The 139988-nt window shown below is 37.5% G+C and overlaps 4 protein-coding genes across 6 annotated transcripts; 2 read left to right on the top strand and 2 right to left on the bottom strand.

The window, feature by feature from the left end:
* The first annotated feature begins 22162 nt into the window (after window positions 1–22162).
* Window positions 22163–99349, top strand: znf385d (zinc finger protein 385D). Its single transcript, XM_084088954.1, has 8 exons — window positions 22163–22438; window positions 33692–33834; window positions 60056–60163; window positions 67347–67512; window positions 86857–87120; window positions 90866–91047; window positions 92649–92750; window positions 97738–99349. Exons 1-8 carry the CDS (start codon window positions 22414–22416, stop codon window positions 97936–97938), a joined length of 1191 nt encoding a protein of 396 aa, XP_083945080.1. The 5' UTR covers window positions 22163–22413; the 3' UTR covers window positions 97939–99349.
* A 10413-nt stretch (window positions 99350–109762) lies between these two features.
* Window positions 109763–118431, bottom strand: rab5ab (RAB5A, member RAS oncogene family, b). Of its 2 annotated transcripts, none has more exons than XM_084088953.1 (6): window positions 118338–118431; window positions 116423–116651; window positions 114716–114867; window positions 114200–114322; window positions 113949–114042; window positions 109763–112045 (listed from the first exon to the last, which is right to left on the bottom strand). In XM_084088953.1, the coding sequence occupies exons 2-6, from the start codon at window positions 116586–116588 to the stop codon at window positions 111930–111932; spliced, it is 651 nt and encodes a 216-aa protein (XP_083945079.1). In that variant the 5' UTR covers window positions 116589–116651; window positions 118338–118431; the 3' UTR covers window positions 109763–111929. The 2 variants fall into 2 exon arrangements, with proteins under 2 accessions (XP_083945079.1, XP_083945078.1); XM_084088952.1 differs by having other exon boundaries at window positions 118295–118388.
* Window positions 118432–119052: 621 nt separating this feature from the next.
* Window positions 119053–127744, top strand: efhb (EF-hand domain family, member B; the record flags this gene model as incomplete). Its single annotated transcript, XM_084088357.1, has 13 exons — window positions 119053–119118; window positions 119224–119286; window positions 121199–121342; window positions 121539–121719; window positions 122284–122394; window positions 123548–123677; window positions 124114–124197; window positions 124298–124365; window positions 125172–125326; window positions 125476–125683; window positions 125932–126132; window positions 127281–127462; window positions 127584–127744. The coding sequence occupies 13 exons, from the start codon at window positions 119053–119055 to the stop codon at window positions 127728–127730; spliced, it is 1740 nt and encodes a 579-aa protein (XP_083944483.1). The 3' UTR covers window positions 127731–127744.
* A 2754-nt stretch (window positions 127745–130498) lies between these two features.
* Window positions 130499–136937, bottom strand: LOC311066909 (m-AAA protease-interacting protein 1, mitochondrial). 2 transcript variants are annotated; one of them, XM_084088356.1, is made up of 5 exons: window positions 136458–136937; window positions 135133–135204; window positions 134930–135056; window positions 133542–133686; window positions 130499–131002 (listed from the first exon to the last, which is right to left on the bottom strand). In XM_084088356.1, exons 1-5 carry the CDS (start codon window positions 136815–136817, stop codon window positions 130924–130926), a joined length of 783 nt encoding a protein of 260 aa, XP_083944482.1. In that variant the 5' UTR covers window positions 136818–136937; the 3' UTR covers window positions 130499–130923. The 2 variants fall into 2 exon arrangements, with proteins under 2 accessions (XP_083944482.1, XP_083944481.1); XM_084088355.1 differs by having other exon boundaries at window positions 133542–133682; window positions 134926–135056; window positions 136458–136936.
* Between the last annotated feature and the right edge of the window lie 3051 nt (window positions 136938–139988).

The raw sequence follows: 139988 nt of genomic DNA, 5'->3' as shown, positions 1-139988 counted from the left end.
AAAACACTGGGTTGTTACTTCTGACCCAGGATCTGGGTTACACAATAACTACCCAAACACTGAGTTGTTACGTCTGACCCAGGATCTGGGTTACACAATAACTACCAAAACACTGGGTTGTTACGTCTGACCCAGGATCTGGGTAACACAATAACTACCCAAACACTAGGTTGTTACTTCTGACCCAGGATCTGGGTTACACAATAACTACCCAAACACTGAGTTGTTACGTCTGACCCAGAATCTGTGTTTCACAATAACTACCCAAACACTGGGTTGTTACGTCTGACCCAGGATCTGGGTAACACAATAACTACCCAAACACTGAGTTGTTACGTCTGACCCAGGATCTGGGTTACACAATAACTACCCAAACACTGGGTTGTTACGTCTGACCCAGGATCTGTGTTTCACAATAACTACCCAAACACTGGGTTGTTACGTCTGACCCAGGATCTGTGTTTCACAATAACTACCCAAACACTGGGTTGTTACGTCTGACCCAGGATCTGGGTTACACAATAACTACCCAAACACAAGGTTGTTACTTCTGACCCAGGATCTGGGTTACACAATAACTACCCAAACACTGAGTTGTTACGTCTGACCCAGGATCTGGGTAACACAATAACTACCCAAACACTGAGTTGTTACGTCTGACCCAGAATCTGTGTTTCACAATAACTACCCAAACACTGGGTTGTTACGTCTGACCCAGGATCTGGGTTACACAATAACTACCCAAACACTGAGTTGTTACGTCTGACCCAGGATCTGGGTTACACAATAACTACCAAAACACTGGGTTGTTACGTCTGACCCAGGATCTGGGTAACACAATAACTACCCAAACACTAGGTTGTTACTTCTGACCCAGGATCTGGGTTACACAATAACTACCCAAACACTGAGTTGTTACGTCTGACCCAGGATCTGGGTTACACAATAACTACCCAAACACTGGGTTGTTACGTCTGACCCAGGATCTGTGTTACACAATAACTACCCAAACACTGGGTTGTTACGTCTGACCCAGGATCTGTGTTTCACAATAACTACCCAAACACTGGGTTGTTACGTCTGACCCAGGATCTGTGTTACACAATAACTACCCAAACACTGGGTTGTTACGTCTGACCCAGGATCTGTGTTTCACAATAACTACCCAAACACTGGGTTGTTACGTCTGACCCAGGATCTGTGTTTCACAATAACTACCCAAACACTGGGTTGTTACGTCTGACCCAGGATCTGGGTTACACAATAACTACCCAAACACTGGGTTGTTACGTCTGACCCAGGATCTGTGTTTCACAATAACTACCCAAACATTGGGTTGTTACGTCTTACCCAGGAGCTGAGTAACACAAAAAACTATCCAAACACTGAAAAAATAACACAAAAAATTTACCTAAAAGGCTCAACCCAGGATTTGGGTAGGAAAAATAACCCAAGATTATTTAGAGTGTTGTTGAGTTTGTGATATAACTCATTAACCAAATACCACTGCCTGGTTTGCGTTCCAGTCGTGTTCATGTGGCTAAAAGTGCTGCGGATATTAGGAGAACAAAGGGAATTGCGTTCACCTCTGAGTTTTAAGGGTCATAAAGAGAGTTAATGAAGTTTTTCCTCCAAACCCTTGTCAAAGCGATGACATTGGGCCCCGCTATATGTAATAGACTGTTGGAGAAGAAAGACTAAATTTAGCCAACGTCTTAAACAAGTCCATATGAACGAAAGACATCTGCTCTGATGGAACCCATCTGATATAGTTCCTAACCGTTGCACGAGTTTCTCTTTAATTTATTTGAATTTAAAACACTGCTTTGGATAAATTCATTGCAAATATACGGTAATGCAATGACAGTAGTTGTTAAGACCTCGTTTTCAAATGCCAAAACAAACAGTGCCAAAATAAATGTTGCAGGAACTTTCCAATCTCATGACCTCCAGCAGGTCTCAATGCATGTTTAAAACAAGACGTGTTTGGCTCTCAAAGGCCGCTTTTCTGCCACTTTTTAAAACTTTCATTGCTTAAATGCTCTTAGTGAAGAAACGTTGAAGGGAATTAAGCAATCCCAACCGTCTCAATGCCTCAGTGCACAATGTTTCTGGGCCACGTTGTGTGTTGAGTCAGTGAACTGCTCTCTATCTGAGAAAGAAATGCAATTTGGGGGACAGAGTTATGGATTGCACTGTTCTGCTTTTTCAATATCCGGCCTCAGCTGCACAACGGCGGTCTCGTTGTTGTTTCCAGCGTAAGTTCCCTTGATTTGACTCTGCTAAAAAACAGAAAAAGAAAAAAAACAGACCACACTAGAGTTTGGTAGCTATACTGCAATACTGTGCCAGAGAACAACTAAGCAGCACTGTAAAAATTTTATAAGGTTGTAACCAGATTTTGTGTTGATTTTGAGTGATGATTTACTCAGCAATGCACAATATTTACTGTTTATAATGATGCTGGGAATGGCAGGGTATTGATTCTGTCGTTCTCATATTAAAATAAAACGCCAGACAGTATGTAATCAGCACATGGCATCTGTTATAGAGCATTTTGAAATGATGCATAAAGCTGTTTTAGATATGTGGACTTCCATGTTGAATTCGGTTTGATGCAACTTGGAAATTGATCTTGAGATTATGGATTTCTCTTATTCATTATCTCATTTTTTTCTTCTCTGTGTCTGAAAACGCAACAGAAGGTTGCAGTAATTATCCATAATCCTCATGCTAAGTGTTAACACACTGCTAGAGAAATTTAAAAAGAGAAAATAAATAATTATGGATTAGCCTGTTGAAAAGACACCAGCCAGAAAAGACGCAATGAATTGATCAGAAGCGACAGTAAAGACATTTATAATGTTAAAAAAAGATATCTCATTCATTCTGTTCATTTGAACTTTCTATTCGTCAAAGAATCCTGAAAAGAAAATGTATCACGGTTTTGACTAAAATATGAATCAGCAGCACAACTGATTCCAACACTGATAATAATCATAAATGTTTCTTGAGCAGCAAATCATCATATTAGAATGATTTCTTAAGGATCATGTGACACTGATGATGCTGAAAATTCAGCTTTGATCAAAGGAATAAATTACATTTATGTCAAATTAATATAATATAATATTCAATTACATATAATATTTAAAAAGTGTTAAAATGTTATTTTAATTTGTAATAATATTTTTATATATTTTTATATATACCGTTTTTACTGTTTTTTTTATCAAACAAATGCAGGCTTGGTGAGCAAGAAACTTCTTTTTAATCATAAAAATCTTTTGTATGATAGTGTATATTTTTATATGTTTGTGTAGATGCAATATCAAGCATGCAAAATCAAGGCATTGAAAACATTAAACCTTTGGACAAACTTCAGAAACACACAAATGTTTCCAAATCCTTTGAGATGTTGAATTACAGTTGATTTGATTGTTTTCATAATAATGGCATCACATTTATTAATACTTTTATCTAATTTGACATTATAATGATTTTATTCTGTTCTAAAGAACTATTACACACACGCACGCACGTAAGCGCACACACACACACACACAAATCAGTAAATGAGAAAACACATGTTAATGTTTCCCATAACATCATCAGTGTTCCACTGATTTTTCATGCATGTTGAGCCCTGATGATAACAATATTCAGCCGTGCAAATGACGTTTATTAGTCCCATCTGGTCTCCATTTATAAATACATTTTACTATTAAAAAAATCTCTATCTTGGACAAAGGGATTCTGTCTGAGGTTTGAACTCTCGTTACCTGCAGTTCTGACGAGTCGTCTGAGGATTAATGCGTACTAGTCTTATATATATGCTGATATTGTTTGCTTCAGTGTCTATTTAAAGGTATGAAAATGTAAATATGAGATCATCCTGGCTTAGCAGGTCGGCCATGTGGTCTCCAGCTGAAAACCACTTCAGAACCATCAAACAAGACCAGATTGACCAGTGGAAACCAGCCTGATGGCCAACTAATGCTGGTTTTTATAGCAGGATTTACATACAATTTCCCAGCCTTCTTGCTTTTCCACTTGAGCAGTAAATATCCATCTGTTTATCTGTTTATCTGTTTGGTCTGTGTTTTCCTTCTTGTTTGTCTGGCATACAGATATTCTCACAGGACCACGTCTTCAGGACGTCATTGTGCTTCAGATGATCTTCACTCCCATCTCTGCTTCACTCTAATGTGAGTTTTTAAATAATACAGGGATACGAATGTCTGAGGGCTTCAGTTTGGCACAGATTCATTGTCTTTCCAATAGACTTTGATGGGTCTTACTGTGTTAAGAGAGCAGCAATTCCCAGACACTCAATTCTCCAGCGCTTCCTGGATTTCACTTCTCCTTCGATATAGCATTACACTGCAGAAACTCAATTTAAAATGTTTCAGTCCAATGCAAGTTTATTTTGACACAGTACATCCAATTCTCTTTCTAACTCTGTACGAATGAAAGAAAATGCAACCAAAAATTGAACATTTTGACTTTGTTTCTTCTCCTTCATGTCATTTCAAACTTAATTTTGTTGAAGGAGAAGTTTTCCATGCTTTTCATAAACTAGTTTTATGTTTTTTAGACTATGTACGTCACTATAAACTGTCACTGAATAGATGAGCTGCATTAAGATTTTCCATTTGTATCCCACAGAAGAAATAGGTTTGTAATGACATGAGGGTGAGTAAATGATGGAAAAATATTAATTTTTGCCCATATTCCTTTATCTTTCTTTATCTGGTGTAAAAAACACATGCATTGCTTAGTGAAAAGTTAAATATTTCTCCTACTGAGTAATTTTTTGTGTGTGCTTTAAAGCATGCCAACACCTCATTACTTCTTTCTCCACCTCGCCTCGTTCCAAACTTGACACAACATGTGGGTGAGTAAATCGTGATATTTATTTTTACCTGCATTATTATGATTCTTCAGAGAAAATCAAGAGATGCTTTGCGTAAATAAATGTGTTGCATAGTCTAAAGTTAAATATTTTTGTGTTTTAAAGGATTAGTTCACTTCAGAAGTAAATTTTTTACTAAATTTACTCTCCCCCACGTCATCCAAGATGCTCATGTGTTTCTTTCTTCAGTTGAAAAGAAATACCAAGGTTTTTAAGGAAAACATTCCAGGATTTTTCTCCATATAGTGGACTTTCAATGGGGTCCAACGGTTTAAAGGTCCAAATTGCAGATTCAATGCAATTTGGACGAGCATTTGTGGTTAAAAAGTATATTATGTTTATTTGTTTATTTTCAGAAAATGACAGATCGTTTCTCTAGATAAGACCCTTATTCCTGTGTAGAGCCTTTGAATCTGCATTCGGACCTTCAACCCGTTGGACCCCATTGAAGACAGAAAGACATCTGATGATGTGGGGGTGAGAAAATGATCAGGAAATTTTAATTCTGAAGTGAACTAATCCTTTAAATCATGCAAACACTTCATCACTTCTTTCTCCTCCTCACTGGAGCACTACTCGCTCTCATTTTATTATACTAATGCAAACAGGATTTATTTCTTTTTAGCGTGTGACCGTTTGCTGAATTTAAAAGGATGCATTGTGTTTGTGGCATCACTCAGATTGAAACCGTGTGTGTCGTCCCCCTTCCCTTGTCATCACTCAAGGCCTCTTCTGTTCAGCTCTCCGACTGGTAATTACAAGCGCTCATCTGTGTCTGCCTAATAAACATCCCGCTGGAATTCCTCAAGGACGCTCTTCCCCCCCGAATCCCGCCGACACGATGACCATTTCTCAGCTGTCATTTAAGCAGCGTCCCGTGTAACTCTCGTCCTTCCATCCCATCTTCTCTTCTCTGTGATGAGAAGAGGTACAAATTCTGGTTAATTGACAAATTTGTTAATGTTACTTCTAGAATATTTGGTCCTATTCATAGTTTTCACATGAAGTCACACTCGTATAGAAACGCCCACCTTTCCTCCATTGACCGCCAGTCATATTAGAAGAGCAAATTCAATATACACCTTATTGGTGATGCATACTATATACAGGCGAACAGATGAGCTCAGAATATAAACTCAACACACAGTTTCTCGTTTAGTGTTTTCCCATAGGAAACCATTATAAAGAAAACGCTTAACAATTTAGCGAGTTGCATTCATATTCTGAGCTAATCTGCTCTTCTGTATATAGTGCATCATCAATAAAGTTATACTGAATTTGGTCTTTTAAAGGTCCCGTTCTTCGTGATCCCATGTTTCAAACTTTAGTTAGTGTGTAATGTTGTTGTTAGAGTATAAATAATATCTGTAAAATTATAAAGTTCAAAGTTCAATGCCAAGCGAGATATTTTATTTAACAGAAGTCGCCTACATCGAACGCCCGTTTGGACTACATCCCTCTACTTCCTTCTTTAATGACGTCACTAGAACCGTTTTTTGACTAACCTCCGCCCACAGGAATGCTCCCTCAACTCTACCGAAATTCGTTTATGTACTTGCGCACTTCTTATAACTTACTGTGTTTACTCAGCTCTTACGGTGATTTTCTGAAGTAAAACTGATGCTTCATCTTTTGTGTTTGTGTTTCTGATATTATCATCATTCCATGAGATGAAATTGTCCTGAGAGACTGAGCGCGAGCTCATGAAGCTCCGCCCCCTGGGTCGTCCAGCAGCAGCTCATTTGCATTTAAAGGGCACACACTAAAACAGCGCGTTTTTCTGAGCCCCAAAAAATGACAATTTAAACATGCTGTAAAAAATTATCTGTTGGGTATTTTGAGCTGAAACTTCACATACACACTCTGGGGACATCAGAGACTTATTTTACATCTTGTGAAAAGGGGCATAATACGGGACCTTTAATATCACACATACATTAAGGCACTGTTTTTTTATAATGTTGTGCTATTTTTAGTAATTGAAATACAGTAGCAAGTGCTGTATATGGATCAGAAGTGTCCAGAACTTGCATTTTGTTCACATTTGTTCATATTATTGTTTTTCTTTTCTTTTTTTTTTCTTTTTTTTTTGAGAGGAGATCTAAATATTCATGTCTTGAAACAGATGGAAATTTGACAGGCCTGTGCCTCAGTTGTACTGATGTTTTGCCCTCAAGGTCTCTGGGCCGGTCACGTGACTGAAAACTATGAATAATACTATTTTTATGTCCTTTTTGATCCATTCATTTGAGCTTTGAACATTGGGCTAACAAATGGTGTGAGTTTAGGGCAGGACTATCTGTTTTTTAAAGTCCCCCTGTGGTGAAAATCCAGCTTTTAATGTTGTTTATGTGTCTATGTGGTGTTTTTAATAAGCTTTAAGACAAACCATGTGTAAATTCATAAGTCGACACCATTGCTGAGTATTTCCTCCTTAAAACTGCAGTGAACCAAAGACAGTCTCAAAAACACGCTTTGAAATCGCTGGTGTTTCTGACGTCACAAACCACCTTGTAACCAATCAGATCAACGTGTGATCGTCAACCAGTGGATCTCTGAGCTGAGTGAGTGGAGGCGGGGCTCATTTGCATATTCATAGAACCGCGAATACTAAATGAGGCAAGGGTGTCGAGTTACATTCAAGCTATTTTAAGGCATGAAGAATTTATTTTTTTCACGGAAAAAAAAACATTTCAATTTGTCATTTTGGTGATCAAAGATGAGTTTTAAGGGATAAAATGATTGACTACAGGGGGACTTTAATCAATGGTAGGCAGGGAGAGTGTTGGGTTTGAAACTGTTGTGTTTGGTGCAGCAGAAATGTTCTCGGTTTATGACATGATAAGAGTAATGACTTCGGTTAAATGATTAAGTCAGGAATTAATTCAGTCAGTGATTCAGTCATTATACCTTGAGTAAGGCTGATGCCTAAAACATTGGTTTAATAAATAAGCCTAAAGGATGGTAACTATAACGATAAAGAAAAACTGTATTGTAAGCTTTTCCAGGTCAGTCACTTTTTATCTCAAAATTGTGATGTACAGTAAAGTCGCAATTGCGAGTTATAAAGTCAGAATTTGCGTGATGTAAAGTCAGAATTGCGAGATATAAAACTTACAATTACGAGAAAAAAAGTCAGAATTGCGGGTTTATTTCATTTCAATTCTGACTTTATATCTCACAATTGCGACTTTATATAATGCATATAGTTAATATAATATATAGTAATACACAATTGCGATAAAAAGAGATAAAAAGTCGCAATTATCTTTTAAAATGTTTTATTCTGTGGCGGAAACAATCTTCCATAAAATGCAGATATTGGATATGGGTCACTTTTAAAAGAAGATTGGGCATCAAGACCTCAGTGTCAATGCGGCCTCAGATCAGTGACAGAATGCAGACGTTAAAGACTCGTTAAAGGAACCAAATGGCTTCGAAATCGTTTTTTTTCCTTAGCAAGAGACACTTTACTTTTGCAAACTTCTACAGAAGAGTTTCATCTTTATGAAAGTCATCCTTCTGTAGCCGTGACAGTAGATATGGAAGGAGAAGATCATCAATCTTGGGTTCAGTGGCTTCCTGCCGATTTATTGGGCTTTCAGTGTCAAAGGTTGACGATGTGCACATTCTTTCCTGGCATTAACGGCTGTATGACAGACAGCTGTTACAAAACTGTAAATAACCTTGAGCTTTTGAGCGCTCGAGAGTTCAGCTAAATTTACGGACGCGAGGATATTCTGTGGAAGATCTTTGACGTTGGAACGGCATCAAGAATTTTAGAGACGGTCCCTGAAAAACATCGTAAAGCCTCGTGATGTAAAAGAAGTTTGATGTTGATAGTGGTACAAAAGGTTAAGTGAGAACTAGAGCTGAGCAATGTGAAATTAAGCAACACTGTGAATAGTGAATCAACGTGTTACCTCACCGCTCCAAAGTTGGGGATTGGGAAGATTTATGTTTTTAAAAGATTATTCTGCTCACCTTAAGGCTGCATTTTTGTAGATCAAAATTGCAGTAATGTTGTGAATTATTGGTAAAATTTCAAATTTCTGTTTTCTATGTGAATATATTGTAAAATGTAATTTATTCCTTTGATCAAAGCTGAGTTTTCAGCATCATTACTCCAGTCTCATGATTCTTCAGAAATTATTCTAATATGCTGATTTGCTGCTCAATAATCTTATTATCATAACCATCATAATATTTTAATATTTATTATCTTGAAAATCATTTTGCTGCTCAATATTTTGTGAAAACTGTGATACAGGCTTTTTTTCAGGATTCTTTGATGAAGTTCAAAAGAACAGCATTTATTTGAAATTGAAAACTTTTGTGACATTATAATTGTCTTTACTGTCATGTTTGATCAATTTAATGCATCAATTTCTTTTCGAAAAACAAAACAAAACTGTGATCCAAAACATAAACATGGCTTTGATTTTTTAAATTTTAAATCATGTTTAGTTCTTACACTGAGGGCCCTATCTTGCACCCAGCGCAATTGACTTTGTACACAACGCATGTATCATTCCTATTTCTCACCCGACGCACAGCGGACTTTTCCCTCCACAGACACACGTCGGTAAATTAGGGAATGAACTTGCGCTTCCGGGGGCGGTTCAGCGAAAAGAGGAGGCGTGATCCGGCGCAAACGTTCCCTGGTGCTATTTTGCAGTTTCAGAAAACAATTCCGCCACAGACCAGGAGAAACCTCGTCTAAAGTCAGTGGCGCGTTGCGCATGTTATTCATATGCTATTTTAAGGGCGCATGCTTGGCCATAATCAATGTAGTGTGTGCACAACGCACATACACTTTGCTTATCTCATCTAGACACAGACGCAGCAGTTTTCATTTTTAGAAAACCATACATTATTACAAGGAAAATATTACCACACGAGGGAAATCATTGTGGTGTCCATGAAGATGTGAAAAAATAGGCATAAATCTAGCTTACACATTTACCCAAATTATTATACGCCTGTTTAACCGAAGCTAATTTGGGTGTGTTTCTCCATCCCCATACAATGTCACTTCTCTGTGTTTTACGGTCCTGACGAGAACGTCGGTCTCCTTGGATGTGAACCGCTTCTGGCAAATCCGCCGTTATCCGCCATGGAACAAGCGCGCCTGCTCTTAAAGGGAATGTGAGATGACGCTCTGATTGGTTTATTTCACGTTACGCCCAAACCACACCTATGAGTAATGAAGCTACTTCAGACCAATCCATTTTAGATTTTGCGAGATCCACCCACAAAGTTACTTGCGTTTCGCGTTTGATACTTGCGTTTCAGATCGTTAAAATAGGGCCCTGAATGTTTTGAATGCAACAATGGCAATCTTTCAAACAAATACATTTATTTGCCGTCAATTTAAGGTATTAATATAATGCAATTAACAACAGTAATAACAAAAAATATTAACATACATCACTTCCGGTCCTTGAATTTGATTGACTGAGCTTCATTCCAAGAGTGTTCATATAACCATCCATCCATGCATACTGAATTTCGTCAGTAGACTCAAAATATCAAGATGTATTTGAGCTGGTCCAGCTCTAGGCATAAACACAGTTCAGCCTGTGATGATGATGTTAATGGAGTGAAATGCTGAGCGAGTACATAAATCCATTAGAAAGCTCAATATCAGGCCCACGCGGCTCAGCCGGGCCCGTCGATGATCACCTACTAAGCAGCGTGTCTGAAATGAACCTGCCCATAAATTGAAGTTTGAAGAGGTTGGCGTCTTAAGACTAATCAGAAGTGCACAGGAATCACTTGGCCGTATGCTGAGCACATGGTCTCTCTACAATAGTGTGTGTTCGCCCGGTCTAAAGCTCACACAGTCCGTGTGTATCCACAGGATTCAATTAATCCCTCTCACCGAGGCATCTTCCCACTCTCTCTCTTTCTCTCTCTCGCTCTCGTTCCCGGGAAATGTGATTACAGACAATGTTTTGCTCCCTGTAGGAGTTTCGCACGGCCGTGTTATTTCCTCTGGCACAGACATTATCAGCGAGACAAACTCGCCAAACATTGTCCCGTCTCTCCAGTCGATATCTGCATCCCAAAGCCACCTTTGTCATTTTAATTTTTCGTCTGCTGACTCTGCTGTCTGCGGTGTGTTTCCGCCGAGGCCCGGCTCGTTTTAAACTCGCATATATCAAATCCATATTGACCCGGCGTGCTGAAGGCTTAAGAAGCTCTGGCAGAAATCGATGGCCTCCACTGCCGAGATCGGCTTCATCTGTACTTTCCGATCCGTCACCGAGCTGATTCATGTTTACAAAAACTCACTCGCCGCCAAACCCCCCAATTAACGGCCGATTGGCTAAACTGAAGGGAGTGAGACAGCTGTGGGTTATAAATATGGAAAGAGAGAAACAAGAGCTGATGGCGTTTGAGATTATTGGATTTATTACATTAGTTTCCAATTCGTTCTGCGTTACCGTCCGCTCCGCACTGATGATTAAAACAGCGAGATGCTGGATATTGATCTCTGTCAGCACTTATTGTTTTCGCTTGCTTATCTTTACAGCCATTTATTCTGTTGCCGTCAAACTAGTCAGTTGGAACAATACAGAAATTGGCATTATTGTACATAGGCTTTGTTCAGAAACCAAGTGAACTACCTATACTGTCGCTGCACTCTTAGAAATTAAATTCTTAGGAAGTTCAATAGAGAACACAAGGGTTCTTGACTGAGTTTTAAAGAACACTTCATGCCAAAAATGTTCTAAATAAGGAGAAATGTCTTACGTGACACTTGAAATACTTTAATGTTTAATGGGTTATTTAAAGTTCCCATTTAGTCAATAATTGTATCCCTTAAAACTCTGATCACCAAAATTACATATTTAAATGTTTCTTCCTTGGAAAAAAAACTTCATGCCTTAAAATATCTTGAATGTAACTCGACACCCTTGCCTCATTTAGTATACGCGGATCTATGAATATGCAAATGAGCCCCGCCTCCACTCACTCACTCAGCTCAGAGATCCACTGGTTGACGATCACACGTTGATCTGATTGGTTACAAGGTAGTTTGTGACATCAGAAACACCAGCGATTTCAAAGCGTGTTTTTGAGACTGTCTTTGGTTCACTGCAGTTTTAAGGAGAAAATACTCAGCAATGGTGTCGACTTATGAATTTACACATGGTTTGTCTTAAAGCTTATTAAAAACACCACATGGACATATAAACATCAAAAACTTGATTTTCACCACAGGGGGAATTTTGTTCTAGTGATAAAGTGTTTATGAGCTATTTAATTCTTAGAATTCAATAAAAATAAAAATAAATAATTGAAACTAAATCCATTAAGTGATCCCATGATGGGAATCCTTTAAGGTCATGTGTGGAACCTTTTTCTTCTAAGAGTAAAGACAGCATCATAAGACTGATGCAAATGCTGTTCCAGAAAGTACAAATCATGATTATAAGATGCCTTCTTTTTGCCAAATTCAATGGCATTTAAAAAAAAAATCCATTCGAGATAGTTTATAAAGTGAGGGAAATGTTGAATTGTATTCATTCTGATAAGAATAATTTTATTTTTATTATTTACATTCATTCACTTCCCAAAATGATTGATGATAAATGAAAAAAAAAAAGTTTACATAGTATTTGTGTGTGCTGTGTATGATGCTTATGCCTCCTAGAAATGTCTTTCTAGTCTTGTTCAAATGTCTTGTTTTTTCCATGAGCTTTTGACTGAATCCTGAATCCTGCACAAATCCTTCTTTTCCTATTTCCTTTTTTCATCTCTATATTCTAGCCCACAAACTTTGTATTGAAGCACCTCTTGTGTTTCTGCCACATTAGGATGAATCGCTTTGTTGTATTCCTCAATTCTAAGATGGTATTGATAAAAGTGTCTGCTTAAAGAATAAATGTAAATGCTTTTTTAGAATATCACAAACTGATGAAATTGTGAGTTGAGTCTCCCAAGTATTAGTTATATGATGCATGGAGTAGCAGTCTATATACAGCGCTCCAGATTAGGCTCAGATGGCATCTAAAGGTGTTTTCTGTAGTTATACTGCACTCATTTTGGGGGTAAAGAAAGCAGGATTTAGATGAATGGATTAGTGTGGCATATATGTAACTGTAAAAGCACTGGGCTGGCAACTAAAAGGTTGTACGTTTGAATTAAAGGCACACTATGCAGTTTCCGTTTTTCTCAAACACGCCCCCTAGAGTCGCTGTGGAGTACTTGCATTTAACGTTACTGTCGTAAATACCACTCAAGCAGAGCCGTCTCTGCACTCTTCCAACCGCGCTTTCTTCGTTTTCTTCGTCGACTCTGCCATGATTCACGTCTGAAATGCGTGCTAGTGTCTTCCATAGAGGCTGCTTCATATGTTGTTGATGTATGTGACGTCGTGCCGTGAAGCAAGTCATGATTCTCGCGAGATTTGTCGGGGCACCACCTCTCAAACCTGCATTGCTGGTTTTGCCAGCGGCGTCTCCCCCGCTTTGTTATCGGGATGATTCGCCCTACTACAAGTTCGTTTACCATCGAAATGATTTCTAAACTGTTATATTAAGGTACAAATCTTGCATAGTGTGCCTTTAAGGGTGTGATTTGGGTCTCTTGGCTCTTTTGGTCCGGACCAAAGCAGAAAATTATACATTTAGCTAGAATGCATTATATTGTTAAAATTCAACAAATAATCTGAAATATCAGCATATTAGAATGATTTCTGATGCATCATGTGATCATGTGTAGGGCTGTCACTTTACGTTCGAAAATCGATTGCACAATCGATCGGACCAACCAACACAAGTTTCGAAAACAAAAATAGGGAATCGATTTTAACGGCCTTCTCTCGGAGAGCGAGAGAAGCTCGTCACGATACGCCCTCAGCGAACGCACGACACAGCAACTGTGACAAACACACATAACAGCAAATTATACTTCTGCATTATGTGTCTCTTTTTACTACAAAAAAAAGAATTCTGCCGGTATTCAGACAGTCTCATGCATGCAGATACAGATTCGGGCTACGGGCTACAATCACATAGTCGAAATTTGTTTGACATTTCTAATGGTAAACTCAGCCATGTTGAAGCCTGCAGTGATGTTTTTCATTGATGTTATGGCAGTCCACTCTGCTTATTGTTTTTCGAGAATGTTGCACTCCTGTTTGTCATTGTGCACGAAACTTCACGCCAATAAATCATCAGAAATATTGCTGACTTGTGCGCGTCTCAAGCGCGGCGCACCCTCTTTACGTTCGTCCTAATGCCTGTTAGTCGTCCGTGGATTTGCCTATATTTGGCGTTTAAAATTGAAACGTCTTTAGACATGGAAAATCGATTTTTATAGTCGATTCAATGAACACACTCTAAAAAATGCTGGGTTGTTTTAACCCAAAGTGTGGGTCAAATATGGACTAACCCAACGTTGGGTTAAAAATGTAATTTAAAAATGGACAAACCTAGCCGTTGCAATTTGCCGTCCATTTTTGATTTTGTCCAAAATGCAATTTGTCCATTTTTAAATTGCATTTTTTAACCCAACGTTGGGTTAGTCCATATTTGACCCACACTTTGGGTTAAAACAACCCAGCATTTTTTAGGTATGTCTCAAAAATCGAACAGGATTTTTTCACAAAAGTGACAGCCCTAATCATGTGTCCGTTGCAGTCCATCTTGCCGCTTTTAACACAACACATTCCTTACTTTTTTACTTTACTCACAGGATATTTGCCAAAACTAAGTGGTTGTATAAAAGTTCAGATCCTCCAGTGATAATTCCCAGCACTTCTTCTTAAATATCTTTACATTAGGCGCTTATTTCTTCCTGTTTGACATCTGGTGTAGTCCGTGAGTTGAACATGCTGGAGTGGAGATGATGTCAGGCCCACATAAGAGTTTAATTATCAGCTGTTCGGCTGGGAAACGGCTCTGTAGAGTTTGGCTACATTCATCTTTTTCCTCTCATCCGAGACTTCTCCATGAAAGGAAATGGTGTGTTCTCGCGTAATGCTTGACGGGCCAGTTATAATTCAAATTCATTAAAACAAACTCAGTAACTTATTACTGATGTTCAGTATGTTTTTTTCTAACATTTCACTGTATAAAATATATCATTTATCACTGCTTATAATAAATAATTTAGTTCAGAAATGGAAACATTAAAAAAATACAAATTTTCTGAAGAATGTATAGAAGTCGATGCTAAAGAGATTTGGTTTTTGCCCTGCTTAGGTATTCTGAGTGGTTTTTAGTGCATTAATAATGTGGTTGCTAGGGTGTTCCAGATAGTTGCTCAGGTTATTAATATTCTGGGGGTGTATTGCAGAAACTTTAGAATCCTATCTTATCTGTTTGGGAACCATGGCAGTTTCAGTTAGAATCTCATTTAGAACAAAAAGCTATTACAGAATAACATTTCCTAAGAAAAGAAAAAAACTAAAATCCTAAAAACTGTCTTAAATACAAAGTTCTGTGATAAAACTCTAGAAGACGAAGGCTGATTGGTCCTTTACTTAATCTACTTGCAATCTACTTGCAACTCTAGGCGTCAGTGCCCAAGGGCACCAAAGAGTCTTAATCCACCGCTGGGTACAGAAGAGATACAGAAGAGATCCTGTATCTCAAAGAGATGCATTCTTTGAGATGAAGGATCACTAAATAAAAAATAACATTACCTTCCAAAGGATCCTAATGCTAGGAAAGTGTTTATTAATTTTCAACTATGTGAATGTCTGTTTGTTCGGTGCATTTCACTGTGGATTCTTTGGTAAATCAGTCGCAATTTCGGTGCAGGCTTTGCAAACAGACCTTTACTGCAAGATATGAACCCGACAGTAATGCCACAACATGTAAATTACTGTGTTAATTCTAATGCCCTTCATCATGATCAGTGATTTCTGATAATGTAATGATTCGTGTACTGTGAGATCACTGCAGGCTTTCATGCGACGGAAGTAGATCTAAATATAATTCTATAATCAACACTTTTCACGATCCGTTAATTTCGACAGCTTTAGTAGTAAAAACGTAGTAAAAGTGTTCGAGAGAGTTCCACATGTAATATTTTTTTTTTTTCATATGCAAAGATGTTAGCCAATCACAGTAGTGGGAGTTTACACTGACGTCTCACAGCAGACACGCCCCCTTCCAACAGAGCGTTACAATCAGGGTAGGAAAAGGCCTTTTATTTCTAAATTATGACCACTTTTATGTAAAAATCATAGTAACAATATAAGTGCTCCTCAGGAAACATTATACAATATTTAAAAGACCCCTTTAAAGCTTTGGTTTTGTAGTGTGCATCTTGTAATTTCCATAATAAATGATTGCAAGATGAGTTGCATGCCAAATGTTAATACTTTTGATTGTTGTTCAGGGTCACAGTTTGAAAACACATCTTGTGTTTTTCTCTTAATGTTTTGGATTCAGCACATTTGGTTAAATGTCAGTGATCTGCAGTTGTGAAATGTTGAGACATTTTTAGTATTTAGCACTCTGATAAGATCTTCCGTGCGAAAGTTCAAACGCTTCTATGAGCCCTTATAAATAACGTCCTTGTTTTCTCACCGCTCTACCTATTTGCACGCAGCAAAATCTTATTAAAAGTGAACGGCATGAGAGAGTAAGGAGGAGGACGTGTTTAATCTCTGCTCTGAGAGCTGTATGAGTGAAGTGAGGAGGTGATGCAGAGAGAAACGTGATCCGTATCACAGTACAGTTACCTCACTGAACATGTGCTTTTAATAAAATCACTTTATGGGAATACTTGGACATGTGAATACAAGGGTCAACACAAGAATATGTTGTTATCACAAGATTATCAATGCATACTGAGGAAATATGCCATAAGAGGCTCTGTTAAGAGACATTTGAAGCAATAAACTTGGTTATTTACTTAAGAAATATCTCAAACTATCTATCTATCTATCTATCTATCTATCTCAAAATATCTATATCTCAAAATATCTATCTATCTATCGTTCATTCTTATCCTTTGTTCTGCTATCGTTTTATCACTCTATCATTATATCATTCTCGGTCTATAAACCTTCAAAACATCGAGGTTTTTAAAACTCTTTCCCCCCTCCAACACTTTCAAACAAGCCTTTGTTACGTTGACATTCAAAGATTCTCTTTTCAAAATTTGCTTTTATAGTTTCTAGCCTAAATTAGTCGCATAAATTTTAATTTGTTTTGATTTTACTTGCTTTCAAATTCTAATTGCAATTCTGCAACCTGTTTGCAAAATCAGGAATTGAACTGAAGTTCTCGAGCCACAAATTTAGTGATTCAGGGAGTCAGGAATATATTTCATCCTTTAGTTTACTTCTTATGCATGATATTTTTTATTTCTAATGCATATGTTGTGATTATTTTATGGCTATTTTAACTCCTTTTCTATGTAAAGCAGTTTGAATTACCATTGTGTTTGAAATTTGCTATATAAATAAACTTGCTTTGCCTTCTGATCCTCATCCTGCAGTGGTGAAGAGGGTTTGATGGGAGCTGCTCTCTTCACATATTCATTCCTTTAAATGTGAACGACACATTGACCTCTGCTTCTGTAGGCGTCTGTCGAGCCTCACGCCAGCCATTATAGCCCAGAGTCACAACCAGCAACAGTCATTAAATGTCTTATGCACTTATGTCAGAATATATAGTCATATAGACACGTCCTGACGGGGTGACTGTATTATTCCTGCAGAATGACTTCACCCGAGGCCTTTTCTGCTGATGGAATCATTTTTTAATTTGTATATGAAAATGCTCTTTTTTATTGTGTGTGTTTGTTTACACCTTGCAGAGAAAGTAACTAAGGGTTAGTGATGTTATAAGGATAGATATATGACAGATTGTTTTGCTCCAGTGTTGCTTTTTTCATTGCTCATGAGACTTCTTAGTTAAAATTCACTTACTGATATTTTTCTCTTACATTTCCTTAGAAGATATAGAAATAGACACAAATGAGTCAATAGCTGTCATACAGTAAGACTTTACAGAGCTAAAATTAAGTTCAGATCATATATTTTAGAGTTCATATTGAGTTCCCAAATAAATAACACCATTTAAAAAAACAAAAACATTTACTTTTTACATATTTTTTATTTTAAATATTAAACATTGTATTGTGCAGGATTCAGTAATCAGTTTGTTTGTTTGTTTTTATTGTTTATTTATTAAAAATAGTAAATGCTATATATACTGTTAATTTTTATATACTGTGTTAATTATTTGTTTATTTATTTAAAAAAAATAGTAAATGCCATTAATAATGAGCAATCAGTTATCTGATTAACTGAGTAATCAGTTTTTATGTACTTATTTGTTTATTTATTTATTAAATTATTTTTGTTTATTAAAAATAGTAAATGCTTTATATACTGTGCAGGATTCAGTAAGCATTTTTTTATTATATTTTTTATATATAATATTTTTTTATACTAAATGCCGAATATACTGAGCATGATTCATTAAGCAGTTTATTTATTTTATTTATTTATTTATTTATTTATTAAACAATAGTAATGCTTTATGTATATACTGTGCAGGATTCATTAAGTATTTTATTTATTTATTTTTAAAAAAAATAGTAATGCTTTATATACTGCAGGATTCATTAAGCATTAAGCTATAATACCATGAGCACTGCCTATTGAATGGTGCATTGTGGGAAAGAGCACAGCACTCTCTCTTCTGCTTCCCAGATCATCTCTCCTCTTTCGCAGATACTGGTCAGAGCTTCGGAAACACACGTAACCTCCCACAAACTGCCAGTTGATCAGATAGCAGCATAACTAATGAAAAGCGTCACGAAAGTGACAGCGAGATTAATGAAGTTTCCCATGCTGCACTTTGCATGTGGTTCACCATGGGCTCCTCTGGGCACAGCTGCTGTTAAATGCTATTCATGGTGACAAATAATGCACTATCTCAGCAGTGACACCTCCAAGTCAAGGTTAAAAAACACATTTGCCAGCCTGGACGAGTGGAGGCTCTGCGACTATAGATATGGAATAAATGTATTTACTCGCAGCGGGATGGAGGCGGGGCGAGAGGCACGGGAGCGATTGGGAATTCGGGATTAATTGAAAACATCTGTGCAATGATGCAAAATATCTGCCGTCTCTTATAGCACAGGCGAGCGTATTGTACAACCCGTAGAGGAAATGAGTTTTGTTTTTCCTCTCTCTTGAACTCTATGAGTGGACGAGAGTGCGTTGGGATCTGTTTTTCTCTGCATGCATGTTTGTTTTGCTGTTTGCAAGCAAAGCCTCTGATTTGTAGGCAGTAAGTGTGGGAGGCTTTCGAACGGTCAATTCCTCCTGACCTTCAGATAGAATTACAGTGAACCAATCAAGGAAAGATCTGAGAGAGAGCCAAGAGGGGAATCAAGGTCAAGTGTACGTGTGTTTTTGTGTCCGGGATGACATATTCTCCTATGGTCTCACAAAAGGCCTATTCGGACGGGATTAACTTTACAAGGGTAGATGGATAATGTAATTTTACCACAGGACGTCTGTAATAGTAATGGCCAATTCGCCCGGGATAAGAAATCTCAGTAAAACTAGCAGAAGTGGGAGAGTAACTCGATTTGCTCGTCATGTATACGTTGCTTCCTGATATCACGTGCGCAAACAACCTATATTTATATATATAAAACAGTTATGTCCGGTTGATGTATTTATTAACTTCAGTTTGGATTGTGTTGGTAAAAGGCACTTACCTAACGCTAAAAGATGTTTCGTGCCTCTAACAAGTGCTTTCCATCTTCTCTCTGATCTGAATGGTGTGTGTGAAACACTTGAGTTTTGCCACAGACTCGTCCCAGCGACTAGAACACAACTGATGCTTTTTCAAGCGTCTCCATACTTGAAGAAACGCGGACAACTACTTTTAAACAGGAAATTATGAAATATTTATGTACATATTTACAGGGGGTCTATTTGCACGGGATTAGTGTTACCTGAGGTCATTTTTCTGGATCTTTTTACTGAAGGTAAAAGTCGCCGTAAACTTTCCTGACATTGTCCGTAATGATTACTGAGATGCACATTCAGACGGGACTAAAATCACAGAGAAGCTCTGGTAATTATTACTTTACCCCACCTCTCCATGTTACACTAGTCCCGTCCGAATAGGGCTAAAGACACACTTACACGTGCGTACCTGTTCATTTAAATGTACTACCATAGACAAGCTAGTTCGTATTTAAACGTGTTTAAGGACAGCATCACTATTATTAATTTCTAATACTTAAAAGTGAAGTATGTAGTTTCTGTGACACTAGTGGCACCTAGTGGAATTACAAAAATAAAGCATATCTTGCAAACGCCCCTTTCGCGGGTCACGCCTCCCCAACTCAAACATCACAATCACAGTTCTTACGGGTGCTTGTGAAGGCATGTATCAACAGGTAGAAGTAGGTTACTTTCAATAAAAGGTACTTTTAGCTGTGTTGCTATGTGTGATGAGTAAGCAATTGAGTCGGCTAACACTCTGTCTAGAGCGAGCGCAAGCCCTAGCATCTCACTTATAATAAACACATTTTTTGACATGACATGCCACAACTCTTTGAGGCTGTTTACACTGGACACATCAATGTAAACATTATAAACTGGTACATTTGTCTTTCTGAACAGGTACATGATGATGTATTGTAGTATTGCGTTTCATCTCAATGCCGTTTGCTTTAATGTGTTTTCTCCCCAAACTCTCCGCCTGCTACAGTAGCCACTCCCCAGACTCTCCACCTGTTACAGTAGCCACGCCCCAAACTCACCGCCTGCTACAGTAGCCACGCCCCAAACTCTCTGCCTGCTACAGTAGCCACGCCCCAAACTCTCCACCTGCTGCAGTAGCCACTCCCCAAACTCTCCACCTGCTGCAGTAGCCACTCCCTAAACTCTCCGTCTGCTACATTAGCCACTCCCCAAACTCTCCACCTGCTGCAGTAGCCACTCCCCAAACTCTCTGCCTGCTACAGTAGCCACGCCCCAAACTCTCCACCTGCTGCAGTAGCCACTCCCCAAACTCTCCACCTGCTGCAGTAGCCACTCCCTAAACTCTCCGCCTGCTACAGTAGCCACTCCCCAGACTCTCCACCTGTTACAGTAGCCACGCCCCAGACTCTCCACCTGTTACAGTAGCCACGCCCCAGACTCTCCACCTGTTACAGTAGCCACGCCCCAAACTCTCCGCCTGCTACAGTAGCCACGCCCCAAACTCTCCGCCTGCTACAGTAGCCACGCCCCAAACTCTCCGCCTGCTACAGTAGCCACTCCCCAAACTCTCTGCCTGCTACAGTAGCCACGCCCCAAACTCTCTGCCTGCTACAGTAGCCACGCCCCAAACTCTCTGCCTGCTACAGTAGCCACTCCCCAAACTCTCCGCCTGTTACAGTAGCCACGCCCCAAACGCACCGCCTGCTACAGTAGCCACGCCCCAAACTCTCTGCCTGCTACAGTAGCCACGCCCCAAACTCTCCACCTGCTGCAGTAGCCACTCCCCAAACTCTCCGTCTGCTACATTAGCCACTCCCCAAACTCTCCCACTGTTACAGTAGCCACGCCCCAAACTCTCTGCCTGCTACAGTAGCCACGCCCCAAACTCTCTGCCTGCTACAGTAGCCACGCCCCAAACTCTCCACCTGCTACAGTAGCCACGCCCCAAACTCTCCACCTGCTACAGTAGCCACGCCCCAAACTTTCCACCTGCAGTATTTTACATACATACAACTATAAAAGAAAATATGAACCAACTCCTAACTGTAAGTATTAAACATAGCAACATAACACTTGCCGCACATTTGTTACGCACGCATCATATTTTTTACTTATTTGTTACTTTACTTTTAGTTTAGGCTGTTGTTCCCCTAGCAAATGATAACCAGCAAAAAGAGGCTTGCATTGTAGTGACCGAGACATTTAAAGAGCAGAAGATCACAGAGACATGAGAGAGTTCATTTTTTGCCAGTAAGCAACTGCTGCAACTACCCACAACACCATAGCAACAGCCCAGAGCACCCTAGCAACAACCTTGCAAAATACACTAGTAATAGAACATCCTAATAGCCATCTAGCAACACCACATCGAAAACCCTAAACCAGTTAAAGCACCCTGTCAAACACTCTTAGATAAATTAACACACTATGCTAGAAATGAAAATCTTGTTTACTTCATGAATCCCATTTGAGGACGTCACCAGATAACTGAAGAGAGAGAGAGAGAGAGAGAGAGAGAGAGAAGTGCCCGAGGAACACTCAGACAGAACAAATGAGCAGCCGCGGCTTGACTCCCGCTAGAGACGCTGATATCGGCTCGTTCTCCAGGAGTCAGATTACATCTGGAGAGGATCAGCTCGCTCTGAGACACAGCTGAGGAGTTTCTCTGAAGATCTCAGTTCACAGAGAGAGACAGACCCTCGTGGTCGCAGTTCCCCACATGCACAGATGAAATCATGGATTCACTGTTGAGGACAGCGGTGCGCGGGGACGCCGCGGATCTGTGCGCGTGATGACCATGGAGAGCATGTTTATTGGTAAGTCTGGTTACTATAAGTCTGCGGGTTTATTTTATAGACTCCCCGTCTGGTCTCCCAGCGAGGGGTTTCTCACGGGGACATCAGAGGAGCGCAGCCTCACCACACACACCTGATTGTTGCAGTGGAGTTTAGCAAACAGCGTGAAATCACGCGTTTCTGCAAAACCTGCCGCTCTGTCTCAGCGTGTTGTCTGGATCTTCCAGCTGAAAGGATTATTCCTTTCCAAGTGTGCGGAGGAACGGGATCAGATCTCACCACAGGAGAGACAATCTGCTTTTAGGGGCTTTAAAATGTGTGTGTATTTTTTTATATTACATTTTTAGAAATGTCATTGGGATCGTTTAACAGTGTGGGTGTTAACTTTCAAAGACATTAGTTTTACATTTATATGAATGTAAAAGGCAAGGTGTCTTTTTTTTTTTCTTTTTTTTTTTTTGATGCTTTTAGATGTTTTATCATTTTTATCACTTCTAAACTTTTTTGCAGTCCTGTATGACTGATTTTAGTTTTTTTTTAAACAAAAATCTAAGTCTTCGTTTATATTTAAAAAATAATGCATGATTATTTTAACAAGAAAAATGGGGTGAGCGGGGCACAAACTAACACAGGGCTAGTTTTAACACAACTTTCCACACATGCCAGCATGACGAAACTTAGTGTATTTACTAGTTCATATCAACACCATATAGAGAAAAAATTGTGCCAAAATGAAAAAATATATATTTGGAAGATATCATTTAACCATAGCTAAAGTTAATTTCAAATCTGATATTATTTTAATCTTATATCTGTTATTTAACAGTTGAGATAATTCTTTAATGCTGATCTAACCAGAAAAAGACACTAGCCGGGTTTAAATCCCAGTTACAATGAGCGTTACAATGAGCCCCTATTAGAATTATTCTATTCTATACTTTTATTAATTCTATTGAGAAACCATGAGAAAAGGGTGAATAAAGACTGAGTGCAGTGATTATTATGTTTCTATCATGTTTGGCAGCAGTTCTTCTAACCCTAACTGATGGAGTGTGTAGCTTTTCATTTCTTAAACAACCATGTAGGAAGAAACATCATGGTCATAATCCAGGATGACGATGTCAAAATCAGGCTCAGATTGTGAAAGAATGAAGAATAATTTTCACACATGAATCCAGAGCTTAAATTCATTGGAAGTGTTTGGGATGTGCTGGAGGAGACTTTACACAGTGCTGGACTCTTGCATTGGCAATACAAGATCTAGACCAAAAATTGATGCACCTCTTGATGTCAAAAAATGTTGTGATTATTTCCATCAAATGGTGCAACTGTTGCCAAACATATAACATGCAAGAAACATAATAATCACTGCAATAATGATCCAATTATAGACTCTGAAGCATTTGTATATTTAAATCCAGCCGGAAGGTCTGCCGCTTTTGCATAGTTTGTTCTTTCTGTTAAATAATAATCATTTGATCCTTAGCAAACTAGCGTTTCTAGTAGTAATGAGAAAAGATTTATCTTGAGCTCTGAAAAACTAGCATGTATAAACCTTAATCAAACAAATTAAGAATCAATTAAAAAGAAATGTTTTCCTGTATGATATTACGCTGTACCCACATTGGACCGGTGGTTTTACAAATGGATGGATGGATGGATGATTCAGTTGCGAGCGCCATCTTCTGGCGAGAAGTGGGAATTCATTCGACACGACTCTCACAGTGCATTATGGGTATTCTATAGCTATTGAGCGTACATCAGTTGTACACTCTTTGTGGAACTGAATGATTGCACACGATAACATCCACTATGGTTTCGGACACCACTACAAATGGCTGTCCCCTCAAATATACCCTATTTACGAGTATAGGGGGCATTTCGGACACAGCCCATGTCTTCAGTAGACGCAGGTGACGTGCTGTGATGCGTGATAACACACACACACTCCCCGAGTAAATCACTCCCGTTATAATCAACAAATCCGTCTGCACTGGACGTTCCTGATGCTCCTTTTGACAGCGAGACCCTGATTATAGATAGTTTATGTTCTAGATTGCACAGCAACTATTCTTTATTTATTTATTTGTTGTGTGTTTAAATAACTTCTGACTGAAATCAAAGGCAACTTGACGTTTCCGGTGTTGTGCCGAATTTCGACTCCCTTCCAAATTATTACCCCCCTCGTTGAAGTCAGTACCTGATTGCCTAATCCTAACCCCACCCCTAATCCTAACCCCTCCCCCACAACTAATCCTAAACCTACCAATACTAGGGGGTAATAATTTGGCACAACACCGGTCCCTGATGTGCAGCTTCGATGCAGTAGACATCCTCAACTATCGTGTCCGGTGTTTGGTTCCTCCATGGCAGCATTTTAAGGCACAAGAGGCGGTCCTGGCGTTAGAGCATGTAGATCTTGTTAGGACGAGGGTGATGACAGCAGAGACTGCAGTGTGGTTAACCCCAGATATTTAATTTGTTTGGTTTATAACCTCAGATTGCAGAACACATGGCTAGTGTTTCATGACCACTGCTTGTTGGGTTTTACTACAGTTTAAAACCCAATCAGTTTTGCATGCAACATAAGTTGCATACGTGTGTGTGTTTATTTTTTTTTTATTGTAAACTTGAAATCATCATTTTTTAATCTTCAGCATAAATTATCAGTCATACTCAACCCGGTGCACAATACCACAACTGGCTCTTAATGGAATGTGCAAAACAACATCTGTGTTATAAAATATTGACTCATCCCTCAGTTTGTCAAAACAAACAAAATTTACAGTGGAAGTCTTGGATGTGAGGCATTCCAGTGGGATTCAAAGCGTGGATCTTGTTTGTGTGTTGATATTATTTGAGCAGTTTAGTTGTCTCAATCATCCGTTTAGCAGTGGGATTACTTGTCTAGATGAATGTCTGTTTATGCATTCTCAATATTCCCATGGCTGGAACAATAAAGGGGTCTATAACACCTGAAGCAGAATCCAGAAAGATGTGCTGTAATTAAATATCAGGTAGATCAGTTTTGTTATGATTTTAATCAGTTATTAGTGTGCTGCTATTTTAATTTTGAGAGCTTAAAAACTAAAATTGACAAAAGGTGGAATTTAAAAAAGCTTGCATATTTATTATTAATAATATTTATTTAGATTATTTATTTATTTATTTGAAATGCACCGCTATTTTTCACTGGCTGTCTAGATTTTTATTAGCAACATAATGGTGTAGTTATAAATCTACCAGCAGGGGCAAACTAAGTATGCTAACCAGAAACCTTGATCACTTGGTAAATGGTCTCTCTCTGGTATTCTTGTGTGTATTGTGCAAAAAACTCGGGTTACCAGCATGTTCATAACAGTAGTTGAAATATTGTATAACTTTGCTCAGAAAAGATTGGCCTTAAAGGGATAGTTCACCCAAAAATGAAAATGCTGTCATAATTTATTCACCCTCATGTTGTTCCAAACCTGTATGACTTTCTTTCTTCTGCTGAACACAAAAGAAGATATTTTGAAGAAAGTCAGTAACCAATGGTCTGATGGACCCCACTGACTTCCATAGTAGAAAAAAAAAAACTATGGAAGTCAATGGGGACCAGCAAATGTTTAATTACCAACCTTCTTTAAAATATCTTCTTTTGTGTTCAGCAGAAGAAAGAAAGTCATACAGGTTTGGAACAACATGAGGAAAAGTAAATGATGACAGCATTTTCATTTTTGGGTGAAATATCCCTTTAAGGCCCGTTCACACCAAGAACAATAACTATAAAGATACCCATAACTATTTTAGCGTCCACACCAACGAACGATAAAACTCTGCTTGTTCGGGTGGATTCTTATTGGCTGTCAATGTTTTTATCGTTCATCAGTTCTGTAAGTCATTCCAATGATATTGTTTTTCTGTGCCATTATCGTTATAGTTGTGGTGTGGACTCATCTCCCTCTCTGCTCATCTTTTATACGATTGTCTTTATCGTTACGGTCATTGTCTTTGGTGTGAACGGGCTTTTAGAGGTGTTAGTCACGTATTATTAGGTTAGTCTTGGAGCTATACTTTTGAAACAATATTTTAACGCTTATCTTGTTGCAATTCCTAAGAGCCTTCCTTTGTAAGTGCATTGCTGTAAATAATGCAATAAATAAATAATGCTTGTTTTCAAACTGAAGGAAAAGAAATGTTGTATTGATTTAGACTTCTTTATATTGTACGGTTTTGAATGACAGTCCATCAGGAGAGGGCTCTCTGCTTCATGCAGTGTGTGTTTCGAGGGCAAGTATGTGTGTTTTTTATATCAAGGGACATGGAGATAAAGCAAGCCGGATCAAGTCTAGGAGAATCCTAGGAGTGACAGAGAGCGGATGTGATTAATTATTTACGGGCCATATTTGTCCTCTAGACATCATTTTTTCTCTCAGTCAGCACCGCTCCGAGCAGCGAACGCTGTTTTAAGATGATGGGCACATCTGAACAGAGATATGGAGACGGTTCTACAGGCGGTTATACACACACACACACACACTTCTCTCCCCTGTTTCATTACTGCAATCGTTGCAGCAGTGGGTCGCTGTGTGTGTTTTAGCAGTATTTCACAGAGCCGGTGGGTGAGAACTGAAGCAGGTGTGGTAAAAGTTCATGCTTGGATTCAGGGTTTTAAAACTCTTTTTTGGTCTTTTTCTTACCAAATTTGTTGGGTTTTCTTTTGCATCCTCTCCAGATGTAACTCGCATTTTATAATCTCACTCTATATATTGCACATATGCATATACTGTAATGCAATCCAACTAATACATGTCGGCTTTTCATTGAAGTTTGACATGTGAAATAGCTATTTTTACATTAGCCGAGTTTTCATTCAGCGTTTTTATGCACATTGAACACTTTGAAATTTTGAAAAAAGTATATGACCAGTTGAGGTGGAAACCTTTTAATTCTGTAAGAAGCATAAACTACGATGTAAATACATTTACCAAATAAATTCCTAGATGCACATCAAAAAAGTCATGCAACTTTGCCTTAAAGGGATAGTTCATCCCAAAATGAAGATTCTGTCATTAATTACTCACCCTCATGTCGTTGCACAAACAAAGCACTCACATCGCTTCATAACATTGAGGTTAAACCACTGGAGTCACGTTTAATGATGTCTTTACTACCTTTCTGGAGCTTGAAAGTGGTAGTTGCGTAGACTGTCAATGGAGGGACAGAAAGGGCTTTCAGATTTCATCAAAAATATATCTTCATTTGTTTTCCGAAGATGAACGAAAGTCTTACGGGTTTGGAACGATATGAGGGTGAGTAATTAATGGCCGAATTTTCATTTTTTGGGTGAACTATCCCTTTAAGTCATGTGACTGAATAATTCTTTCAGATAATTGGCTGCAATCACTTCTCAAAACTGTCTGAAATGCTGTGGCTTGCATACATTCAAAAAAAGCTATCGACACACTAAATTAACTCACAAGGCTGAAAAACACCTCGAATGCCGTCTTTTTGTGCTGACTGCAGATTACTGCAATAATCATAGTAAGCTGGCACATTAAGAGTTTATTTATGATGGTTTTTAAAGTCCCCCTGTAGTCAATAATTTTATCCCTTAAAACTTATCTTTGATCACCAAAATGACGTTTAAACATTTTTTTCCTTGAAAACAATTCTTCATGCCTTAAAATATCTTGAATGTAACTCGACACCCTTGCCTCATTTAGTATACGTGCTTCTATGAATATGCAAATGAGCCCCGCCTCCACTCACTCACTCAGCTCAGAGATCCACTGGTTGACTGATTGGTTACAAGGTAGTTTGTGACGTCAGAAACACCAGCGATTTCAAAGCGTGTTTTTGAGACTGTCTTTGGTTCACTGCAGTTTTAAGGAGAAAATACTCAGCAATGGTGTCGACTTATGAATTTACACATGGTTTGTCTTAAAGCGTATTAAAAACACCACATAGACACATAAACAATATTAAAAGCTGGATTTTCACTACAGGGGGGACTTTAAGTTCAGGGATTCATATGCAGACAGATAATGAGAGAAAATCAACACTAGCGGTCTGCTAGTGGCGAGGAGAGAAGTGCAGCATTGTGGGTAATGTGCAATGCATAAGTGGGGAACGTGAGGCTAAGCAAACCATACTAACCACTGAACCCTTGACCCCATTCTGTAGAAGCCTGTGAGGATGTTTCAGCGCTGAGAGCGAGGTGGTCTCCATGAAGAGAAGGTGCTGAAAATATAACTCACTAAAAGCAGCGCAAAGACTGACTGACTGCAGGGCAGAGAAGATTGGACATTTTCCACATTACTGTTCTTTGAAACGGAAAACAGAGCCGTAAAAGACTCGCTCACGCTGCAGGCACAGTGTCAAAAAATCCTCGTAACAATCAAAATGTTCTCATCAACTTAATAAGTCGTGTTCCCTTAAACCCAAGTGATATGCTGCCAGCATTGATGTTTTGCTTGTTTGCCTTTTTCCAGAAAGAGGCTTTTTGAATGTTTTTGCATCGTGCTCACACAATAATCAGACCTCGTAAAGCTTTTCAAAGCCCCGAGGAGATAAAACCCAGATGTTTCGCTCTAAAAACGCCCTCATGGCGCTCGGTCACAGTTGCTGCTGTCACTCAAGCCATGCTTTTACTTGCATATTTCATTCTGTTTTCTTGTTCTGTGTGTGGCTTCGTGACAGCATTCCTTAAGCCTGATGTCGTTTGACATGTCAGAGTCCAGTCGCCGACACGGAGGTCTGAGATTGACATGCTTTGTGCAAGTGCAAGCACGTCTTCCTTCTTCCTCGACAAAGGCATGTGGCGCAACTATTTAGTTTTTTTTTTTTTTTTTTTCTCGTTTTATTATTTCTCATCCCTAGAGGCCAGAAGGACTAGAGGAATTAGTAACATTTTGTTTCGTAATCCATGTCAAGCTGGTGCTGAGATTTTAAAGCTCCCACAGGAAAGAAAAAACACAGATGAGATTGGTTATTTGAGATTCAACAGCACATGTAACTCTGTGATATCAACTTTGCGACTTTTCTGTCGTAGTTGTTTCTGCTAGACAATAATAAGATCAAATGGAGAAGTCTCCCAATTTCTCCTGAGAAAAGACCTTAGTTCTGTCATGACAACTCTCGAGTGTTTGGCATGATAATGGGTATGACAATGTTGATATGTTTGGTCTTGGCGGAATAGATCTGCTACGCTGCTGCTGTTGGTTATTGATGCTGCTGCTATCAGTTATTGCTGCTATCAGCTAGAGTTCTCAACGGGTCGGGTCAGCCCGACAAACCCGACGGGACCCGCGAGTTCGGGTCGAAAATATAATCAAATGACTCGGGTCGGGTTGGACCTCGGGCTTAATCTTTTCCGCTCAGTAAAAAAAAAAAAAAAAAAAAAATGTATTAATCATCGCTGCTGTTCACCGTAAAGAAAGTCTGGCTGCTGCGTGCAACGTGCATCATGGAGAGGGGCGGGGGTAGACCTGACGCCGCTGTGTGCACGCCTTTAGCCTGGAGAGAAGAAGATGGAGTTGTTGAAAAGTAAACTTGCTGCAGGTGAATTCACCGTCGCTACTACAGCCTATTTATATATTTAAAGTTTATTGTTTCAGTTGTTTGTATTGTTTGTATTGTTAAAAGGCGTGAACATTAAAGGTTGATTTGAATTCCCGTCTGCTGGTCATGATAATACGTGTATGAGAAAGAAAAAAAAATCCGACGCGGCTGCTTCTGGTGCTAATTATTGCTGCTGCTGTCAGTTTTTGCTGCTGCTATCAGTTATTTCTGCTGCTGCTGCTATTATTGCTGCTGCTATCAGTTATTTCTGCTGCTGCCAATTATTTCTGCTGCTGCTGCTGCTATTATTGCTGCTGCTGCTATCAGTTATTTCTGCTGCTGTAAGTATTGCTGCTGCTGCTATTGCTGCTGCTATTATTGCTGCTTCTGGTGCTAATTATTGCTGCTGATGATGTTATTGCTTCTGCTGCTGTTATTGTTGCTGCTGCTAATTATTGCTGCTACTGTTAGTTATTGCTGCTGCTGTTATTTCTACTGCTGTTGGCTATTGCTGCTGTTTTTGTTGCTGCAGATCAAGTACGGGACTTTCTACTGCCAATAACATACACAACATGCTGCTGCTGTACAATATAGCGTACATGAATTACCCGCAGCAGATCTATACAGGTGGAGCTGGGGAAGTGGAGGGTTTCTGAAAGCACACTGCAACTGCTACAGCAAATGCTGACCAAATATTTGAAATTTGAGCAGCGAGCTCATTGGCTACTGATACAGCAGGAACCAATCAGCTGCGCCCTATAGAGAATGATGTGGTTGCAAGCAGATTGAGTTAGTTGAGTTGAGTTTCAGAAGATATCTGAGAAAATGTCAAGCTATGCAATCAAAAGAAGAGAAAACCAGTTTTTTTTTTTTTTTTTTTCAGATAACAGCTCAATCTATGTATGAGTTAGAAAAATCACAAAGGAGATCTTAATATCACAGTTTCTCAGACAAGAGATCAAATAGAGACTTGATCTAAAGTATCCAACTTTCTCCTGAGAAAAAAGACCTTGGTAATCTAATTTCTAGAGTTTCGGAAGAGATGCAAGAAAATGTAAAGCTCAGCAGAATTTTATTTTAGATGAGATATCATTATCTGTTGTTTTTCTTAGACAGCAATAAAAAAATGGAGACTGTCTTAATTCCCCTGCATTTCATATGTTTCTCCTGAGACAAAAACCTCTTTTGACTCCTCTAGAGTTTCACAACAGATCTCAAAAATGTGTTCTTATTTGACATTTGACATGACATTCCTTGTTTGACCAAATGACCTGAGCTGCAATTCACATGAATCTTTATCTATGTCAAGAATAGATAAAGATAAAGATAAAGATTTTTTTAGGAGAAACCTCTGAGACAAAGGTGATACTTAAAAGAAACACAAAGCATAAGTCAAACTCTTGAGTGGTCCATTTTTCTTTGGCATCACATTTCTGCAACTCTTTGGGTCTGTTTGTCTTTCTTCTCTGGCTTTTGTCTCCGTTCTTTTTCTGGTGCTTTAATGGGATGTGCTGTAAAAGTCTGCCTTTCCAGCGCCACCCACACAAACACTCGTACTGTAATAAAACAAGCCATTTACTTTTGTTTTCCGCCACTGGTTTCTGTCTTTCCCACTTGGACTATAGTTTGTCTCTAATGCTAATACAGATAACAGCCAATAAACAGTCTCAGTTTGACAAGTATATTGCTCAGGTATTTATAGCACCGGGAGAGTGAATATGGCAGATAGTTTTAGTAACAGGTAAAAAGTCATGATGTCATTGGCGGTAGTGTCCAGATCCCCAGCGGAGATTTCACTGCGTGTGGCAAAGAAATGTTCTGAATCATCTTCTCATGCTTGAATTGAACTCATGAATTCAGTGCTCACTGTGATTTCGCCAACTAGGCCGTGTTCCTGCATCAACAGAACAACATTCTTGTCAGTCACTCGAACTTTAGGGATAGCCAAAAATGGACAGTTCAGTCTTTGGCAGGGTTATTATAATTGTCTTTTTGCCTTTCTTTACTTTTCACTTTTTCATTGTTTAGTTTTAGGATTTTTTTGCTGCATTTCCATGTTTAATGTAGGCAAGTTTTCCCCCATTTTTATTTGTAATTGAATTCTAGTGTTGTCATTGTTTTATTTCAGTGTATTTCAGGGAAGAAGTTGAAAAGTTAAAGGGACACCAGGCAAGTCTGAGTGTTTTTTCTCTACGTAGCTCCCCCTAGTGTCTGGTAGTAAATGCTTTCAAACACTCTAAGCAACCCAGCTGAGCAGAGGAACAGGCTATTTCAAAACCAGTTAGGTCTACCGAGGCAAGTAAAGCAATATTTTCTTTCCAACTGATGCATACTATTATTTTTACCGGGAACAAACGATATGAACGAGGCGAACTACTGCTTTGGTGTTTGTTTGTTTTTGGGAGAATGGGCATGAGCATAAATATATATATATATATATCGGAGGCTAATATTTGTCTAAAGTTATATTAGTAAGGTCTATAAGTTAATCTGGTAGAATGACGGTTTACCTTTGCTTGTCTAAGAAAACATCAGAACGTTTTTTCTAGCTCGATCATGATATGTGCAACATGTTTATTGCCTATTATCAGACGCGTTGACTTAGTGACATAAAATAAAAGTGTAAGTTACACAAATAAAACCGACAGAGGAACGGCCAAACAACTACAGAAATCAAACGTGTTTGCTAATGACAATGCTAACATAACAATGCTAACATAACAATGCTAGTATCTAGCGTACTAGTAAGCCCGTAACAGACAGCGATCATAATAAAAACCTTTACAGACAATAGCAAACATCCTGAGGTCGCAATTACTTGAAATTTAAATATTAAACACAGTTTATTCCAAAGATACTTACAAGTGCAACAGCAGGATCAGCATCTGTTTTGCAGGCTTCTGTTTCTCTCAGTTCTCCCCATTCTGAAAAAGCCGGTCCGATATTTACTCGAGTCTGACTTGCTCGGTCAGTCTCCCGTTTCCTCTTTCATTGGTCCTCCGACAAAGATTTCCTAGCTTTCTGCATCTTTTTTACAGCCTCAGCCATAACTCAATCTATCGTTGCCCTTTGCTTATAGCTAGCCGGTGCTTGAATGGGGGCGTGTACGTGTGCAGTGCCGTCAAGCAATTCGTTACATCGCGAGACCTGATATCACGCGATACTTCCTGACGCCGACCCGCCGGCCCAAAGTTGCAAGTGAGTTTTTTCCGCTCTCGGGCACCAGGGGGTGCGAAACCACCACCATTCAACTCGAAATAAGTAATATAACCATTCCACTGACTCCAAAGCTGTTCAGTTAAGGTTAAAAAGTTACCTAGAGCACCTTTACAGGGATTGACGTCATCCAAAGAGGAAAGTTGTTGAAGAGCATATTAAATGATATTATATTTTAAAAGAAGACATTTAAGTAAAATAACACCAGGAATGTGCACCTGTCTTTCCTGCAGATAGCCAATTTACTTGCACAACAGTTTCGGATTGCATTGCGCGGTTCATGTGGTTCATTTGGCTTCCCGTAGAGCTCATAACTAAATAACTCAAGCTGCCTTATGATGAGAAAGGGTAATTTGGCATGCACATGTGAGGGATGTCAGCACTTCTAAAATAAACGGCTAAAAGAAACAAATACATTTAAAATGTCTCTCTCTCTCCAGTGGTTGCACACGTGCATCATCTGATAATAAGCGAGTGTGTTTGGTGACTCCTGTCTCTTCTGTTCCTCCTCAGGTAACGCGTGTCAGAGCAGACTGGTGCCAGCACTGGTTCGAGCTTCTCTGCCCACGGTGCCAGCCTCTCTGAGCATGAAGCACTTCTTCCCCTTCCCTCTGGACAGCGGATCCACGCTCAGCCTCATTCCCAGCTTCAGCACCGTGAGTCTCACAAACACACGCTGTCTGGAGGTGCTAATGAGGTTCACTCGACTCTTGCGCCGGTGGTTACACACACACACCCGTCGTGGTTTGAGGAGAGTGTTGCTTGTGATAATTGTCACATGAGTGCTGGTATTTCGCTGGTGTTTTGTATGGAAGCTTGTTTCAGCCACAGAAAAAAAAAAAAAACATTTTGAAAGATTATTGAGACTTTTTATCTCACAATTGCAAGTTTATAAAGTCATAATTGCATGATATAAAGTGCCAATTGTGTGTTATAAACTCAGAATTGCGAGATATAAACTCGCAATTCTGACTTTTTTTCTCGAAAGTGCGAGTTTAGATCTTATTTCTCAGAATTGTGAGACATAAAGTCGCAATTGCGAGTTATAAAGTCCAGGTCTGAGGGAAGAAAGACTGCGAAGTTTAAAAAATTGCGAGTTTATATCTCTCAATTCTGACTTTATAACACACAATTGCAAGTTTATGTCTCACTATAGTGAGTTTATAACACGTAATTGCGACTTTATATCTCCCAATTGTATGTTATAAAGTCATAATTGCGTTATATAAAGTGGCAATTGTGTGTTGTAAACTCAGAATTGCGAGATATAAACTCAAAATTGTGAGAAATAAACTCGCAATTCTGACTTTTTTTCTCGCAAGTGCGAGTTTAGATCTTATTTCTCAGAATTGTGAAATATAAAGTCGCAATTGCGAGTTATAAAGTCCAGGTCTGAGGGAAAAAAGACTGACTTTTTATCTCACAATTGCGAGTTATAAAGTCATAACTGCGTGATATAAAGTGGCAATTGTGTGTTATAAACTCAGAATTGTGAGGTATAAAGTCCAATTCTGAGGGAAGAAAAACTGCGTTTAAAAAATTGCGAAAATCTCTCAATTCTCAACTCTCTCAATGTGTTTATATCTCTCAATTCTGACTTTATAACACACAATTGCGAGTTTATTTCTCACTATAGTGAATTTATAACACGTAATTGCGACTTTATCTCCCAATTGTATGTTATAAAGTCATAATTGCGTTATATAAAGTGGCAATTGTGTGTTGTAAACTCAGAATTGCGAGATATAAACTCACAATTGTGAGAAATAAACTCGCAATTCTGACTTTTTTTCTCGCAAGTGCGAGTTTAGATCTTTTTTCTCAAAATTGTGAGATATAAAGTCGCAATTATATTATATTAGCTTATATCTCACAATTCTGACCTTATTACACGCAATTTCGACTTTATATCACGCAATTCTGACTTTATAACACAATTGTGACTTTATATCACGCAATTCTGACTTTATAACACAATTGTGACTTTATATCACGCAATTCTGACTTTATAACACAATTGCGACTTTATATCACACAATTCTGACTTCATAACTCGCATGTGAGACTTTATATTGCGCAATTCTGAGATAAATGGCGGAAACAAGCTTCAATAGTTTTGGGACTGTTCAGTGTGGAGTAGTTCTGGAAATGTAAAGCCAGTTGTTGTTATAAGCTAGGTTTGTGAACTTTGGAAGATCATATAAACATGTCATTTGAGTCAGCTGGATGATAGATGTATATCTGGCTTCCAAATAATAATTGTTGCTAAAAGAAGAAGAGAAAACAAATGGTCTTTATTTATTTAAGAAACGTCACAAAGGACTTTCTCACAAAGTTTCTCATAGATGCCAGTGAGTTTACATGGAGAAGGTTTTGGAGACCTTTGGTTATTCCTCAGATGTTTCTCCTGAGAAAAAGGCCCAAGTTTCTGAAGAGGTTTCAGACTCTGCCATGAGACCAAATGGGTGGCAAATAAACTCAAATAATTGTCCGAAAATTCTTAATACGATCTCAAATACTTCTCATTAAATTCTCAAAATGATCGGAGCTGATATCAGCATTCTTGCTGTATGACTAATTTGTGTCTATTTTTACATCTCAAATGGATTTTTAGAAGAAACATCTGAGATGATCAAATTCTCCCAATACTAATAAACTGCATGTCTCATTTGTGTCTTTTTATTTCTCATTAAATCATTTTAAGGAGAAACATCTGAGACGATGTTGATACTTGAACCATACGATTTCCATTAATTCTCTTGAGCTTTTGAAAGAGAAAATCTGGGATGACATTTCTCTGCATTGCTTTGAGGTTTTTTTTTTGTCAGTATTATGCAAAAATGAGAAATTAATTTGTGCAAGATGCCGGCGTGGCACTAAAGCAGTCATCAGCGCTCACCCATGGTGCCACCGACAGATGGGAACCTCTCCGATCATTGGTGCATGTGCTGAAGTCTGTAAGAGCACAACAGACAGGCTGTTGTCTTGAGACGGCGTGACGCTGGGAGGGGTTTGGCTGGAGAGACACTGAACTGGCTGGACCTGCGTTTGGAAACGGGAGTGTGGGATTTTTCAAACATGCTGGTAACAGATGCATGTGGAGCGGAGAGGCACAATCGAGCATCACAGAAGAGTTTAGTCATACACACACACACACACACACACACACACTTGATAGCGGTTCAGAGAGAGGCAGCGATGGTCGCCAAGGCTGACATTTGCTCTGGATCTCTAATCTGTATTTAACAGACTTTTCCTTCAATAATGAGTTGTGCATTGGCCAGTAATCTGATACTAGATTAACTCACAGTAATCTCTCTCTCTCTCTCTCTCTCTCTCTCTCTCGCTCTCTCTCTCTCTCTCTCTCTCTCTCTCTCTCTCTCTCACTCTCTCTCTCTCTCTCTCGCTCTCTCTCTCTCTCTCTCTCTCTCTCTCTCTCGCTCTCTCTCTCTCTCTCTCTCTCGCTCTCTCTCTCTCTCTCTCTCTCTCTCTCTCTCTCTCGCTCTCTCGCTCTCTCTCTCTCTCTTTCTCGCTCTCTCTCTCTCGCGCGCTCTCTCTCTCTCTCTCTCTCTCGCTCTTTCTCTCTCTCTCTCTCGCTCTCTCTCTCGCTCTCTCTCTCGCTCTCTCTCTCGCTCTCTCTCTCTCTCTCTCTCTCTCTCTCTCTCTCTCTCTCTCTCTCGTTATGTTGGCGAAGCAGACTGATATTGAATTCTGATGTTGGCTTGATCATGCTGTAAATGCATTTATTTCCCATTCTTTAGGGTTTTTTTTGCTCGGTCGGTACTCTTGCACGTGGCACTGATGCAACAGCAAATATTTTGCTCTTCTGGAGTGCAGAAATCAATCAGACAGCTTCAAATGCTCATTGAAGTGCAGTTTTTATTTGTCAGAACGGCTACATTTGATCCCCACCAGAAAAAATATATTCTTGCGCTGTTGGTTACCCAGCATGCATTGTGGCCGGAGTGGAATCAGAGCTGTACTGTAACGGGTTTAAGGGGGGGTTTCGTTTAGATTTCACTGTTATATTGCGTGTTGTGTTTGTGTGTTATCGTCGTTGAGCTGTATTGTCTAAAAAGCGTAGTGCCGGCTTGTAAGCCATGTTCATTATTAATAAACCTTCTTGTATTGTGTTATTGCCACTGTCTAGATTCAGTGTGGTTTTATAGCATGACATCAGCAAAGCCCTTCTGGATAAAAGAAAGGATGTTGGACATCATATAGAAAATGAGAAAATAGAGAATATGTTGGAGAGTGTGTGTGCGTGTGCGTGTGTGTGAGTGTGTGTGAGTGCATGTGCGTGTGTGTGTGTGTGAATGCATGTGTGAGTGTGAGTGTGTGCATGTGCGTGCGTCTGTGAGTGCGTGCGTGCGTGTGTGTGCGTGCATGTGTGTGTGTGTGTGTGTTCTCAGGAAACAGTGAGGTCAGATCTATAGCTTGGTCTCAGAGGCGCATTAAACGTTCACTGGTTAAAAATCGTAAACACAAAGGAATCTTATAGAATATGATGGCAGGGATTTTCCAACCCTAATATATGTTAACAGCAAGTTTACAGGCCTGGAATGATGTGTAGAGTTTGTTTCCAGATAATGTGTGTGTATATAGAATGTGTGTGTGTGTGTGTGTGTGTGTGTGTGTGTGAAGACTTCAGATGCAAAAGCCTCTAAGTGCCATCTGAAATTTTCTTCTAGAATGATCATTTTTATCAAGCTTGTATGTTTATGTTCAGTAATTTCACTTTAATGGCAATGAAAATTACCTATTAATTGTCATTAAAGTGAAATTACTGAACTTAAATATACAAGCTTGATAAAAATGATCATTCTAGAAGAAAATTTCAGATGGCACTTAGAGGCTTTTGCATCTGAACTCTTCATATATATATATATATATATATATATATATATATATATATTCTACATTCAGTATTTATGTGTGTGTGTGTATATATATATATATATATATTCTACATTCTTGATATATTAATTAAAATAAATAATAATTCAAGTATTTCACGTTGACTGTAGACAGAGTCACCGTTGACACTGGAAGTGTGTGGCGTTGCGCCTGGTTTGTGATACATTCAGACATAGTTATGACTCTCTGGGTTGTTCTGCGATATAAAACGCTGCTACTTGGTCTGATATAAAAGTTATGATACATCAGACAGGAGTTTTTGGAAGGAACGTTCTTGGACGTGGAATCCAGGCGGATTATGTGTATCTGATGCAGATCCAGTGAAGAAAAGTTAAGCTATGCTTTTATAGTCGAGGTCATATGAGGGCAGAAGATAATATCAGCAATATTAATCGTTGAGCAGAAGAAGCCAATCCGTGGCGTTCTGTTCAAAGGTGAAGAACGACACGCTCTGGATGTGATCCGGAAAAAAGAGAGACGAGAGCGAATGAATGGCGTTTTCTTTTAAGGCCCCATGAAAATACCATTTATCTTCCCTGAAGCCTGCATTTGTCTGCGAGAAACAATACAAACTCTATTTCCCCTGTAGAGAAGTCTGCACTCCGCTATTGATTTCTCAGTGGAAAATTGCTCCGGAGTGAAACGCTGGAGTGACACACGGGCCTCAGCGCTGCTCTCTGGATGAGTGTGTGTCCGCACCGCTTTCCTCTGTTCGCGAGTTGATAAAAAGCTAATTGTTCATTCAATCATAGAAAAGTCAAATTTACATAAATAAATAGTACTGCACCATTAATCAAAACAATGTGATTATCAAATCTCGGTTACACTTTATTTTAAGGTGTCATTGTTACAGTGTAATTATATATTTAAGTACTGAGTAATATTAAGCAACTACATGTGCTTACTATAGGGTTAGGGTAGGATTAGGGTTTGGTTGAGGGTTAGTTGCATGTAATTATGCATCATTTACTGTTATTACTACGGTAAGTACATGTAACCAACCAACATATGTAACAAGGACACTGTAAAATTAAGTGTTACCCAAATCTCTCTTATAATGTGCGTTTGGATATGCAATGACTCCAGGATCACGTTTTTCACATTTGTATAATTTCCAACATGTTTTTGGACATACTGTATGTTTTCAGCATTTTAACAGATTTATAACAAGAAGCATCATCAAACACACTTTAAAAAAAATAATAATAATAATAATTCCGCCAAAATAAAAGCTTGAGGATTTAACGTTTGAAAGTGGAGAATTTGAGACATATTAGTATTTTAACTTGTAATGTAAAATAATAATTATCAAATATTAATTTTAAAATTAATATTAAGATTTTCGAAGACATATACCTTTATTCAGCAAGGATTCATTAAATTTATCAAAAGTGACAGTAAAGACATTTATAATGTTACAAAAGATTTCTTTGTCATTCATTCTTTTCTTTCTATTCATCAAAAAATCCTGAAAAACAATTATTTTAAATTGGAATAATAATAATTTCACTATATATATATATGCTTTGCAATTATTTTAAAGGTAACTTAAAATCTCGGGATAATTCAAGAAAATATTTTTTGTCAAAGGTGTCAGCTGGGAAGTTTGGGAATCCCTCTCTATTGCTAATAAGCTCAAGGGATAAATAAGGTGTGTGTGTAAGTGTGAGTGTGTGAGAGCGTGTTCCACCTCGCTCACACTCACACACACTCACACACACACACAAACACACGCTCACACACGCACACACACCCACACACCCACACACACACAGCTGCTGGTCTCTCACTCCCTCTGTTCCCGCTCTCACGCTGATGCTGTTCCCTGGTGATCCGCCAATGGCCTCTCCCTGTGGAATGCACTGATAATAACCCCGGCTTTTTATTCCAACATTTTCGTGCCAGTTCGTCTGTGCAGCTGAGCGTAATATACTGCATTTTGATTACAACAATTTGTGCGTTTGCAGATGCAGATCGCCAGGAGAACGAGACGTATCGGAGCCCGGGGAAGGTTAGCTGACTGAATTGAAACGTCTCTCAAATCCTGACATATTCCTTGAGCTGTTTTCCATACACACACGCATTCCTCGGGGTCTGAATCATCTGTATTGTTGTTTTCACTGACCTCAATGCATGCATGAAGCGCGTGCGAATCCTTCAGTGTCGTATCTCTGTGATGTCAGCATAGATCACGTTTGACAGGAATTTACCTCTGTCACACACACGCTTTTCATGTTACAAACTACCAGCCGCTGACCTGAAGCGGGTCACACACACACACACGCTGGGAGGGTAAATGCTCTTTGAAATTCAATCTCAGCACTCCCATGCTTTGTTTCAGGTGCATTACTTTGACAGATATTTTTGATTGCATTGATTTCACCTCCTCCAGCTGTTCACATTTTGCTTTTCACATGGTAATTCTGGGTTCAAACTACAGTGTGTTTGCGTCATCAACATTAGAACAACCACAAGTTTAGTTTATGCTTGGAAACCAATGCAAAGCAAACTTAAGATGTTAAGTAAGTAATCAGCTAAAAGAAAGCAAACTCTTCCTGAGTAAATTAAGTAATAAATATTAAGTTGGTTTAATATGTAAATTTCAGTCAATATAGTCTAGAATGTTTACTGATGTTATACTTAATATTTAATAGTAAGATTACTGTATTAATTTGATTTAACTTATACTGAAAAAAATGATTCGTTGAATTTAATAAAAAAAATTATCGTAACACAATTGATTTTACCTACATTTAAACAAATGCATTAAGTTGAACTTAATCAATTTTAGTTCAATTTAATGCATTTGTTTAAATGTAGGTAAAATCAGTTGTGTGCAACCACTTACGATAAAAACATGGATTAAATTCAACGAATCATTTTTTTCAGTGTACATTGGTATATTTTGTAGTGCAAACATCTTAAATACTATTATTCTCAACATGGATTTAATCTTCCATTTTAATATATGGAGACGTAAAAAACAAAAGGAAATCCCGCAGACTAACAATAGCCTACTTGAAAAAAGTATTACAGAAAAAAAGAATAAAAAATAAAAAAGTACACCTAACTAGCACAGTTAACACAAGTTTGACCTTCTCAGCTGTTTATCTCTGTAACTGTGTAAGAACATCACAATACTAAAACATATGTTTAACACTGTAGCTTTATTTGTTTGATGCATATTTGGGAATGCATTTTGCTTGTGCATTGAATTGCAAACTTGCTTGCTCTTTTGGGAAGTGATGCACATTTGCTTATTAATACAGTATGCATTGCACCATGTTTCGCCAATGAAGATGTCACGCAAGCCTCTTTACACCTCTAACACATCATGAAAGTCTCTGGAGAACCTCACTTAAGTCTTCAAACACAAGCTTTTCACCAGATTTATGAGGTCGCCGTGAGTTTAAAGAGCATGGGCTGTTTGAAGAGATAGCCTACAGCAACGCTTGCCTTCTCAGAAGAGTTAACTCTCGCTGCTCATTCCCCTTCACGTCCAACTCCTGTCTACACCATATCATACACAAGCATGTCTCGCTTTCCTTCAGGGTCAAATGGAGTTTCTGACTCTGTTTACATGCAGTCTGATAATCCATTAATAATCTGACTCGAGGCTCATGTAAACGCCTCAGACGGTGGAGATCTTAAATAAATAGCAGCTTTGGCCGTCTGACTCAAAGCTATCTAGAGTGCATGACTAGCTTTTATTGTATTTGTTAAGTGAAGTTAGAGATTTAAGAAGAAAGCTTTCTTGGCATATTTTCAGATAGAAAAGAGAGCACACTTAGAAAGGCAAACACACTTAATGCACTTGGATGATGAGTTGATTTAACTCGTCTGATCCCGAAGCAACCGACACACATTCACTTTGATTTACCGTCACAAGTTATTAAAATGCGAATGAATACGAAAATATCTAAAAAGATACATAAGACATATTAAAGTTACTTGAAGATTTAATGTTCCATCAAGTCTGCTTGATCAATTATCAAAGAAGCATGTCAAAATTAATCAGGAAAATAAGATTTTCTTATCAAAGTGATGAAATAAGTGTTGCAAAAATGAGTCCACCCTCTTGAAAGTTATATAAATCTAAATAAAAAATATCTTTTCAACATGATTAAATGTGGAGATGATTAAAGCTGCGTAAAAACTTTCCATGCATATACATTTTCTCTCAAATGTATGGACTAAAATATACTGCCATGCAAGATCACAAATTGATATGCATAGTTTTTTATCTTTAATTTAATGCACAATAAATGCAAGCACTGTGCATTTGTACTAGAAAATAGTTTTTTTGTGTTTGTCACATTTAAATGTGCATTAAATAATAATTTTACATTCTGGCATTTATGTGCCAGCTGCTTCCGCATAATTAATTTTGACAACTAAAAGAATGTTAAACATTCAATTTTTTCGTTTGCAGTTGCAGATTTTTGAAACGGATCTAATGAGTCTAACTGAGAATTGTTAGAGAGTTCATTGATTATATAAAATGAATTGAAGGTTGACTGATCTTTGAACAGTGTAGTTAATTGCATGTCTCATCCAAGAGGGTGCAATTATGGAGAACAAGTTTAAGGACCAGAACAAATCTGAGCAAGTTGAGCTTTATCTGCAGTGTGAGCTTCTGTTCTCTTAATAATCCTGGAGGCGACGAACAAGACATTGGTCAAGTTCACTCTATTACTTGATCTATCCCACCGCCATCTCAATTACAATTAAGTACAAATGAATTGTATTCAGTTGTGTTGTAGGCACTAAATCAGTTCAGAACTTTGTCGTCGAACACATTTCAATCTGGATTACATAATCAGATTCCATAAATGAAGTACTTGGATTATATTTCATATTAACAGTTACGCTTTTAATGATTACATGATTATATTCATTTATTCTTATTGATTCTCACTAATCTCATTGATTTTTAGTTTTTTTAGATATTGACCTTTTTATGATTTAATTAACCCCAACCCCCCGCAGTTCCTTCACAAACCATAGTTTGAGAAACCCTATGTTTACAGTTTTTTCCAGTTGCTAACACACAATTTTGCAAACTAGGCTGGTTTTATCAAAATACTTAACACAATTCACAAAACCACACACCCAAACTGCAAAATACCGAATATATCGCACTGCAACCAAAACTACATATAGCATTATCAAAATCAAACTTTTGCACGAAATGGCACACACTTCATTCATATCACCAGATTTTTGTCTAATCAACTACACACTGTTGGGTGTAATGAAAAGAACTCTCATCTTTAGGATGCTTTGCCATAATACTAAAATAGTTCAAATTGTAGGAAATTCTTCAGATTGTTCACATGCACAGAAATATTTGCAGATACACACACATGCTGTTGAAAAAATTATTTTTTTATTTGTCACCAAACAAGTCAGTGCAACATATGCACTATATTTACATTGGACTGAACAAAAATATGCTCACAAAAAACAGTAAACTGAAAAAAATTGAGGTGTTACCAATTAGCCATTGAGGTGTTTGGTCAGGTGACACATGTATCAGCCAATCAGCTCATGTAAGTGTCATTTTGATTGGCAGTGTTTTGAAATGGCAAACATGTGACTTCAGTGCGTTTAAAAAGTGCCATTTTGAATTGCAAAATGTGTGTAAAGCAGAAAATGTGTTTAGACTTTTGGAGACTTGAGAAGAGGTTTTGCTCTGTGTGTGTCAGTTTAAATAACTGCTGGGCATGTCATTTTAGTGTGTCAGCAATTGGAAAAAACTGTAATGGCCTTATTTTCTTTCTCTTTGTATTTTTATATTCAAATTAATGTGATAAGTTAGATCAAAAGTAATCTAAAAGTAAACAAAAAGTAGTCAGATTACAATACCTAAAATGTGTAATGTAACAGATTACGTTACAAACTACAATTTTCAATTGTCAATCTGTAACAGACTACAATTTGTAGCCTAAGTAATCTACCCTGCACTGTGTATATCTATATATATATATAGATAATTGGTTAGAATTTGCTATTTTAATATTTGTGAATCATTTTATTTCAGATTGGCAAAATGAAGTTGCTCTGCTGTGCATCAGAATAGAAGCAATATTTCATTCTCCAGCATATTTTAGTGATTTACGAGCTGCAATCGTTTATCCAAAAATGAAAATGCCGTCATTATTTATTCATTCTGACGTCTTTCAAAACAATGAAACTGAATGCTGACTACAGATGTCAAGCAAGATTTTCAGTGATGACTTTAGTGTTTTTCCCCCACAAAGCTATCAAATGACTTCAGAACATTTGAAACTTAGAGAATTAGTCATATTGAGTAGTTTTATTATCCCTTTATTGGGCTTTTTGAAAGCCCTGGTCCACATTCACTTGCATTGTGGGAAAGAGAACAGCTTAGACATTTGGTTAAATATACAGTTTTGGCATGAAGAAAATAAGTCATACAGGTCATATTGGAGCAATATGATGATGAGTAAATAATGACAGAATTGAATTTCTGTTCCTTTAATCCTGTAACTCGTGTGGACAGTGTAATTAAACGCTACGTCTACATTAATCCGGATAGATTTGAAAACGGCGTTTTGTTTCAAAAGGCTCTCCGTTCACACTAGCGTTTTCCAAAAGTCTTAAAACGCTGATGAGACGGACGGAACAGACTTCATAAAGTTCTCTTGCTATTCTTCTGGCAGGATCATTTTATTTAGTAGAATATCTCAGCATTCCCTGATCGTCCAGGTCACACTCACTCAACATCATATGTTTGGTCTAAAACGATGTTTTACCGCAGGACGGCAAATGCGAGTGAATTTTCTGTCATCTTTGCAGGACTGTGATATGAAGAGTGGGCAGAGAAACACATTTTAGCAACTGTGTGAAAGTGAATAGCACATAATACACTGTATGGCTCAATACCTGTATAAACATGAATGGGTTCAATATGCATCATGTGACTAAACTTGCGTCATCGGTTTTAAATGCCTCAGTTTTCACAGTCCACACGACAGCGCGAAAACAGCGTTTTCAAATGTAGCCGCTTTGGAGAGCGTTTTCAAAAAGCTTTGGTTTCGTTGCTAAAAACACAGTTGGGACTGTTTACATGACACCGCTTTCAACTTAAAACGTACAACTTTTTATGCGACTTGGCCGTTCGTTTACACGACAACAGCGTTTTGGGTGCATGAAAACGCAAACTTTTGGAAACGGTCTCCATGTAAACAATAAAAACGCGAATCTCTGAAAACGGTGACATCATGCACATGCGTATTACGTGTTCAGTCTATAGTCTATTTCATCGCCATCTACTGGCCTGGCAGCAGAATACAGCGTTTTTAGTCTTTTTCGTCTGTACGCGGAAAACTCAACGGAAAAACTTCTCCGTTTTAAGCATATCGTTGTCGTGTAAGCGTACCCTCAGTGTGGACGTAAAGCCAAAACGGAGAGAAAAAGATGCGTTTTCAAACAAAAACGTATTAGTGTGGACAAAGCAGGACTGTTCGTTTCACACTGTTTTGCCTCTGGCCTGTCTGTGTTGTGTTGTGTTGTGTTGTGTTGTGTCTGTGTCGTGTCGTGTTGTGTCTGTGTCTGTGTCGTGTTGTGTTGTGATGTGTCGTGTTGTGATGTGTCGTGTTGTGTTGTGTCTGTCTTGTGTCTGTCTTGTGTCGTGTCTGTGTCGTGTCTGTGATGTGTCGTGTCTGTGTCTGTGTCGTGTCGTGTTGTGTCTGTGTTGTGTCTGTGTTGTGTTGTGTTGTGATGTGTCGTGTTGTGATGTGTCGTGTTGTGATGTGTCGTGTTGTGTTGTGTCTGTCTTGTGTCGTGTCTGTGTTGTGTTGTGTTGTGTTGTGTTGTGATGTGTCGTGTTGTGTCGGTCTTGTGTCTGTGTTGTGTTGTGTTGTGTCGTGTTGTGTCTGTGTTGTGTCTGTGTTGTGTTGTGTCTGTGTTGTGTCGTGTCTGTGTTGTGTCTGTGTTGTATTGTGTCGTGTTGTGTCTGTGTTGTGTCTGTGTTGTGTTGTGATGTGTTGTGTCGTGTCGGTCTTGTGTCTGTGTTGTGTCGTGTTGTGTCGTGTCGTGTTGTGTCGTGTTGTGTTGTGTCGTGTTGTGTCGTGTTGTGTTGTGTCTGTGTCGTGTCTGTGTCGTGTCTGTGTCGTGTTGTGTCGTGTCGTGTTGTGTCGGTCTTGTGTCTGTGTTGTGTTGTGTTGTGTTGTGTTGTGTCGTGTTGTGTCTGTGTCTGTGTTGTGATGTGTCGTGTTGTGTCGGTCTTGTGTCTGTGTTGTGTTGTGTTGTGTCGTGTCGTGTTGTGTTGTGTCGTGTCGTGTTGTGTTGTGTCGTGTTGTGTCTGTGTTGTGTCGTGTCGTGTTGTGTCTGTGTTGTGTCTGTGTTGTGTCTGTGTTTTGTCGTGTTGTGTTGTGATGTGTCGTGTCGTGTCGTGTTGTGTCGTGTTGTGTCTGTGTTGTGTCGTGTCGTGTTGTGTTGTGTCTGTGTTGTGTCTGTGTTGTGTCGTGTTGTGTTGTGTTGTGTCGTGTCGTGTTGTGTTGTGTCGTGTCGTGTTGTGTTGTGTCGTGTTGTGTCTGTGTTGTGTCGTGTCGTGTTGTGTCTGTGTTGTGTCTGTGTTGTGTCTGTGTTTTGTCGTGTTGTGTTGTGTCGTGTCGTGTCGTGTCGTGTCGTGTTGTGTCTGTGTTGTGTCGTGTCGTGTCGTGTTGTGTTGTGTTGTGTCTGTGTTGTGTCTGTGTTTTGTCGTGTTGTGTTGTGATGTGTCGTGTCTGTGTTGTGTTGTTTTCAGTGGCATGTGCTCACATTCACCTTCCTCTCTTTCACACCACGATCGATCATGTTCAGTTAGCATGGACGAACAGCCATCAGGAGATGAATGGACTCATTTCTGTTGTCATGGATCTTGTTAAGGATTTCTCCGTGAGGAACACTTGAGTGAGCATGAACGATTCCTCACTTTGAATGCAATTTCAATGGAATTCTGCAAGACAGAACCAGTTTGCATAAAGGTTGGAAGAATAATATTCACATATTTTTTACAATATATTCATGTTAATTTTGAGCAGCATCATGATTGCAATGATTGGTTACAGTTACAGTGTAATTATATATTTAAGTACTGAGTAATATTAAGCAACTACATGTACTTACTATAGGGTTAGGGTAGGATTAGGGTTTGGTTGAGGGTTAGTTGCATGTAATTATGCATCATTTACTGTTATTACTACGGTAAATCCATGTAACATTATGTAACAAGGACACTGTAAAATAAAGTGCTAAGCAATGATTTTAGTGTGCTTATTATCTGACCATTGCATTTTCTTCCTTTTTGGATCTGTTCTTGTGATCTTGTCTCGTGTAAATAATACCATAAAGAGGTTTTCATCAGTTTCTCTAATGTAAACTCCGGAAACAAAAACGGCATAAGAATTGGAACGTTTTTTGGTAACACTTTACAATAAGGTTCATTAGTTAACATTAGTTAATTACCTTAGTTAACATGAGCTAAGAATGAACACTACTTCTACAGCATTTATTAATCTTAGTTAATATTAATTTCAACATTTACTAATGCATTATTCAAATCGAAGGTTGTATTTGTTAACATTAGTTAAATGCACTGTGAACTAACAAACAATGAACAGCTGGATATTTATTAACTAACATTAACAAAGATTAATAAGCACTGTAATAAATGTATTGCTTGTTGTTAGTTCATGTTAGTTAATACATACTGTTAACTAATTAACCTTATTGTAAAGTGTTACTGTTTATGTTCATGGATCAGCTTCAATTAATTCAAAACTGATTCAACAATTTGTTTGCATCATCTTTCAAAAATATTTCTGGAAGTCTCCGGCATTTTCCTTGTATTTACACTTTAGTATATATACAGTTGCAAGAAAAAGTATGTGAACCTCTTGCAGATGAAGATATATGTAAACATGTTTTATGTAAAATATCTTATTCAGGACAGTACTTAATAAAAACATGCCATGATTATTTTAAAGGGGTGGTTGATTATGATTTCACTCTTCTAACTTTAGTTAGTGTGTAATGTTGCTGTTTGAGCATAAACAACATCTGCAAAGTTACAACGCTCAAAGTTCAAAGCAAAGGGAGATATTTGCTTTTAAAGAAATCATTTTTTAAGGACTACAACAAACGGCTGGTAGAGACTACACCACATTCCTCCCGGGTTAGTGACATCACAAACCCTAGAATTTACATAAACCCCGCCCCCTGAACACGATTTATAGATTATCATGACAGAATATGCCAATCAATGACTAGAAGATAACTCCACATCAGCTTCATAAATTCATCAACTAACCATTCAGAAATGTCCTGTTGCTTCTACATGTTGTCACTTCTTCTTGAGTCTCTCTATCCACTCCATTTTGAACATAAAAGGCTAAAAGTGTTTGAAATGTTCAGTGCATGTGTGTGTGAGGTAAAAGAACACAAGCTCTTGAAGCTCCGCCCACTGTGCCGGGAGCACCAGCTCATTTGCATTTAAAGGAACACACACAAAACGTTGCATTTTTGCTCACCCTCAAAAAGTGACAATTTTAACATGCGATATAAAAATATCTGTGGGGTATTTTGAGCTAAAACTTCACACACACACTCTGAGGACATCAGAGACTTATTTAACATCTTGTGAAAAGGGCATTATACCACCCCTTTAACTAAATTTTACTGCTTATGATAATCGTTTTGAATTTACTTGGCAACAGTGAAATAATGGTTTGTCTGATTTCAGGGATTTTCTTCGCCCAGCTCTTTCAGTCTTGTGGGTTTTAAGTTGTTTTGTGAGTCTGAAGGCATAGAGAAACTTTGTGAGGTCTGCGATATGGCCTTTTGTTGGTTAAATGTTGTGTAAATCTAAACATAGCTCTATTGTGTGAGTGTTGAGACCTGTGTAGGAGGCTCTGCTGCAGAAACTGTGATTATTGGATCTGAGTTCAGTGAAAACCACACTCGCAGAGGAGAAGAGAGATGGAGATGAAGATACGAGTGGGCAAGAGCTTCTCATAATGGGCATAAACAGCTCCAGAAGCTCGACCTCAGGCTAGGAACAATGCAAATAGACCCATAAGTCTGTGGAGTACTGAACCACTTCTGCTCTGTTTGGGAGGTTAGACGCATAACTCTTATATAATCCTTTAGTGGAGGAGAAAGTCTCACAGCTGTTCTGTGATGGCGAGCGTAGAGCAGAACGGTCGAGCATGGACTACAGTGAAGAGCTTTAGTGCCCCTATTCTGCTATTTTACAGGTTCCTAATTTTGTTTTGGTGTCTCCTACAGTAGGTTTACATGCATCCAAGGTCAAAAAACACTTTAATTTTCTTGCAGTGTCTGAAATGGTTCGATCAAGGATTCAGTCCCTTTAAACCCCTCCTTTCCGAGAGCCTGCTCTACTCTGATTGGTCAGAAGGCCCAGTCTGTTGTGATTGTTCTGCTCTGCTCTGATTGGTCAGATGACCCAGTCTGTTGTGATTGGTCTACTCTGCTCTGATTGGTCAGATGGCCCAGTCTGTTGTGATTGATCTACTCTGCTCTGATTGGTCAGATGGCCCAGTCTATTGTGATTGGTCTACTCTGCTCTGATTGGTCAGATGACCCAGTCTGTTGTGATTGGTCTACTCTGCTCTGATTGGTCAGATGGCCCAGTCTGTTGTGATTGGTCTGCTCTGATTGGTCAGATGGCCCAGTCTGTTGTGATTGGTCTACTCTGCTCTGATTGGTCAGATGACCCAGTCTGTTGTGATTGGTCTACTCTGCTCTGATTGGTCAGATGGCCCAGTCTGTTGTGATTGGTCTACTCTGCTCTGATTGGTCAGACGGCCCAATCTATATTACATAGCTATATAACACATGACATACAAGTTAATATCCGAAAATGCATAATTTGCTTTGAGCGATGTTCCTGGTCTTATTGTGCATGATTACTCAAGGCATGTTGTTCCAAAGAAAATGTTTGTTTTCTTAATATTTTATCAGAAATTAATAATACGCTCTTCCTCTGCCATGAACCACTTTCATTTTTCACGATTCAGTCAGTTCCTGTTTGATAAAATCACCCCAACCTTCAAAAATATATATTTTTCAGGATTATTTGATAGAAATAGAAATCTTGTATAGATGCCTTTACTGTCACTTATTGATCAATTTAATGTGTCCTTGCTGAATAAAAGAAAAGGTTTGGATAGTAGTGTACATATTTTCAAAGTCAAATGTGCTGCGAATGGGTGTAATAATAAATTACAAGTTTACAACTTGGGAAGCTCCATTTGGAAAGCAGCGTCACAAACACCGGTGAACAGTGTGTAGGAACATCTCTCATATCACAGTCATGCAGACGGAGAAGTGAACCGTGCGTTCGCTGCGTAATGAAAGGGTTTGAACAGCAGCAGGTGTGTGTGATACGGGCTCTATTCAGGAAGGTCTTTGTGTCTCAGTGTGTGTGTGTGGGCAGAGGTTGTGCTGAAGCACCTCAATAGAAGCTTTCGCTGCAAAGGCCATTTACCCATCAGCCCCGGCTCTCGTTCCCATCTGTCCGTGAGTGCTTTTCTCCGTTCAAGAGACTGCGCTCTTTATCCTGCCGGGCTGTTCTTTTCACCACAGCCAGATCCTGTACACTTTCACATTACTGCATTTTTTCCTCATATAATATATCGACTGCATGTGCGTGCATGATATCTCATTTGGGATTTTTCTTTCAACATTATGGGCTTTCGCACCGGGTAGTTCTAGGAACTAGCCTCCAGGTTGGTTCCCGGAGAACTAATGGTTCCCATAGGAATGTTGTCCTGGTTGTATTCGCACCGCCAGTAGGATCTCTAAAGTGACGTGAGCCTCACTTGTTGTTGGGACTTTTATGTTGACGGCGTTGAGAACGCCAGCCTGAGCACATAGTGATCGTATTCTCCGTGTTCATTCGTTTACGATCTGTCTAACAGTCCTGTCTAATACGTTATTAGATAGAACTGTTATACATAAGTAGACAGTATAGAAAAGTTATTAGCGTATGCCGTGTGGTTTATGTCTCTGCTCTGATTGGTCAGATGGCCCAGTCTATTGTGATTGGTCTACTCTACTCTGATTGGTCAGATGACCCAGTCTATTGTGATTGGTCTACTCTGCTCTGATTGGTCAGATGACCCAGTCTGTTGTGATTGGTCTACTCTGCTCTGATTGGTCAGATGACCCAGTCTGTTGTGATTGGTCTACTCTGCTCTGATTGGTCAGATGACCCAGTCTGTTGTGATTGGTCTACTCTGCTCTGATTGGTCAGATGGCCCAGTCTGTTGTGATTGGTCTACTTTACTCTGATTGGTCAGATGACCCAGTCTATTGTGATTGGTCTACTTTACTCTGATTAGTCAGATGGCCCAGTCTATTGTGATTAGTCTACTCTGCTCTGATTGGTCAGATGGCCCAGTCTATTGTGATTAGTCTACTCTGCTCTGATTGGTCAGATGGCCCAGTCTATTGTGATTGGTCTACTCTGCTCTGATTGGTCAGATGGCCCAGTCTATTGTGATTGGTCTACTCTGCTCTGATTGGTCAGATGACCCAATCTATTGTGATTGGTCTACTCTACTCTGATTGGTCAGATGACCCAGTCTGTTGTGATTGGTCTACTCTGCTCTGATTGGTCAGATGACCCAGTCTGTTGTGATTGGTCTACTCTGCTCTGATTGGTCAGATGACCCAGTCTGTTGTGATTGGTCTACTCTGCTCTGATTGGTCAGATGGCCCAGTCTGTTGTGATTGGTCTACTTTACTCTGATTGGTCAGATGACCCAGTCTATTGTGATTGGTCTACTTTACTCTGATTAGTCAGATGGCCCAGTCTATTGTGATTGGTCTACTTTACTCTGATTAGTCAGATGGCCCAGTCTATTGTGATTGGTCTACTCTACTCTGATTGGTCAGATGACCCAGTCTATTGTGATTGGTCTACTCTGCTCTGATTGGTCAGATGACCCAGTCTGTTGTGATTGGTCTACTCTGCTCTGATTGGTCAGACGGCCCAGTCTATTGTGATTGGTCTACTCTACTCTGATTGGTCAGATGACCCAGTCTATTGTGATTGGTCTACTCTGCTCTGATTGGTCAGATGACCCAGTCTGTTGTGATTGGTCTACTCTGCTCTGATTGGTCAGATGACCCAGTCTGTTGTGATTGGTCTACTCTGCTCTGATTGGTCAGATGGCCCAGTCTGTTGTGATTGGTCTACTTTACTCTGATTGGTCAGATGACCCAGTCTATTGTGATTGGTCTACTTTACTCTGATTAGTCAGATGGCCCAGTCTATTGTGATTGGTCTACTTTACTCTGATTAGTCAGATGGCCCAGTCTATTGTGATTAGTCTACTCTGCTCTGATTGGTCAGATGGCCCAGTCTATTGTGATTAGTCTACTCTGCTCTGATTGGTCAGATGGCCCAGTCTATTGTGATTGGTCTACTCTGCTCTGATTGGTCAGATGGCCCAGTCTATTGTGATTGGTCTACTCTGCTCTGATTGGTCAGATGACCCAATCTATATTACATAGCTATATTACACAAGACATACAAGTTAATATCCGAAAATGCATAATTTGCTTTGAGCGATGTTCCTGGTCTTTTTGTGCACGATTACTCAAGACATGTTGTTCCAAAGAAAATGTTTGTTTTCTTAATATTTTATCAGAAATTAATAATACGCTCTTCCTCTGCCATGAACCACTTTTATTTTTCACGATTCAGTCAGTTCCTGTATCGCTGAGCAGAAATACATAATCATGTTTGGCTTAGTGTTGCGTTGGGTTTTCTCCTCAGCATAAAGGTTAAGAGGCTCATCTATCACTGTTTTACATGTTCGTAGAGTTAGTTTCTAGAGTAAATATATAGGCTATAATCTGTGTTTACATAGCTTTTTTAAAATTTGCAGGTGCTGGTGTTTCACGTGCGTTCAGCCAATCAGCGAACACTAACATCACGGATAGTTCCTATAGCGCTGGTTTAGACCCGACTCTGGAGTAGGAGTTAAATTAGTTCCTCTAAAAGGAGTTCCTAGAACTAAAATCATTCCTAGTTCCTGCAAAAATCCGGGTACTTCCATCAATAGTTCTAGGATCTATGAAAAGGTTCCTCCGGTGTGAAAGCCCCTATTAAAGGTGAACTAGGAAGAATAAGGAATAAAACTGTCCTGGGAACAACATGACGTCATTTCGTTCTGTAAGGCTTCTTCTAATGCTCCACTTTGAGAGCGATGATTTATATTTATGTATCTCATTTAATTTCAATTCTCTTTTTCTGCAGCCCTCTGGCACATGCCATAACTCATCATTATGTGTTCAATAAGTCAGATAAGCAGTTCAATATTTAATATGTGCTCCCTCAGATTTGTTTGGATGTTATCTGGGTCTCACGGGTTGATGATTCCCACTCGCACGAAGCGTCTGACTGTGGGATAATGTTGCTTGTGTTCATGAAGGAGAGCGCGCTGTTCATCATCCTGGCCTCCTCATCCCGTTTTGAATTGTAAATTCTGGTGGTTAAAATCAATAGACACTTGGATTGGGATTCACACGTGTGAGTGTGTAATTGGGAAAAACATAAGGGCTGGTATTGCTTCTGACAGGTCATTTATCCCACTTTATGTGTGGTTGGTGTTGGCCACGACTGGATTCGGTCATCAAAACTCGGTCTATGTTTTCTCTTGCGCTTTGTTTCTACAGAATAAACACTTTGTAAGTTCTGCTGATCTGTTTACCACTAGGGCCGTTCAGTAGATGCATCCATAAAAGCAACAATCAAACAAGGCTGTTTAATTTTTTGTGGTCTGAAGCCGCTCTCAGATACTTGGAGAGTCGTGTAGCTCAGCGGTTCTCAGAGAGATTCATGCATTGATTACAAACCCTGCTGATGGAACTTAAAATGGGCCTTTTGAATAATTGATCACTTGTTTTACAAAATCTATTTCAAAATCAATTGTAAATGCTAAAATTAAAATTACTCATAATTATAATGCATTTTTAAAGAAATGTAGATGTAATGTAAATGTAGGTAATGCTTTTCCTTTCTAATAATTGATCACTTGTTTTACAAAATCTATTTCAAAATCAATTTACAAAATCAATTGTAAATGCTAAAATTATAATTACTCACAATTATAATGCATTTTTAAAGTAATGTAGATGTAATGTAAATATAGGTGATGCTTTTCCTTTCTAGTTTGATGCAATTAATTTAAGTTTGGGGTCAGTAAGATCTTCTTTATGTTTTTGAAAGAAGTCTCTTCAAGGCTGCACTTATTTGATCAAAACTACAATAAAAATTGTGAAATATTATTACAATGTAAAATAGCTGTTTTCTACGTGAATATATAGTAAAATGTAATTTATTCCTGTGATCAAAGCTGAATTTTCAGCATCATTACTCCAGTCTTCAGTGTCACATGATCCTTCAGAAATCACTCTAATATGATGATTTGATGCTCAAGAAACATTTATGATTATTATCAATGCTGAAAACAGTTGTGCCGCTTCATATGGAAACCATGATACATTTTTCATGATTTTTTGATGAATAGAAAGTTCAAAAGAACAATGTGAAGAAATGTAACTATGTAAAAGTGAATTTTTCTAAATGCAATTTTCATTTGCGTCAAATCGATTTGCTTTCAACCAATAGATTCACACACCTAGTAAAAGTAGATATGCTGGGGTTTTTTTGTTTTTTTTTTGTGAAACGAGACCCCATAAATGTCAGATGGGTCATACTGTAAGGTGACGTGATCACGCGTCCCGTCAGCTGTCAGCTCCCACGGCTCAGATCTGTGTTAAAGAGGAAGAGTAAGTGCGCAGCGAGAGGTTCACGCTCACAGACTGACATGTTTGCGTTGCATGAAGATGTGTGTGTCAGAAGACGTCTCGTGTCTGTCAGCGGGCAACGGGAGGCTGATTTAAGACGAGTTTGAATATCTTGACATCCTTGAGGTTCCACTTGCAGGAACAAACCAGATCTGGACATAAATTATACAGCAGGGAAGTGCTATAGGGCACTTAATGTGTCAGAGAACATTTCTGAAGTTTCCCTTAAAGCAATTTAGGAAAATAACACAGTGTTTTCACTCAGACATCTTGAAGTCGTAGGAGTGAAGCTTTTTCTGCCAGTTGAATCGATTCTTTATCTTTTTAAAAGGTCCCCGTGTGGAAAGGATGTAGGCCTACTTCATTTTAATGTTAACTGTATCTGTGACACTTTAACTTTACAGATTTTCTGATTATAATAAACCTCTGATGTTAGCGTTTCCTTATTTGCACGTTTAAAGTCGGCATGGAGTCAAAATTCACCCGTGCATGTTTCATTTTGGTAACACTTTATTTTACAGTGTCCTTGTTACATATTTTACATGTACTTACCGTAGTAATAACAGTAAATTATGCAACTAACCCTCAAACAAACCCTAATTCTACCCTAACCCTATAGTAAGTACATGTAGTTGCTTAATATCACTCAGTACTTAAATATATAATTACACTGTAACAATGACACCTTAAAATAAAGTGTAACCAAAACTTTTTTTGACTTCATCATTTTTATTCAAAATCTAATATAATTTTTAATGCCAGATCATTTAGTTTACTCAAACCCTGGGCTTTTCTTACAATCGACTGCAAGCTCGCATTCAGATCCGCCTAACTGATCCGATAATCAGTTTTTTGCTCTGATGCACGTTACAGTATGGGAAAAAAAATATCTGTCACTACTTCTGTTACATCGTGACTATAATGCATGTTCTTGGTTATAATGTGCATGATTTATGCATGTTATTAATTTTTTTAATTTTTTTCACAAACTTGCTCTGCCTCTTAAACAACTTTCCCTTTCAGCCGAGATATGAATTAAATCCTGCCCTAAATTTTTAATTTTTGAATATCCTGTTTCACTCAAAAAATCAGATTACTAAAATTAAAGGGGTTGCAAAAAGCGTTTCACAGTGATTTTACAGTAGTGGCAAAAAGTGACGTTCGGAGGGGATATTTGTTTTTTAATGACCCTACAAGTTTTATTAAACCATCAATATATATATATATACAGTATATTAGACACTTATATAAATATATATGACACTAAAGACACTAAACTTGGTTAATGTATTTATCTGACAAAAAAGGCAACAGCTACAGGGTTTTTTTTGTGTGTGTTTTTTTTTAATGTGAATAGGAAAACAAAGGCTGACAGGAAATAGCTTACATTGACTACAACATAATCAGTTATTAATATTTCATTGGTCCTCTTTTGTTTTTGCATGTGTTCATAATTTCTTTTGTATGACAGCCTGGCCGAAATTATATTTGCACAATTTGTCATTTTTTATTTAAATAAAGGGTGAAGATATCATTTTTCCTAGGCCGGACATCACTTCTGGCCATTACTGTATAACCAGTTTGTCATTCATAGTTTTTCAGGGGTCAATAAGATGTGTGAGATCACGTAAACCGCTTTCTTTTTAGTAGACCAATTATTTTGTACACTTACTGCTTATTCATTGTGTGCATGTTTGTTTTCGCGAGAAAACCCTGGCAATTTCAAAATCTCACTTAAGCACGCGTTCTGCAGTTTTTCTTGTCTTGCTGAGTTTTCATAATGAGTTGTTTTTCGATGGTTATCAGGTTTTTATTGTGCATGTAAATGCTCTAAATGAGAAGCAGCGGTTCCTCGCTGAACCCCGGCGTGTTTGGAGCGCGAGGTCATCACCGCGCACAGATGGTTTGTCTCTTTTTCTTTTCTCTCTGCTCTTTTTCTCACACACTTCCTGCGGTTTTTTATTTTATTTTATTTTTTTAACGTCCTCTGAGTCCTTTGATTTCCCAGCAGCTCTCCTCTGGCCAGCTGGATGTTCTCCAAAACTTGCACCCATCCTTCTGGTTTAAACTGCCGTCTCCTCAACTTCTAGCCGTGCTTGAGATTTATGCCGCAATTATATTATGTAACATTTTCAGATACGGTGTCAAGCTATCAAACACGTACATGTGGTTCCAATATGGCATGGCTATTGACATCAGAGCATAACTTACTGCGACTGATTGGCCTGGTGTCGTCTAATAAAGAAGAGCGTATCAGGTTTTTAAACTGCGTGTCATTTGTCTGGGCTTTAAGTGAAATTGATTTAGGAGCCTCATCTGCAGCTGGCCGCAAAAGACGATGGTGAATCGAAAGTGATTTCTGCTTGTGTAACACCGGCGGCTGCAGTAGGTTCGAGATGTTGAAGCATCATAGAACAGACATCAGAGACGAGAGCGATAGGCGCCAGTATATCAGTCTGAGAAGACGGACTGTTATCTGATAAAAGGACGAATGAATGCAGCAAGCCGGAGCTGAGAGCATCAGTGTAATTTCACTACCTCATCTCCAGCTGAGATGCTCGAAGACCACCCTTACGATGTCATATCCTGTGCATAAAACACATACGTGCTCTATTGAGGCGAATACATTTCTTTATCCGATAAGAAGACATGCACATAAACAAGAATGGAAATGCATTTACTGAATAAATCCCTTAAAAACTCATGTGACTTTGCCTCAGCGGAGGCTGTGATTGGATAACTGGAGTAACCAGTGAACCAATGCAATGATTTGGTTTAATTCCCTCCAGAAGCGTCTCACACGATTGCGTTCCCGAACACCAAGAGAACATGACAGCGTTTATTGTATTTCGTCTGACGCTCTGAGAGGAAAAAGAGTATGATTACAGTTTTTATTACTGATATTTTGTGTTAATTTCCCTGAAAGTGACAATTTTGTTCTCTTGAGCACATTGGATGGAAACGCTGCTTTACTTGCAATTGTTTTTATATGATAGTTCAATTTTGCACATAAATTAAATTCGCAGCTTTAGATGAAAGCATATAGCAACTGACCAAAATAAATAAACAACATGCAATTGTTACCGTACTGAGCTATTTCTACCTGATTTAACCCATCAAAATGAGTTTTGTTGGTATACATTTATGCATGTAGGTTGGTTCTGGGATGTTACATAATATTTTTGACTTGAATAAACCAGTTAATTTAGATGTTACCCTTTATTTTCAATTTATGGAATCAATTTTTTGGTTTCCTTTAACAATTTCCTTCACACTCTTAAAGAAGTAAAACTACTAAAATTTAAGTCAAAGTATTATCAACTTTTATTTAATTTAAGTAAATACTAAACAAAAACAATACTACTTTTAGTAACGTTTAAATTATTTATTATTTATAATTTAAAAAAATTAAACAATAGAAAGATAACAGGGATAAAATTCAAAAAGAATTGAACAAGTTGTGATTTAAACTCTAATCTGATTCCTTATGATTATTACTTTTTAGTACTTTTGAGAAACTAAATATAAAGTTTTATTATTATAATTTTAAATATATTTTTAAAATACTTAAAATAAAACTACTATTTTAGAAGCATTTTAATTATTTATTTTTATATAAAGCTTGTGAGGAAATAACAGCGCTGTTCTTGAAGCAGATAAACTTACAGTTTCACTATTACAGCTGCTTAATCTCTCTCTCTCTCTCTCTCTCTCTCTCTCTCTCTCTCTCTCTCTCTCTCTCTCTCTCTCTCTCTCTAATAACTGGATTAATAACTGCATTAGATTGCTATCAGTGTCTCAAGTCTCTGTTACGAGCTCTAAAATTACGTTTTGGAGTCCGCAACAGAGGCATGGGATGAGATGCGTAAGGAATTAGTCCTACACACAAGCGTTTTAAAGGACAAAAACCTGACAAATGTCTTGAAATAAAACATCTGGACAATGTCACAACAAGTGTGGGAACCGTATAAGTGGATTAATTGACTCCAGCACATTGAATTATTAGAAAATAAGGCACACCCGAAAATAAGGCTTTATTTTCTGATAATTCAATGGTCCGATACATAAAAAACAAATAAACAACATGAAGTTACTAGGAATGGGATTTTTCAGGATTTTAACATTTCTGACTAATTTCTGAACGATTATTAATTAAATAAATAAATTAATATAAAAAATAAATAATGTTTTGTATATTTGTGACCCTGGACCACAAAACCAGTACCATGGGTAAATTTTCTGAAATTGAGATGTATACATCATCTGAAAGCTGAATAAATAAGTAATGGTTAAATAATGGTTTATTAGGACAGGACACTATTAGGCTGAGATACAGCTATTTGAAAATCTGGAATCTGAGGATGCAAAAAAATCAAAACATTGAGAAAATCTCCTTTAAAGTTGTTCATTTATGTTGGCGATTGTGCTGCATTCACTCACAAAAATAAATGTTTTATATATTTACGGTAGGAAATTTACAAAATATCTTCATGGAACATGATCTTTACTTAATATCCTAATGATTTTTGGCATAAAAGAAAAATCGATAATTTTGACCCATACAATGTATTGTTGGCTATTGCCACAAATATACCCGTGCGACTCGAGACTGGTGACGTGATCCAGGGTCACATTTATGACATTTAGTTTTCAGTAAATGCTTAGTTTTTACAGCAAAACTCTAAATGTGCATGTTTAACTAAACATTGTTATGAAACAGTAACTTTAATCTACTTTTTTCCCAGAGAAAGTAGAGATTCCCAGGCTGACCTGTCACTCATAACTCATGTAATTTCAGAAGACCTTTCTGAGTGTATCATTTTGATTTGGGTTCTCATGAAATCCTCGGTGGAAGTTGTTTTGCCCTCCTCTTTCCCGCCGCGTTGATTGAAGAGAGTGTGTGTGTGTGTGTGTTTGTGAAATTGCGTTGGCCTTTAACTGGTTCCAGACTGTGCGTTCGCTGCTCAACCACATGCCGTGTTTCTGCTGAAGCCCCCGAGGGCCACGGTTTATCACGCCGTCAGATGGGTAACAGAGTTGACATTCAGCACGCCGCTGGGTTGAGTGAGGCTAATAAAACTGGTTTTCCGTTCTCTCTCTCTTCCTCAGATGGATCCAGTTCAGAAGGCTGTTTTACATCACACGTTGAGCGCTTCAGCCTCGGCTAAAAGGAAAGCGGTCTCGTGTGGCGTGTGCCAGCTGAGGTTTAACTCACAGGTGAGTGTGTGTTCACCCTGACTCTGATATTCCCACCTAAAGCTACAGATATGATCATCCAACACAGTCGAGATGATGCAATAAAGCCAGTATTACGGGTAGTTTAATTGCTTTGATTGTGTGTTAGTTGTCTTATCACTTTCTGCATCTGTTTATGAAGTTTATTCACCTCTATATTGTGACCAATCATTGGAAAACTTAAAAGTATTCACTCAAGCAGGGCTGCTTTTCTGATTCATATAATTTGATTCACAAACGCTCAGTTGGATTCTGATTCAGTTTGATTTGATTCTTCAGATTCCACACGTGCCAGATGTGGGCCGGATCTGGCCCGACACTATGTTCCTGTCTAGGTTTTTGGTGTATTTCAGTTATTAATGGAACATTCACTTACAAGAAATGCATTTTCTCTCTCTGCTAATGCTGTCAGTTATACAGGACAGTGTTTCAGACTGATTCAAACGCTAACCTGTCTTTCATTAACCATAACCATTCAGTTCATAAAGAGTCATTCATTTCAAGAATCAAACTTCATTGGTCGTGTTGTTTGCGCTTGATTCGACAAAAAAGAACCAGCTCAAAAGAGTCATTTGGTTTTGAATCAGACTACTCTGGTTGTGTTGTATGTGTTTGATTCGATAAAAAGAACCAGTTCATAAGAGTCATTTGGTTTTGAATCAGACTACACTGGTTGTGTTGTATGTGTTTGATTCGATAAAAAGAACCAGTTCATAAGAGTCATTTGGTTTTGAATCAGACTACACTGGTTGCGCTGTATGTGTTTGATTCGATAAAAAGAACCAGTTCATAAGAGTCATTTGGTTTTGAATCAGACTACACTGGTTGCGTTGTATGTGTTTGATTCGATAAAAAGAACCAGTTCATAAGAGTCATTTGGTTTTGAATCAGACTACACTGGTTGCGCTGTATGTGTTTGATTCGATAAAAAGAACCAGTTCATAAGAGTCATTTGGTTTTGAATCAGACTACACTGGTTGTGTTGTATGTGTTTGATTCGGAAAAAGAACCAGCGCATAAGAGTTGTGCATTGTTTTTAATGTATAATAAAGAATCAATTCAGAAGAGTCATTTGTTTTGGGAATCAATATCTTTACCCTACTGTATATTCAAGGATTTTAAGTATTGATACACTGTGTGTAAAATAAGTAAAGAAGTCCTGATCCATTTATACAGTCAGAAATGAGTGTCCAGCCATCTATTACACTGAGACTATAGACATGCACTGACTATATTCATTGAAGGTGACTTTGAAATGGCCATCCATCCCTTGATGAACCTTCATCCATCCCTTGTCATTTTCAATTCAGGAGAACGTCTGGCTGTGTGCCACGCTTTCATCAGAGGTATTTAATCCAAATATGATTATTTAAAAACAGCATTGCCCATATCCTCTATATTAGGTGGTCATTTACGCCATCACTGTCAGATATTAAGCTGTAATATCCGCAAGACTGAGGCCTATCAAAACAGTAATCACAGCTCATTATGGGCATCCATCAGAACCGTGTGACAGGATGAAGGGGCGGGGCTTCGGTCGACCAATCACAGCGCCTGTAGCTCTCCAGTAGCCAATCACAGAGAGCGCCTGGGAGAGATTTTGCATTCAAATCACGCCGCATGCACAGCGAAACCTCATTATCATTGGTCGTTTGTGCTCCAGCTTCCAATCAGCTCCAATCTGAGCACGGGAAGCTTTCACATGGCACAGTTTCAAAAAATAAATGGCTTCTGGAGAGTTACAGAGTACAGCCAGACGTTCCGGGCGACTTTTGAAAAATGATATTTGGTTTTCATATATCGCCACAGGTCTATTTGAATATGAGACACTTGGTTATGGATTCTTCTGGGTGTATGAATTATAAATACAGTTTAAAATGGTGGGGGAGAGAAAACCTAGTTAGTTTTTGAAGAGCTTTTGCCCGTTGCTGCCAAACACAGACTGGCTGTAATTTCCTTTGGCCATGATTGATGGCGTCCCATTGCTGGTGTCTGTCTTAGTTAAAGGCTCGGCATCACGGTGGCAGCTGTTTAATGCCCACCTTTTGTGTTTGTGTTTTTTTTTTTTTTTTTTTTATAATTGTTTATGATTTATAATATATTTCATTTTTATTATGTTTAATAATTTTACCGTTTTATATTTATTTTAATTTAATGCATTTTTTTTTTACTTGCTGGACATTATCATATGTCTCTTACTCTATTATTATTATTTTACAATTATTTATAATTTATAATATTTTTAATTTATAGTTTTATAATATATTATATTTGTATTTATAATGTATAATATGTTACTTTTTTATATTTATTTTATTTGTATTTATTTATTCATCATTTAATTTTTCTTCACTTTTTTCTAACTTGCTGGAACTTAGCATGTGTCCGTTACTCTATTATAATTTATTTTATTTTTTTTACAATTATTTATAATTTATAATATTTTTTATTTATAGTTTATAATATATTTGTAAATATTTATTATGTATAATAATGCTACATATTTATATTTTATCTGTATTTATGTATTATTAAATATTATTTATTTATTTTTTTCTAACTTAGGGTGTCTTTTTTTATTAATATTTTTTTACAGGTATTTATAGTATATAATATTAATTTAAAATATTTATAGTTTGTCATATTTATTTATTTATTTATTTATTTATTTATTTATTTATTTATAACTAATTTAGTGTCTTTGTTACTCACATGACCACTTTTTTTGTTCTTAACAATTAATTTATAATTTATAAAATTAATTCATAATATTTATTAATGCATTTATTTATTTATAACTTACTGGCATATGTGTATTTGTTACTCAGATGCCTATATTTGTTATTTACAATTCATTTTAATTTATTATATACATTTTAGATGGATGGATGGATGGATGGATGGATGGATGGATGGATGGATGGATGGATAGATAGATAGATAGATAGATAGATAGATGGATAGATGGATAGATGGATAGATAGATAGATAGAGGATAGATAGATAGATAGATAGAGGATAGATAGATAGATAGATAGAGGATAGATTGATTACTGGTCACCTGTGTTTGTTACTCACATGAATTTGAGGCACTTGATTCTGGATTCTGGATGTTCAGTTTCTAATGGCAGGGGAGAGTAAACCCAGTTAGTTGTTGAAGAGCGTTTGCTGGTTTCTGCCAAGCACAGACTGGCTGTGATTTCCTCTGGCCGTGACTGATGGATGGCATCATTTCACCGTCCCGCTGCAGGTGTCCGTCTCAGTTAAAGCAGGACGGGTTCTCTTCGCTCGGGCGTTTGCTCTCGGCCCTCACCGTGACTCCTCTTCCGTGTCGTGCCTTTTATGAATGCTTGATTGCGGCACAGATTACACATGACATCTATCTGTGTCACTGCATTCTCCCCTGTGATTGGCCGACGAGACCAATAGCTGGAAGGTGTCGAGAAACACCCCATTTATCTTGGTGTTAAAGCTATTTTCATAACACTATCTCGCTCAAATGATGTGTTACTTACAACCCCCCGTGATATAAATCTATATGATTATGATCCATATCCCGCACTGCTATTTGTACAAATGCAATATATCAAAAGAAGACTGATCTGTCATGATGTCTTATTGCTTTTCATAACGGTGTATCTGCCCTTAATGTCCTTATAAAATGACCTCTCTGGCAAACAAGCTGGTATTGTACAGAAATGCATCTTGAGAGGAATATTAGCATGAATTATGTTATTAGCCAGATATTGAACTGAAACTCAACAAGCACCAAATCTGAGTGAACTTAGTAATGTTTTACTAAGAGACATAGACTAGCTTATTAATTATGATACGGAAGATAATACAGTTTTATGGCCAGTAATAAATAATAAATACATTTTTTATTATTCCTAATTTATAATGTTTAAATTTAATTATTAAAATAAATATAATTATTTAGGATTATTGTGATTTAAAAAAAAAAATATTTATTTGTTATTTTATTTATTTATTTATTATATTTTTTTCTAACTTACTCCCCAGTGAACAAAAATGCAAAATATGTATTAATTGTTTTATAATTCCTAATTTATAATATTTTTTAAGATGTAATTATTAAAATAATTTAATATATTTTTTTATATTTATATATTTTATTTATTTATTTATTTATTTATTTATTTATTATTATTATTTATTTATTACAACTTACTCACCATTGAATAATGGAAAATACTATATAATAATGCAAAATACAGTTTTATGACCAGTAATATACTTTTTATAATCATGAATAATTTACAATATTTTAAATAAAATCCAAATTAATATTTATTGCATCTATTTATATGTATTTATTTTATTATTTAATAAAAAAAAACTTACCATTGGCAAAAATGTGAACTTAAGCATGTGTGTCTTTGTTATTCACATACATTTTTTTATAATCTAATAATTTATAATTTATAATAAATTGTGGCTTTATCATTTTATATTACATTTTATGTGTTTTATTTAATATTTATTTTGTTTCTAACTTAATGGCAATACTGGAATTTAGTGTGTGTGTTTTTTATTGCATGCCTTTAAAATAACTAGTTACTTTTTAATATTCATAATATTTTATGCTTACTGTACATTTGTATTTATTTATTTATTTATATATTATATAACTTGCTGGCAAACATGTAGTTGTGTACGTGTCTTTGTTACTCACATGCCGGTGTGTTTTTGCATATAGTGAGGTCGTCGACTGCCTTATTTATTGAAAGAAGTGTGTGTCCGTCTCTTGTAGCTCCTCCCGCTGTTAGCAATGTCAGACGGGCGTTTAGGAGTTAGCGGAGAGCTAAACAAGGGCGATTAAAGGACGGTGTGTAAGGCCTGCATGGTCAAACTGAGCCATAATAAATCCTATAAGGGAACATAACAATATCACTCCTCAAACAGGAGACTCGACTCCCAAACTTCTGAGTTTTGCGATAGCATGTGTCTGAGCTTATAATGTAATGCGTTACATAAGCATAAGATGCATTACCACTGGGTTAAACAGTTGATTATTTAATTATATATAACTTAGTAATGCATGAATCAGAAGTAGGTCTGTCAATCAACTGAAAATTATAGTCAAATTAATTATATGATATGCTGATTATTTCATCATTCCAGTTTTAACCAGGCACTAAATGCACTGAGTGAACGCCGTGAATGTTTAATTAAAGTCATTGTCATTCTTTCTGGCACAAACTCGTCTCCTTTATATGTAAATTAAGCTCATTATAGATTATAGCACCTTATTCACAGACGTCTGTGCTGTTCGACTGGTGCAATTAAAGTATGCTAGATCACACTCAATCAATATTTATTGACAGATTTATCAAAGATATTAAATTACTGTTGCAGATGAAAACATTGAATAGACATAAAATTACAAATTAATGTCTTGGGTAAAAAAAACAAAAACAGACAAATTTATTGTCACTTTTTTTATTGTCACAATGATTGTTATGTTAATAAATGTTATGTTGTGTGTTTGTACCCTATATATATATATAAAAACTGACCTTAACACATTTTTTTATATGATTAAAATATACTGGTGGTTATATATTTAAGACATATTATAATTGTAACCAATATATTGTCAATATAATTTAATTATCAGTATAAGTACAATTTAATTATGCAATTATTATAGTGATCAATTTAATGTAACTATTTCATTTTCAATAAATATGAAAAAATCTAATTGACAATAATTGATAAATTTTAAAATATTGTATTATTATGTTATATACATATATATATATATATATATATATATATATATATATATATATATATATATATATATATATATATATATATATATATATATATATATATATATATATATATATATATATATATATATATATATATATATATATATATATATACTGTATATGGAAAGATTATAGCTTAGAATAATTATAATTATTATTAATAATTTTTTAAATGATGTTTGCTAATCTTATATAAAAATATAACAGAATCCTGTGTCTATTAACCAACATTTGTACAGTTTATATTTCTTTCTCCAATATTTCAAAGCATCTTGGGTGTTAGTATTAACACCCCCCCCCCCCCACACACACACACACACACATCTGAATTTCGTGTGGCGCATTCGCACGGGATTAACGAATCCTGTGATTTTACTCGAATTTACTGACTTATCTCCCGGATTTGTTGTCGATAGGCTATTGCTTGGAAATGTCTTGTCGTTATTATAGGTCTAGCTGTATGATATATCATAAACAGAAGAATGTTCCTCACCGCATGCTGATATACATGTCATCCATCTCCATCTAATCACTCTTTTTCTTTTTTGCTCTTCTGATGGTTTTCAGATTTCTCTTTCTGCAAATTGTATAGTTGTGTGGTGTATAGCGATATGACCCAGCACCCAAAATACTATCAAAACACTCCAACGCAGCCTTTATTCTTCATGAAAGATGGATAAAAAAAGCACGTAGGAAACATAAACCTTGATAAAATGATATACGACCCACCAAATCACAGAGATGACGATTCGCACGGGACTAATATCATCACATGACCTCGGTGTTCGGCGAAATATGGTAGCTCATTTGCGGGGGAATTTTTACTTTACAAATTACACATTTTTTATCCATCTTTCCGTGAGCACTTAACCTCATAAAATAAATAAAAAAATCAAATAAAAAAATCTTTCCTTTCCTTTAAATCCTTGCGTATCGGGCTTATGCTACTCTGAACAATGCCTGAACTTCGTATTTTGAGCACTTCTTGCGTAGTTTTTTGCCTCTTCACGATGACTCGCTTAATTTAGTCCTAATTTGTAAGTCGCTTTGGACAAAAGCATCTGCTAAATGACTAAATGTAAATGTAAATTACAGACATGGCCGATTCGCGCGGGATTACGATCACAGACAACCTCCACAATTATTACAAATGACTAGAGGTCACCAGGTAATACTTATCCCGTGTGAATATAGTGCAGGCTTTCACACACCGAGAGCTGTATTTGACTGGGCTCACCCTCGCTGGTTTGATGTCGACACACGTGAGTTTGTTTGCTCCTGATGGCTCAGAGTCTGGTCTGATGTTGCTAACACCTGGTCTGGGCTGGCCCTCTCCACGGGTTGGCCTGTTCTGTGTTTCCTAGAGCCAGGCATTGGCCCACTACAAAGGCACCAAACACGCCAAGAAGCTGAAATCCTTGGACGCGCCGAAAAGCCTCAAACACAAGAGTTCGCCGGTCAGCAGGGAAAACACCGACAAGGATCCTCCTAAGAGCCTTTCTCCCTCGACCGGAAACACTGACAGAAAAGGTAAGAGAAGAGGCGTAACTCACTGTTACTGTCACTCATGCTTGCTTGAAGAAACTCCAAACCCTAAATATTAAACTGTTTAAAGGGATACTTCACCGCTGGAAAGATGAATGTGTATTTAAAATGGGTCATTTATGTAGAAGAAATATGAAATTATTTTTGAATTTGGAGCTTTCTAGACTGAGAAAAGCCAGAAAATGTATTTTTGGCTTATGTGGATAAAAGACAACAACTCCCAGAATGCACTTGCTTCGCTGCCCTACGAGGCCACGCCCAAGCCACGCCTACCGGTAAGAGAGCGGCTAGGCTACTAGTGAGTCTCCGTGACGAGTCTGCCCGGGATTTCGAGATCGCCCAAAATGTCCGGGATTCGGCTTTTGCGTCCTACAGTCGCCATTCATCATGTTTACTGTGGCGAGCAGGACGAGGCTGAGCCGCGGGAGAACGACGCGAGGCCGGCGGCGTGATTACTGAGACGCACCGGGTCTCGCATCTCTCACGGAGGAGCGGGAATTTTCTTAGCAATGTTAAAACGCACATCAACCGATCACTTGTTTAGCGTTCATGTAAACACTACATTCAGATTCACCAATCGGAATGAATTCAGTTAGTTTGAAGCAAAAGGTGTGCATGTAAACAATGAATGGCGACTGCAGAAAGCAAAAGCCGAATCCCGGACATTTTGGACGATCTCGACGGCCGGACATGTCCGGGAAAAAGAGGATGGTAACCCCCATTACTCGGCTTTCTCCACAGAACAAGAGCCTGTTAGCTTAGCTTCCAAAGAAAGATGGCTGACACTGTGTGTACATTCTGTGAGTGAGATCCCTCTATGGGCGGGCTGAACACATGCGGGACAGCGCCTCCTACTGGCTGTAGTCTCTCGCCTCTGGCCAGAAAATCCTCCGATGACGCAAAATTCCGATTTTTGCGTCATCAGAGGATTTTTTCCAGACAAAAAATACATAAATCTCTCGTCTCAGGGGGACATGAGGGAGGGAAGCACGGTAATTCGAAAATACTACAGGTTTTCTACTAATACAAAGCTAAATCCTGAAGTATCCCTTTAATGATGACTCAAATCTTGTGGCTTGAAGCAAAGCGCGTTGTTTCTTTTTTAAAGTGAGCATTTGCTTTTTTATTTATTTCAGGTTTATTTAACAGGGACAATGCACACTAATAATACATAAATAAATGTATAGTGTGCCAGAATTAGCCAAAAGGCTATTTTACATCTGCTGTCCCTGGACAGATCTTAATATGTCACACCTAAAATAGTGAAATAGTACATACAGGTTAATATGAATTTAATGATTGGCGGATGATAAAACAGCAAAAAAAAAAAATTATTATAAGACTTAAGGTGCATCACATTTAGCGTTGTTCAGGTCGCAGGTAAAAAATAAAGTTGTTGCAATGATTTTGCGTGCAATCTTTCAGCAAAAGAACGTGTCTCATTGGAGTCAAAATGATGATTTGTATAAAGAGCTGTATTTAATTGCACAAAAAAAACAAAAACAAAACAATGCATGTTGCATATAATACATTTTTCAAAGATTTATTGACAGTAAAATGGCAAAATAAACAGACTTAAGGTATAGTCGCATACATTTACCATTGGTTGGCAAAATTTTGCAGATTACAAAAAAGCGCGTCTGGATGTGATGAAATACAATGAGTGATAAAACATAAAATAAACATCCAAAGATATTCTGCTGGCTAGTGAACCAACCAACCCTGAATAAATCAATAAAATAATGATTCATATAGTAAATAATCGTGCAAAATACAAAGCTGTATTTAATTGCAAAAAACAAATGCGTGTAAACAACAACAAAAAAATAATAATTTTAAACTTGCAAAATACAATGAATGAAGAACTAAAGAAAAACTGCTCCAAAGCTGTGCAGTCGCAAACAAACCAACCTAAACACAAACAGCCTCTTAATAATGGACAGTTTTATACTATTGACGTTTTGCTAAGCTTTGCTAAGTTACGAATCTCCAGCCATGCAGAACATAAGCTTGAATCTGAAAGGAAATTTGCATAGGAAGAACGTCCATCAGGCGAAATTCTTGTGCCAATTTGCGCTGAAATTACTGAATTTTGCTCAGGAAATTGAATGGAGCAATGTTAACCGTGAGCACACCTTTACATCGAGTCAAATCTAAAGATCAGCAGCCGGTTGCATGAAACACCTGCGGCCGGTTGCATAAACATAGCCATAATGTTAAGACAGTGTCTTAAGTTCTAGTATGACCTACTAGCAGTTAGTCAGGGGCAGTCAGTTTTAGTTTTCCATATCAAAGTAGGCTTATCTACGTTTTTATGTAACTGATTTAAAAAAGCTATTAACCGTCTTAAAGAAAATAAATTGATGTCTAACTTGTAAGACTAGTCTTAGAGGTTTATGCAACCGGCCCCTGAAGTTCAGAAAACCCTGAGCAACAGTTCTGCTATGACTGAGGGTTTTCTTACTGTAACTGACGGGGTTTCTTGCATCTGGTCCCAGAATATCAGAAACTTGAGTCACCCAGAACGGTCGAGCATCAAAACGGCGAGTTTTGCACGAGCAAAGATCACTCCTAAAAATGTACGAATCTGTTTGAGTTCTGCTATTTATTGCTGTTTTGTGCTACGGAGGAAACATTCATCATATTTCCCTGGACAAGAGTTGACCTCCTCCTCTATTTCGGTCACAAAGATCTCTCTCTGAACTGGAAACAAGAAATATGTTCCAAGAATCGGCTTAAAGGCCATAATTTCTGTCCTAGGCGTCTCTCAGTATAATTTAGTTGATATTGCACTAGCACAGTACTTCATATTCATGTGCGCCGGTGGAAAATAGCCTGACGCTCACTTCAGGTTCTGGTTTTCATTGACCTCTCCTGGTCTTGATGTTCTTCCCCAGTGCAGTGAGGTTATATATCGCTCTCGTGGTTCATTATGACTCGTACTTCTGTTTCAGATGATCCAAAGTGTGTGTGTGTGTGTGTGTGTGTGTGTTATGGATCCAGGGGTTGGCTATATTCTCTGCAGGATCGCAGCTGGATCAGGCGGCTGGAGTTTAATTGCACAAAATTGTGTACGCAAGCACATTGTGAGATTAGGTGCACTCAACACATGTCTGGAACCTGTTCTGGAACCAATAATTTACTCCACTTCTTTTTTTTTTTTTTGTTCTGCTTGTTTAAGCCCAGCAGTCAAGTTCGCCCAATAAAAAAGTCTATTTGTACTCGAACACCTGGTGTAATCTAATTTACGGCTCTTTAAAGCAAACGTGTAGCCTGAAGTCAGGTTTGTGTTATAAAGCAAAGCCTCGTCTCGATGAGCCGGATGAAATGCCTTTGGTTAGACTCGTAGATGCAACAATAAACACATAAACACAAAAGATGCGCTAATGTTTCTGTTACCAGGAGTTGTTCTTGTCAACATTTTGGGGTGAAATCACTAAACCATTGCAACAGGTAAAAAAAAATACTGCAGAAACAAAGGATTTAATTAAGCTCTTTTTTTGTGTGTAAAAAAAAATTAGAAACACATTTTTTTTAAATCCTTTTTGTTTTACTGTAATGAAGTCAAAATGACGACTCGTATACAGTAGTGGCCAAAAGTGATGTCCAGCCTTGGAAAGTGACATCTTCACCCTTTATTCAAATATAAGTAAACATTTATTGAATATTTTGTCAGCATATTGCGTAGTTGTGCTTGGAGTCAGTTGTTTTGTTTGTGAAAATAATGCAATGAACAAATTGTGCTGACATCATTTCTGGCCAGGCTGTCATACAAACAAATTGTGAACGCATGCAAAAACAAGAGAGAACCAACAAAAATATGAATTACTGATTATGTTGTAGTCAATGGATGATTTTTCCTCTAAGCTTTTTGTTTTTCTGTGCATTAAAATAAACCTGCAGCTGCAGTATCTTCTTCTGCCAAATAACTTGATCAGATAAATACCGTGTTTTAAAGTGTTTTGTTCTTCGCTCATATTTAAAATATTTTAAAAAATATAAAACACCATAAAGGACTTTTGGCCACTTTTAGTTGTATGTATCACTTTTTTCTATTAACATTTTTTTGCATTTATTATTTCTTTGCATACATTGTTTTTTTGTTTTGTATGGTACAGCTTTGTATTTTGCTTCATTATTATCCAGTTTAAACAGGCACTAAATGTTCTAAAATAAGGATGCACTGTATTTAAATAAAGTAATTTTTATTCTCTCTAGTGCAAACATGCCTCCTTTCCAATGAGGCTCATTATTGATTGTGCCGTAATCATAAACCTCAGTGCAATCACAGTAAAGTACATTAGATTATGATAATGTGCATCCACTCTTTACTACTCAGAACCGTCCTGCAAGATTGGGATTTGCACCAAGCCCACTGCAGGTTTTGTGTGTATACGTTTGCGTCATTACCTAATTTGCATGAATGCGCTGCTAAAACAACTCGTGCACCACGTGCAAATAAATAGCGCTATCAGCAGAAGCAATTCATTTTAGTCAATTCTCCCCTTTGGATCTCCGGAATGGAAACGCAGGGATCGGTGACCTACCTCTACCGTTATCAGGAAACTAATCGAGCCGGTGTATTGTTTGCATTAATAAGGCTTGCGAATAAAGAAAGGCACCGTGACCCAGTTGAGTACGTGATCACGCAGGGCCAGAAAACCTCCCGATAAATCACGGCACATCACACAGAACGCAGCACAACACCCGACCGATTCGCAGAGTTTGCGGCGAGCCGGGCGTTTGTTTGTCAAAATGCCACTCGGTAATGAATATTAATGTGCGGAGATGTCAGAGAGATGAATTGTGGGGGCGGCTGAAAGCTGCATTATCTCCAGTTTATTTGCCACATGTAATGAATAGCAGAAGCTCAGACGCTAATAGATCGGCTTCAGAGAGCAGAAAGAAGCGCTGGAGATACTTTAATACATTTAATTCAAGGTTGTTGTTTTTTTTTCTCCCATTAAATAACAGTCAGGTTTGGGAAGTGAATAATGTGTGGGAAGAGAACATGTATGCATTTGAGTTGTTTGTTATATTCCACATTGATGTTTCGTCATTCTTAGTGAATCTCTTGGCTTGGGGCTTGTCTATAAACTTTAGCATGCAAATTATTTTGGACCTTGCAGTAAACACAGACTACAGGTCGTACAGGTCTGGGTGTATTTGAGAATAAAAGTTTAAAAAAAAAAAAGTTTATTTTTGAATTTAAATGTATTCATTCTTTACTTTAAGGTTAAAAGTTCATTTATACAAACATACACTATTATATATATATATATATATATATATATATATATATATATATATATATATATATATATATATATATATATATATATATATATATATATATATACAGGTTGGTCTGAGTATTTCAGAAACTGCTGATCTACTGGGATTTTCATGCACAATCATCTCTAGGGTTTACAGAGAATGGTTTGCATACCAATGTTACGGTTCTAGCAACAGTAACTCAAATAACCACTTGTTACATCCGAGGTCTGCAGAAGACCATCTCTGAACACACAACACGTCAAACCTAGAAGCAGAAGAACTACAGTAGCAGAAGACACACACCAGTGACACTCCTGTCAGATGAGAACAACAAACGGAGGATATGATTCACACACACTCAGCAAAACTGGACAATAGAGGATTGGAGAAACGTCGCCTGTTCTGATGAGTGTCGATTTCTGCTGCGATATTCAGATGGTAGAGTCAGAGTTTGGCGTGAACAACATGAGTATGGATCTGTCCTGCCTTATATCAGCGGATCAGGCTTCTGTGGTAATGGTGTGTTATGTGTTTTCTTGGCACACTCTGTGCCTCTTAGTACCAATTGAGCATTGATAAAACGACCTGAGTATTGTCCATCACTTTATGACCACAGTGTATCTTCTGATGGCTACTTCCAGCACAAACCTCAATCATCTCAGACTGGTGTCTTGATCATGACAGTGAGTTCACTAATCTCGATACAGCAGGTTTGGTATGTGGAGGAACGGGAGATTCACATCATGGATGAGCAGCTGATAAATCTGCAGCAACTGCATTGTGTGTGTGTGTGTGTGTGTTGTGGTAGATTTTTGGGTCTCGTCTACAATCGACGTCCCCTAATGTCTGCAGTCGACGTTTAGTCTATACTCGACTTCAGCTGAGTCTAATCCTATACCCTAGTGCGTCTACATATCGACATCGGCTGGGTGCTAATACTTGTTCCCTTAACTAGCTTACTTCCTGCGCTGGAATAATCGACAAACAGACCTCAGCAAATGTCCTGAGCAGTTCTCAGAGAATCTCCCACAAGAAGCAAGGCCGGAGGATCTCAGACAAATTCCAGTGAGAATCCCACCAGCTAACACGAATACAACAGTTTTTATAGAATAGGTAGGTATGGCAAAATGACATGAATTTGATTGGTTCTTCATATGCAAACCCTTCTGTTACTAGGTAAAGCAAACTTTGTTTTAATGATTACTTCATTGTTAATCACAAGGTTCTAACCTAGTCATCTGTCTAGTTTCATTTCCCATTTTTGTTATTTTTACATTCACACAACCAAAGTAAAAGGGGTATGGCAAAAATACAACATCCAAAAACACAGAATAGAATGTTTTAGTACATGGTGTTTCAAAGTGTTAGCATGTTAGGCCTAAAAAGGGTAGTAAGGTTAGATGTTAGAAACATTGTTAGTTTAATATACAGTTTACTATTTTATTAATTAAAAATGCTATCACAGTGTAAATAATTAACCTTAAGAATAATACTTTAACGTCCCCTGTATCAATAATTTCATCCCTTAAAACTCATCTTTGATCACAAAAATCAAATAAATTTTTTTCCGTGAAAAAAAACATTCTTCATGCCTTAAAATAGCTTTAATGTAACCCGACACCCTTGCCTCATTTAGTATTCGTGGTTCTATGAATATGCAAATGAGCCCCGCCTCCACTCACTCAGCTCAGAGATCCACTGATTGACGATCACACGTTGATCTGATTGGTTACAAGGTAGTTTGTGACGTCAGAAACACCAGCGATTTCAAAGTGTGTTTTTGAGACTGTCTTTGGTTCACTGCAGTTTTAAGGAGAAAATACTCAGCAATGGAGTCGACTTATGAATTTACACATGGTTTGTCTTAAAGCGTATTAAAAACACCACACAGACTTATAAACATCATTAAAAGCTGGATTTTCACCACAGGGGGACTTTAAGACTTTGGGAAGCAACAAAAGACATCCTGCTCTTCTGAATTTGCATGCATAAGAAGCTGCGTAGCTTGTTTTGTGAAGTCACTGAAAAAGTGCTTTACATTGTTATAGTTATTATTAGTAGTAGTAGCCTAAAAGTAATAGCAGCTTTGTCGAATATTATATTATATATATAAGTGAAGCATTATTGAGAGTAAAAGCTAGTTTACTTCCTTTTCCCTACTGCATCTAGAAAAATCAAGGCAAGAAAACCCAGGTATAGCGAGGCCACAGACTTATAATAGAAAAATGCAGCAAAAGTAAGAACTTGTCAAAGCTGAAAATAACATCTAATCAGTGAGACGGCAGCTCTGTCTGAGAGTTCGGTCACAGTGCCATCCTGTGATCTGAGGCTCGAGATGGACAGAGAAAGAGAGAGATGAGAAGATGAGTCAGCTGTGTGTGTGTGTGTGTGTGTGTGTGTGTGTGTGTGTGTGTGTGTGTGTGTGTGTGTGTGTGTGTGTGTGTGTGTGTGTGTGTGTGTGTGTGTGTGTGTGTGTGTGTGTGTGTGTGTGTGTGTGTGTGTGTGTGTGTGTGTGTGTGTGTGTGTGTGTGTGTGTGTGTGTGTGACGGAGATGCCTCCATCTCTCTGTTCCAGTCCAGTGCCGTAGGAAATGTACCCTGATATTAGCTATTAAAGAGCGGATTGTCAGGGGAGGGACGCCTGAGCTGCACAATACAGGCAGAAGGAGAAGAAGAGACTAATCACGTGATTCCCAAGGAAGAGACGCATCGAGAGACATGTTCGGGTGGGACTCGTTTTCCCGGAGGACGTCAGAGAAAATTGGGTAACACTTTGTCCTTGTTACATATGTTACATGTACTTACCATAGTAATAACAGTAAATTATGCATAATTACATGCAACCAACCCTCAATCAAATCCAAATCCTACCCTAACCCTATAGTAAGTACATGTAGTTGCTTAATATCACTCAGTACTTAAATATATAATTACACTGTAACAATGACACCTTAAAATAGTGTAACCGAAAATTGTTTCACAGGCTTATGGTGAAATGCACTTGAACTGCACCAAAGTCGTAAATACGAGTCGGAAGCTCGGGATTTTCTTTAAGAGTTTGGGGCGTGTCAGTGAGAAAAAAATAAATGTAGTATACCTCAATACTTAAAGGTATTTAGCAGTGATATTGTCAGGCTTTTCTGTTTACAACGAAGTAAGCTAATTGCCTGCACAAAATATGATAGCATTGTAATATAACAATACGTAACAGTAAAGTTTAAAGCGGCTTCATAAATTAATTAAAAACACAACGTACCGGATGCACATTCTTTGTTGTGAACGTGTAGAGTTAAAAACCATGCTGTATATTTGTGTAGTTAATTAAGAGATGGTGAACCACCATCTTACTCTGATAAAACACAACTTCCCAAATCATAAATCCGAATCTACCATTCCTGTTTCTCTCACACAATCCACATTGCATTGCAAATTGCTACTGTTTTCCAGTCAAATTCAAAGTCCTCTGAGAAACTGAGTCCTGTCCGAATGCGGATGTCCGCGATTGCCGATATTATGCTAAAGCTTCTCGTGTTTTTTGACCATACGTGCACCAATCTTCCGCATGTTTTCATTTCAGTATGAAATTAATAGAGGCAAATCACAGAAACTACTAAACCCCTTTTCAGACGTAATTGTTTCTGATGGGGACGTAAGATATTTTCAACATTTACAGGGGTTAGTCTGTGATTTTCTTGCCGTTCAAATCCAAAAGGTCTCTGTTTTTTTCATCACCCACGTAAACATATGGCTATATTTAGAAAGATTATTAGAACTATATATTTATCTTTATAGTTATCATCCTTGGTCCTTCAGTCTGTGAAAGAGCAGTGTACATTTCTTTTGGGAAGAGAGAACTTCAGTCATCAGAAAACCTGATGTGTTTTTCTCAGCGTCTCCACTCAGCCTTTCATACGCACCGGACTGGAAAAAACCCTTACAAACACACAATTACAGTCAGAGCTGATGATGATGCTGCGGAAAAAAACACAGATCCACAGATTTTCTTTTTATATTTTTGAAAGAAGTCTCTTCTGCTCAACAAGACTGCATTTATGTGATCAAAAATGCAGTAAAAACAGCAATATTGTGAAATATTATTACTACTTAAAATATCTGTTTTCTATGTGAATATATGTTAAAATGTCATTTATTTCTGTGATCAAAGCTGAATGTTCAGCATCATTACTCCAGTCTTCAGTGTCACATGATCCTTCAGAAATCATTATAATATGATGATTTGATGCTCAAGAAACATTTATGATTATTATCAATGTTGGAAACCATTGTGCTGATTCAGATCTTCGGGGGGGAAACAGTGATACATTTTATCAGGATTTTTGATGAATGGATAAATGGATGGATGGATGGGTGGATAAATGGATGGATGGATAAATGGATGGATGGATGGATGGATGGGTGGATAAATGGATGGATGGATGGATGGATGGATGGATGGATGGATGGATGGATGGATAAATGGATGGATGGTTGGATGGATGGATAAATGGATGGATGGATGGATAAAAGGATGGATGGATGGGTGGATAAATGGATGGGTGGAAAAATGGATGGATGGATGGATGGGTGGATGGATGGGTGGATAAATGGATGGATGGATGGATGGATGAATGGATGGATGGATAAATGGATAGATGGATGGATAAATGGATGGATGGATAAATAGATGGATAAATGGATGGATGGATAAATGGATGGATGGATAGATGGATAAATGGATGGATGGATGGATGGATGGATGGATGGATAAATGGATGGATGGATGGATGGATGGATAGATGGATAAATGGATAAATGGATAAATGGATGGATGGATGGATGGATGGATGGATGGATGGATAAATGGATGGATGGATGGATGGATAGATAAATGGATGGATGGATGGATGGATGGATGGATGGATGGATGGATAAATGGATGGATGGATGGATGGATAAATGGATGGATGGATGGATAGATAGATAAATGGATGGATGCAGCATTAATTTAAAAAACAACAATGAAATCCTCACTTTATTTGATCAAGGCTGAGGCTTCAGATGTGACAAACTTGTGAAATGATCAGTTTTCACTGAAGTTCAGTCTCAGAGATTAAACCTGTCTCTCTGTCCTGACCAGCCGTGACCGCTTTGAGCGGAAGGACATTTGTTGATTGCACCATAAAACTTCATGTGCCCAAAATCCCAATCGTACATGAAACATCAAATAACTTGAGATTGTCCGTGACTCCGAGTGTCATGTCACACACCAGGTGTGTGTTCAGTGTGGACAGATAAATTGCTTGTCATGAGAAACCTGTGGTGTCGCGTTGCTTTGGACACAGCGGCACAAATGACCTCCTTCAATGGTGTTTCACAGCGGCTATCACTCCGTATAAAATATGGCAATTTTCTAAACAAGATATTTAGGGCAATTAATAAAAAAACATAGGTCTGACAGGAATGTGTGGCCCTCGGGGACTGATTTCACAAGTCAGTGTGATTCATAATGGGGCGTAATCATTATAATTAGAGGGCTTAATCCAGCATCATGGTGAAAATGTAATCAGAACTCGAGGGAACTTTCTGATTAGTTGGTATAATAACGAGGGTAGAAGGATTATTGAGACGTGAGCTTATTACTGCCTGTAATTAAAGAGCAGAGATTGCCAGAGCGTTCAGCTATATCAGGAAGAGTGATAGAATGATGCTTTGAACGGCATGATGTAGGACCTCTTTGGGTTATATGTCATTCTTCACTGGGTTACACACACACACACACACACACACACACACACACACACACACACACACTGCCATTCAAAAGTTTGGGATCGGTACGATTTTTAATGTTTTTTAAAGAAGTCTCTTATGTTCACCAAGGCTGCATTTATTTGATAAAACATTTTTTTAAAAATTAAAATTGTGAAATATTATTATAATTTAAATTGACTGTTTTCTATGTGAATATATAGTAAAGTGTAATTTATTCCTGTGATCAAAGCTGAATTTTCAGCATCATTACTCCAGTCTTCAGTGTCACATGATCCTTCAGAAATCACTCTAATATGAGGATTTGATGCTCAAGAAACATTTATGATTATTATCAATGTTGAAAACAGTTGTGAACATCTTTTTCAGGATTCTTTGATGAATAGAAAGTTCAAAAGAACAGCATTTATCTGAAATAGAAAGCTTTTGCAACATTAAACACTACCCTTCAAAAGTTTGGGGTCAGTAAGAATTTCAAAAAGAAATCAATAGTTTTATTCAGCAAGGACGGATTAAATAGATAAAGAGTTACAGTAAGGACATTTATAATGTTACAAAAGATTCTATTTCAAATAAATGAAATAGAACTTTCTCCACAACTGTTTTCAACATTGATGATAATAATGAATGTTTTTTGAGCTTTTGTGAGTGGAAGAGACTTATTTTAAAGCCATTACAAATCTTACCGATCCCAAACTTTTGAAATGCATTATTTTATGCAATGCCGTTCAGGAGTTAAGTGTGTCCAGAAGTGTCGCAGAATGATTATTGACATGAAAATGAACTACATGGAATGAGGAAGCTGTTCTGTCACCGAGAGAGAGCAGTGTGATCAAGGCCATTAATGAGGGAACATTGATCTCTTTGTCTTTCTCCTTGGTTCATGGTCTGTCTGTGTCTCTTTCTCCTTGTTCTGGCGCACAGGTCAGCGCACCGCGGCTGTAGATCATCCCCACACTGACAGACAATCAAAGCCGTCTGTACTCTCTCAAATTACACTTTAATGACTTATTTTCACACACAAATGGTGCTCAGATTGATCACACATCGTAGTTTGGGTTGTATCGGACTTCCAGTGATCCGGGATTCAGGAAAACGAGGCTAATGCTCAGGTCAGCGCCTCATTTACTCTTTATCGGTCTTTCAAGGTGAATCTCCACAGAAACCGCAAATGACTTTGTGGGCTTTTTGACATTAGCAGTAAACTGATTAATTCTGAGCATAGACGTTTTAAATTGCCTCTTCATGACCTAAATTCTTTTAAATTAAAGAGGATATGCTTTTTTAGTGTGTAATGTTGCTGTTTGAGCATGAAAAAGCTTCAGTTCTTCTCTACATCAGTGTTTCTGAACTCTCTGAAACGCCTCCATTGCAGTCTTGAGTTTCTTCAGGGAACAAACGTCACAATATTCCTCATTTAAATAATTCATATGCAGAATAAAGGGGCGGGGCCTGGTTGAGTTAGTTAGTAGTGTGTTAAACTGGCGGTTATGGTAAGGGGCGGGACATTTCCCAAACACACTCGAAGCGCTCGACCAATCACAACACACTGATCCAGCCGACCAATCAGAGCACAGTGTGCTTTTTAGAAGGCGGGGCATATTTTGCTGTCAGTCAATTTTCATCAGCCTCAAATGAATGTGAGAGAAAAAAACTGTGCAATGCAAAATAGTATTACGCACGTCTTTCTATTGCATTATTCTCTTTGATTGTAGAAACTTACAGTTTACAGTACAGTACAGTAGTCTGATTCACACACAAATGTCTCATTTGAACCGGTTATTTTTAATGAATCAGTCAAAAATACATTATTTTGGATCCCAATCTCTTCTTGTCCGAAATGTGACCTCAAATAGTGTTTTGTTTGTTTAATGTTTAATGTATAATTATGACAAATTATCTGAAGGGTTTCCTCAAAGTACCAACATGAATCATTATGAAACTGGAGTCATTAAGTGGAATCTGATTCATAATTAGTTAAATTACCTGTGATTCACACTCCTATTGAAGACAGGACAATTCTTTCCAGATGATGGGCTCTTTCATAAACACAAACATCTTGGCACCGTATGTGTGTTTATACACGCACACACACACAGACACAGACACGCGCACACACTCACACTCACACACACACACACACACACACACACAGATACAGACACGCACATGCGCACACACTCACACACACACACACACACACACACACACACACACACACACACACACACACACACACACACACACACACACACACACATAAGGATTATTAGGAACACCATACTAATACTGTGTTTGACCCCCTTTCGCCTTCAGAACTGCCTTAATTCTACGTGGCATTGATTCAACAAGGTGCTGAAAGCATTCTTTAGAAATGTTGGCCCATATTGATAGGATAGCATCTTGCAGTTGATGGAGATTTGTGGGATGCACATCCAGGGCACGAAGCTCCCGTTCCACCACATCCCAAAGATGCTCTATTGGGTTGAGATCTGGTGACTGTGGGGGCCATTTTAGTACAGTGAACTCATTGTCATGTTCAAGAAACCAATTTGAAATGATTCGAGCTTTGTGACATGGTGCATTATCCTGCTGGAAGTAGCCATCAGAGGATGGGTATATGGTGGTCATAAAGGGATGGACATGGTCAGAAACAATGCTCAGGTAGGCCGTGGCATTTAAATGATGCCTAATTGGCACTAAGGGGCCTAAAGTGTGCCAAGAAAACATCCCCCACACCATTACACCACCACCACCAGCCTGCACAGTGGTAACAAGGCATGATGGATCCATGTTCTCATTCTGTTTACGCCAAATTCTGACTCTACCATCTGAATGTCTCAACAGAAATCGAGACTCATCAGACCAGGCAACATTTTTCCAGTCTTCAACTGTCCAATTTTGGTGAGCTCGTGCAAATTGTAGCCTCTTTTTCCTATTTGTAGTGGAGATGAGTGGTACCCGGTGGGGTCTTCTGCTGTTGTAGCCCATCCGCCTCAAGGTTGTGCGTGTTGTGGCTTCACAAGTGCTTTGCTGCATACCTCAGTTGTAACGAGTGGTTATTTCAGTCAAAGTTGCTCTTCTATCAGCTTGAATCAGTCGGCCCATTCTCCTCTGACCTCTAGCATCAACAAGGCATGTTCGCCCACAGGACTGCCGCATACTGGATGTTTTTCCCTTTTCACACCATCCTTTGTAAACCCTAGAAATGGTTGTGCGTGAAAATCCTAGTAACTGAGCAGATTGTGAAATACTCAGACCGGCCCGTCTGGCACCAACAACCATGCCATGCTCAAAATTGCTTAAATCACCTTTCTTTCCCATTCTGACATTCAGTTTGGAGTTCAGGAGATTGTCTTGACCAGGACCACACCCCTAAATGCATTGAAGCAACTGCCATGTGATTGGTTGATTTAGATAATTGCATTAATGAGAAATTGAACAGGTGTTCCTAATAATCCTTTAGGTTAGTGTATATATATATATATATATATATATTAGGGCTGTCAAAGTTAGCGCGTTAATAACGCGTTAACGCAAAATCATATTAACGGCACTAATTTTTTTAACGGGCGATTAACGCAGCGCATATTTTCTGTTTGACCCGTGGCCCAACCCCTAGTTGGAGAAATGGAGATACACCGTGTTGGCAACTTAGAGACATTGCAGACCCCTTTAGCGATTTTTTTTTTCCTTCAACAAAGCGCCCAAACCTTATTTAGTTTCTGAGAATCTACCGGTACCGCCGGTAGGCTACTGCTCTCTCAGCACGCGCGCGCGCGCGCCTCTCTCTCTCTCTCTCTCTCTCTCTCTCTCTCTCTCTCTCTCTCTCTCTCTCTCTCTCTCTCTCTCTCTCTCTCTCTCTCTCTCTCTCTCTCTGCGTCTCGCGGGGAGGAGCAGCGGTTTAATTCAGTTAAATAGATATTATGTTGCTTCTCTAATTTTACAAATATACACGGATATTGTCTTTAGCTTATGTGTATTTGATTTCACCAGACGACGGCTCGATTATCAGAATTTTTGTGCAGATTAGGCCTAACGTCTTGGAAGGGAGAACTGGTTATGTTTATTGGGTCGCGTTTCAGTCACCATTTCAAATTCATTCCGTTGTTTGACAACAGAAACAGTAAAATATACCAATGAAAACAGTTTTATTGAGAATTTAGCTTCATCAAAATGGGCACAGAGAGAGACAAACTACAATGTAATAATAAATGCTAAATGTACATTTAGCATTTTCAGAAGAGCTGCCCTGTCATGCAAAAATCTAAACATTTTTTTGTTAGTAAATTGCTCAGTGCAAAGAAAGAGAAGTAATGGGAACATGGCATTTCTTTGTTCTTTCTACATGTGTCTAATAGACATGAACAAGTTCTTTGAAAAAACATCTATGACCTTTGAAACATGTCTCGTCTTCATGCTCTATATTGACTATGGTTTCAATAATAAACATACATTTGCATAAAGCATCTATATTTATCCATGCCCACGTTGATTAGAGTATTACAAACTTGAAAAGTATTAATTTAAGGTATATTTAGAACAAATAAAAAAATGTGCGATTAAATGCGATTAATCACGAGTTAACTCACGACAATCATGCGATTAATCGATTAAAAAATTTAATCGATTGACAGCCCTAATATATATATATATATATATATATATATATATATATATATATATATATATATATATATATATATATATAATGTTTTCAGTAACTGAAGTAAAGCTTAAAAATATCATTAAATATATATTCAAAAATGTAACCAAAATAAATAAATATAGACTGAAATAAGTAATAAATATAATATAAATATAAAATAAACATTTTAAAATGACAAAAGCACAAAAAAAGAACAAAATTACTAAAACTTAAACTAAAGTAAATGAGAACTGAAAATGTAAAAATATCTAAAAATAAAAGCTAACTACTTTAATAGTGTGTAGCCAATACTAAAATAACAGTGTTTGCTGAGATGTTTTAATTCAGATATTCCTATGTTACGTTATAACAGTAGTTGTCTTACTGGTTGACAGTAACGACTGGTTTGTGTTTTTTTCCATCCAAACGCTCATCCGTGGAGTTTTGAGAAGAGCTCTTTTGGGTTTGTTTTGTCCACGGCTCTTACTTACAGTCGACTGAAGTGTTCGTGTCGCCGCTGCTGCAGATTTAATAGAAACTGGAGTGTAAATGAAGTTCTCGGTGCCGAGCCGTCACGGTCTACGATGCTTCTCTGTTGGGAGAGAAATGCCTAATTTTGCCAGTCCACAGCTTTCAACAAGCTAATCTCCTTTAGCCAGCCGGTGAGCCTTTCAACATGGATGAAGGACTCCGGGTCCATCACTTACACAACAAAACTATATGTGCAAGACTAATTGATCTCAGCTCCTGCGTCCCTTCCTCTGTTCTTTTACATCAGTCCAAAGAGGAGCTCTGGGAAAAATAAGAGACTCTACTTAACGGGTCACCAAAATAGAACGACATAATTCAGTATCGATTGAGTCCCCGGGGTCTGAAATGAAGAGAGCCTCGGTGTTATTACTGTACAAAGAGTTCAGACCCCTCAGACATCGATCTGAGCGCCCTGCCAAAGCCAGAGCTCATCTGGGAAAAATCAGCAGCATTTATCTTATTCTGTGCAATTAATTTCCATGTCGACCGCATTAGGTAACATTGGCGCGTGGCGTCATCGATCTCACAATTTGACACAGTTATTTTCCAGCATAAATAAAGGAAGTCTTCAAAATCAAAGCTAATTCAACAGAGGAGGGGAAACTCGGAGAGAGAGAGTGCCGTCTGATGCATTAATGTGCTCGTGTATTATTAACAATAGCAGGAGCAAACGAAGGAGCCTTTAGAGGTCGACAGGCCATCAGTGACGTCAGCGTTTGTGTTTGTGCGTCTGCTGCTTATTCATCCGAAACACAATCCAATACTCGTCCATCCAGAGGACAATATCATGTGTACATAATTAGAGAAATCTGATTTGCATTTGCTCCTCAATAGCATTCAGTGCAATGCGCTTCAGTTTGAGAAAATGTATTTGTTTGTTTGTTTAGCAGATAGATTAAATACTAAAATGGTAAAAAGGTAATTTATTAAAAATTAAATTCATATTTGAAACTTGATGAATGCAAATCTAATCACCATAACGATGAGTCAGAATTTATTTATTTGTTTGTAATATAAATGTAGGCTATATACATATTACGGTTGCAGATGAAAATATTGAATAGACATAAAATTACAAATTAATGTCTTGGGTTAAAAACAAAAAACAGACAAATTTATTGTCATTTTTTTTTCCTTAATTAATGATTGTTATGTTAATAAATGTTATGTTGTGTGTTTGTACCCTGTGTTGAAGTTGGCTGGTACAGTGTTAAAAGAGAAAAGCAACAAACAGAATATATATATATAGAGAGGTGGAGGATGAGGAGGAAGATGAGTGATTTTTTTTAAATAATATATATATATATATATATATATATATATATATATATATATATATATATATATATATATTATAGGGGTGTAATGGTACAAAGAAGTCCCAGTTCGGTCTTACCTTGGTTTTGGTGTCAAGGTTCGATATAAGTTACAATTACATGTCTATCCTACATGTAAAACTATACAGGGTCTGTTTTTATTTGTGTACACTCACAATAAAAACAAATCATAGTGCATTTAAATAAAGAAAACAAACAGAGTGCCACTTTCTGCCGTCCCAGTTTCCTTTCTGTGAAGTTTGTGGAGCGTGTCACACAAATGAATGGAAACTACTAGCAGAGCCCGTCTACGGAGAGCCTGGCCACTCCCTATTAAGTCCTATTGTACCGAATTTTTGTTGTAGTTCCACTGGGGGCGATCGCCCATGAGTGCAGAATGAATGGGAGTCTATGGGGCTAGACGGCTAAATTTGTCTCTTTCACCCGATTGCCGTTGAGAAATCTCAGATATGATTGTAGGTTTTGCAAGTTCAACATGGGTTATAGGTCGAAAGTTGAATGAACAAGTACTTATGTCCTTTCGATTTCTTACAGGTTGAGTTGTTGTTGCCCATAACACGCTAGAATTCTGCTAATGAACATTCAGCTGTGTTGTCGATGCCTCAAGAGAAAAGAAAGTGCAGAGCGCGAAAGCACCAAAGTGACTGAAGGATTGCCGTAAAGCAGTATCTCTGGTCGTACGATGTGTATGACGTCATTGACACTTTAAAAGACTTTTTAAAGCAAATAAGTGACTCTAAAAAATCTAACACCCAGCAATGTGTAATTTCTTTGCATCTCCTTTCGAATACAACATTCAAATTACTAGACAAAAAATTATATCCTGAGAAAAGTGGATTTTGAGGGGTATAGCGCCATAGACCTCCATTCATTCTGCACTCGTCCTGTGAGCGCCCTCATGTGGAGCCAGAGTGGAACTGCACTCGTCCTGTGAGTGCCCTCATATGGAACCAGAGTGGAACTGCAACCAGTTCAGAAGCTGGAAGTTTACTGAGAGTGGAACTTCTCCCCTTATTAGACATTCTCTGCTACTAGCAAGCTCTTGCTTCTTCTGCTCCTTTTCCTGTTGTGGCGGTTAGCAAACAGCGTTGCATTACCGCACGCACCCCCTTCTAGATTGGAGAGTGGATCGCCTGTGAATGACTGTATTCACCGAACCGTGACGTCTGTACCATGACGGTTCGGGACAAATACATGTACTGTTACACCCTAATATATAATCAGTCCTAGAACAGTTTCACATTATGAAACACTTGAGTCCAAAACAAAAGACTCAACAAAAACAGTAAAATGTAAAACTTAAAGTCCCCTTGTAGTCAATAATTGTATCCCTTAAAACTCATCTTTGATCACCAAAATGACATATTTAAAAGTTTTTTCCTTAAAACAGCTTGAATGTAACTCGACACCCTTGCCTCATTTAGTATTCGCAGTGCTATGAATATGCAAATGAGCCCCGCCTCCACTCACTCACTCACTCAGAGATCCACTGGTTGACGATCACACGTTGATCTGATTGGTTACAAGGTAGTTTGTGACGTCAGAAACACCAGCGATTTCAAAGTGTGTTTTTGAGACTGTCTTTGGTTCACTGCAGTTTTAAGGAGAAAATACTCAGCAATGCTGTCGACTTATGAATTTACACATGCTTTGTCTTAAAGCGTATTAAAAACACCACATAGACACATAAACAGCTTGATTTTCACTACAGAGGGACTTTAAAACAAGATCTGCCACTGTGAACACTCAGGTGATTTGTGCTTTACAGGTGGAAGTCCTGCACCTGTGTCCCCTTCATCGCCCTCTTCTGCCCCGCTGACCGGCCCCAGCGTCGACCCCTCTGAGCCGGAGTCTTCCTCAGTGTCAGGAGGAGAGGAAGGTCTCTCCGTCACACCCAGCCCACCTGAGCCCGAGGAGAACGGCACCGGGACGAGTCCAGAGACGGAGGAGGAGAAAGCCCTGCGTCTGCTCTACTGTTCTCTCTGCAAGGTGGCCGTCAACTCGGCGTCGCAACTCGACGCGCACAACACCGGTGAGCAGCTTCTCCGAGAGATTCACATCGAGAACACCAAGAGTAAAGCCAGATCAGCTCTTCCTCAGACACAGGGAGACATTTAAACTGCGTTTCTGCGCACATAAAGGGCACTTCGAGAAGGGGACTGTACCTAACCAAACATGTGACCCTGGACCACAAAACCAGTCACATGGGTAATTTTTTTTAAATTGAGAGCATCTACATCTGAAAGCTGAATAAATAAGCTTTCCATTGACGTATAGTTTGTTAGGATAGGACAATATTTGGGCGAGATACAACTATTGAAAATCTGGAATCTGAAGGTGCAAAAAAATCTAAACATTGAGAAAAGTTGTTCATTTATGTTCGCGATTGTGCTGCATTCACTCACAAAAATAAATGTTTTATATATTTACGGTAGGAGATTTGCTAAATATCTTCATGGAACATGATCTTTACTTAATATCCTAATGATTTTTGGCATAAAAGAAAAATCGATAATTTTGACCCATACAATGTATTGTTGGCTATTGCCACAAATATACCCGTGCGACTCGTGACTGGTGACGTGATCCAGGGTCACATATGTCTCGTTAGTTTGAATAAAACAAATAATGGGTACGGAGCGAACATATAAAAGAGTCACAAAGACTTGATGCCATTTTCAAGACACGTTTTCTTTACTCAAGAAACTCTCTCTCTCTCTATATATATATATAAAGGCTAATGTTTTATGTATTTGAGGAGGGGAGAAGAGTGTCTTAGTTAAACATGTCGTTGAGTCATAGCCAGTCTTGTCTTAAATAGTCTGTGCGAATCACTTCATCTTTAATAACATGAGATTTTGGCCAAATGACAGAAAATCTGTAAGTTGATGAAAGCGTAATGCGATGCACTTACTGCCTCAGATCCGTTCCAGCAACAGACAAAACACAAATGTCCAATTATCTGAGCTTGATTTTGGTTAAATGTTAATAATACAATGACGCATACAAGTGTCTGACCTTATATAAAGCCACAATATCAACTTTGACAACGCAGTGTTTAATCATTTAAAAATACAGTTTTATCCATTTCCTGAAAAGTAGCGGTTTTGGAGATATGAGGTTTTCGTCCGACAGCGACAACATACAGAAGGGTTTCAGAAGCATTTAAATGCATTTGTTTTATATATTTTAGTATTTTGTTGTTGCTTCGGTTTTATGAAAGCAATATTACTCAAGGTTACAGTGATTTTTATCATGGTAAGAAATCCAAATTACTGTAACAAACAGCTTCTTGTTATCACTTTAATTGAAACACAAAGAGAAAATGTAGTTTAAAAAAAGTACTACTAAAGTATTGAAGAACTACATTACCCACAATCCTAAGCAAAATCCTGCGTTTGGCTAGTTGGGTTGTGGGGGCATTTCTCAGGCTAATTAGGTTGCGTTCGCTAACTATGTATTCATCAAAGAATCCTGAAAATATATATATATATATGTCACGGTTTTACAAAAAAAATAAGCAGTTTTCAACATTGATAATAATCATAAATGTTTCTCAAGCATCAAATCATCATATTAGAATGATTTGTGAAGGACCATGTGACACTGAAGACTGGAGTAATGATGCTGAAAATTCAGCTTTGATCACAGGAATAAATTACACTTTACTATATATTCACATAGAAAACATAATATTTCAGAATTTTACTGTATTTTTGATCAAATAAATAAGAGAACATAAGAGACTTCTTTTAAAAGCATTAAAACCTCTTACTGACCTCAAACTTTGAGTCATGGTGTTCACAGAAAATAAGACCCCGCCACCACAACTACCTATTTCTCTCGTTCCAAAACACTTTTTGTTCCAGATAAATGTTGTGATGTGGAGCAGCTTTATTTGGTTCATGGTTTGGAACTTTTGAAAGATTTTTTTTAAAAACATGCTTATGGAGAAAATGAATCATAAAAATTCTTCTGAAACCAGAGCCGGCGGTCACAGCAGCTGCTTTTTCTTCATTATTTTATCCAGTGGATCTATTTCAGACTTTTTCAGTTAAAATTAATAGTTTTGTACAGAAATAAGTACATGTGCATAATAATCTAATTTCAAGTACTAAAGCAAACGCCTTTTAGTCCAGTCATTTTAAGCCAAAATGGGGGTCAACCTTGAACAAATTGCAACAGAAGCAAACTCAACTGATTTTGTATCCTCAATATGTCCTGAGTAAGGAAAAAAAAAGTCCTGAAGAATCCCATTAGGGGAAAGTTTCGAAAAAGACCCAAATATAGCCTATTCATACGCCTATTCATTCTTTTTCTTACGTGAATAGGGTAAAAAAAATTAACCTTTAGATATCACCATGAAAATTACTGAGTTGATTACTTGCATCAAGATAAACAAAAAATGTATTACAAGTTTTTTGAAACTGTTTGTTAACATGGACAAACGGTACATAATCTAATTACGTATGTGCTAATTTGCATAAATACCACAACAGATCTAAACATTGGGTATAGCCAGGTGAAAATGTCTTGTTGAATCTTGTTGACACATAACTGTAAAATACTTAATGTTAAGGTCTGGATGGAACCCATTTAGGCTACCCATGAGCATTAATACAGAGGCAGGAAGAAGTACTTTAGAAACCAGCCTTTATTAATTATTATTGCAGAGATGGGGTTTGGGGCTGGGTCTGGGGATTCACTTTTTATTTTGCCTACCTTTTGTCTCCATCTCTTAAAAATTAATAAAGGCTGGTTTCTAAAGTACTTCTTCCTGATTATATATAATCCAGCCACCTCACAGGTGTGGCATATCAAGATGCTGATTAGACAGCACGATTATTGCACAGGTGTGCCTTAGGCTGGCCACAATAAAAGGTACAGAGATGGGGTTTGGGGCTGGGTCCGTGGGACTGTTTCTGGGGGTTCACTTTTTATTTTGCCTACCTTTTGTCTTCTGCATTCTCCTTACCATTGTCTGCTGTTCTTCCCTCAGACTCGTCCCCCAGAAACAGTCCCACGGACCCAGCCCCAAACCCCATCTCTGCAATAATAATTAATAAAGGCTGGTTTCTAAAGTACTTCTTCCTGCCTCTGTATTAATGCTCATGGGTAGCCTAAATGGGTTCCATTCAGACCTTAACATTAAGTATTTTACAGTTATGTGTCAACAAGATATTTTCACCTGGCTATACCCAATGTTTAGATCTGTTGTGGTATTTATGCAAATTAGCACATGCGTAATTAGATTATGCTCCGTTTGTCCATTTTAACAAACAATTTAAAAAAACTTGTAATACATTTTTTGTTTGTCTTGATGCAAGTAATCAACTCAGTAATTTTCATGGTGATATCTGAAGGTTAAATTTTTTACCCTATTCACTTAAGAAAAAGAATGAATAGGTGTATGAATAGGCTATATTTGGGTCTTTTTCGAAACTTTCCCCTAATGGGATTCTTCTGGAATTTTTTTTACTTACTCAGGACATATTGAGGATACAAAATCAGTTGAGTTTGCTTCTGTTGCAATTTGTTCAAACTTTTTTCATAAAATGACTGGACTATATAGTTTAAAAGGTTTTTAAGATCGACGAGAAACATGCATTCACTAATAGACATAAACTATTCAACAATGTTTGCCACAAAAACACAACATGAAAATGAGATGCATCATCAGGACAGAGCCGTCCAGCCCTCACGGTCGTGTTTTCTCTGGCTGGCGGTGTATCATTAAGATGATGAATGTTCTGAACCTGCCATGTTTTGTTCCTCAGGCACAAAACACAAAACCATGCTGGAGGCTCGGAGTGGGATCGGCTCCATCAAATCCTTCCCGAGGACTGGGCTGAAGAGCAAACTGGCTGCTCCCACTAAAGCAGACACAGGCCTGCAGAACAAGACATTTCACTGTGAAACCTGCGACGTGCGCGTCAATTCAGAGACGCAACTAAAACAGGTGATGCTGCGTCCATGCATACACACACACTGCTGTTCAAACGACTGGGATCAGCAAGATTTAACTTTTTGAAGAGGTCTCTTCTGCTCACCAAGGCTGCATTTATTTGATTAAAAATACACTAAAAACAGTGAAATATTATTGCAGTTTAAAACAGCTGTTTTCAATGTGAATATATAGTGAAATGTAATATATTCCTGTGATCAAAGCTGAATTTTCAGCATCATTACTCCAGTCTTCAGTGTCACATGATCCTTCAGAAATCATTCTAATATGATGATTTGACTTTTATCAATGTTGAAAACTGTTTTGTACCCTTTTTTTTTACATTTTAAATGTCTTTACTGTAACTTTTTATCAATTTAATGCATCCTTGCTGAATAAAAGTATTAATTTCTTTTACCCCCCCAAATATATTATACTCACCCCAAATTTTTGAACGTTAGTCTATAATGTTACAAAAGCTCTCTATTTCAAATAAATGCTGTTCTTTTGAACTTTCTATTCATCAAAGAATCCTGAAACTAATAATAATAATAAACGTTTCTTGAGCATCAAATCATTATATGTGACCCTGGACCACAAAACCAGTCACATGGGTCAATTTTGTAAAATTGAGATTTATACATCATCTGAAAGCTGAATTAATAAACTTTCGATTGATGTATGGTTTGTTAGGATAGGACAATATTGGTCGAGATACAACTATTGTAAATCTGGAATCTGAGGGTGCAAAAAAATCAAAACATTGAGAAAATCTCCTTTGAAGTTGTGCATTTATGTTCACGATTGTGCTGCATTCACTCACAGAAATACATGTTTTATATATTTACGGTAGGAAATTTACAAAATATCTTCATGGAACATGATCTTTATTTAATATCCTAATGATTTTTGGCATAAAAGAAAAATCTATAATTTTGACCCATACAATGTATTGTTGGCTATTGCCACAAATATACCCGTGCGACTCGTGACTGGTGACGTGATCCAGGGTCACATATTAGAATGATTTCTGAAGGATCATGTGACACTGAAGACTGGAGTAATGATGCTGAAAATTCAGATTTGATCGCAGGAATAAATTACACTTTAAAATATATTAAAATAGAAAACATATTTCACAATATTAAAAAAAATTTTTTTAATAAAATAAATGGAGCTTTCGTGAGCAGAAGAGACTTCTTTTAAAAACATAAAAACTTTTGAATATGATATATATATATAATTATAAAGTATATATATACTTTTTTGTTTTTTTAAATAATGTATGGGTGGTTAGTTAAATTTTTTATTAATAATGTTAAGTATTTTATGGTTGGTGGGTAAAAATTAATAAAATAAAGAATAAAAAAATAATAATAGCTGTCTGCTGCTATGATAGTCAAAGTCTTGTATCTCATTGGTTGATGAGCTGTTTTGCACAGAAAAAAAAAAAACGATAGAGAATTTTTTTGTTTCATTCATTCAAAAATCTGCAGTGAAAATGGTGTTTTAATTTGATCTGAAAAGTTACCCAACATTAAGCGTTGTCAGACAATCTGTGAACTGTGTCTGTCAGCTCATCACATCTGTGTCACTTTCTGTGTTTTGATCATCAGCACATCAGCAGCAGACGCCATAAAGACCGAGCTGCGGGGAAACCAGCCAAACCCAAGTTCAGTCCGTACACCAAAACCCAAAGAGGACCCGCCAAACAGCCCGTAGGTTCATGCTTTCTACCACAGGCGCGGTGAATACAGCTGCAATCCGTTTGTTTGAGCGGCCCAGAGGTGTAGAGTACCTGAAATCATTTTATCCCTTAAAACTCATCTTTGATCACCAAAATTACACATTTATGTTGTTTATGTTGTACTCCTTGAAAAAAGATGTCTTCATGCCTTAAAATATCTTGAATGTAACTCGACACCCGTGCCTCATTTAGTATGCGCGGTTCTATGAATATGCAAATGAGCCCCGCCTCCACTCACTCACTCAGCTCAGAGATCCACTGGTTGACGATCACACGTTGATCTGATTGGTTACAAGGTAGTTTGTGACGTCAGAAACACCAGCGATTTCAAAGCGTGTTTTTGAGACTGTCTTTGGTTCACTGCAGTTTTAAGGAGGAAATACTCAGCAATGGTGTCGACTTATGAATTTACACATGGTTTGTCTTAAAGCGTTTTAAAAACACCACATAGACACATAAACAACATTAAAAACTGGATTTTCACCACAGGGAAGTCAAGTAGAGATGCCTTACTGCGAAAATGACTCCATTACATGCAAATCACCAAACACCACTTGAGTCTTGAGTATCTGATTTTAACAGTAGGCTACTTAAGCATTTCACTCATACTGAACGTAGGCTCAAAGATGCGCTAGTTCTAGTGAAAAACAAGAAACAGCTTATTTGTGAGGAGAACAATCACATTTATTTTCTAAAATCAAAATAAAACTAAACACCTCTTAGACACAACAGCCTATTAAGCGCCTACAAACACTTAAGTCTCAGTTAAGTGCTCAAAAAGGCCACTGATAAACCAATTTAACAGATAAACTAAATAACTGAGTGTCTATTCACACTAAGCCTAGGCTATTTACATTAACTCCGCCCACTGACGTCTGATTGGGCCAGACAGAAGATCGTCAACAGTAGCAATAATGTAGTAAAATAATAAAGTTCGAATCCACATTTTTGACAAACTCTCTCTACTCTCTTTTCCCATCACATATCAGATCAGAAAGGCATTTAAAGAAAATTAATAAAATATTCGAAAAGTGGAAATAAAGTGTCTAATGTGCGTTTAATAATGGGTTAGGTGTTGGTGTAGGGAGGGCTTTATTGTCCCAATACGGTGGCATCCATTTAATAATTTTAAATAATATAATAATTTACACTCAATGTTATTATTGCACACCATTTAATGTACAACAACACTGAGGTGCAAATAGCATCTGCCACTATTTATCAGTATAAATAGCATCTAACAACTATTTATTGCAAAGAAATATATAATAGAATCTAGTTGCTATTTTCATTGCTATTTGCTAATAGTCACTGCCATATAATAATGTTTAACTTCAATTTCTGCCTCATAGATAAACACCTGCGGTTAACACCTGCTAATGCACTTATATTTTCAGAAAGTAGATTTGGGTTGAAGCTTCAATGCACTGTGAATGAAAAATTAGGTGCTGTGCAAATTGTAACAATCATTACTCATCAGAAATGTATTGGAGTAAACAGTACATATAATTATGCAAAAAATGCAGTTGAGTAGAGAGTAAAATTTGCTAATATCTTTAATATTTGTTAGAATTTCCATTCATCTCAATGGCAGTGGCCAGACAATGAAGGCCGTTGTGTTTTGTGCTGCTGGTGATGCAAATATTACTTCGGCTTTAATAGTGTCAGTCCAGACAGTTTCATAATCAGATGTTGCATGATGGATCGATGCCATGTTTAATAAAGGCGAAACACATTTAACGCTGGTAATGTGGCACATTTCTGAGTGAAACGGGTTGGGAAATTGTACAGTGCGAAATAATGAAGATGTTTGGATAGTGTGATGGTGGTTAATATTATTTTTTTAGTGTAATAAATCATTTTAAAATATATAAAATTACAATATAATATAAACTAGCATTGAAAAGTTTGGGGTCAGAAACGAGTCACTTCTGTTCACCAAGGCAATTTTTCATTTGATCAAATAAAAACAGTAATATTGTGAAATATTATTACAATTTAAAATAACTTTTCTATTTAAATATATATATTTAAAATGTTACAAAAGCTGAATTTTCTGCATCATTACTCCAGTCTTGAGTGTCACATGATCCTTCAGAAATCATTCTGATATGCTAAATTTGACAAGACAACAGTTTAATATTTATTCTGAATTTTGCTGAACGGTAGTGATTAATATTGTCTTGTTTGACTGTATACGTCAGCAGAATTAGACATTTCGGAGAGGAAGTCATTACATTTTAATGAACGATTATCAAAACAAATTTTCCCTTTCGAATAACACGTCCTGATGGATTGTACACATCAAGGCCATTTATTAAAGTTAAAGTTCACCCAAAAGTGGAAATGTTGTCATTGTTTACAAACCCATATGCTGTTTTGTTTTTCCAATTTGTTTAATACAGCATCTGTTATGCTCAATGTGAACAAATGATATTTCAAAGATTCTCTTGCTCACACAGATCGGTCACATGGCTTGTGTATTACTCTACTACTGTCGTGGCGCTTGTGGTCACTGTGATCTGTTGTATTGAAACGAGAAGAACAACCGCATGCGAGTTTGGAACAACATCAACATAGTGAACTATCGCTTAGATCAGAGGTTTTTGGATTCGGGGACCCCTTACATTTTCCAAGGACCCCCTTCATAATTATAACAGTGATTAAACCCAAAGTTAATGTGGTTGAGAGTAATGGATTTTCCCAAAAATTAGTCAAACCTGTAAGTCGAACTTGGTCAGTTGTTGAGGGAGAAAAAAAACACACAAATAAGTCGCATTTTATTATTAGATTCAGAAACAATGTAAAATATTGGTAAATAAAATGAAACATTAACAAACTCTAAACACTGTAAACACGTAGTTAACTTCCTCTCACTCCAAATCCATTCAATTTAATGGTAGGCCTATTCAGAACAGAGAAAAAATGAATATATGTATACAATTAAATTAATTATAGTGCCATTTATTACAGACAACATTTACCGTATTGTTCCTAATATAATACACTGTTTTTTTCTTAGAAATACATCTGAAAAAACGGGTTCTTCTTATATTCAGGGTCTAGACTTTTACATGAGAAATAATACATCCGCAACAATTCACGTAAAATGAGTGTGCCGAGAGTGTAATGTTAGAAGATTGTGTGCTTAAAAAGTCAGTCTTAAAAGCTTAAAAGTCTAAGAGCCGTGTGACTGTCAAGTTTGCATGCCTCGCTGACTGGACAAAACGTGATTTTAAACATAAGAAGATGCACAAATTTCAAAACTGCAATAAAATTTTAAGACAGATCTATCTCCAAATAGACAGAACTGAAGAGTAAATTAACAAGACACACCTGAACTAAACTAACAATCAATCAGAAACTATAGAAACAAACAGGCGGGGGGGTGGAGGAAGACAGAACTGAACTAATAAACTAAACTATAAACTAATAAATTAAACACAGACCAGAACTAACAATGTGACTGGAGACATGCATTTTCTGTAAAGCTGCTTTTAAAACGATATGTATTGTGAAAAGCGCTACACAAATAAATGTGAATTGAATTAATAATTGAGCACCAATAATAATTGATTATAATGGATTTGAAACTTTTGACCGGTAGTGTATAATATATACAGTTCTGTCAGGACCACTATCGTCAAATACGATTGACAATCAGCAGACAGTTTGGATTGGCGGTATGGTTCTGTTCTGGGCAAGAGCTAGCCTAGCATGGATAAGAGCAGCAATAACCCCCCTTACACCGTGTCCTAACTACACACGACATGCGATAAAAGGTTCTTTTCCATGTTAATCAGAGTGTTTGTCCTAGCCAGCCGCGACGGCGACACACGACGATTATATTTTAGAAACGGTTTCTATTTTTCTGCGACGTCGCGCCGGAACAACAAACACAAAGTGTGGCGATGATAATCTCAGGCACTGTTTATGTGCTTTATTTAATGTTAAAAGCGTGTAATGTGACTTTGAATATGATTTAGTGCTCCAGCTTTGAAGCTGTAAAAGCAACAATGGATAATTCACCTCAGATCTTGAAATTAAACAAATGGAAACAAGAACGTTCAAACTGTGAACAAACAAGTGTATTCTTTGACAAAGATTGTTTTAGTAACTCAGTAGCCTATGTGTTTTTAATAATGTTTAAATGGTTTAATATTTCTGAATTTGATCATGTTGCTACTTATCCATTTTCTTCTTTCTGTTCTGATTGGCTGACTCCGCCCACACGGTGTTCTGATTGGCTGACTCCGCCCACACAGTGTTCTGATTGGCTGACTCCGCCCACTCGCTGTTCTGATTGGCTGTGGGTTTTGATTGATTTTGACACATCTCGCAGTCGCGTCACGTCTAGTCTGGACAGACAAATTATTTGTCGCTGGAATTTTATCGCATTGCGTCTGATTAGGACATGGTGTAAGGCAGGGTTCACCAATCTCGGTCCTGGAGGGCCGCTGTCCTGCAGAGTTTAGCTCCAACCCCAATTAAACACACCTGAACCAGCTAATCAAGGTCTCACTAGGCAAACTAGAAACTTTCAAACAGGTGTGTTGGAGCTGGTTGGAGCTAAACTCTGCAGGACAGCGAACCTCCAGGACCAAGATTGGTGAACCCTGGTGTAAGGGTAAACAGAACAGAACCAACATGAATGTATTGCAGATATCATTAATTCAATATTGTAAGGAGGAGGAGCTGGGGAGGGAGAGGGTAATCAGCTTCTGAGAAACGCGATAGCTGTTGATAATACTGAAGGAGCTTATATATATATACTGTAAATTGTAATGTAGACTCATGCATTTTCTGTTAAGCTGCGTTGAAACAATATGTATTGTGAAAAGCGCTATACAAATAAATGTGATTGAATTAATAATCGAGCACCAATAATAATGGATTATAATGGATTTGAAACTTTTGACCGGTAGTGTATAATATCTAATTACAGATTCTCTCTCCAGCAGGTGAAGATGTCAGTCGGTAAAGATCTCTGCCCGCCGCTGAGCACCAGATTAATGCCGTCTCACCTGGCAACCGTTGCCGCCGCCATAAGCTCCGCCTTTCCTTCCCTTAACCCCGCCCTCTTTCAGACTCAGCTGCTCCGCCCTGCTCCGGGGCCAATCAGGACTGCGCACACACCTGTGCTGTTTGCCCCTTACTGACCTTTGAACTCTGACCTCTGGCGGATCTGATCATTAACCCCTCCCCCATGACCTCACACTGGGTTAGCCCGGATCTAACGCGCAGTATCGCAATAATTTAAAAAAACAAAACAAACCAGGTAACTATGCATCGTCATTTACATATGACACACTGACGTTAAGCTATAAATGTACCGGTGAAGATTTGATTTTTGATGATAATTCATCATCATCATCATCCTCATCCTCATCGCATCATCATCGCTTGCAAGTACAAGACTGATTTGTAAATTTAAGGTGAATTTGGGAACGCATAGATGTTTATTATAGGGGGGAATGAAAAGTTGTGTTTCTCTGCTGTTTTGCACTTTAAGCCTTTCTGTTGTTGATTTCAGTGCTTTTAATGACTAGATCTCCTCCTGTTCCAGCTGTTGTTTTACTGTAACCGGGTCAGCAGGGCTTCATTTGTCAATGGACCCATTTCACATTTCCAGGATTATTAAAGTACAACTGAAAGTATAATTTCTATGTTGCTCCAATAGCAAAAGAAAAAAAACATGATAGTGTATCTGTGACTAAAAAAGAGGGGAAAAGAATAGCAAGAGTTTGATTACGCTGGTCAGAAGAGAGAAAGAAGTCAAATTTGCCATCATTTCCACAGCACTTGTGTTTGCTAGTTAACCAGTTTACTAACCAGTCATTTAATGCCAAGGTAATATAACAAAGTATAATGTTATGATAAATGTATATCAAGTTGCTTAAAAATGTATAAAAGAAATCGAAAAGGGTCTATTAAGAAATCACAGAATAAGAAACTGGTGATGGATTTAGCAGGTTTTGGACTTCAGAACTTTAAAAGTTTTAGCCAATCACCTGAGCTGTAAATAACCATGTGACTGATCATGCTAGAGCAGGAAAACGATGTCATGCTAATTCTGATTGGCTGTCGGCGTCAAAAACAGAAAAAGTCCATTTCACACTTTAGAGACTCTCCAAAAAATGGTCACTGGTACTAAAATATATCACAGTCCGATCCCAGATAATCCAGATCCAGCTTTTCCCAATGCAAATTAAGCCCTGTTGTACCTGTGTGTGCGTGCGTGTGCGTGTGCGTGTGTGTGTGTGTGTGTGTGTGTGTGTGTACAGTAGAATGTAGGGGAATAATAAGCTGGTGATTTCCGAAGTAAAATGCTGCTGATTCATGTCAAAGCAAGGTTAAGACATATAGTGAGATGTTTGCAAAACAGATGAATATGTAAATTTGTAGGAGTGTGTTTGTGTATGTGGGGGTGAGTTAACGGGCTTTTCACCTGAAGTCGTCCCTGGAAACATCTCATGAATATTACATGAGCTACTGGGGCCACAAAGCTTGTCTCTTCTTGCAATGTGAAAACCGATAAACAGTTTCAAATAAACAATCCTGCTTTCTTAACTTGCTTGTGTGAAAAAAATTAATTTACTTAAGAACAGACATGTGCACACACACACACACACACACACACACACACACACACTAACTTTCAAAAAATTTAAATTAATACTTTTATTTAGCAAGGATGCATTACATTCATCAAAATTGACAGTAAAGACATTTACAATGTTGCAGACGTTTCTGTTTCAAATTAATGATGTTCTATGCAACTTTTTACTCACGAAAGAAAAAAATGTACGACAGTTTCGACAAAAATATGAAGCAGATAAACCAAGTTTAAAAGGCCAAACAAACTTAAAAGTATCATAAACGTTGAAAATTCAAAGTATTTTCACATTTGCAAGCATGTGACACTTGAGAACCAATGACATTTGCCGTTAAACGTCAACAGTGATGGAATGAAGAAACAAAGCTCAGACATTTCAATGACCTGAGAGTGAGTATATGACAAATTGATCATTTTGAGGGTGAACTATTGCTTTAATGGATTTTGTTGAGAGAGAAACATGCATGCACACAAATTATCTCGACTTTGCTTGTTTTGGTCCACGAGACGGTAAAAGTGAGTCATGCTTGCAGTCACTAATCACCAAATCTACAATTTACCGCTTTTAAGAACAAAACAAAAGTGCCTATTAAAAGCCAATATAAACGGTGTTTTTAAACAAGCGCTGGTTTCCAGGAGGTTCTGTGTGCGTTATGAAATACCGCTGCCATCAATTTCACTTTCTGACATTCCTGTATGAGTCACATTTGTCAAAAGCTCATAAGACGGCTCTCTCCTGAACTTTCCTCCATAAATCCGTGCTGTGGCTTGATCCGCGTGGAAAAGCGACAGGTGTGGCGGTCCAGCGGTCTGATGAACAAACAGTAATGCTTGCGGAGAGTGAAATGCTTGGCTTTGTCAAGCTGTCTCTCAAACGATAATGGTGAACATCTGCATGTAGGAGTCGATGTGTTCGGTTTCACAGGAAGGTCAGTTCCCTGACAGGAGACTGTATTTTATCCGAACATGAAGCCAAATCAGATTCCAATCATCCAGCTTTTTTATTTTGTTGTGTTTTTTAGAGCATCACTGAAGGTTTTGACTTCTTCACGTTAATCAATCTGTTCTCCTGATTTACAATTCTGTCATCATTTAACATAATCAAACTTGTCATTCCAAACTGCTCTTTTACTTGTATTGAAAGCTTATGCATGGCAAGCACTATATAGCAGTCCACATGATATTAAAGGGGTGGTTGATTATGATTTCACTTTTCTAACTTTAGTTAGTGTGTAATGTTGCTGTTTGAGCATAAACAACATCTGCAAAGTTACGACGCTCAAAGTTCAAAGCAAAGGGAGATATTTGCTTTTAAAGAAATCGCTTTTTAAGGACTACAACAAACGGCTGGTAGAGACTACACCACATTCCTCCTGGGTTAGTGACATCACCAACCCTAAAATTTACATAAACCCCGCCCCTGGAACACATTTCATGACAGAATTTGCTAATCAATGACTAGAAGATAACTCCACATCAGCTACATAAATTCATCAACTAACCATTCAGAAATGTCCTGTTGCTTCTACATGTTGTCACTTCTTCTTGAGTCTCTCCATCTTTGTCTGACTCCGGTAACATTAAAAGCTAAACGTTTTTGAAATGTTCAGTGCATGTGTGTGTGAGGTAAAAGAACACAAGCTCTTGAAGCTCTGCCCCCTGCGCCAGAAGAAGCAGCTCATTTGCATTTAAAGGGACACACACAAAAACGGTGCGCTTTTGCTCACTCTCAAAAAGTGGCAATTTTAACATGCTATATAAAAATATCTGTGGGGTATTTTGAGCTAAAACTTCACACACACACTCTGGGGACATCAGAGAAAAGCGCATTATACCACCCCTTTAAAGTCTTCTGAAGCCATGCAATGGTTTTGTGTGAGGAAAAGACTGAAATTTAAGTTATCTACTGATGATTTCCCCTTAAATGTGAGTTGGGTCTCCCATGCACTTCACGATTTGTATGATGCATATGTAGGTTAAAAATGTGTTTAATTTCGGTTGTGGTGCAGCCTTAGAAGCCAGTTGCCTATGTAGGGTTTTGAGACTTACATTTGTGTTTCACAAAATAATGAGGTTCATCAATGCAAGGATGAGTAAAAGATAACAGAATGTTAATTTCTTGGTGATCTATTCCTTTAATAACGCTGTCAGACTCTCTGAAAAGGTTTTAAAAATGGTTGTGGTTGTTGTAATTTAAATCCATGTTCGTTTCAAATGGCAATTTCATTTCTCCGCTAACGGTATTTTGAAAGCGTTCATAAAGCATTTGAATGACGAGATGTTTTGAGAAGGCATTGTGTGTGTTGGGACGTCATTCACGTGCTGGATATATTTCCAGAAATCCATTTTTCATACCCTCCCAGCACACCGTATAACACTTTACTCAGCACTTGAAGCTTCGCACTTCTCTTCAAGCGCCTGCGGGGAGATCTAAAGAAGACTAATGGAACATGACGATCCTCGGAGGACGAGCGAGGAAACTCAAGCGCTCCGGTCGCCTGTGCGTCGCTTTGATTCCTGATCATGACAAATGCAGTAATTAGCATTCAAGTCCAAGAGGAGCAAGTTCTCTTCATTCCTGCAGGTTTATAGCGGATCCTGCTAAGTACGCCGGGCCTGTCTTCATCCCTGCAGCCGTGCGGAGAAAGAGCGAAGACGGCATGATGCATCGAGCGAAAAACACATCTTCTGCCTGCAATTTTATGGCTCATATCAACAGGGCTCTCTTAGATTTTAGATTTTCATTGTTTGAAACATTGAAGCACTCGAGATGATGGATAACATCAGTGGTGTACCTGTATGCCCAATTACAGGTCTTAATAACGGAGCTGAAGTCTGCTTTTAAGCAAGAAAAATACAGTAATTTATGATAGTGACTCAAGGTCAGTTCACACTGAGGAAGAGGGTCATTCTTATTATTCAGTGGTCAAGTATCACCATTACTGTTGCTTATACTCTGGGATTTGAATAAGCCTCTAGTCCTAAGGATTGCATTTAGACCTGTGACTTGTGCTCAAAATGCTATGAACGTGAATGATATCTCATCGTGCTGTTGTTGTTGAGGAGGAGAGGTGTGCTTTTACGTTTCTAACCAATCACACACACTATTTTCCAGTGAAAAATGCCCTGGCAACCGATTGGATGCTGATTAGGGATCTGGAATATTTTTTAATAGATATTTAGGGTGACCAGATGTCTCAGTTTATCAGGAACTTTCCCAGTTTCACAAGGTCTGTTCCAATTTGATGCATTGTTTTATTTTGTTCCGTTTTCATGTATTGTTCCATTCTGGAATTTTTGAATTAATCTTGACTGATTAAGTTCAAAATTCTGAAACTTTCCCAATTTCACAAGGTCTGTTCCGATTTCATGCACTTAATCAGTTAATCAGTCATTAATTCAGAATTGTACAATGCATGAAAACAGAACAGAATGGAACAATGCATGAAAACGCATGAACATAATTGAACAATGCATGAAAAACATAATGGAACAATGCATGAATACAGAACATAATGCATGAAAACAGAACAGAATGGAACAATGCATGAAAACGCATGAAAATGCATGAACATAATGGAACAATGCATGAAAACCCTTAAACAAATCCCTTAAACAATCTATAAAAAACATAAAAAAATAGAAACAACCATTCAAAAGAAAATATATACTGCTCACCATCTTCTGTATAAATATTCTAGATAAAAAATAGCGACAACCTGGCAACTACTCTGAACTTTATAGAATAAAAAAAAAAAAGATTCTAGATTAATTAGCAATGTTGGTGCCATTGAGCCGTTTGCTGCTAATTGTATTAATGTCCATTTGCACATACCTATTTTAATATTCTTTCTAGTCTGGATGCATTATGCTCGATCACTGGTACACAGCGCACCCTTAAGAGTTATACGGATAATAAGTTTGAGTACTATAAAACCTGTCCTAAAGTTAAGAGTAACTCAGCGAGGGTTTACTGCCGCCTGCGGCTCCAGCACTAAAGCTGTGACAGAAATTATACCATGTTCTGTTTAAGCTATGGTTAACCTCCAGAGTTCTCACTGGCAGCTTTCGGTGTAATTACACCAGAGCGTTTCTTTGAAAAGGAGGGAAGGTCATCAAAAATGCATTTTGCTAAATAACCCAAACTCAGAGCCCTGGAAGAGCGAGTGCACTTAAAGGTGTAGTTCACTCCAAATTCTCTCATCTCTGTGTCGTTCCAAACCCATAGAACTTACTTTCTTTTGTGTTTCACTGAAAAAGTATGAAATAATACGCTGTCCAAACGACATCGAGGGTGAGCTATTTCTTTAAGACCTTCAGTGGGGGAAAAAACCCTCAACTTCTTAACGTTTTCCATAAAAACTTTATAATGTTTGCCTTAAGGGTGGATTAAGTAAAATATGGAGGGAGGGGGAAAAACATAAAATCGATCGTTAGGAGGACATCTCTTGGGTCAAGGAAAGAAAAGCCCAAATGGCTTCAGATGTTTCCAGTTCATTCCCATAAGAGATAAAGTGTGTTTTTACAGGCGTGATGTGAGTGATTCACACTGTCTGCAGTTTTACACGGCAACTGTTGCTAGGGCTTTATTCATGACGGCAACAGTGTTTTTGGTTCAGAGGACTGCTGTTTCCAAGCAGATCAGGACCTATTTTGGGAAATGACAAATGCATGCAAGATTAGATTTGCAATTTATAGGATTACATGACATGACATCTTACTGAAGGCTGTTTCAGTCCTGTGCACTGCTTTTGACATCTTCAACACAGTTTACCTCCAAAATCTGATGCATCTCTGATTGAAACAGGACGTTCAAAGGGAAAACAGAATAGAATTTGATTCATGAGGTTACGAGGAACCAGAATGCAGTCGAGAAGTTGGTTGGGAGAAGTTAGGAAAAGCTTGGTGACATCAGCCAAAAAGGGATGGATTATTACATAATTGCATTTTGATAAAGACTTACAACAGCTTTTTTTTATTTGGAGTAACACACACAGAATTGTTCAACAAGAACATAAAATGATTTGTAAGTTTATTATTGGATATTTAGGGTGACCAGATGTCTCTTTCATCTGGTTTCATCTGGTCATCTGATGTGACTTTCTCCGTTTCACAAGGTCTGTTCCGATTTCATGCACTGTTCCATTTTGGAATTAATCAGTCAATATTAATTCCAAAATTCCAGAATGGAACAATGCATGAAATCAGAACAGAATGGAACACAGGGACACTTTGAATTTCATGCAGCAAAATGAATTAATCTTTCCCACTGCGCAATGTGACGTCGGAGTGACGTCTTTTCTATGTAATTTTTGGACGTCCAATTTCGGTCCACTGAAGGGGTTGCTTTGTAACGCCAGGCAATGTCTTTTTCCGACGTCTACCGCACGTCTAATGGTGACGTCCGTGGGATCTCCGTGTAAGGGTTATTTATAGTCCAAATGTGGTCGTTTGTGGGCGTCTTTTCAACATCAAATTTAGACTAATTTTAGACGTCGTTTTTATACAACTTCTATAACTGTAGTTTCAAAAGGGTGGAGGACATGTTTTTTGTACCATGTATTTACATTTACACATTTGGCAGAAGCTTTTATCCAAAGTGACTTACATTGCATTATACATTTACATTCCTATCAGTTCTTGCTTTTTCTGGGAATCGAACCCATGATCTTGCCGTTGCAAGTGCCAACGCTCTGCTGTTTGAGCTACAGCATCACACCTTAGTATGCGTCTCCAGTTATCACCTGATGCTGAGACAATCAAATGGAGTTTTTGGAAAATGATCTTAAATAATTATAAATAATCTGTATTCATATGTATTAATCATGTTGATATCAACAATGTTGATATTTGTATATAAAAAAAATATTACATATTAATCATGTAAATTTCCTGCACCTGTCATAGACGTCCAAATGACGTCCAAAAAAATGACCCAGTTCAAAGGTCCAATGTTGAACATCAATATGACGTCCTAGTTGGGTCATGGTTGGACGTCCAAATAGTGGACCTAGTTTGTACGTCGAATAGATGTCCAGAATTGATCATGGAACGGACCCTTAATATATACATGATCTGCACGTCTATCCGACGTCCATGTTTAGTGGGTTAAGTCATTTAATTCATTTGAGCTGAGATAAAATATAATTTTTTCAATAGCTAATTCCTCCGAACACATCCACATACGCAAGCTTTGATAATATTACGAATTAGGAAGCCATTATAATGCAGTCAAAGATCAATTATGACTGTAGGAGTGTAGCATTGGTATGCAATTATTCATAAACTTGCAATAGTCTGATTTGGGCCTAACTGTAAATTGACATGTACGTCTAGACATAAAATGTTTGTTGTTATTTATTTCTGTCCAAATAACCTGAATAAAATAGAAGAATCACCGGACGCAGTCTTATTTTGTATTATTTATACACTATTATAGTTTTTAATCATATTTTTAATAGCTATTTTAATTTTATTTTCGTCATTTTGTTATGTGCTTTTTGTAATTATTACTATTATTATTATTACTATTTATTTTTATTTCCAGTTATTAATTTTAGTGCTTCAACTCATTTCAGTTAGTTGCCAAGGCAACATTTCAAATTATTTTTTCATATATATACACGTTTTCAGTAGTTTAATTTAAGATTTAGTTGATGCCAGGAACAGGAAGAAACTAAAAAATGACACGAATGACATCAACTATAATGGAAAACATTTTCTCTCATTTCGATGAAATAAATCCATCTTTTAGAACGGTTACTCCCATCACTGCTGAGCCTTCAGAGATCTGGTCTCAGGTCCTACAGGTATATATCTGATCCCGTCTCTGTTTGACACAATCACCTGTTCTTTCATTGAAAGCGGATGAAACGGGGAGTGGAGTGACAGTAATATATGCAGCAGGAGAGTTATCATCTTAATAGGACTGTCAGAACGGTGTCATCTCAGGGTTGCCGGTGACAGGAGATGCGTATCGTGGCAGAAAACAACTCGGATGTCCACAATGTCACCTTGTTGTTTCAATGTCCAAACCTTCACTGGAACAATAAATTAGCTCCAGTGGCACCGCCTCGAATATTAGTGATTGTTGAGACACGGGACGAAACATGTCCCACAATTCCACCTGTCGCTAGTTTAGAAAATAGCATTTCTACTCTGAAAAAATTAATCAGAGATGTTAGAAGACCACAAATTACCACCATTTTTGAAAAAGCTTTAATTGTTATATATCACTCACTACCTGTCCTTGTTCATATTGTTTGGTATTTTTAGATAATTTTCCTTATTTTAAGTAGTTTCAATTGTACAACACCTAAAATGGCTCCCTAATGTATGTGATGTCGTCTTTTGTAAGATTTTCTTCAGTAGATGGAGGTGATAGTCATCCAGTTCATTAATGTATGCATTTAAGTTAATGCTAGATTTGTCAGATGTTTATTAAATATTTGACATGAAATTACAGTCTTACATTTGTGAGAAAATTCAGCATAATGTTGCACAGCAGGTGTATTCCTGTAAACAGTGTTGAAAAGACTAATCCACATTAATTGCTGTGCTAGTTAAACTTTTATTTATTTCATTTTCATTGTGTAGCCTGTTTTGTGCAGTGTTTTCTGGATCGGTGTTTGGCTGCTTGTCAGAATGTGCGGATCGACGAAGATGAATTGGGCCATGTCCAATTTGCAAGCGTATTGATTTTGATTTTGATTCACACAAACCACAATGGCCTCTGGGTAATTTGCATCACCTGGACACCGAATTGCCCTGATTAAATCTGACTGGAGGGCAGTGGAGCTCTTTGGATAAGCCCAGAGACTTTTAACTTAAACACACTGAAAGTATAAAGTTTGAGTTTTTTTGAGGAGAAAAACCATGAGAAAAACATGTTCCACATCGCGCACATCTGGAGAAGAGTCCTGCTGCCCTCTGCTGGATAGGAGGAGCACGTGCGGGTAAGGAAAAAGCTTTTAACACCGAAAAACAAATTAAGTTTTACTTGAAAAGTGGGTCATTATGTGGTCAGTAAACAATCTGCACACGCACAACTATTACTATACAAGTTATAGGAGTTATGTTCAAGTGGAGGCAGATAAACAAGTGATTTTCTTTGAAGGCGCACTTGAAAAGCAGGCCTAGCGGAAATACAAGTACAGTACGTTATTATACATACAACTTGTTTATTATAATTATTAAGCGCTAGATGAACGGGTTTAGATAAAAAAAATATGGGAAAAAAACAAACAAAAAAAACAGCCATAACAATGACTTTTTTGTTTGTTTGTTTGTTGTTGTTGGTTTAAAATAAGAGACATCAGGGACTCCTACCTTAATAACAGCGAACTCATTAACATTTGGACTGTCTATAGGGGATTTTCAGGGTTTAATCTCACGTTTTTGCCAGACATCAACTATCTGTAGACATCATATTTGATTCGCCAATTTTAAAGGCCTCTAATGGATCAACATAATCATAACTGGAAAACCTCTTGTACAATCTGCTACGTTGATAATTGGATATGAAATAAGTAAAAGGCCTTTTAGTGCAAAGTGCAACTGCAAAGGTCATGATACTAGTAATACTTCAAGATGAACACTTACTGGAGTAACTTTACTCGATCTTTTTTTTTTTTTTTTTTCATGAAAATAAAAAATGATGTTAAAATGTGAGTATCAAATATGATCCATCAGGCTTTTGAGGAACGTTTATTTGTTCATCTCTCAATCATCATTGTATTGCATTATGTTTTGCCCCCCACAATAAAAACTAGAGCTTTGATCACAAAACTAAACATTTAAACATCATCATATCAAAGCATATTATTAGGAGATATAGTGGCAGCCGACATTTGGCCTATATGCATTTTATGTAAGTATCTGTTATAAAGATTTACATTACAAGCATCAGAATTTCATCTTACCTTTTGGCCATATAAATATCAGCATCTGCATATAAATTGCATATTTTCTAAATTGCTCCTCATAAATAAATGAGTCATAGAAGTCATAAAAAGTCTTAAATAAGTCTAAAATGAGTCATAAAAGCCAAATGAATCAAACATGATACAACATTTTTTAGATTTTTTTTCGTCTAAAGATTCAATAGTATATTCCCTTTATTTATATATATATATATATATATGAAGAGTTCAGATGCAAACACCTCTGAAATTTTCTTCTAGAATGATCATTTTTATCAAGCTCGTACATTTAAGTTCAGCAATTTCACTTAAATGGCAATGAAAATGACCTATTGTCATTTATGTGAAATTACTGAACTTAAATATACAAGCTTTATAAAAATGATCATTCTAGAAGAAAATTTCAGAAACTCTTCATATATATATTTCATATGTCAGGCTTAAAACACTTAAAATGTGACATTTCTGCACCCCAGCAGGATTCAGAATTATAGAGCAAAATACCACAGAAATTGTGAAGAAACATGCATTGGAAAAGCTGACATTGCATGTTTCATCACAATATTCAGAGCTCAACTAAAAAATACTTTGAGGGAACTTCATGTACGTAGATAATTTTACCTCAAAAAAGCAAACGTTATGTGTCACCATGGTGGTGTTTTGTAGTTGTGTGTATGACACTGTGCACCTTCTTTATATTAATATGTTCCTGTGGAAAACCAATGTTGGTGAACTTTGAATCATCATGTGGTTTACTTTTTTACTGCCTGTGTTATTATGGTGGTTATCAATATATTACAAAGGTATAAAGCAGATTTTTATATTTTTTGTGAAATTAAATAACTTTTATCAGTTAATGAAATATAAGGGTTGTCCATATTTTCTTTTTACAGTAAAATACTGGCAACCAAGCTGCTGTTTTTTCCCCGTAAATTTCACCATATTTTTTAAATTGTGTTTTTTTTTTTTTTTTTGCCTGTAAATTTAAGTCTCGTAAAAACTAAAAGGTTACCACCATATATTTTTTACGGTAAAGTACTGGCGACCACAGCTGATGTTTTTTTTTACCGTAAATTTCACCGTATTTTTTACTTTTTTTTTTTTTTGCCCGTAAATTTAAGTCCCGTAAAACATAAAAGGTTGTCACCATATATTTTTTACGGTAAATTCTGGCAACCACAGCTGATGTTTTTTTACTGTAAAATTCACTATACATTGTGGGGGTTTTTTGCCCGTAAATTTAAGTCCCGGAAAACATAAAAGGTTGCCACCATATATTTTTACGGTAAAGTACTGACAACCACAGCTGCCGTTTTTTTTACCGTAAATTTCTTTTTTTTTTAACAGTGCAGCATTAAATCCCTGTTCCTGCATACAGCATTTATATTCCATATGCAAGTATGCATCAAACATTTACAGAACTGGAAAATTCACAGCATGCATGTATTACATTTCACCCCCTTTATTGGAAATGTACTAGTACCTGGACATTAAAAACTGATCAGTCTCTCAGTGTTAATGCATTTCACTGTCGAATCACTGAACGTCCGCCAGTTAGTTTACAGTGGTACTTCAGGAGTGTTAGAAAGTCCTCTGTAGTCCATGATGAAATCGTTTTGGATACGACAGACAGACACAATTATATAACTAGAAATAAAAACGCAACTCAAAATTGTGCAATTCAATAGGTTCTTAGAAATAAAAACATTGAGCATTTTGAGAGAAGGTACAAGACAGACCACTGACTAAATGTCAAGTTCATTTGTTAATAACACTACATACATTTAAAAAGACCACCATTTAAACATGATTCTCTGTGAAAAGAAACTGGAAGTAGGATTTATGGGAGGCTGTACAGTGTGCAAATTACTGTCCGTCATGGGAGGCAAATCTAAATAATGTGTTTCTTTCCGCCCATGAGACATTTAAAGAAAGTCATGTTTTGAAACCAAGGCCCTCACAGAGTCTTATGTCTTGTTCGACGGCACATATCATTTAAATTTGCCTTTAGTCCTCAGAGTACACGTGCGACATGTTTATTTTGCTCATGACTACCTGTAAGATTACAATAAAAACTGCAGGGAAAATGTTCGAAACACTTTTTTGTGTGTGTTCTTTAATTGATCATTGTCAGGCCCACATGGAATTCAATTGCCCACATAATTTTACACATTAACTCTTTCCCTGCAATTCATGTTTTCAGTGTTATACAGTAGAGGGTGCTGTTAGGCATCTTCTGAAAGAGTACAGAATCTCCTGATCAAAACACAGGCGAAGAAGAAGCAGAAACAAGACATAGAAGCATTACTGTAATCTATCGCGATCATAAAACAGCCTAACGTTCCTGAATGAAATGTCGACCCATGAAGAGGAAACGACTGAAGCTTTATGGGTGTTGATGGACTCGATCCACTCCATCTGTGTTTTGATCATCCGGACAAAAATGCTTTTTTTTTTTTTTTTTTACAGGTTTTTGTTCAAAATGTTGCTTTTTTTTTATGAAACATACACACATTCAAGTGTTGATTAAAAACAGAATGCGTTAAGTTAGAGGCTCTGTTCTTTCCTTACATTGTATGTTCAGATATTAATACAACTAAATATTCTGGGGACCGTGAAAGATGTAAAAATGCTGGCGCTGGCGAGGAAAGGGTTAATTTCCCCATTAAATACTTTGGTTAGTTGATCACGTGCACAAGCCTGTCGTCCATTCAACACATTTTAACATGTTCAAATCCTCAGAACTCAATAGATTCTGCCTCAGAAAATGCACAGATTCCATATGGGCCTGACATTAAGGTTATAAGCATAACAGAGAGATGAGAATACAGTCCCAATTAATAATAATAATAATTATAATCTATACAGCAGGCTGAACATGTTTTACCGACTGCCTTCCTTGATTTGTTCTTCATCCCTAAAGACGATCTCAATTCAGCAACTCGCTGGTAATGGATGCTCCTGAAGGCCCGTTATTATCATATGAGGAATGCTTAACTAGAACAAGCGACTGCATCCAAACTGAAACCCACAACCAACGTAAGACCGGCTGCTGATGGAGGATCTAGTTCTTCACAAGCAGTTTTAAAACTCTCTTAATCCGCTTCGGCATTGAGTCATACGCAGGCCCACACACACAATCTGCATGATGATTTCCACTCAGTTGTAATGCATTCATGGGGTTTATTAAATATGCTGGCTAATTTGATTACGCTTAGTTACCGATAACAATAGCTTCATTTAACAAGTTTAAATCCTTTTTTTTTTTTTTTCGCAGAAAAACATCTGCAGATTGTTCCTGGGCCTGGTCATACGGTAATCAGTTTCATATACTAAACGCATACAAACACTCAATATTTCTCTCGCGCGCGCGCGCAACCGTGTTTGTTCTCCTGCTGAATTAAGTTAAAATGTGTATTTAGGTTTTGTAGTGATACATGCATCCAGTAGACTGCAGATTTACATATATTTTCTTAAAAATAAAAAGTAAAAAAAAAAGTATTAGAAACCCAGCTATACAGAGTCTTTAGCTAATCCACGGAGCGAGGTTTGGAAGGAGGAGCCCCGTGTGCGGATGTGATGCGGTTGGTTAGGAGGTGAGCAGCGGCAGCGTTTAGGTGCTACAGCAGGGACCTTTCGTGGGCTGTGCCGTTTCTGTCAGATCCACTCCTCTGTTGCGTCCCGTGTTGGCACCGGCAGGCTGGGGCTCGTTCTTGGGCAGTTTCTTTGCTAAGGTGGAAAGACAGAAAATGGAAATATTATGGAAATGCATTCAAAAAAAGTCTAAAATGTGGCATTTTCCTCAGTGAAACCCAAGTACAAATTTTAGGGTAGGCCCTGCTGGGCTCATGCTAGTCTCAGCCTCAGACTGTTGTCTGATGCATAAAGCTGAGTTTATACTCACCGCATGCTAGGTGGTTGCTATGGTGTTGCTAGGCAGTTGCTAAGGTGTTGCTAGGCGCTTGCTGGGGTATTTTGGGTGGCTACTAGAGCGTTTCTAGACGGTTGCTAGGGTGTTCAGGGTGGTTGCTAAGGTATTTTTGGTGGTTGCTATGGTGTTACTAGGTGGTTGGTAGTTGTCACAGATGGTTACTATGGAGTTTTTATAGAGTTCTTAAAATCTTTAGTAACGAGTGCCTTTAATACGCAAGGGCCCATTTCGCCCATTTTTTTTTGTAACCGTGTGCGGCTCCGCATCTGAAGATGAACGACTTCGAGACGAATCTGGCCGAGCATGTACATCTCACCGCACCGGCACCCAGTGTGTGCGTCTAAATTAGTTGTTTACATTTACAAAATGAGCCTACAATAGCAGACGTAAGCCCTTTAAATTAAAATAAAGGCTCATGTTTTATAAAAATGTTCACAAAACTAAATGAAAATGTTTACAAAATATGTAAGATATCGTTAATTTAGTTGTATAGGCTACGTTCTCATATCCATTTTATTTTGTTCTAATGTCACAAGTACTAATCTCAAGGTTTACTGCTTTACACGATTCTTTTGTAGTGTGGTTTTGGTGAAGTGTACTAAAATAAGCATACATGTGTGTACCTTGCTACTTCTCACCTCTGAATCCTAATGGTTTAGAGGACAATTACTCCTAGTCGCTCCCTGTCATTTCAAAGAATAGCACAAGTCTGTCTGGAAACAAAGCCATCATGAGGCCAAACCCCCTCATGGAAGAGGAAAGCTGTTGTGTTTACAACTGGGACAGGATCAACTAAACACTCGTTTTTCAAAAGTATGTGAAGTTCGCGGTGCTATTGTTGCAGTAAACTTGAACAACATTCTTGAATTAATAATTTATTAGATGCATGCCGGTTTGTTATGGTATGCACATCGATTTTACATTTTCACGCCCCTAAACATGAGGCAGAACAAGACGCAAGACAAGGCTCATGTTGACATTTGTGTACCTCTAACTTTTAATGGCACAGTCAAAAATGCAGTCTGTAACATTAATGTTCCACAATACAGCAGACTTTCACAATCAAACATGCAAAACTAAACAAAACTTACAACAGAATGTTACAATGGAAGTAAATATTTCATATCAGAACTCATAGGTAAACAATGAGTCAAAAGTTTAGGGTCAGTATTTGTTTTACTTTTAATAGTTTTATTCAGCAAGTACGTATTAAACTGATTAAAAGTGACAGTAAAGACATTTATAATGTTACAAAAGATTATATTTCAAATAAATGCTGTTCTTTTGAACTCTCCATTCATCAAAGAATCCTGAGAAAATGTTTCCACAAAAATATAAAGCAGCAGCACAACTATTTTCAACATTAATAATAATCATAAATGTTTCTTGAGCATCAATTCATCATATTAGAGTGATTTCTGAAGGATCATGTGACACTGAAGACTGGAGTAATGATGCTGAAAATTCAGCTTTGATCACAGGAATAAAATTACATTTCACTATATATTCACATTGAAAACAGCTGTTTTAAATGATGATAATAATATTTCCGAATTTTACTGTATTTTTTATTTTCAATTAAATGCAGTCTTGGTGAGCAGAAGTCTTTCAAAAACATGAAAATCTTACCGACCCCAAACTTTTGAACTGCAGCGTGTATTAGACTAAAGTAGTAGTTTAAAGTAGTTGATAATAACTTACCAATGGCCATGAAAATCTCGTTCACGTTCATTGAAGTCTTTGCCGACGTTTCCATAAAGAGCAAACTGTTGTCCTCTGCATATGACTGTGCGTCCTGTGAAGAAGAAGAAGAAAATAAGTCATGGTTTCAGGCTCTAAACAGACAGTTGTAAGCGTCTGGCATGTTTATTTGTTTGTGAACAGTTCCACATCTCATTTGTAAAGCCAACAGGAAGCGTCTGCTCCTCCGTGGCTGTTCAAACATCACAAACCTGAAAGTCCAACGCTCTCTTGTTGGCAAGGTCTGCCTTGTTTCCAGCCAAAGCTATTACAATATTTGGACTGGCTTGTCTTTGAAGCTCTTTCACCCAGTTTTTCGCACGTGTAAATGATTCCTGAAAGAAAATGAAGAAAAAAAACATGCATTTCTGTAAAGAAGTTTTTGGATTCAGACATTTTATGTTTTTCATATTTAATTTCTCCCCGACAGGTCCACTTATTATGTGATAATTTAGTTTTTCATAATGATTTTCCATCCTCTCGCTGACTTGTAGCATTAAATGGGATGTTTTTTGTTTCTATGTAAACACTCTTTTCGCATATGAAATCACATGCAATTCACATGCTTAAAGGATTTTAGAACAAGCCAGCTTTTGGCAGCTTGGTTTCAATAAATGCTCTTTCTGGACATGGGAGGAAGTGTTGAGTTATAGTACAATCTCAAAAGAGGTAGAGAAATTCGATTCCTTGTTGAAACTGCAGAGTAAACCGAGCATGCAAGGACTCACCTCGTTCGTAATGTCATACACCACTATGGCCGCCTGTGCTCCTCTGTAATACATTGGGGCCAGACTGTGGTAGCGCTCCTGGCCAGCTGTATCCCAGATCTCAAACTTCACTGTTGTGTCATCCAAACATACTGTCTGAGTCAAGAAGGCAGCTAGTGGAGAGAGGACAGACACGGGTTAGATCTTGCCATTTAAGCCCCTTTCACACAGCGCGTTGATCCCGGGAAATTGCTGTAAAATTGCTAGAGTGCCTTCTGTGTGAATGCAAACACGTCCCGGGATCGATGCCGGGATGGGGACCTAGTAAGATTGCCGGGATCAGTCCCGGAACGTGCCCTGTGTGAACAATCATCACTGATTGTCCCAGCCAGGACCAATGCCGTAAGGGGTGTGCCGTAGTGCCTTTCTACAACCAATGCTACAGCGTATGGGGAACGAGCCACTCGGCAAACCCAGTGGCGCTATTGGGGAGTATGGACATCTGACAGGAGTTATCACATCCTGACGTCACGTGTCTTTACGGGATGTGTATAAATGCACTCACAGATTCTGGAAAATCACTGGCAGTGTGAATGAACCAAAATCAAACAATCCCGGGACACATTATCCGTGTATTTTCGGGAATCTCTGTGTGAAAGTGGCTCTAGTGACTTATTGTAATTAGGGCTGGGTGGCATTTTGCTATACCATGGTGTGTGTGTGTGTGTGTGTGTGTGTATACTTTAATCTAAGATTTTAGTCATACTGCCCACCCGTAAGTGCATTAACATTAGTGTTCATTTTGTTAACGAACTCTAAGAAAAATGTTCTTTGACGACATTTTTCTCTGACTAAAATGACAAGTCTCTACGAGCTTTCATGCTTGCGGTTGCCAGATGTCAAGATTTTAAATGCCCCAATCAGAGCTTTTCTTTTAAAAGGATACATTTTCTGCTCTGTTTTACTTTATATGCAATCTGGCAACCATGTGCGGTCTCAACACTGCGGAGGCGCCGCCAAGTATTTGAACAACTCGACAAACAAGTAAGTTGGAGTTCAGCGATCTCCGTTTGAGAGATTCTGCTTTAATGAAAGTGTCACTCAGCCAGTCTGTGTTCGTTTGCGCTGGTTTCTGTGACTATCTGTGATCAAACCTTCTCACTGATTTATTGTAATAAATCCAAACGTGAATCTCTCAAATGTATGAATAAATGCACTTGCTCTGTGTGACAATAAATGGTCATCTTTTGCTGTTGTATCAATAGAAAAACATGAATGTAATTATTGGAATTATTATGAGGAATTTCACCGTGTTAATTTGAGAGAAATGTTTTGTTTTCATAATGTAGAGAATGTGTTAACTTATGACAAATAACCTATAAAAAAAAAACAGGAAACTAGATATAAGAAAATAAACCATGCGTATGAGTTGACATTCTCTAGATCTGTGCTTATATAAGAGACCAATACTTCTGATGAAATGTAAATATAAATTCTCAAATGACAACAATCATTATGATTTATAATTTTGAACAAAATAATCGTTACCTATTATCAATTTAACCATTATGCAGCATGACAATTTTGCCCAGACTTTAGTGGACAAGGTTGACTAAATACAATAAGTACATTTGAAACAGGACTAAGACTTAGTAGCCGACAGAATTAACACTAATTAGCATCACTTCAGATATGGGTTATTATTATACACCGGAATGGAAGTCTTACCTCCTATTGTGCTCTCCTGAAACTCGTGAAACTGTCCTTTTACAAAGCGAAGGACTAGACTTGATTTCCCCACAGCAGATTCTCCCAGAAGCACTAGTTTGAATTGGCAGATTTTGTTGCCGCCGTTCGGCCCATTAGGTCTCGTTGCTCCACCTCTTCCAGCCATGACCCTGAGCCCCAATCTCCTGTGCTGAATCAAGAGGTGCTTCTCAAACGCTCACTCCCAGATCTGCGGAAACAAACATTAATAATCTAGTATCACTTCTCAATTCACAACACTATTAAGTGATGCAGTGTATCAGAGGTGTCTATTCCTGCTCGTGGAGGGCCTAAACACTGCAGTAAAGTCAGCTCTTGTTTGGTTAACCAAATACATCCTGAGGATAACAAGAGGTGCATTGGTGGACGATAAGTAACTATGCCACTTTCCTTATTCTGAAATAAACAATCTGTTTAGGACTTTGGGATTGTTCAAAAAAGGTGAGCTGAGACCCAGATCTTCAGGAGCAGGACTGAACCCCTCCTAATATATGAGACTGGTTATAAGTTTAAGTAACACTGATATAGAAAGAACATCTATTGTGTAGTTTGACATGCCATTAATTACATCCATTCCTATGCGGTCACATGACTAAACGATGGATGACAGACATTGTTCAGGAACTGCCACTCTTGTTAAGCCTTAAATATCCATTGTGCTCTGACCCCAAAACCCAGCCTTGTGTTCTTTAAGCCTTCCCCAAACAAAGCCAAAGCCACGCTGGGAATGAAATACAAGCTTACTACATACTCAATATGGTGTGTGGAAGCCCATTTCACCACATAAGAAAAAATAAATAAATCATGCATTGAGATGAAAATACATAATTATTTTAAAAACTTTGTATGCCATATTTATGAGTTTTTATCTCATAGTTATGATTTCTTAAAATCGAATATTTGTGATTCAGCATTTTTGTTCTTTTTGCCGCATACTTTTCAGATGTTTTCCATATGAAAAACAGTAAATTCAGGTATTCTGTGCATACAGAAGTGTATGTATACTGCAGAAAGTGTATGGAAAGTGTGATAATATGCAATTCAAACACAACCCAAGTCCCTTTGCCTCTCTGATTAACTAACTCTTAATATTCTAGGCTATATATACTTATACATATAACTCTGTTTATATATTATGTAATATAGAAATCATGAGACAGAGTGACAGTGCAAAATGTCTATCATGATCAGACAGAACTTGAGATGGCTTCTAAACACTTTTAACTTAAAAAACGATGATGAATAGCCATTTATAGACATTGCACGTTAGATTTGATAGATATTCAAAAGAAAAAAGAAAACATTTTTGATGATAACTTGACTTGTTTGACGTGGAGCATAATCTGGCTCATCAAAACAAACGCAGCAGGCTTTGATCGGCTAATATTGTGTTTACTGTACAAGTCAGTAAGTAACTTCGATTTCAGAGGAATGATCAAATAAAATCACTGAATTATTCAAATGGAAAATGTATTTAGTGTCATAATATGAAGCTCGAGCTGCCTGATAGCTTGTGACGCTAACTATGCTAATGATATTGTATCTCTCTCTCTCTCTATTTCTCTATTACACACATGTAAACAGCCACTAAGCTCATTGACAATCGTGTTCCCACCGTCTCAGCCGTACTTTATCGGGTCTGTCAGTTTCTTAGACGCCCCGGTTCAAATGGTTCCCGTAAGCTAATGGTGCTAATGCTAAGAGAAAAACAGGCCGAGCGCTCTGCGTGTACACACAACACTGAGCGAGACCTCTCATAAATAAACCGTTAAAAAGCAGAAAGACCGGAACAACTGTATGGTTCACTTAAAATACAAAGCCCAAAATACTTACATTATTATACCAGTACAAACGTTTAAAACCCAAAGACTCGTACCTTCCTCTCGGTTCCTCCCAACTTCCCCTTTCGCATCAAAACTGATGATGACGGATCGGATGACTGGATCTGACGTCAGACGCATCGGCCAATCACAACAGCGCTTCTGACAAAAATGTTATTCCCAAAACACATAAGTTTTTTTTTTTTTTTTTTAAATAAGTATGTTGTTATTAGTAGTAGTTTTCTAATACTTTTTACTTGAAACTTTATAGTTTTGGATGCTCTGGATAATCATCTATAACAATTTAATTTCTGAAATTAATTGTTTTGTGTGTGTGTGTGTGTGTGTGTGTGTGTGTGTGTGTGTGTGTGTGTGTGTGTGTGTGTGTGTGTGTGTGTGTGTGTGCAAAAGTCATGTATTTTATTCATATATTCAGTATGTATTAAGCCTTTGAATGAATGAATGAATGAATGAATGAATGAATGAATGAATGATTAAAAAACAAAGGACTTGTTTTACTTCAAAACAAGAATTTATTTATTCACGAGCTTTTTCGGATTTGTTGTAGGTATATGAAAGATACAGGCTAATTTTAAAATAGCAAAGAAACCAGCTTAATTTAGAGAGAGATTTTGTGACAGGTGCACGTCATTGTCAGGTCGACGTTGAATTTCCTCCAGCGTTGTCAGGGAACGGAACGTAAACAAACACTGCTGTTGTTTCATGTTTGAACGGTTAATTGGTTGTAAATAAAGCTGTGAGTTTGTAGGCATGAGTCTCATCGAGCGGAATGTTTCCACCCGGAGACGCAGAGACACGTTTCCAACCATCCGCGCGGTAAGACTAATTATTTCTCAGAATAAGTTTTGATCTTTTACATTTACGACTGTTATTTATGGTAAAAAGATTTCTAAATGCTCAGTATGCTCATTTCCACTTAAGGCAGGGAAGATCATTCCAGTAGGAGACAGAACTAAGTCTTGTCTGCAGGAAATTACACCAAGGGTGGGTCATTCACATACATAGAGTGCATGTGTGTGTGTGTGTGTGTGTGTGTATGTAACGTATATTTATGCGCAGCGTGTGTGTATGTGTATATGTACACACACACACACACACACACACATATATATATATATATATATATATATATATAATATAGGCTATACACTGAATAAAATTATAAACACAACACTTTTGTTTTTGCCCCCAGTTTTCATGAGCTGAACTCAAAGATCTAAGACTTTTTCTATGTACACAAAAGGCCTATTTCTCTCAAATATTGTTCACAAATCTGTCTAAATCGGTGTTAGTGAGCACTTCTCCTTTGCTGAGATAATCCATCCACATAACAGAGGTGTGGCATATCAAGATGCTGATTAGACAGCATGATTATTGCACAGGTGTGCCTTAGGCTGGCCACAATAAAAGGCCACTCTAAAATGTGCAGTTTTACTGTATTGGGGGGGTCCAGGGGGGAACCCCTGAAAATAAAAAAAAAGGTTGTTGATTGTGGCCTGTGGAATGTTGGTCCACTCCTCTTCAATGGCTGTGCGAAGTTGCTGAATTTTGGCAGGACCTGGAACACGCTGTCGTATACGCCGATCCAGAGCATCCCAAACACATTCATTCATGCTGACTGCAGGAATGTCCACCAGAGCTGTTGCCCGTGAATTGAATGTTAATTTCTCTACCATAAGCCGTCTCCAAAGGCATTTCAGAGAATTGGGCAGTACATCCAACCGGCCTCACAAACGTAGACCACATGTAACCACACCAGCCCAGGACCTCCACATCCAGCATCTTCACCTCCAAGATCGTCTGAGACCAGCCACCCGGACAGCTTCTGCAACAATCGGTTTGCATAACCAAAGAAATTCTGCACAAACCATCTCAGGGAAGCTCATCTGCATGCTCGTTGTCCTCATCGGGGTCTCGACTTGACTGCAGTTCGTCGTCGTAACCGACTTGAGTGGGCAAATGCTCACATTCGATGGCGTCTGGCGCTTTGGAGAGGTGTTCTCTTCACGGATGGATCCCGGTTTTCACTGTACAGGGCAAGATGGCAGACAGCGTGTATGGCGTCGTGTGGGTGAGCGGTTTGCTGATGTCAACGTTGTGGATCGAGTGGCCCATGGTGGCGGTGGGATTATGGTATGGGCAGGCGTATGTTATGGACAACGAACACAGGTGCATTTTATTGATGGCATTTTGAATGCACAGAGATACTGTGACGAGATCCTGAGGCCCATTGTTGTGCCATTCATCCACGACCATCACCTCATGTTGCAGCATGATAATGCACGGCCCCATTCTGCAAGGATCTGTACACAATTCCTGGAAGCTGAAAACATCCCAGTTCTTGCATTGTCAGCACACTCACCGGACATGTCACCCATTGAGCATGTTTAGGATGCTCTGGATCGGCGTATACGACAGCATGTTCCAGGTCCTGCCAATATCCAGCAACTTCGCACAGCCATTGAAGAGGAGTGGATCAACATTCCACAGGCCACAATCAACAACCTTTTTATTTTTATTTTCGGGGGTTCCCCCCTGGACCCCCCCAATACAGTAAAACTGCACATTTTAGAGTGGCCTTTTATTGTGGCCAGCCTAAGGCACACCTGTGCAATAATCATGCTGTCTAATCAGCATCTTGATATGCCACACCTCTGTTATGTGGATGGATTATCTCAGCCAAGGAGAAGTGCTCACTAACACCGATTTAGACAGATTTGTGAACAATATTTGAGAGAAATAGGCCTTTTGTGTACATAGAAAAAGTCTTAGATCTTTGAGGTCAGCTCATGAAAAATGGGAGCAAAAACAAAAGTGTTGCGTTTATAATTTTGTTCATTGTATATATATATATATAGGCTATATAATTTTATACTTTTTTTTTAAATATATATAGCCTGTAACTCCTCCTGTGGTGAGGAAGTTTGTCAGTTCTGCTCGGCCACCCATCGGCACAGTTCGGGTCTTCCATGGAAAAGCAGATGACCCTGACATCGCCAGCACTCTAGTCCATGGTGTGAACACTAAATCATCCATTAATGTAAGACATGTCAAATAAAAATTCTTCTAGTGACTGTATTTATTCTTAGTGCTTGATGTTCAAACTGTCTATTCATGTTTCACCCAAAAACGTTTAGAGAAAAGCAAATAAAAATGTTTTTGTGCAATTAAAAGTGCATCAACAATTTCAGTCTTTGTTGCGTGTATAACAGATTCTTTGTGATTTGTATTTTTAGGCTGGATCAGTGATTAACCCCGCACCGAAAACACGCTTCCAAGAGAGGCTGCGTCAATTACAAGAGATCGTGTATGCCACCATTCAGAAAGCACCTCTTGGAAGGTCACAAGTTCAAGGCCCTGGTTTACCAAGCTGGCTTGACCCTGAGAAAACGGCTTTTGGTGTCACAACGCTCCAGGGTAAGAGTAATACTATGCGTCCCAATGCACGTACTTATGTACTGTTCTATGTAGTATAAATAGTGTAAAGTAGTGTGTTCACTGAAAATTCCAAATAGAATTAGAACACTTTAAATAACAGGATGATGCACTTAATTAAATGAAGAATGTTGGACACTTCATCCATGCTTTAATTACGTAGCGAAGGGAAATGAAGCGATGAATGACAAAATAACCGTATACAATTCATACACTGTACAGTTGAGTGTATAGTGTATAAGTGCGTAATTTGGGAACCAACTATTCAGTAGCATGCTCATGAATTGACTCAAAAATATAAATATATTATATTTATTTTAAATATATATATATATATATATATATATATATATATATATATATATATATATATATATATATATATATATATATATATTAAATATATGATATTTATATTAATATAAAATATAAAAAATATATATATATATATATATATATATATATATATATATATACATAAAAATTATTATTATTATTATTTATTTTATTTTTTTAAAGAAAATGTATGAATTCTTTTAAATGCAGTTTCTAATGCTGGTGAGCTCATCAATCCCCCTAAGACCGCACAGCAGGTGGAGAAGGAAGCGGATGAGGGACATCAGCTCTACATTCACTCACACGGCTCATACTTAGTAGGTCAGTTAGATTGCAGCCCATTGAGGGGTCTCAGTCTTTATTTAGGTTTATGGACCAGTCAGGTTAGACGCCATATTGAATTTAATGCAGGTTAACACAATATTTTGATGGTCCCCTTTAGACATTCTGTTGAATATAAGTAACTCCATGTCAACTATCAGTCATCAGAGTATTAGTAGAGTCTGCTTAATAACACTTTATTTTGATGCTCCTCAACAGACATTCTACTGACTATAAAAACTTTACAACTACATGTCAACTTATTCTACTAACCCGAACCTACAGTCTACTATGCAAGCTTGGTATGGCAATCTTTCAGTCCAATTAAAATCACGGCTTGCACGTCTTATTAAAACTGCAATGAAAGTTATGGGTGTAAGAGAGTACACCTCATTTCAATCAATTTATGAATCGTTGGTTTTTAAGAATGCACAGACAATAGTGAGTGATTCAAGCCATGTTTTATTTCCAAAGTATCAGGGAGACGTTATAGAGTCCCACTTTGATACAAGAGTAACCGTTACAAAAAATCATTTATTCCTGTATCTATTAATATGTTAAATAGCAAGATGTAGTCATTATGTTTTTTTCTTTTTCTTTTTTTTCTTCTCCTTCTCTTTCTTTCTTTTTGGTTGTGTGTATATGTATGTTGTGTACTACTGCAGCCTTGAGTCCAAGACAAATTTCCTGAAAAAGGACAATGAAGTAGCCTATACTAACTAACTAACTACTAATACTCTAATGAGAGCTAGTTGACATGTAGGTCCAATAGTCAACAGAATGTCTGCTAGGGAACCATTAAAATAAAGTGTAACCTAATGCGGATGAAAACGTGGCTGTGATGGATAGTCTTACAGTCTTTACAGTGGCACACACTGTATAAAGCTCCTAGATCATGTCATTTTCACAACTCACAACTGTTTTTGTCTACTGAAAGTTTATTTTCAGAACGACGTTTCAGCAGCTGAACAGTGTATGTTGTTAAAAACAGTCCAAACTATTGAACCTGTACTTCAGCCTTCAAAAATGAAATATGGTGCTACCCTGACTAAGGTCTATAACTTAGCATTTTAGTTGGTTTCAAACTGAAGTCTTGTGCTCATTTTGCCATTGCTTCAGAAAACGATGATAGATTGCTTTTTTTTTGTTGCAGGTGAGCGTTTGGACAGAAAGTACAATTGGAGTCGCTATGGGAGAGAAAGTAGGTTTGGTGTCCCGACGCCTCATCACAATGATGGGAGAAACGTCTCTAAATCTCTCCAATGGCCCAGTGACTCGCTAATGTAAACTTATATTGTACTGTACATACACATGCACACTAACAGAGAGAGCGAGAGAGATCTAAGTAAAGAAAATCCGAGATTAATTGCATTTCCATTAGCTAAATCAATATACAGTAGTATAGTTGATCAAAAAAGTTAATCAAAGTTGTCCTAAGACAAGAACGGGTATTGTTCAAAATTCATGTATAACTTTGATGAGAGGTTTTTATTCACTTTAAATGTTTAAATGTTGACTACTGTATTTTGTGATATAACAATGCCTTCAGAAAGGTATCAGGGTTGACAGTTTTACTGTTGTGACAGCTATTATGAATGAATATTCAGCTTATAATGGCAATTCACATTTCATTTGAAATTTTCTAAATAAGCTCTAAATGACAAACTAATTTGACAACATTATCAGAAATGAACAATTAATTAATCTTCATGTCTTAAGGCACAACAGCGCAAAATTAGCTTCGAAACGCTGCGACGACTTCAGAGAGAAGACTCAACCACAAACAGGCAAAGTTCATGATCCGTAAGTCATGATTAAGAGCATTTTTGTTAAATACTAATGACATTTTCACAGTTTCTGCCACTGTGTAAATCATCTTTTCTGTCTGTGCATTAATTCATAGAATTGCGGAGACATTAAACGTTCCCAGTGATCACACATTCGGAGTCTTGATGAAACCTGACAGCTTTGGTAATTTGAATCGTCTGTCACATTTCTGTCAGAAATAAATTAGCAGCCAGTATTGTAGAGAATTTATGATTTATTCTTTCTTGGTGTGTGAAATACATCATTGTGGAATTTCAACTTGGACATTCCTGTAATCGGTACGAAACAGAGAGCGCTTTATGAATCTCTCAAAAACATGCATAGTGTTTTATGTAAAGAAAATGAAGCCTATATTTAGGACATTTGAGAGGCTTACACATGATCCGGGTACAGGCAAAACAAACTTTATTCAGACTCCTTCAACATTTCTCACATTATCACAGTTTATTCGCTTTAGTTTAGAAAATGGTAATAAAACATGACAAGAACTCATTTGATATTTGACTGGTTTTGTCCGTCCTTCTGTTAGACTGTCTCACACATGAATTATGTTGAATATCTGTCAGCTGTTAAATTTAACTACACAATTAGATAATACCAGTTTAGCTCAACCAATCACCAAGCAATAATTAATTTTGTTCAGTCTGTGTGTAAAAAGAGCATTAGCAATTAAAGAAAACACACTTCAGCAAAACATGATCAGCTCAAAGTGTCTGAATAATTTTTGGTCCCAAATTTGTATACATTTTACTGTATGAAGAATTTTTGGGGTATAATATGTCACAGTTTACTTTATTTTGCTCTCCTCACTTACATAAATGAACTATAGTGTCCTGCACACACTAGTAAAACAATATATAAAATATGGTGTCTGAATAATTTTTGGTTTGACTATACCAGTTTGGAGAGATTCATCCATCTGTACAGTAGTTGTTCTTGTTTTTCCTCAGGTGTAGGTGACCTTCTGCATCAAACTCCTCCTGGAAAGTATCTGAAAGGTAAAGACAGACAGCGAACGCTGGTCAGCGCTGTTCGCCAGCATCTCAAGAAGTCCAACTACCAGAACTTCAGCTCATTACTTCAAGCATTCAGATACTACGACAAGGTCAGAAGCTGTTGTATTTACGTAGTTATTAACCATTAATTTCTTAAGAAAAGCACTTATGGTAACACTTCACTTGAAGCCTCGGTGTGTAATGCATTATAAAGGTATTCATTATGTATGTTACCAGTTTTCTTTGTCTCGTGCTGCAGAAGGGTCAAGGGAAAATCGATAAGGAGGATCTGAAGGATGTTTGCCAGCAGTTTAACATGATCATTAGTGACCCGGTGCTCGATGAGCTCATGGATTACTGTGATGCTGATAAAGACGGACTGATCGATTTCATGGAGTTCTCCAATTTTCTTAACTGGAAAGACAAAATGCCGATCAACAGGATGGAGCAGAAAATCCTCACAGGAGGTGAATTTAAGTGCTCTTGCTCATGACCAGTGTTAAGGCGTAATAATGCATTATTACTAAGTAATTAATTTGTGTAATTTCATTACGAGGTAAAGGATAGTCATGTGATTGCGCTAAATACTAGAGAACAATTCAGTATTAAACAATAGTGAATTTAACATCAAAATTTACAATCTAATGTTAAAGTACCCCTGTAGTCAATCCTTTTTTTGATTATATGCATGTGATAACCCGCATGACATGGTCAGTCTCGGCCAACATGCAGCGAGCCGACCTCCAGAAAGACAGCGCCATCGAGCCTTTGATCAGACCTGAGGATCTGGAAGCTGTTGAGCTGGGAAACACCAGGAAGACTCCAAAAACCCTGGCCAGACCCAGAAGTGTGCAGGACAGCTTCATCACCTCGTCCTCTCTCATCAGTGCTGTCGTAGGAGGTTCTTCCCCTGCCAGTAAGTCCCACACTAAACCTTCGAATGTCTTTAAACTGGGCATAATCAAGATTATCTTAGTTAATCCCATAAAGCCTACATTTCTAAGGCCTTAAATGATCAAACCTTTGCTGATGAAACCTGTTGCACACAATCTACTACATGCCTTTTAGCAAGTAAAAAGGACTTTTAGTATAATTGTAAAAACGTCCATCTTCGTGTCAGTTTGCTGTGAAATCTAAGAATAACTTTTATATTGTTAGTGATATTTAAAGATGAACACTGGACTGAAGCAACTTGATTATACATACTTTTTTCAAATCATATTCATCAAAAAATTATCCATCAGGCTTATGATGAGCGTTTATTTGTTTATCTCTCAATCATCATTGTATTGCATTGTATACATGTTTTAAAACTAAAGACTTTGGTCATAAAACTAAGCATTTAAATATAATCTTACAAATAAATCTTATTGGCAGTGACAACTTATATTTATATGCATTTTATGTCAGTAGTCTGCTATTCTGTTAAAAAGATCTCATTGATTCATCTGATTTTTGGCCATATAAATATCAGCATCTGCACCAAATACATTTTTTTTTGCTCAGTTTGGGCTTTTTTTTCCTCCTCGAGTATGAGCTCCATATTCTCATTATATCATAACCATAAAAGCCTGATATGATTTTCTCACGTCTGGCAAAGAAATGGGATTTGTCAAATCAAATTTGCACCCACATGTGACCGATGTTGTGCATGTGAAGACTTGATTTTTTATTATTATTTATTTGGTCAATGTAAATTCCATTATTCATGTATGTATGATGTATTATGTATTTTATTATAACATCAGCAGGGACTACGGGTGGAAATTAGCTCTTGAGCTAACCTGGTACCATGCATCTCTCCCCTTGAGGTTAATGTTTATTGTACGCTGTCCCTGTTTCTCTAAATAAATAAATAAATGTATCAAATATAATACACAACTTTTTTTTTTCCTTTTTTTTTGTTGTCTAAAGGTTCAATTAACTCTTCGATTTAAATAAAAATGAGGTGTTTCTGGCTATTATTTGATATGTCAGGCTTTACAGGGTTAAAATAGCACAACTAGAAAAGGAAAGTTAACGTAGTCTTGAACTAGTTTTCTTCCGATTGCTTCCCATGAATAGATTATCACATATACGGAGTACCATCAGTACGGACCGATCTACCCGCTCCTCGTATCAAACGCTTCGGTGACCGGACGAACTACGGAGACGAATCGACAGCGCGTGATCTGCTGCACCCCCCACTGCATTCCCTCTACGGAGTCCATGAAGAAGAGTTTTTAAGCCCTCGCACTAAAGACGAGGTGAGTTTTAGACCACTGTCATGTTACATTATGATTTAAAAGGGGTTTACAATGCCAAACAATGATTACAAACAGGTTAATATCAACATGTTCATCAAAGGTATATTGCATATCATTATAGATTGCACAGATTTTCCAAAAAGTGGGTCTCAACGTCGCTGAGGAGACATTTGAGGAAGCCTGGAAGTTGGCGTCCATGAGAGATCCTGTCGGTGACGTTTGTGTGGAGAGCTTTCGAAATGTTCTCAGTGAACTGCAGGCTAATTAAAGGTCCCATATTATACACCTTTCTGAAGTTTTATTTTAGGTTTTGATGTCCTTAAGAATATATATATTTGCGGTATAAGTACCAAAAAACATCTCAATATATATTTGACAGCTCCTTTCTCAGAAGCTCTGCCAAGAACAGGTCGATTTTGGCCTGTCTACTTAATATTCATGAGCCTCTCTTCTGATTGGCCTGAAGTCACAACGGCTCGTGACTTTACGCAGGCTGTGTGCATTTGTCTGTGGATCGACAAATTAGTTAGTAGTGTGTTAAACTGGAGGTTATGGAAAGGGGCGGGACATTCACCAAACACACTCGAAGCGCTCGACCAATCACAACACACTGATCCAGTCGACCAATCAGAGCACAGTGTGCTTTTCAGAAGGCGTGGCTTCATAGAGACAGGAACTAAACAGAGCGTTACTGACAGACTGGGGAGAGAGGAGCCGCAACAATGGAGAATATGAGGAAAATAATCAACATTTAATCATGAAAACCTGTTCTAGTAGAGCCTGAAAACAAAAGCAAGACTTTGTGAAAAGGCATAATATGGCCTCTTTAACTTGGTTTAATTTCACAGTGCAAATGAATAGTGTTAAACAAACGAGCAAGGCTTTGTGACACTGTAATCCAAAATTTGCTTTTGTTCAAACCATTTAGGAGAAAGTAGCATTGAAAAAAATGACAAGTAAAAGCAGATACTCGTGTGCTTTTAAAGCTTCAGGAGCCTTTCAAGAGAGCATTCCAGCATTGTGATGAATGCAGAAACTGCAACAGGAAAAGTTTGAACAATAATCAGTGTGGACACACTAAACTAGTAATAATTGCTACTCCAGTGTTTAATTTGAAGTGGGTTCAGACCCTCATGGCTTCCGCAACTGCAGTATTTTATTAGTTCAGATCCATTATTGGGTCAGCGGTAATTTCAGCCATGTTATTTGTTTAATTTAGTCTCTTGTCAAATGAAGCAAAGTGCTGCAACGGGCCTGACTGCAATAAGAAGTGCTCTCAATGTGGCGTAATAATAGCTCAGCTTACTAATGAATTTTTGCCTCCCAGGATAACATTGAGTTTACTTCGAGGACATACGCTGCATTTAGATTGCTGTCAATTACCATTTTCTCCTAAAGGACTTTATCACACACAGCTGATAACGGGGAGTTTGGATAATGTGCTGTTATCTGTTATGAATAATGATGGTTATTTTCCGCCTACGTATCAGTATTCATCTCTTGGACAAGTAAATCTAAATCTCAATGTTAAAGTCAGCTGGAACCTGTTTACTAATTAATACACGTCCTTACGATCCAATGCATTCTGTAAAATCAGTCCCTGACATGTTGACTATCACATGGAAATGCATCAGATTTGCGCTTTGAGCTGCATTTCATGTTGACTTTAATTGCACAAGCAAATATACAGTAGAGAGATGAATTCATAAGCCTTATTTTGCAACATCAATATAACGCATGCATCAGAAATCTGAGTTAATGTTCAGTACAACAAACTGATTAATAATAGCAGCAGAGTCCCTAATCCATGATAAAAGCCTAGAGGAGTGCAAAATAGCCTTGTAAAGCACATTAATGCTTTTATTTTCTTTTGTTCCGTTCACATGTAGTTGAAGCCAGCGTGATTAATTGCCTAATATGGTATTAACATATTTATTTCAATTGAAACAGGAGGTATGATATCCACTGTTAATCATATTATGACTTGTTTGCACACATGTGACAAAAACACCCACGCAAGTTGAACAGAACAATCCATTTCTGCCATAAAAAATTATAATAATCCCACAGCCATATTTCTAAATGATTTAATGAATTTCAGTCAATGATAATTCGATGACTCCCTGTAAAGCCATGAATGCATAAACAATGACATGCCATAAAAGAGAAATAGGATGACATCCACGCATGGGTGAGAACATCTTTCTGTCAGTTTAACAAAGGATTTATTTTAATATCTAAATTAGGTGATAATTAGTCTCAACAACCATCTGTGGTTGTGTTTGATCTGAACGTATCAAATATCATAATTAATTGGGGCTGTTTATCTAGTTGGAAATCTTCATTTGTGGCATGCTTGATCTGAAAGTGACTTTTCATAGTGTTTTATAATCTCCGCTTATAATGGAAGTGCATTAGACCAAGATTTGACACAGAAATATTTTGGAAACTCACTGTAACAAACTTTTTGTCCCGAATTAAGCTCACAATATCGGCTACAAATCATTCAAAACCAATGCTTGTTTTTTTTTTCTGGATTTTAAATGATATAATTTAACTGTAAATAACATTTATGTAGGTGAATCTCATGGAAACTTGCAAATCGTTAGCCTCATAGCATAATTGCCTAAGTCATTTTTTTTTTAAAATATAGTTATGCTATGAGGCTAACGAAATGCATGTTATCAAAATCAAAAAAAAAAAAAAATGTTTTGCATTAAGTAAACTAAGCCTGTTTTGAATTGTGACATTTGACAGTAAAGCACATCTCCTCTCAGTTTAATTTACACTGATTTTTAATTGAGAAGTAAAATCATTGCATCCAGACAGATCATTCTCACTGCATTCCAGCAATAACTAGATGTCGTCCACATTTCAGTCAATTTGGTTGTGAAACTTAGCCTATCTTATCTTACTTATCAATGCATTATCTATGCAATATAATTTCAATGCCGTTCTAATTTCAGTGACTAATATTGTTTCAAACCAAACAAATCCCATAACAAATATAATAAAATAAAAAGACATGGCAGAATGAACGTTTATAATGGGTTCTTTTATTGAATAAACTGATGCTACATGTTCTCCTCTCGGACAGTGATGGATGTTGAGTGATTCTTTGACCTTATTTACACCTGGTGTTAAGATCAGTCTTAGATGATTCGATCGCAAGTGGTCAGTGCTACACTACATAAAGGACAGGTGTGAATGGGGCCGAAAACATGTTGAGTCACATTTGAACCGTGATTTCGTGAACCACCGACTCACCTGTCAATCAACCAGTGCACTCTGGGTTTTTAAAATCCAATGTTCATCAGAGATCATCTGAGACATGTTACTAACAGGTGTAAACATTGATGCGTCTCGCCTGAACACTGAGATGGATGTTAACATAAGGTGTAAATAAGGTCTTTGCTGTAGTCCGGTGAAGTCAATGATGTTGTCCAGCAAGTCTCGCTGTTTTACTCCAGTTGCTTCCAGTGCCATATCCGCGTCACCGTCCAATCTGGATCAGCTCCAGCATTCAACTCGAGATGAAACCTTCAACAAACACATCATTATAAGCTTCTTTAGAGACTAGAAAACTGCTTGAATGTGCACCTTTTATTTGCTTTTGAAATGCAGTATAGGGATTTTAAAAATCATTCAAATTAAGACCCAGAATCTTTGTTGAACCCTTCTGACTGAATCGACTCATGAAGAATGATTGTCTAGCATATGACATAGGTTAAAGCAGAGCATAACTACAAAAATATGTGTTCTGAATAGAAATGTGCATTACTATTATAACAAGCGACTAACAACCGGATATTTAGTTGATCTACATTTAATAAATGCCATGTTGTTGCACCTGATAAGATCATGTGGTGAAAAAAGGCAAGTATAGATTTATAATATTGACATCATTTTGATATTGCATTCAGTGGAAAATTTGAGAAACTTGATATATCATGCAAAAAAACACAAAAAACAAAACTCACACAATGGAAAAAAAGCTTTGGTGCAAAAAAAAACGTGTCACATCCGACCCACACTAGGGCGATCTGTGGGTGACACGAAGTGTGACACGAAGTGTGACACTTTCACAAAGTTAACTTAGAAACAGCACTCGCTGAGCGACAGCCGAGTAAAACGTGCTAATGTGACAGATGGAAAGATGTTTTGAAACACGAGAGAAAAAGAGGAGTGTGCAAACAGCTGAGAGCGAACCTATTAGCATCTATATATCCATCAAAGCACTGCGGAAAACAAATGTCTGTCATAAGGGAGAAATCCATTAAGTACATTTAAGATCATTTGAAGCTGTGCTGGCATTCATCAGTCAGACTTATGGTTGTGTGCAGTTTACGTCAACGATCACACAAATCTGTGTCTGTGGGGAGAATCTGTCACGCGAGGTGCAAGTTTACAAGAGCGCTTGACTTCTAATTATGTTTTGAGTGTGACTCTTTCAAAGAGTAGTATATGAAATTAACCCGACAGTGCTAAAACCTACAGTTGCTCCATCTATGCGTGTTTGGACTGAAAACTAATGCTGTGAAAAAAACATATACTAAAATGTACTACTGTATTGTATACTACTAACACAAACATGTTTATGTGCTTAATAAAAATACCCTGCAATTGTACACTAAACTGGTATACTTAAAGGGGTGGTATAATGCTCCTTTCACAAGATGTAAAATAAGTCTCTGATGTCCCCAGAGTGTGTGTGTGAAGTTTTAGCTCAAAATACCCCACATATTTTTATATAGCATGTTAAAATTGTCACTTTTTGAGGGTGAGCAAAAGCGCACCATTTTTGTGTGTGTCCCTTTAAATGCAAATGAGCTGCTGCTCCCAGCACAGGGGGCGGAGCTTCAAGAGCTCGTGTTCTTTTACCTCACACACACATGCACTGTACATTTCAAACACTTTTAGCCTTTTATGTTCAAACCGGAGTCAGACAATGATGGAGAGACTCAAGAAGAAGAGACAACATGTAGAAGCAACAGGACATTTCTGAATGGTTAGTTGATGAATTTATGAAGCTGATGTGGAGTTATCTTCTAGTCATTGATTAGCATATTCTCTCTTGATAATCTATAAATCGTGTTCAGGGGGCGGGGTTTATGTAAATTCTAGGGTTTGTGATGTCACTAACCCGGGAGGAATGTGGTGTAGTCTCTACCAGCCGTTTGTTGTAGTCCTTAAAAAGCGATTTCTTTAAAAGCAAATATCTCCCTTTGCTTTGAACTTTGAGCGTCGTAACTTTGCAGATGTTGTTTATGATCAAACAGCAACATTACACACTAACTAAAGTTAGAAAAGTTAAATCATAATCATTCACCCCTTTAAAGTCTGCTAAATTGGAACTACTAATTTTTTTACTTCAGCACTATTTCTGGATAACAAAAGTGCATTACGTTCAACTAAAGATATACTTAAGTGTGTTTGATTGTGCTAAAGTGGAACTATTGCAAGTATACTTAAGGTACACTTATCTAAAGACTGATATTATACAGAGATCATACAATCCTTATTAATAGTGATGATATTAAAACACATTTAAGGCATAATATTAAGAAATGTGCAGTGTGCAATAAAGAAACATTCCAAATAAAGTTTAATTATAATTTTATATCATTAAATCTTAAGTGAAATGTCAATAAATATGTTAATGGATTTGAAGTATACTTAGTATGAAATAAATGTATTTTAAATAGATTTTGGTATAGTTTTTTTTTTTTTTTTTTACTAGGGTAAACATAAAGAAACATAAGGACATCTGAAATCTACATAGTGTGAATCTTATAAAACAAGGCCAGGTCACATTTCAGCCCAAAATCAGAACGAAATATTTATTTATTTATTTATTTTTTGCACAAGGAAAATAAAGCCTATTTATTAGACCAACATGGTAAAATATATTATGAAATAAAAAATAAATAGTAAAATATATATTATTTTTAAAAAATATCTTTATTTATTTTGAGTAATTTAACAATATTATATAATTAAATATTTTATAAAAACATGTTTATAAAATATAATTGAATATTTTCCTCAACATTCAGCTCTTCTGGCCCGGCGCACTTACTCGTACACGGCTGTGATGATCTTCTTTTGAGGGCCATCTTCTCCAGTTAAATCCATCTTGAAGATTCGGGTGCTCTCGGGGTCGTCGGGCACGTCTGCGCTGGACAGGTACCAAAGCCTCATCGTGATGTAAACAAACTTACTGCCTATAGGAGAAGCAGAGATGTTCAACTCGCGGTCTGAGGACCGGCTCATTCGCAGAGACCACCACACACAGATATTTGATATTCTTGATGCTGCACTTTGTTGTTAGGATGACAAAAAGTTTTAAAAGTTACATTATAGGCTGTTCTGTCTCAGCGTCAATCACTGAGATGGCCAATCAAATCAAAGGAGGCGGGGCTTGCTGTTCACAGAAGACGAGTCAAGTCAAGTCACCTCTATTTATACAGCGCTTTTTACAATACAGATTGTTTCAAGCGATAACAGGGAAATAATGCAACAAAGTTTGTTTCGAGTGCGAATTCCAATGTGATGCTTTAGTTTTAATAGTGAAAAAGTAGCTTAACATTTAATATATATCCAGTGATGCAAGCCACTCAACTTTTTTATGAAATGTCACCGTTCTGAATTGAAAATATGCTATTATTTACATGATTCATGTAATTCATCACAACTGAATGTGATGAGAAGCGTTTTGCCTTTATTGCATATTAGACATACGAATAAGAGTGAATTTGTGCATATTTTAAAATAAAATATTATAAGTTAATTACTTCATAACTATAATGGACTTTGAACTTTTACCATTCTTATTTATTTTCCCTCAATGTTCAAGACATGGTTACAGCCTTGCTTTGCATTTTCATGTCCATATATATGTTAATATATTAGGAAACACAGTATCATAATTAAACGAGCATGGGTGAATCTAACACAATCAGTTTTATATTTAATTTTTTCCTAATCAAATATGTCAAACAAAAGGTGTTATTGTGAATATTGTTTTAATCTGTGATCTTTGTTACCAAATATCACTTTCGCTCATGTTCATTTTTTGTAATCTCTCTTTAACAAAAGCCAGTTCTTAATGACATCATCATCCTCCAGGAAGTGACATCACTTTGGAGGGAAAGCAACAGCACAAACTTCAGTAAGTAATAGCAATGGATTTTATATTTATATCAGTTGGTTTGAGTCACTCCATCCTGTCTGACAGAATTACAACAACAAATCAATATCACATCAAATACTTCAAGCATCAAAATAATAATTTAAGAAATGTCAACTTTTATATTCTCAAATGTTTCGGTTTAAATCTATAATTCCGTCCTGTTCATTTTCATTTTCTTTAACCAGTGCATATTTCTGAAAGTCTGCTAGACTCGTTTATGGAAAGTTACAACACACACATATTCATAATTTTTATTCATAATTTTTAAGACTCGCCTGTTTGGTCAAAGAATACGGACACATCCTCGGGCAGCAGAAATATCATGTCATCAAGGGAAATAGCAAGATGTCTTTTCTGGGCCTCTGACAGACTAGTACATTTCTTTCTGACACTTTCAATAGCCTGTAAACAAGACAAAACATGGTCTTATAGGCCTTACGTGACTTAAGAAGTCATTTATTTAGAGCGATGCACGAACCTGTCTGGACATCACACTCCTCAGCTCCTCAAACCTGCCGGTGGACAGCAGAGAGGACACATGGACCACCGCCTGCGGACACAGATCATCACTACTGACTTACTCATGAACACATGTATCAGCCAGGCTGATGTGGCAACACTTCATTTTAGTGTCATTGTTACATATACAGTTATAACAGTAAATTATGCATAATTGCCTGCAACTAAACCAAACCCTAACCCTAACCCTAGATGTATTTATCCTATATATATTTAATTTAATATTCAACAATATTATTGATCTGCCTGCATTGACACCCTTATATGAGAACTGAGCTGGATTTACTCCAGAGCTGCTGTATAGACAAATGAAATAAAATTAATAACTTTTTAACAACAAAAATGAACCATCACTGAACTTGCTTAAGCTGGAGTGTGACGCTATTTTCTTCTGGAAACAAACTTTGTTGCATTATTTTCCTGTTATCTCTGTAAAGCTGCTTTGAAACAATCTGTACTGTAAAAAACGCTTTATAAATAAAGGTGACCTGACATGTAGTTCATTAATATTACACAGTACTTACATGTATAATTGCAATGTAACAGACACCTTAAAATAAAGTGTAAAATTAATGTATTTTTTTTGTTGTTGTTCTGAGATCTCATTTGCTGTCATTAAATTGCATTATTTATGTTTTGTTTTTTGTTTTGTTTTTGCCCAAATGCTCTCTAATACCATTATCTGTGGGGGTTTTTGTATCATGGAGATACTATTATGATTTTTATTAATATTTTAGTTTTTAGTAATTGGTTTAATTTCAGTGTCATATTTATTGTTTCTTTTATTGTTTTTAAAAGTTAAACTAAGCAATTTGCTGAAATAAAATAGTTTTTATTTTTATATTTTAAAGTTTTAGGTTTTTTTTGTAACTTGTATTTTAGTTTGAGTTATTTTAGTACATTAAGTTAAACACTTGTTTAAAAACAAATGTTTTTTTCAAGAGATGTTTTTAGTGTTAGTTAACTATAATAACCTTGCATTAGACTTTTTGGCCTGGTTTCACAGACAGGGCTTAGATTAAGCCAGGATAAGGCTTTAGTTTAATTAGGACAATTAAGTAGCTTTTATAAACTTGCCTTAGAAAAATAACAAAAAAAAACATTACTGATGTGAATCTTGAGACAAAACAATGGCACTGACATGTTTTAAGATATATCAGTGCAAGTTGCTTTCAGTTAAAACAGCTCAAACATGCATTAGTCTGAGACTATCTTAAGCCTCGTCTGTGAATCCAGGGGTAAGAGTTTAAGGATTTTTCCCTCATGAGACACTTTTGACCAAACCTGTTTCACACCGCTTTCAAACTCCACACTGAACTTCAAGCCAAAATACAGTTCAATAAAAAACAAGATGCACTTATTCCTGATCCACGTGATGGGATCCGGGCTCCCCACCACTGTGATGCCAGGATGCTCACTGTCCTCAGAGTCCCTGTCTGCATCTTTACTATAGTGTCTGTATTGCGCAGACGGTCTGCGCAGGTGATGCCATGCGCGCTCTGGAGAAACTGCGCAGCTGGCATAGGGGCGCGCGCGCTGATGCCACCAGGGTTTGCAATGGGTCTCGTGTTGTTTAGTAGGCAGAGGATTCCTCTTCCAGGAGCAGGCCAGGGGACGAGCAGCCAGACTCGTGAATCGTAGCATCACCGACGCGCATTTCTTTAGAAATTGCGCAATGCAGATCTGGTCATTGTAAAGCTCGTGAATGACAGACTCACCGTCCTCCTCCTCAGTGTCTCTTCCGGCACACTTATGAAACTAACCCACGGTTGTACCCATAATGCTTTTGGTTTCTCAGCACTTGTGTCATTTCTCCAGTAGATGGAGGCACAGACCTGTGTTTCCCATGTGTCACATGACGCACAGACACACACGCTGTATGGCATGATGATGATGGTGATGATGGTGATGATGATGGATGGCATTCTTAAACTCCTCACAATGTAAGTGGCATTTTTTTATGATAAGTTGTAAATATAAATATACATTGCAAGGTTTCTTTATTGGGATGCGTTTAAAATTGTTGGTCAAAATGTGTCATACTTTTATTCACCTAAATCGTCTCAATCTAACGCATATAACCTTTTTTTAACATTTAAAAAGTCCTTGCATTAGATCAATTGACTATATTTGTGCGCAACTATCTGTTTTCTTCACTAACTTTCCCTGCATGTTTTGCTCAGCGTCTCGTTTTGCTGCTGCTGTTTTTAGTGCATGTGTGAAATCAGTTTACCTCAAATTCGACAACCAGAAAATAACACTTTTTCTGTTCATTCAGAACAGTGTTATCGACACCGAGACTAACTGTCACACAGCTAATATTACTACACGTTATTTTCTGCATAGACACAAAGTCTGTTACTTTAAATCCTTAATAAATGCGAAAAACGACGACTGAACATTTCTACCGTTATCGCAAAGTACACATATGTACATATGTTGATGGGGCATGTTGTCACGAAATAGTATGGGGTAAGTTGTCACAATGCAACCTCCAATTAAACAACTCATTTTAGTATTTTTAGCCAAACTGAAATAGTAAAACAATTATTAAACACAAAACTACTAAAACATTACCATTTTTTTTTTTTTTTTTTTTTTAATTTCTAGCATTTCAAACAACCTGAAAACCCAGTGTGTTTTTATTTTATTAAAGTGATAAGTTCACCCAAAAATGAAAGTTTTGCCATCATTTACTAAACCTCAAGTTGTTCCAAACCTGCATACATGCATTTCTTCTGTGAACTTCTTCTGTGTAACATGTGTGAGTATACATATGTGTCTATGGGAATTATAAATAACTATTAAAGTAATTAGAATGTAGTTTTTTAGAAGGGCGAACATTTTCAAATAAATATACTTCGGGTTATATGTGTGCATATGCATGGTTATTTTCAGCATTTTTTGCACTGGAAATAATAATTATTTTATTTTGCATCCTGGTTGGATGTTAACTACATTTCATTGGCTTTGTATTCGTACTTTGATCAATGACAATACACTGAATTGAATTGAACTGAACACATGGGCAGATATTTTTACATTTGACTTGCATAGTATGAGGGAAAAAATACTGTGGAAGTCAATGGGGTCCAATAACATTTTTTTTTTTTTTTTTTTTTACTGACATTCTTCAAAATACCTTCCTTTGCATTCAGCAGAAGAAATACATTTATACAGGTTTGGAACAACTTGTGGCTAAATACATTTTTTGGGTGAACTATCCCTTTAACTCAGCTATTGCAAAATATGGATTCACACTTTTGCTCTAGACTGTCTGTTAGTCAGGCACAACTTGCCCCGGTCATTTAACCTTGGAATCTACATGAGCATGAATATAATGCATGTACAGAACTATATGATGAATGTACTAGCGAATGAAGAGAGATTTGAGCAGGTTAGTTAGGCAAGTGTTGCTGTTGAATCATATCATGCAAATGAGTGACACAGGTGGGCGAACCGCTTTAAAACGCTCTGCGAAGCTAGCGGCGTCACCCAAACACACCTCGCAGGTGCACAACATCATTGTTTCAGAAGCTTAAATGTGATCAGCAGAGCAAAACATCATTAAATTCCTGCTGTTTCCACTGATTACAGGTCATAAGCTTTTGTATTTGCCTGCTATCTGTGTTTTCTTTTGAAAATGATGATTATTCATTCAGGGTTGAGGCATAAAAACCAAGACTACAGACACCTGCACGAATTACCCGCCCCTCCAAATTCGTGACTATTTTTATTGATAAATAATTGCTATTGCAGCTCATCATTATTGAATTTGCGCTCAGATATGGAAACCTTTCTAAGATGTATTATAGTAATTATCTCTGTCAGTCTGAAATGCTTTTACATCTGTGGCTTGAATGAACAGAATAATAAAAATCTTTGCAGCAGTTCCGATTTCAATTAATTACTTTGCCTGAGTGATTACAAAAACTTTAGGTCGTGATTTTATAGCGCAGAGAAACTCTGAGAGCCCCCAGTCATAATTAACAAAGATTAAGTTTTATTCACTCATAACCTTTGCATGTTTTTTTTCTTTCTATTTTTGTGAGTTCATGCCACACTTATTATCTGGATTTTATTTTGGTCTTGCGAGACAAAAATAATGTGTCAATGGCAGTGAACAAAGAACAAATAAATGAAAAAACACATTGAAAAGCCTATATCCTACGTTTTCCACTATATGACAATGCTGGCATCAGTTTGCATATTAACATTCAGCATGATTCATTTTGTATTATAGCTCGAGATATGCTGTTATCTTACAAAAGCATTTTTGATGAATATAACCTGGCAGGGCGTGCATGAAGATGTTACCATGGTATATACGAGTGACACAGCTTGAACTGTAACTTTGACGTCGGATAATGAGAAAATCAGTGCAAATGCCAAAGTAATAGTTTCTGATTTTTTTCTCTCAACGGATTATTTTTTTCTTGTTTTTGCATCCATGCATAAATTAAAAAATCTGCTGAAATTTATTATTCATCTGAGATGTGATTAATATGCAAAATTATGCAAATTAAGATGCAATTAGGCTCCAATTCTCTAGTGGAATTTTCCATTATAATTTAATACAAAGTAACAGAGTAATTGGTGTCACGTGTAATTACGGTTACTCAAGTGTACTTTCAGGCATGCAAATGATGCGCTATATGTTGGTTATCCGATGCAAATGTGATGCTTTAACAAGTTGGGAACGGCAAATGTGCGATTGCACCACTGCATTTACCTGGCATTTAATGCATGGTATCTGTGGTACACTTTTAATGTAGATGGGTAGCGGAGATGAAATACTTTTGGAAAGTTCACATG

The sequence above is a fragment of the Abramis brama genome (genome assembly GCF_963993115.1).
Source record: "Abramis brama genome assembly, chromosome: 17".
Classification (NCBI taxonomy): domain Eukaryota; kingdom Metazoa; phylum Chordata; class Actinopteri; order Cypriniformes; family Leuciscidae; genus Abramis; species Abramis brama.
The sequence above is the reverse complement of the archived record's forward strand: the minus strand, read 5'-3'. Positions and strand labels throughout refer to the sequence as shown.

Excerpts from the sequence above, each read along its gene's own strand:
- znf385d (XM_084088954.1), top strand. The coding sequence starts at position 22,414 with ATGACCATGGAGAGCATGTTTATTG. Across the intron at positions 33,835-60,055 it reads TCATTCCCAGCTTCAGCACC|ATGGATCCAGTTCAGAAGGC; the intron begins GTGAGTCTCACA and ends TCTCTTCCTCAG. Across the intron at positions 91,048-92,648 it reads CAGAGACGCAACTAAAACAG|CACATCAGCAGCAGACGCCA; the intron begins GTGATGCTGCGT and ends TTTGATCATCAG.
- rab5ab (XM_084088953.1), bottom strand. The coding sequence starts at position 116,588 with ATGGCTGGAAGAGGTGGAGCAACGAGACCTAATGGGCCGAACGGCGGC. Across the intron at positions 114,323-114,715 it reads TGTATGACATTACGAACGAG|GAATCATTTACACGTGCGAA; the intron begins GTGAGTCCTTGC and ends ATTTTCTTTCAG. Across the intron at positions 112,046-113,948 it reads CGAGATTTTCATGGCCATTG|CAAAGAAACTGCCCAAGAAC; the intron begins GTAAGTTATTAT and ends TTTCCACCTTAG.
- LOC311066909 (XM_084088356.1), bottom strand. The coding sequence starts at position 136,817 with ATGCTACGATTCACGAGTCTGGCTGCTCGTCCCCTGGCCTGCTCCTGG. Across the intron at positions 135,057-135,132 it reads GGAGTGTGATGTCCAGACAG|GCTATTGAAAGTGTCAGAAA; the intron begins GTTCGTGCATCG and ends TCTTGTTTACAG. Across the intron at positions 131,003-133,541 it reads ATCATCACAGCCGTGTACGA|GTTTCATCTCGAGTTGAATG; the intron begins GTAAGTGCGCCG and ends TGTTTGTTGAAG.